The sequence below is a fragment of the Cajanus cajan genome, chromosome 9 (assembly GCF_000230855.2).
Source record: "Cajanus cajan strain Asha chromosome 9, NIPB_CcT2T_4, whole genome shotgun sequence".
NCBI classification, from domain to species: domain Eukaryota; kingdom Viridiplantae; phylum Streptophyta; class Magnoliopsida; order Fabales; family Fabaceae; genus Cajanus; species Cajanus cajan.
The window spans coordinates 24,780,741-24,924,919 of record NC_138525.1 but is presented as its reverse complement, the minus strand read 5'-3'; the positions used below and the strand labels follow the sequence as shown (position 1 = coordinate 24,924,919).

At 34.7% G+C, this 144,179-nt stretch overlaps 4 protein-coding genes and 2 pseudogenes across 11 annotated transcripts; 2 read left to right on the top strand and 4 right to left on the bottom strand.

Moving 5' to 3' along the window:
- Positions 1-15,749: 15,749 nt before the first annotated feature.
- LOC145951710 (protein FAR1-RELATED SEQUENCE 5-like) lies at positions 15,750-19,687 on the bottom strand. The gene is made up of 3 exons (XM_083063592.1): positions 19,023-19,687; positions 18,632-18,928; positions 15,750-18,544 (listed from the first exon to the last, which is right to left on the bottom strand). The coding sequence occupies exon 3, from the start codon at positions 17,463-17,465 to the stop codon at positions 16,533-16,535; it is 933 nt and encodes a 310-aa protein (XP_082919718.1). The 5' UTR covers positions 17,466-18,544; positions 18,632-18,928; positions 19,023-19,687; the 3' UTR covers positions 15,750-16,532.
- A 40,829-nt stretch (positions 19,688-60,516) lies between these two features.
- LOC109787783 (transmembrane protein, putative (Protein of unknown function, DUF642)) lies at positions 60,517-67,175 on the top strand. The gene is made up of 3 exons (XM_020346352.3): positions 60,517-60,690; positions 64,128-64,628; positions 66,322-67,175. Exons 1-3 carry the CDS (start codon positions 60,615-60,617, stop codon positions 66,846-66,848), a joined length of 1,104 nt encoding a protein of 367 aa, XP_020201941.1. The 5' UTR covers positions 60,517-60,614; the 3' UTR covers positions 66,849-67,175.
- An 8,625-nt stretch (positions 67,176-75,800) lies between these two features.
- Positions 75,801-84,055, top strand: LOC109807455 (uncharacterized; annotated as a pseudogene). Its single transcript, XR_014429427.1, has 16 exons — positions 75,801-76,109; positions 76,271-76,596; positions 76,691-76,745; positions 76,998-77,086; positions 77,216-77,259; positions 77,387-77,411; positions 77,545-77,593; positions 78,271-78,309; positions 78,426-78,543; positions 79,122-79,249; positions 79,464-79,821; positions 80,415-80,533; positions 81,101-81,305; positions 81,781-83,016; positions 83,125-83,196; positions 83,404-84,055. The product of XR_014429427.1 is annotated as an uncharacterized LOC109807455 (transcript).
- Positions 84,056-89,706: 5,651 nt separating this feature from the next.
- LOC145951748 (protein NRT1/ PTR FAMILY 2.13-like) lies at positions 89,707-93,247 on the bottom strand. Its single transcript, XM_083063708.1, has 4 exons — positions 92,562-93,247; positions 92,402-92,450; positions 91,138-91,355; positions 89,707-89,988 (listed from the first exon to the last, which is right to left on the bottom strand). Exons 2-4 carry the CDS (start codon positions 92,442-92,444, stop codon positions 89,938-89,940), a joined length of 312 nt encoding a protein of 103 aa, XP_082919834.1. The 5' UTR covers positions 92,445-92,450; positions 92,562-93,247; the 3' UTR covers positions 89,707-89,937.
- Positions 93,248-103,974: 10,727 nt separating this feature from the next.
- On the bottom strand, positions 103,975-136,641 carry LOC109811063 (P-loop containing nucleoside triphosphate hydrolases superfamily protein). 7 transcript variants are annotated; one of them, XM_083063774.1, is made up of 33 exons: positions 136,432-136,641; positions 136,264-136,353; positions 136,065-136,183; positions 134,587-134,700; positions 134,395-134,476; positions 133,976-134,043; positions 133,814-133,888; positions 133,506-133,651; positions 133,320-133,422; positions 132,719-132,799; positions 132,343-132,411; positions 132,154-132,213; positions 131,915-132,076; positions 130,136-130,192; positions 126,492-126,737; positions 126,342-126,410; positions 126,078-126,260; positions 125,794-125,898; positions 123,723-123,809; positions 123,429-123,578; positions 123,123-123,236; positions 122,967-123,053; positions 122,661-122,864; positions 122,372-122,560; positions 119,041-119,247; positions 118,036-118,125; positions 117,795-117,935; positions 116,266-116,363; positions 106,200-106,281; positions 105,978-106,118; positions 105,727-105,837; positions 104,570-104,641; positions 103,975-104,471 (listed from the first exon to the last, which is right to left on the bottom strand). In XM_083063774.1, the coding sequence occupies exons 1-33, from the start codon at positions 136,550-136,552 to the stop codon at positions 104,277-104,279; spliced, it is 3,918 nt and encodes a 1,305-aa protein (XP_082919900.1). In that variant the 5' UTR covers positions 136,553-136,641; the 3' UTR covers positions 103,975-104,276. The 7 variants fall into 7 exon arrangements, with proteins under 7 accessions (XP_082919900.1, XP_082919902.1, XP_082919903.1 ...); XM_083063776.1 differs by having other exon boundaries at positions 106,200-106,275; XM_083063777.1 differs by having other exon boundaries at positions 123,723-123,782.
- On the bottom strand, positions 119,326-122,365 carry LOC145951772 (uncharacterized; annotated as a pseudogene).
- Positions 136,642-144,179: the final 7,538 nt, after the last annotated feature.

The following is a 144,179-nucleotide window of genomic DNA, read 5'->3' as shown; positions in this document are numbered from 1 at the left end:
TATTAATTATTATGTAATGTTATTTTACCTTTTGATCAACACAATTTTTAGGCATTAGAGACAATAATGTCTTTCTATTTCCATAACCCCAAGATGATTTTATCAAAACCTCTTTCCTGTAATGAAAGAATACAAAGTTATTCATTATTCAGTCAAAGATTATATATTCATGTGTAATGCAAGTATGTAAAATGAAATAAATAAATACATACCCAAGTAATTCATCTATTTTGTTTGTTTGAAATATATAAGACGCAACAACAACCTCCATCTCATTGAGAATCATATCATTGGGTGGTCTAAATGAAACAGGCATCCACTAAAAAATATAAAATTTAATTAATAGTATAATAGAAAATTAAACCACAATATTTGGAAAGATTAGCATATGAACTTACGCTTGGTATATCAATTTCGTTTGTACGAGCTTCACATTTTCCAATAATGATTGGTTGGTATGGAATCTTTATAAATTATAAGTGTTCCCATGTTCATAACTGGAAAATAATTTCTTTGGCTGGATTGTTGGCTTAAATTGACATATTCTATTTTCAGTAGACCCGATTTTTTATGTCAATTTTTCTGTGGATAAAGCCAACTCTTTCATAATTTTCTTTGTTGCATGTTTATCCATTGTTGATGAGTGATTTGGTGTAAAAACTTTGTTCATAAATAATACACCATTTTGTGTTTGAGAACAATGAGAAGGACTCAACATTTGGTTGTTACTTCCAACAACCCTTGTCAAATTACATACAACCCCTGTTAAGTTTTCCACAGTGGATTTGACATTTGAGACCTCTTTCAATACTTCCATTACTGTTGGTTGTTGTGAATCCTATTTGCCAACTTGATCATGTTTTTTATTGGGAGTCAGCTCATATAGCTCCTCTTCATTTTGTTGACATTTGAGGTTACTCTCACGGTAACTGTCATACACATATTTTACATATAAAAATATGAATCATAAAAATATAAATTTAAATTAAGATTCAACTATTTACATACACATACATTCATACATTATTTTTGGATGATACATGCATCCAAATAAAACCATTTATTAGAAGACGTTAACCTTGAGGAAATTTCAATAACTTCTGTCAATAGTTTTGTTTTCTTGCAGCTTCTCTTCATGCTTGCCTTTGTTTGAAGAGACTGGGTTGTAGGTTTCTTAATTTGACGCTTGCGAGAAGACTTTTCAGCTCCTGCCATGATGTTTTTAAATACTAAATTTATGTATAGAACAAGCAAGAGTTTGAGTAAAAAAACGTGAATATGACAGTATAGCTGACATTTGTGTGTGTGTATATATATATATAATATAATATAATATTTATATGTCTGTTGAAAAATTTATTTAATTTTAGTTTACGTTTTGTTATTGGACTTTGAACATTTGACACAGTTCACGCTTCATGATTAACTCGATTGCATGTAATAATAAAGTTGATGTTCCAGGTGGTTGGTTGATGGAAACGAAGCATCAATAGCCTCTAAAAATAAGTCTAACACTGTTGTTGTATATGCCACTAGTAACCACAATAATAGCGTTTGTAGTGTGGCTACATGAGGCCATAGGTTGCATGATTTGTTTCTTGATTGTGATGTCTTTACTTGTCCATCTACTTGACATGCTGAAGCATTTAAGGCTACAAGTTCTGCCTTTACATGTCCATTTACATGGCATGGTAAATTAAAAACCAAAAAATTTAACCAATAATTAACGCAGCTAATTAGTAAATCAATTTAATTATTAATAAATGTATCATTCAATTCATAGTTATTTTTTCAATCGATTTAATTAAATTGAAATTGTACTATACAATTTGAAAATTAAAACCTATGTTAAATTTTTTTCTTATATGAAGCTAATAAAAAGGATACATTTAACAAATCTAGCAAATATATAATTATCATCTTTTATTTCATTCTTTTAAGAAGTTTGTTTTCATGTTTTTCTCTTTTCAGTTTCTATTTTCCTCTTACCACATCAATATATAAAAATAATTTATTTTTATAACTTTATTATTTTTTTAAGAAGTAAGAAATTTTTGTAATAAAAAATTGTACGTCTCGAAGATGAAAGTCCAAGATTTATTCGGAAACAAATAAAAGTTAATTTAAATTATATAATTTTAAATTGAATAATTATTTTATAATAAATTTATTCAAAAGTATGAATATTTTAAAACTTTTGGGCGATGTTTCGGTTCTGTTTCGGAATGAATAACAATTTTCTTTTGTAATACTATAATATATATATATATATATATATATATATATATATATATATATATATATATATATATATATATATATATATATAAGCTTTACGAAGAATTAAATGGATTTGGTTGCATTGTTAAACTCAGTTGTTTTATAATATTATTTTTATTATGAGAGCTAAGAGAAATTTTAATACCATTATCTATACTAGTAGAATTAATGTACCTCTATATTTTATTTAAAAATAATATTTAAAAAACATGAATGTTTATTAGATTAATTAGTATTATACTTGATCCTCAAATCTTAAAATCTTAAGTTTAAGTATTGTGTTTGTAAAGATAATTAATTTTTAAATTTATTTTTTATCATTTATAAATTTAAAGATAAAATTGTCTAAAAATTTATATGCAATAAATCAAATTATTATTTTTTATATATGTTATAGATATGATTATAAAAAAAATTGTCAGTAGCATGTAAATAATCTATTGATAAGAACCCAATCGATTATTGGAACAAGTATAAATTAAAAAAAAAAAAGTGGTTTCATGGCAGTTAATAGAATTCAGTAGTAATGGTTCATGGTAGTTAGTAAAATGTTGTGAATGTTACACTATAACAATAATAAAGTTATTATTTTTAACTTTAATATTAAAAATATAGAATGTACTCTTCCTTTAATAAATATTTTATTTAATAATAAATAGAGGGGTCGAGGTACTTCGTGCCTCTAATAGTTACACACAGATAAATATTAAAAATTATTGATAGTTATTCAAAAAAATATAAGAAGAGTATTTTTTTTAATTCAAGGGGTATAATCGTCTACTAAAAAGTGGAGACCAAAGGAGTGGTTATCAAAATATATCTCCTTTATAATATGTATAGATAGAAAAAATATAAAAATATTTTTTTATACTCTAGGGGTATAATCGTCCACTAAAAAGTGAAGACCAAAGGGGTGGTTACCAAAATATATCCTCTTTATAATATGTATAGATATGTATGTATTTATGTATAGATATAGATGTATAGATGTATAGATATAGATGACATATATAATAAATTGAAAATGGTAAAACTTGTATTTTAGATGTTTAAATTAAAAACTAAAACTTGTATACTTAAAACATCAATTTTTTTTATTCCATGGGTGATACTGCAATTATTTCTTATTTATTTAATGACTTTATGGATTTATGATATCAAAATTTATAATATTAATTAGCAGAAAAAATGTACTATGTGTCTGCATCGTATTAAAATAAAAAATAACTCTAGTTAGAGATACTATAAGATTTCAATTTAAACTTTATCCATAGTTTACCAATTCTAATATGTTTAAAATTATAAATAATAAAAAACAACATACAAAATATAATAATAGATTTTAGTCATCCGTGGCATACATACAACTATATCATAAAAAACATCGACACTAAGATTAAGACATTCAGTATTTAGGAACAAAAGATTACACTTAATATGCTTACAATAACCCTAAAAACCTACTTACTTGTTCGATTTAAAAAAAATACACTGATGATCACATTTTAAATGAATGAACATTAAGTCTCCAAAATGTGTAAAAGTATTTGGATGATCAAGTACCTGAAAATTAAAAATATAAAGTATTAGTATTGTTCATAGCTTTATTTCATAATGGTTAATGAAACGAATTTCACTATATTGCACCTTATCCGCGATGTTCTTCAACGAATAGGTAGTTTAAGAGTAACCACCTTAATTTTCTAACACTTGGAAGTACAATATCAACATCTTTTTGACTATTATCTTCTGCAAGAAACTCATTTCTCCTAATATCAGCAGGAATGAGCTAAATTTTTATAATAAAATAAAATGAAAATAGTTTAGTATTTAATAAATTTATTAATTATTAATGCTTCATCAAATTAACAATGAAAGTGTAACTTACCAACGCTCCTTTCAGATAAGTCTATTGTTTCCCAACCAACAATTTTGCCTTCCCTAATTAGTCTGTCATGGAGTTCCTCTTTGTCTGTTGGAAAAGGAGGCAATGGAATGAAATAACTTATGAAATGGTTGAAGCCGATGTAATCAAAATGAGCATTGCAAGTTCCATGAGTACAAAAGTTATCTATAACTTCTGCGATTCCGTTGATAAAAAAAGTAGTCATCTTTCCATTTGTAACCATTCACTCAACATCGGTTGCCATGATTTTTCTATTGTTGTCTTCAACAAAGACTTTGTCTTTAATTTCCTCACCTCATTTCTGCATGAAAAATGTGGGGACTTTAATCTTGGTCTTCAATGCAACCAAAAAACAACAACCAAAGAAATATTAGTATATTTTCCAATACGAAGAAATGGATAATAAACTGAGATAGTAATAGTTTAAAATGACAAACCTCTCCTTTTCGAAACAAAACTTCAAATGACTCTTTGATGTTGTCAATGTTAGCCATAAGAGAAAGCAGTAATGAACACAAAAATGAAAACTAACTCAAAGAAATAAAGCCTAAGACAGAGAAACGAAAATGGCTTTGAGAAAAACAAAACAAAACTATGAGAGAGGTTATTAAGTTTAGTTTACGATTTAAAAAAAACTAGTTAGTGGTTTGACACGTGTAGTGCTTTTTAGTATTTACGAAGAGTTGTAAGTTTAAATCAACAGTTTTATTTTGTTTATTCTATCTTAAAAGTTAAGTTTATATTTTTTTGTAACCAAAATTTAAGACTATATTAAATTCAATTGACTAACATACAATATTTATTAGTTGTGTACAATTACCAGTTTTTCTTTTCGTAACTCAAGGATAATATTCTGCAAAGTCAGGAATATTTGATGGTGGTGTCAAGATTTTGTGATTCACAATAGAGGATAAGCCTCATTTTTAACAATTTTAATTTATGATGCATCATCTCAATAGTAATGTTGTAATGGTTCCCCACAATTTTTCAACACAAATTCTACCTTAATAATGATAGTATCCCTGCACGAGAATCCTATAGGTGACATGATATGACTGGTCGTGTATGTTGACATGACTGTTACGTGTGTTGAGTTGCTCGAAATAGTTTAGGAAATGCAACCACTTGCAACATGTAACATCGTTTCCAAAAAAAATTATTACTGTATTTACCCCTCATACATTGTATAATGGTACAAGGGTGGCATGTTTATTTGAACGACTACACCTCGTCTCAAATTTTGATACATTTATCTTTTTATTATTCTTTATTATTTTATTGTAATAAACATTTGATGATTGGTGACTATATTCAAGTATTATTAAAAGGAAACAAATTAATTATTTATTACTTAAGGTCATGGTCTACATGTTAAATAAAAAAAAATAAGACTAAATACAAATGATGAAATTAAATAATCCAATTAATTTAAGAATAATTGGACAATTAAATAAATTAGTTAAAAAGCTACTCATTAATGTTGATTAGTAGATTAAATGAGGTACATATAGGTACATAGTTTAAGGTTTAATCAAATAAATAATATATATACATATATAGTTTTCCAATATATATATATATATATATATATATATATAACTGCATAGTTAACTAGTAGATTAAATGAGGTACATAGATACGTAGATAGTTAACTACTAAATGAAATCAATTAAATATAAAATAAAATGATTAATCACTACATAGGTAGATGGTTAATGAGTAGATTGAATGAGGAACATAGATAGGTAAATAGTTAACTACTAAATGAAATCAATTAAATATAAAATAAAATAATTAATCACTACATATGTAGATGGTTAATTAGTAGATTAAATGAAGTACATAGATACGTAAATAGTTAACCACTAAATCAATTAAATAATATATATACACATAGTTTTCCAATATATATATATATATATAGTTAACTAGTACATTCAATGAGATATATTTGTTTAGGGTTTAGTCTCAAATCATTAATACTAACTAATTAATTTAGGTTCATGGTTAAACATTTGATTGATCACTAGATATATGTACATAGTTAACCACTAAATCAAATATATAATATAAGTACCCATATTATTTTCCTATATATATATATATATATATATATATATATATATATATATATATATATTTAATTATTAGATTAAATGAGGTACATAGATAGCTAGATAGTTAACTAGTAAATGTAATAAATTAAATAAAAAATACAATCATTATTCACTAGATAGGTAGATAGTAAATTAGTACATTAAATGAGGTACATATATAATTTTATAACATTACACAATAATAAATAAATATATCTATACTAATATATAAACGGGATACCCTTTTTGGTAACCACCTTGGCCTCCATTTTTTTACTATTATACCCTTTCATTTTAAATAATTAGAATAGTCAAATTTAAGTTACGACTTTCAATAATTATTTTTGGTTTCCATTTTTATATAGACCATTTTATCTTTTATTTATTTTTCAATAACTACTTTTTTTATGAGTAATTAGTCATTTATTTATTTATTTGTTTTTTAATACAATCTAGGCACGGAGTTCTTTTTTCCTTCTTGTATATATATATATATATATATATATATATATATATATATATATATATATATATATATGGACACACATTATTTTCCTATAATGACTAACATCCTTATCTATACTAACATATAAAGGGGATACATTTTTTAGTAACCACCTTGGTATCCACATTTTGTTGACTAATACACCCTTCTATTTTAAAAAAAAAAATTAGAAAAAATAATATTTTTTTATCAAATTCAAGAACTTGAAACTAATAAATTAATTATAACATTTACTTAATATATAAAGTAATTTTAATATTTACTAATTTTATTTCATAATTTACTAATTTTAATATGGACACACGTTTGCATTTATAATTTTATTTTAGTGTTTGAAAATTATAACCGTAAGCATTTGTGTTGAAAAGACTTTAATTGGTGTATTGGAATCAGTTATGTTATGCCATTTATGACACGTTTACCAGGTTTACATGGTTTTGCATGTTACATATTTCAACGATATGTCAGTTATCACACGTTTAGACGGTTTAAATATTTGAACACATTTTCGAACCAACTATGGTAACCGGTTTCAAGAAACAACATACAAAAACTGTTTTGTAACTTCCCAATATTCATTCCAATGTTATCAACTGAAACAACGTGCCATAATGGGGTATTTTCAAATTTTGTTGTCAGTTTTCTTTCTGACTCTTATATATAGATGTTTGCCACATACGAGAAATACAGCACAGTCAAAGTTCTTTGTCATATTCTCTTACTACACAACTTTACTTAGACCACTGCTACAGATGCCAAAACTATTCTTTTTCTTTGAAACTATTCTTCGTTCAAATGGAGAAGTTTATTGCTCATGATCCTAAAGAGGAAATGGAAACTCTGAAAGACGTGAAGAATCGTGAAATTCATTCCGAATACATCCCTGGATATGTAAGTAATAAAAATTCTTTGTTTTAAATTCTTCATATTAAATTATATTTCAAAATAAACAGTATAATTTTTTCTTGTATTTAATTTATCATTTCTTTTCTTCTATGTAGAAAAAAATAAGATTGCCCGACTTATTTTCTATTGATTACTACAATGAAATCAAAGACGTAGTTACTCTAGAAGATCCTTACGGTAATTCTTTTGAATGTTTTGTGAAGAAAAAGAAGGGTCAGGTGTACTTAACTGAAGGAACTGAACCTATTGGCCCTTTTTATGGCCTTGATAGAGGTGGTCGGCTATGTCTGACATTTTTGACTGAAAAATATTTTGCAATGTTAGTAAAAGATAGGTTAAGTGACGAAGTTGATTATCCCAAAACAATAAAAAATTTCAAACTTGGAAACCAATCTAAGTCTGGTAGTGCTAGTATGAGTACTAATAAAATGGTACTGGACACTCCACACCCTTCTCAATATTTTCATATGCTGAATAAACAGATGAATGCTGATGATGTTACCACATCTATTCTGGTATGTAATGCAATTAAATAATTTTCATTATTTTTATTATATTTATAATTTTTTATTTCTTCATTTATGAAATACTTTATTTTTTGGTTTACAAAAACTACCAATTGGGTTTTGTGAAAATGCTATTTCCAAAACTAACAACCATATTGATTTAGTTGATCCAAAAGACAACATATTTGAATGCATTATAACTTGGGACACTGGATCAACTCTGCATTGCAATTTAACTGGAGGATGGACTGACTATTGCCAAGTCAACAATACCAAGGAAGGATCTACTATTTTATTTGGAGTAATGAAGGACAACGATAATTGTATTTACTCTAGTTTTATTTAAATTTGCAAGTCGGTATGTCTCATCTTTAATTGGACAAACGGAACATCAATAATTTCAGTATTTTATGTTTAATATATACGTGTCTACGTAGTATTGAAAAATGTTATGCATTGTACTTTTTTTTATTGCATTGGTTGAATAAACTTAAGTCGTAGTAAATTTGTTAGCTTTAAATATTGAAATTAAATGTTATATATACATATGTTGTTTAAAATTGATTAATATATGCAATTCTATTAAAAATTGAAATTCAATGTCACCATGGTTTATTAATCATTTAATTTACACTATTAAATGATGGTAAATTAAAAAACCTTTTGTTTTAAAATGTGAATAAAAACTATTATTAAGTCTTACTTGTAACTTTTATTTTAGAAACTTGTGATTTGTAATTTAGAAATTCTAGTAAAATTTTGTTTAAAATTTACATAAAACTATTATTAAGTATTACTTGTAACTTTTATTTTAGAAACTTGAAACTTGTAACTTGTATTTCAGAAATTAACTGAATTACTAGTAACTTTTTTGTTTAAAATTTACATTGATGGTATATTAAAAAACCTTTTGTTTTAAATGTCAATAAAAAGTATTATTAAATATTATTTGTAACTTTTATTTTAGAAACTTGTAACTTGTATTTTAGAAATTAAATGACTTACTAGTAACTACAACCAGAAAACATATTAATCGTATATTGTCCCATTATTAAGAGTTTAAGATTTATGACACACTTAAATGAATATTCTTATTTCTAAGCAAAAAAATCAACAAACTTTTACTTTATCACATTGTTAAATAAAAGAAAATAAACATTTAATTTTAATTAAATTAATATATTATTTCATTAAAATTATTTAATTAATATCATTTAATATCTACCAAACACATTACGTATTCTACCCAAAGTTTTGTTATACGAAGCCCACATTTTCGTTACATGGTATAATTACCCTATTAGTAATCATGGATAGGCTTAGGACGTGCCAAGTTGCTTGTCACTTGTGAGACGTTTTAATATATAAACTGACAACACCAAACCCCAAATTCAACAACACTTGATTTCTTCTTCAAATCAATAAACACATGGCAGTATCAATATCAACGCCGTATATCATAATTGATGTGCTCCCTTTATGCGTACTGTGCTGGCATGACTATTGCCACTTTTCTTGCACATATTCATCATTTCTAATGACTACATTAAATTGCAATTCAATTTTAATTAATTAAAAAAATATTAAATTTTAACTCAATTTGTTAAAAAAATTTAAATTAGCTATTACATAATATCTAATTTTTAGATGAAAAATTTATTTATGTTTGTTGAAAATTTATAAATTAGCTATTACATAATATCTAATTTTTAGATGAAAAATTTATTTTTTTTATAAATTTTTATATAATAAAATATGAAATTAAATATAATTAAATTTTTATATATTATATATTATCCTCATAAAAAAAATGAACTGTATGTGGCTAAATTAAATATTCAAAACGTATGGTGCTACTAAATGCTATCTATCTGTCCATGTTCAGAATAATGAATACGTATATTCATGACTATTGGCTAATGGTTCATTGGATAACGTAAGTGAATGACAATATTGCATGCGGGAAACAATATTAAAGTAACTTGCAAACCCTACACCATATAAATAACACAAAGTTGCACTCTAACTTATTTGAACAAAATGGTGAGTTTATAACTTTGTTTTCCTCTTAAATGAACTCTTCCAGGAACTCTCATGTCTATTTTTCTACATCCTTTATTTGCAGATGGGTGAACTCAATCTTATACATGATACTAATTTCAGATGGTTTTGGTGTGAATACAATCATGCAGTTATAAGTGTTTTTTTAATATAAATATTTTTCTTTTCACAAAACTATTTGTCTGAGTAATATTATTTTTTTCAGCCATATGGTAATATTTACATTGTTTACAAATCAGTTTTATGATGACTTGCCGGAAAGGGTTATTTTATTTGACTGAATGGGGAATACTATGGAGGTTGATATTTGTAAACAGCAACAACGTCGAGCATTTTTCACACGTAGTTGGGATGAAATTAAGCAGAAATATAATTTTTGGTTAGGAGGGTGGATTAAAATATATTATCTTGAAAATAAAGAAATGTATATGGAGTTGTATGATACATACATGACTGAAATACTTTATCCAATAGAACGTTTTGAGATTACAATAGACAGAAATGAATCTGAAAGTGTTGTTCGTGTTCCATTTATAATAGACATGATATTTTTCCTGGCCAACAATATTATTATAATTGTCAGAAGATCTTGAAAAAAAGTGACATCACTTCATCTAAACTGGTATGTTTAATATTTGTATTTCTTGTTATTTTTTTTAATTTTGTCCCTAAACACTTATTACTTAATAACTTGTCTCCATCTTGTAGCTGCTGTCTGCTTCATTCTACTTCAGTGCCATGAATTTCAATTTCAAAGAGATTACTTTGGTGGATGAGAAGACTCAAAGATGAGTTTGTGGTATCAGGTGGAACATGAGAGGAAGAGAAATAACAAATGAGTGTTATCTCACACATGGGTGGTCTCAAGTTATTAAACATTGGAAATTGAAAATTGGTAATATCGTTCAATTTGAAAAATTAAAATATGATGACAATTTCATGTTTGTCTCAATAGTTAGGGATGAATAGGATTTTAAAACATAATTACTTACGTTTGTGTGCTATATATATTTTCTTTATCTGAATTAACTGTTATAGAGATTCATCCTTATGGTTGAATTTATTAAATAAATGTCTTATATAATAATAGTTTTTCAAATATGTTAAATATTTTATCAAATTTGTAATTTAATATTTTTTACAATTATCGTTAGATCTCAGGAGCTTTCCTTTTAAAATCAACGATATTTATTTAGCTAATTGGAAATTAGGAGTAATACTCAAACACATAAAGGAAAATAAAAATTAAAAGGAAAGATGAAAAAGATTTCATTTGTTTACTTTATCACTTTATATTAATTTTATTCTTTAATATGTTGTTATTAAGAAGTTGTTCTATGGTAAGTCTTTTGTTAGTTCAAGCATTAGCCACCCTAAACAAATATTTTTGGACAAATTTTTTCCTAAAAGCCAAAATACAATGTCTATTTTGTTCCTCTAAAACTATTTAGTTTACTATTCAAACATATCTTGTATTTTATATTTATCAATCTGTCATGTATATAATATGATGTAATTCAAATTTACTATCCTTATCATAAAATCACAAAATTTTGGTTTAGATCCGATTTTGAGATTTTTTAAAAATAAAAAAAATTAGGTTCAAAACCAATTGAGATTTTTCTAATAGTTAAATATTTAATCGGGCAACTAATTTTTACAATCAAACATCCCAAACATCAAATTTTGTAAACTTGAATCATCACAAAATCAAAACTAAGACCATTATAAGAAATGTATAATATAATATAACATATAAAAACGTCAAATATATAAAAATTGAACTTAGTCAGTTTGAAATCATAAGCATAATGTTTATAATATATGATAACAAAGTAGATTGACTTTCTTAATCAGGTCTACTTCATAACACCAAAATATTACAAATTAATCCTAAACCCTAAATATTAAAATTACCATAATCAATTCTGAATCTTCATAACATGGGCCAAATTGCGTCTATCATGAGAAAATGAAAATTCAAGTTTATCTTCTGCAACAAACTGATTTTTGTTACAAAAATCCTTCCAACCTTTCCCAAGTGTGACACATTTCCTTCCCTTAGAACGAATGATGATAGAATATTTCACCATCTCCACAGGACCACAAATATTCAACGTTTTCCATCTTCTCTTACGCAAATGATCTCCAAATTCTACCGGCAAACTCTGTTAGAATATAAAACAAATAATTATTTTCTATTTTCCCTATTCATAAAAAGGTTTTATTTTTAAAAAGACAAAAAATAAAATATACTCAACAATTGGGTTCCAGTTGCTTTGTACTCAGTCAACACTACTTTGAACACTTTTTTCGTATAGGTGGGTTGATGGAAAACTTGTTGGAGAATCCAGATTGATGTGATTCCTCTTCAAGTTCCTCCCTAAATCTTCGGCTCCTTGATCCTTCCTAAGCTTGGCTAAGGTCTCCTATGGAGGAGGAGGCCTTAGAACCACCAAGGTTTGATGGAGAACTCTCCCAAGAGGCGCCACTCCTTGATGAAGAGATAAGCCTCTTCAATTCTCGCCACACTCTTCTAGTGAAGGGATAAGAGAATTGGATGAATATCAAAGAGGTTTAGGGACTTTTAGAAGAGAGAAATCTGAACAATATTTCAGAAATGAAATCTCAATACATCCAAAAGTGTTTTACAATGAAGGAAAAACGAAAATATAGGAGTAGGAAGCTTGGAGAGCAAGCTAGCCTTAATCATGGTTCACTAGGAACCATGGTAAGGTCTAGCTAACCATCCAAGGTCAAGAGGCTTGAAGGGCAAGCTTCTCACTTAGCTTGCTTGGTAAGCTTGCTAAGGAAAAGCTTGTGCTTCAAGCTTCCAAGCTTGAGAAGAACCAAGCTATTCGGCCAAGTGTGAACACAAGTGTGAACACATCTAGGTGGGCGGCTCTTTGGACTTATTTTACTTCAACCGGTTTTGAAATGGTTAATTTGGTTTAGTTAGGTTCATTCAATGTGAATGGAACCTAGCTAAATCAAATCTATGAAAAATTAGGAGTAAAATGAGTCCAATATGTAAATTTTAGCCTAAGACCACCTTTTGGCTAAATTGCTAGTAACACTCTCTAGCTTGCTAATGCCACTCTCTAGCTTGCTAATGCCACTCCCAATCCTACTACTAGAAAACTAAGAAAAGAATGTATTTCTAGGTTAGGTTAAATGGAGTCATAGTGCTCAAGTAACCTACCTTAGAAACAATATACAATAGCTACTAAAAGGAGAAAAGTGCCTCACAAATACAAAGGCAAAAATATACCTATACAAGTATCTACCATATACAAAGTACAAGAAATCAACTATACAAGTATGTACAATGGAGACTCCTTAGATCAACCTTCACCCTTCTTGGTCTTACCTCTTCCAAAGGGATCCTTGGGGATTAGATTTCCATCTGTCAGTAGTGCTTCTTCACGGACGACTTCACATTTTAGTTCGTGTTTGTTTTTGTTTTGATCAATTACTGTCCAGATGCCACCCACTTCGTCCTTAAAATTGTTCCAGAAGTCTTCCTCGACTTTTCCAAAAGGCTAACGAAGAAAACTAAAAATTGTCAAGCAAATAACTTTAAAAACATAAACAAAATCATAAAATTACCTTTTTTTTTCCTGATGAAACGTCACGAACCACCCTAAAGTCTCCATCTCGTTAATCGGTGTTTGTCTTCTTGGCGCCATTGCTCTCCAACACAAAACACAGATTTCACGAAACCTTGTGTTTGACGGTTTGGGTTTTGGTCTTTTGAAACGATGATACCTTATAACTTCTAATTACTAATAAAGATTAATACCAAACCGTCACCCAAGCGGAACCAAGACACTACATAATTGGATTATGAGGTCTTGTAGGCCCATATGACATTTATCTTTTTTGGCTTTAGGATTATAATTGGATCATCATATATATATAAACACCACCTTAGTAATTTTTGTACTCGAATTGGGTTACTTAAAATTGACCCATGTAAAATTAATAAATGGGCTACGTTTGGATTGCAATTTCCTTAGATAAAAAAACTGAAATATATTTTAACTTTTTTTAACATACCTATAAATAATAAATACTAAATTACTTCATGCTAGAAGCACTTGACTTCGATATAAAAACCAAAATTCTATATGTAGATTAACTATTTTAGATTTTAGTGTTTTCTTAAAATTCCTTAACCTAAGATCATTACTTTGATCCTAATGTCATTAATTTCATCACTATAATTGCCTTTCTTAACAGAGCTCTAAAGGTCCCACTGTTCCATGGAAGTGTTATACTTTATGTATTCTTTATTTTCTTGTTCCCAACTAACTCAATTCAAATTCGTAAGTTCAAATTCATAACTCGCTTCAAATTCGTAAGTTCAAATTCGTAAGTTTATGCATTACGTAAATCATTAGACTCAGTTGCTGCCTTAAGTTCAATAATAGTAATAAAAAATCAAAATAACTGGTTACAATTGACATACACACAACATTTTTTTAACTTTAAAAAGAAACTAATCTTAATGTCTAACATTCAGATTCAATAAAATAAAATGGCCTACACTAGGGAATAAAACTACCAACTTAAAAAATATATAAATTAAATTAATATTCATATATAATTTGGTCCTCAAAACATCCAAAACATGCATATAAATTATAGATTATAAAGAATACATAAGGACGTTTCTTTTGTTTCTCATCAACCATGTTTTTGAAAAATTCTGAAAATTAAGGATCATCAGCAATACCACCTGAAGAAAAAAGAACATTATTAAAACAAAGGACAATAATTAAAATTCATTTATTATAAAATTTAACAAACCAATTGCATTCATCCTACATTGTAAAAACACTAACCAGTTTCAGTTCCATTATTAATTGTTTGTTGAAGCAAATTATTTCAATAGATCGAAACCACCACTGACATTATGCATTGTATTTTTTTGCATTAAAAAAAATTAGGTCAGTATTTAAAAATTTTACAAAACTGAAAAATACCTACAAAATTAAATACAATTTAAAATCAAACCTCAGGCTGTGTAAAAACTGGATAATGAGAATTAGCTGAAATAGATAGGCCTTGATTGTGTGTAATATATTGGGATGACAAGTATGAAAATGAAGGTGGAATAAAAATTCCTGGGGGATAAATTGAATTAACTCCACTATAAGGGGGAAAAGAAGGAACCACAACTTCGACTTTAGGGATTACTGGTGTTGCTCTACTTGTTGATGCAATTGTTAATTGCTTCTACGAATAAACAGTTAAACCCAAAAGAAAATTACTCAAACAGTAACAACACAAAAAATAAAAGAATTTCAAATTAAAGCACACAATTGATTTTTCTACATTAGAGGTTTTGACTTTCTTAATTGTTTTTTCTGATCCATTTCTTTTTTTCTTGTCTTTCGCATTCTGCAATAAAATGAAATAAAATTAGACATTAGAAATACAAATACTAACACAAAATAAATTGTAAATAACATAATAAGAATAAATTTTAGAAAATATCAACAACCTCATTTATATCATCATCATGTGTCGGATCTTCCTTCTCCTAAAAAGCAAGAATTTTGTATCACTATTTAAATTTTTTTTGTAAGGACACAAAACAAAACTTAATTGTCAAACATAATAAGATTACATTGTCATCATCAATGGATTCTGCAATTGATACATTGTCTTCATTATTTTGATTCATGTCAAGAGAACCAACAAATTTTGAACATCTCCTAATTGTGTGGCCATTGTTATTACAGTTTCTGCATCGTCTTTTCTTACCACCAAATCTTTTCTTTCTTGGAGCCCTTTTTGTCTTCACTACCATCAAATCACCAACTTCGTTGACACATGACATGTTATTGTGACTTCCATCCAGCATTTTCTCATACTTATGAGCCAAATTTAAAAAATCATCTCTAATTTGAGTAAATAAATTCCTTTTATTTGCAGCAATATCACAAAGCCTATTAGCAACAACAGAAACTACCCCAAATCGACCATTTTTCATCACATCTGAAGTTTTCAATGTATCTGAGCATAATAAATCAGTCTTTACTGTCTTTGTCCATCTTCTACAAATTAAACTCTGAGGAATATTTTCCATGTACTCATTTTTCATAACAACAAAAATATGAGCATAGGGTATTCCACGAGATTCAAATAAGTGACATTCACAAACTATGTTACACTTCACTGTATCATAAACAACATTGACTTCTTTCATACGATTACAATACATGTTAATCTTGAACAACAATTGGTCTCCATTTTGTATTCGCTCAACAACATTCAATGCCCCAGCAACTATTATCTCTTCCTTTCACTTCTTTGAATATCTCCATGGTATATATCTTTGAAGCCTCACGCTCAAAGTTATACAAAGAGGTAGTCAACACTAGTTCAACAAAAGAATCTTTAAAATCTGCAATGTGTTCATTGTTCCTATATTCTTTTAAAGCTTGGTCAAAACATTCTATGAATTCCATTATAGTACTTTTTCTCCTAACATAAGTTTTGATTATTGAATTTATCGCTTCACATTGAGAAGTCGTTCTTATGCGGCCAAAAAAATTATCACGAAAATAAGTAGTAGCCCACAAATGCTTAATATCATATGTTTTAGAAACCCACTTATTTCCAACAAGACCATGCTTTGAAATTATCTTTTTCCAATATGATTCAAATTCATCAGGAGTAAAGTTTGAATATATAGCTGTCTTAAAATCTGATAAAAATACAGAAATCTTAACATTCTCACAAGCATTCTTATGCAAGTGCCATGCACAAAGACGATGTGATGCATCTAGAAATACTTGTCTTATGGCCTCCCTCATAGCTCCATCACCATCTGTAACAACTGATCTTGGATATTTATTATGCATTGCATCCAAGAAAGTCTCCAACACCCACTTATAAGTCTCAGTAGTTTCATCAGCCAACAAAGCACAACCAAAAATAGTTGTTTGAGAATGATGATTACAACCAGAGAAAATTACCAAAGGAATGTTGTATTTATTCTTTTTGTACATGGTGTCAAATGCAAGTACATCACCAAAACATTGGAAGTCTGATCTACTACATCCATCTGCCCAAAATAAATGCTTCAATTTACCATCATTTGTAGTTTGAAATTTTGAATAAAACATTAGATCATTACCAGCCTTGCCTTCTAAATAGCTTAATGTAACACTCACATCCCCATTTTTAATCATATCATGTTGGAGATAATAAATATCCCATTATGTGGCAAGTTCTAACACCAAATGAATGCAAATTATTCACTTGAGCTTTATCACCATCAGAAAGTACACGGTACTTAGGAATATGATGGATATCATGGGGTGGGGTAACATAATGATTATGAGTTTCCTCAAATGAAGATACACTCCATTTAGAAGTTTTATAATCAAGGTAAACACGTAGCTTAGCTTGACAATTAGTACGAGTGATGGGCCTATGCTCCCTTTTCCTATCCACCCTCAAGTAGTGTTTTTTATTTCGCAGACCTTCTCTATTGCATACAAAAAGACGTTTGATAACATTTCCCTTTATATCTCTATGTATATCTTCTTTCCTTATTACAAACCCATGGCACCTAGCATATGCAGTATAAAATTCAAAAGCATGGTCTTCACTACCAAATTCTAAACCTTTAATATCATCGCCTATCAAATCAGCTATTCTTTTAAATTCATTAGTTAATACATTTTCTTCTTCACCAACTTTTCCATCAACATCATCATTCACACCATCTTTATCATTGTCATCAAGTATAACAACATCATTACTTAAATCCTTATCATCACCCAAATTAACAGTTGGTTCTCTATCACAATTATTCATCTGCAATATATACCATAACATGAATTTCAAATAACTAATCTATCAAAGAATACATACAGTTAAACCAAAATAAATGTATATATTAAAATTAAACCATAGTATTAAGGAAAAAGCTACTTATGTGAAAACAAAATGCAACCTTCATTAAATAAAACAAATACAATTCAAATAAAAACAGAGTATAACAAAAAAGGTTTATACAAGAAAAAAAAACAGAGTATAACACTAACACATTAAAGCCATAGTGCAAACACATTCATTTTTCACCACAACCTTCATTTTCTGTTAACTAATTATACAAAAAATTTAAAACAAAAAACCCCAAACTCATAACATAATAGAGAGAGTAACATAAAAAAATAAATAAACAACATTACCTTTTCACCAAAAATCAATGTCGAATAGCGCTACTACCAAACAATCAAAATTACCTTTTCCAAAACCCGACCTAAAGGAAGAAGACAATTCCAAATAAGTGATTAATTTTTTGAATAACCTATGAAATTGAAAGTGGAACACAATGAATGGAGATTACCTTCTCGAAAGTTAAAGTTGGAAGCCAAAATCTAAAGGAAGAACGTGGAGTAGTTAACGACGATGGCAACGAAATGGTGCAAACCTGTAACTAATGAAGCTACAGAATGAAGATAACGAAGGAGAAAATCAATGTCAAACCCTAAACCCTAAGAGTCGACCAAGAAAACGAACCCGAAAACAATAAAGATGACCTTCTTGAAAGCCAAACCCTAAACCTTGAAAGTTGGCCAAGAACGTTTACGGCAACAATGAACGACGATGGCAATGAAATGGTGCAAACCTGTAACTAATGAAGCTACAGAACGAAGAGAACGAAGGACAAAATCAATGTCAAACACTAAACCCTGAAAGTCGACCAAGAAAATGAAGCCGAAAACAATAAAAATGACCTTCTTGAAAGCCAAACCCTAAACCCTGAAAGTAGGCCAACAATGTTGAGTACTTCACTCTACGACAACAATGAACTAGTTGAAACCTCTACCTATCGTAAAGCCACCACTACAGAACTACAAATACAAATAATCCTAAACTTTCAACCTATCACTTAAAGGACTATTTTGTAATTTCTAAAAGTTTGTTATTCATGTAAGTGACTTGGCACGATATGCGTTACTTAACCATTATAGTTATGCTACGTAAGAAAGGTTCCAAAACCACCCAAAATGTAATAGTACCGAAGAATTTTTCAATTTTTTTTGCATTCGCAAGAGTTAGAATTTGATCCCTAACCACTTATTAAGCAATCCAAATCTCTTGTCACCGGTACCAATCCAAATTGTTTATCCCAAATCATTTAAAAATAGGTGACCCATTATTTATCCGGTCTCAATCTCATGTCTACTATAAACATGACAAATTACTAAATTATAAAATTGAGTTAAATCCAAAACTCACATTCAAAGGCCAATTTTATTTAACAAATTGTAAAATTTCGACATCGCTTAGTTATCTGAATTCACAAACCGTAGATATGATTTACTTAAAAAAAATATATCGTGTTTAATTTTCGTTATATGTAAAAATATTTTAGAATAATAACAGTATACGACAAGCAGGATTAATATCTAAACAGTGAATGACAGAAAAAAAAAATTGTAAAATTAAAACGCTAAAAAATGGCATGAAAAAAGAGTTAGTGACAAAATAAATAGATATAGACATGGGAGCATGCAATAGTTGATTTAGATTTTATAAGATTTGTTATTAGAAACGTATAAACAGTAAGATATTGGGGGGAAGAGATATGATATGTTTTGTGCATCTTATCTTAGAGGCAGGAGAGGAGACAGGTTCCTTAAATGCATGGTACGTGGGCATGTGCATGGCCTTCGATTATATGCAGCAAAACACTGTCTGATGCAACGTCTCTGTCAAATATAAAGCTCAACTACACCACAGACACTGTCCACGAACGCATGCATGCATGCGTCCCTCCATTTTAATTTCTCCACTCTACATTAATTTTCATTTTTTGATCAATCCCCATGTAGTTTTGTACTTTCTAGTTCTTTAGATGGGACATTCCCAGATTCATATTTTCATCATTTTGGATACCCCAATCATTCAAATTCATTTGCACCCAAAAATTATAATAATTACGCTATATATTTTTGGCATAGTTTTTTTTTTCTTTTTTAAAATATATTTTTTTATTATCAAATTTAAAATAAATTTATTTTTATTTTTTAAATTTTAAAATTAAAATTTTAGTTTTTTAATTTCAAAAAAATTGTTTTAATTTTTATATTTAAATTTTCTTAAGGAACTTGCATAAATACAGTTTTCAAATACTATTTCATAAAACTTACATATTAGTAAAAATATCATATTAAAATAACTAATGATCAATAATTATCTCAATCTATCACTTTTATCTAAAGAACTAAAATAAAAAATTTTAAAATTATAAAAATTAAAAATATTTTTAAATTTGGGACATCAAAAACATATCTTAAATTTATAAGACTAATATTATTATACATGAAAAAAAACATTTGTAAGTTATTTTTGTTTTCAAATCACGTGTCCTTTTATTGATATTTTAATTTACTTGAGTTGAATATAATTATTTTAAACAACAATTTTTTTAAAACATTTATAAAGTTATATATAATTTGAAATTATATAACTAAAAAATTAACTAAATTAAGACATCCGCATATTAATTTTTGTGTGTGTGAAATTATATAACTCAAAACTTAATTAAACTGAAATACCTGCTATGCTAATGAGGGATTCACATTGTGAACAGTGGGGCACTTGTCCCATTACTATTTAACACATACATATTTTTTTATCTAAAAAATAATATATTTTAAAAGATAAAAGTTATATTATAACAAAATAAATATATATGTTTAAATTATCATATGTATAAAATATAGATTTGGAGAAAATATTTATTTATTTGATGTCTTTCAAACTTTTAAAAGAGATTAATTCTCTTTTATGATAAAAAAATATTTCTTAATAAGAATTAATTTTAAAAAAAAAATTAATTATAGTATATATACGTACTAACTGTACTTCGCACCCGGGCTCCGAGCCCGGATTAACAATACAAAACAACCCCGGGCACGCGCTACGCGACGTCAGCCCGGTATTTGAGCAAATCACACTCGAACCCGAGGATCTCGCCCCAGACCAGATCCGCCCTTCAACTATATCATATCATAACATACCCTATCTCAGGCCCAAGGCCCAAGGCAAACCTAAACCACCCTAAGGTACGTGCATTATATATATGAGACTATTATTCATGCAAACCCTAACTTTGGCATCAGAGTCTCTTTTGCAGGTACCTCCCCCATCTTGGAGCACCAATACATCAAGCAAAGGAGGCTCACCGATCTTACTGGACGGATCACCCCTACGACCAAATTCCGGTAAGAACATTTGGCACCCACCGTGGGGCCGATCAAGACAACTCTTATCGGCCACCTGCATGGTTTCTACTAGAAGCCACATCAGACGAGCAACAGACGACGCGAGCCACTCAACTACCATGGACAGCGACGCTGCAACCCTGAGGCGGCTGATCGACCAAGTCAAGCAGATGCGACAACAGCACGACGCCGACCTCCATAACATGCGTACCCAACATGAGAATGACCTCGTAGCAATGCGAACCGCTAATGAAGCAGACCTCGCAGCGTTACGCGCCGAGAATGAGCGCATCCGCGCCCAGCTACCTCGACATCACTCTAATCAACCCTCGCACGACAGTGACGATCATGAGGAGGAGACACATTCAGCCTCCCAATCCCGAGCGACGACTAAGGCACCGACTTCACGACCTGCCATGCACCAGTCTCATGCATCAACGCACAGAACAGGGCAGGGTACCAGTAGGGCCCCCACCCACGTCTCCGAGGGCCAAGAACCCTTCCGCCGTCATCCCTTTGTGGATGGCATCATGGAGACCCCGCTACCCCGCGGGTGGAAGCCCCTCCACCTTGCCCGCTACGACGGCACCACGGACCCCGACGAGCACATCGACTCATACACAACTCAGGTAAACCTTTACACTAACAGCGACGCTATATTGTGTAGGGTTTTTCCGACCTCACTCAAGGGACCCGCGCTTCATTGGTATACCCAACTACCAGCCGGATCCATCGACAGCTTTGCCACCATGGTGCGGCGATTCATGGCACAATACGCCACCAGCCGGCCTCACCACACAACCTCGGCCGCCTTGGCCAACCTTAGGCAGAACGATGATGAATCTCTGCGAGCTTTCATGGAGCACTTCTCCAACATCTCGGTTCGGATCCGGAATCTAAACCTGGAGGTCGCCCTGCACGCCATGCTCATGGCACTGAAACCCGGATCGTTCGTCGACAGCTTATGCCGCGACGCCCCCCGCGACATGGATGAGCTGCGTGCCCGTGCCGCCGGCTACATTCAGATGGAAGAGCACTCGGCCTTCCGCGACCAAGTTCGCGGGAAGGGCCCCGCAAAACCGAAACAGGGCCACAAAGATAAGGTAAAAGTTAATAATGACAGCCAATTCAAGAAGCCGGCCAGAGCCAACAGAAGCGGGAGGTATGACTTCTACACTCCCCTAAACGCCCCGAGAGTCCACATCCTAGAAGAAGCCAGTAACAATAACCTACTAGCCCTTCCACCACCCAGCCACACCCCCAACAGCGCCGATAAGTCCAAACACTGCCGGTACCACAGGAACTACGGCCACACCACTGATGAGTGTCGCACGCTCCGGGACCGCATCGAAGAACTCATCCAGGCAGGCCACCTCGGCCACTACATCCAGCGACAGCCAGGTTCCCGAGGTGGCTCTGGAGGCCGGGGACGCGGGAGAGGCCGCGGGTCAGGAGCTCGCACAGACTTACCCACAGGGTCCCAACAAAATGCTAATGGCGCGGTACAGGCCGAAATAAGTCAGGAAACATAGTCGGCTCCCTTACGGGGAGTAATCAACACGATTGCAGGTGGTTTTGCAGGAGGAGGCGCCAGCAGCTCGGCCCAAAGAAGACACCTGTAGAGCATCAACTGCGTCCACTCTACCACCTCGGCCCCGCACCAAAGCTCACCGCCGATCTCCTTCTCCGACGAAGACTACGTCGGCGTCAACCCTAACCAGGACAACCCCATGGTCATCGTTGTGGAGATAGCCAACTGGAAAGTGCAGAAAACACTCATCGACCAAGGAAGCTCGGCTGACGTTCTGTACTGGCCAACGTTCCTCAAACTAGATGTCCCTCACTCTCTCATCCAACCTCACACGGAGCCCCTCGTCGGCTTCGCAGGAGAGCGAGTTCACACCCGGGGATACGTAGACTTGCTGACAACTTTCGGAACGTCACCGGATACAAGGCGGGTCATGGTCTGGTACCTCCTCGTGGAAGCCAACACTTCCTACAACATCATCATCGGGAGGCCAACCTTGAACCAACTCGGAGCGGTAGTGTCAACCCCACACCTCACCATGAAGTTCCCGAGCAAGGACGGTAAAGTCATCTCCGTGAAAGCTAATTAGAAAACAGCTCGGCAATGCTATGCCGAGAGCCTGAAGACTTCCTCATCGAGCAAGCAAAGCAAGGGGAATCCCCCCGCCATAGCTCCTTAAGTTTTTAAGTTTCTCTTCTTCTTCCAGTGTGAACAAAGTTGTGCACTCTTTTCCCGCCTCAGCCTTTGATTGAGAGGGTTTTTAACGAGGCACACAAGCACCATAAATAAAACTACTCCCTTCGCTCATCTCATATTTTCATTTTCCTGATTACCTAAAGGACGAAAACAAACTCTAATTGTGCAAACGCTGAAATCCGAGGTCGAGTACGAACCTCGATGCTTCTGTCTAAGGTCGAGTTCGAACCCTAATTAAATAATCTATCTCAAACCTGAGGTCGAGCACGAACCTTGAGTCTCTCGTTAAAGGTCGAGTTCGAACCTTAGCTAAATAGCATATCCCAAATTTGAGGTCGAGTCCGAACCTCGACATTTCCGAGGTCGAGTACGAACCTCGACGCTTCCGTTAAAGGTCGAGTCCGAACCGTAAAAGTTCAAACCTTAGCTAAATAGCATATCCTAAATTTGAGGTTGAGCCCGAACCTCGACATTTCCGAGGTCGAGTACGAACCTCGATGCTTCCGTTAAAGGTCGAGTCCGAACCGTAATCAAATAGCAAATCCGAGGTCGAGTACAAACCTTGATGCTTCTGTCTAAGGTCGAAGTTCAAACCCTAATTAAATAATCTATCTCAAACCTGAGGTCGAGCACGAACCTTGAGTGTATCGTTAAAGGTCGAGTTCGAACCTTAGCTAAATAGCATATCCCAAATTAGAGGTCGAGTCCGAACCTTGACATTTCCGAGGTCGAGTACGAACCCCGGCGCTTTCTTTAACGGTCGATTCAGGACCTTAATCAAATCACTTCACTCGAATTCTGAGGTCGAATACGAACCTCGATGCTGTTGTCAAGGGCCAAGTTCGAACCTTAATAACTTATTCGGCGGTCGAGTCCGAACCACATATCCGAGATCGAGTTCGAACCTCGATGAAACACGCACCACCCTAAATCTAAGGTCAAGTACGAACCTCGACACTATCGTTAAAGCCGAGTACTCGCCGTATACCTAAGGTCGAGTACGAACCTCGACACTATCGTTAAAAGCCGAGTACGCGCCGTATACCTGAGGTCGAGTTCAAATCGTGACGAAACATACATGACCCTAAACTTAAGGGCGGATACGGACAACCTATCCAATTCACCACTCTCCGGTTTGAGGTCGGCTCAGAACCTCGGCGCCAATAAATCAAGGTCATCGAACCTTCACAGAAACGTTCACCCAAACAGAAGTCCGAGGTCGAACCCGAACCTCCCCTAGCATATGAGGTCGAGTACGAACCACAGCGTCCGGATGCGAGGTCGAATACGAACCTCGCCAAAAACTTCGTTTTATTCGAAACCGAGGTCGGTATGAACCTCGATGTCCCCGCTTAAAAGTCGAGTTCGAACCTTAGCTAAATCATTTTGTGACCTTAGCTAAATCATTTTGCTCAAACCTAAGATCAAACCCGAACCCCACCAAAGCCCAAGGTCGGATACGAACCTCGACACTTTCAGGGTCGAACCCAAACCTTAATCAAATCGGTAAAATCCGAACCACAATAAAATCAATCAGTTGCTCAAAATCGAAGTGTAAGGGCGAATATGAGCCTCGACACTCCCGATAAAGGTCGAGGTTAAAGGTCGAGTCCAAACCGCTAACCTGAGGATGACTTTGAACTCTGGCAAAGCACACCCCACTCTCAATACCGGGGTCAAATTCAAACCCTGGCACGACCGACTTAAGGTCGAATTCGGACCTTGACTCCAGTCTAGGGTCATTTATGAACTTTCACAACAATTACTTAGTCAAAATTCGAGGTCGAATACGAATCTTAACACATTCATTTACGGCCGGGTTCGAACTCCCACAAAAAGTCCTACTAAACAAAAACTAAGGCCGACCTCGAATCTCGACTTCACCAACTCAAGGCAGAAGTATCACCATATACAAAAGCATATAACAGACACCAAACATGTGCCTCAAACAGCACGAACAGCCAAAATTGAACGCAAATACGGACAACATAAAGCAAAATATATATACAAACAAAGTTCTCAAAACTCAGTACATCAATTCAAGCCAAAGAAAAATAAATCCAGCTATTACAAAGGCGGCCTAGGCTGAAGCATCCCCGCCAGAACTGTCGTCGGCATCGTCCTCCTTGACTAGCCTCCCAAAGCGGACAACTTTCTCCACATGTATGGAAGAAAAGTCGAATCCGGGAGCAAGAAGCCGAGCCTGACGAGCAGCCTTTTGGAAGCCCCTCTTGTGCTCAACCACAACGGAGCGTTTGACCTCCGCGAGCATCTTGTCCGTGGCCGCCCTCCCCGCCACCAGCTCCACGAGCTCCGCCTTCAAGGTGGCAATTTCGTCCTCACGGCCACCAAGAATGACCTCGTTACAGAGGCGCTCCTCAGCCGCCGCCGCCAACTCGCCCTTCAGAGAGGTCACAATGTCCTCCAGAGTCCGTACTTGGCCACGACTAGAGGTCACCTCATCCTCCAAGGAGCGAGCGCGGCCTCGAGTGAAGGCGACGAGCTCCTGCAGCTCCCCCACCTGAGAGGCTAAGCCTCATTGGATCGCAATGCAATCTCAAGAGACTTCTGCACACGGGCAAGGTCGCCACGCGCAGAACGGAGCTCAGCCTCGTGCCGCTTCGCCTCACCAAGGGCTGCGCTAAGAGCTTTATTCTCTTCCCTCAGGATCTTGTTTGCCTCCTTCCAAGGTTGAAGTCGGCCCCTCAACTTGGCCAGGTCCTCTTGCTGCTTAGCCAAATCCTCCCGCTGTTGGCCCCACTTAGGCTTCCAGTGGCTCACTATACCCATCACTCTCTGCAGCATGACCTGGGCAGCATCAAGGCTGTCCTCGGGACCGACCCTGTCTATCAATCCCCGGTCCTTGGAGCTCAACGAACCCTAAGGGAAGAACCCCTCCGCAGTCACCCCCGCGCTCCACAATGAATCCATGTCGGCGGAGGCGCTCACGTGATCCAGCCGCACCTTATCTATACCCTTCCCAAAGCGATGGGATAGGTATTGAGTCCGGGCAGGCCTCTGTGACGAGCCTGCCTGCGGTGCCAAATTTGTGGCAGAGGACGGTGCTCCCCGCTTAGCACCTAAAAAGTCCACTTTAGGGACCCCTGGCCCCGCCTGTAAAAAACCAGTCCCACGTCAAAAAACAAACAATGTGATGTACGAGAAACCACGGAAACAAGAAGACAAAACACCACCCACCTCAGCAGCCTGGGCGACCAGCTCGGTGGCCTGCACCTTAGGCTCGGCGGCATTTCCCGCCTGCACCTCAGGTTCAACGGTATTTCCTGCCTGCAAAAAATCACCCAGATCGGACAGCCGGACAACATAACAAAAGGCAAAGGGAAAGTCCGAGAAAGACGATACTCACCACCTTGGCAACTCGGGCAGCCTGCCCGGCAGTCCGGGCCTCCACCTCGGCGGCCTGCCCAGTAGGCTCAGCAATCTGAGCCACCTCCTCAGAAGCCACCTAGGGTGGTGGACTCTCAGTGAGATCCACCGCATCAGCATCAGCGGTCTTGGAGGTCACCTCCTCGGCACCTAGAGGAACTGAGGTTCCCTCGGCCTCTTTCCCCCCCCCCCTCTTTCTCTTCCGACTAGCCTTCAGGGGGGCAACATCCTCCTCCGGAGGCTCAGGAACCTCGAGCTCGGTAATGTTGTAGCGGTGCTTAAGCTCGCGCCACAAGTTTTTCCCCATAATGCCTGCAAACAAAAATGGAAACACATCAACAAAAGGAAATTACACAAACCCTAGTAAACCACCAAAACACAAAATACTCACTCTCTAAGCCCCTCTCCCTGTAGGGCGAATTCGCAAGCGACAGAACGAGCTTGCAATCCAACGGGCGAGGGAGCGCGGCAAGGTTTTCGATGGCGGCTGCCTCTGAAGCCGTCAGCTCCAGGTTACCCAGACCATGAAACCTAGACGGCTTGGGACACCAGTAAAAAGGAAACTTCGGCAAGCCGCCGAAGTGGAACACCCCGTCCTCCAGGGGGTCAATACCCACAAGGACAACCCGGAAGAACTCTTGTTTGAAGTTTTTATATGATTGGGAGTAGAGAGTAAACAAACCCCCATCCCTACTCCCATTCAAAGACAAAGTGCCATAAGGCGGAGCGCCTAGCTTCAGTTGATAAAAATGCAGAAAGACACGAAGAGACACCTCTATCCCCAGTACTGTACACAGGACTTGAAAAACCCTCAAAAAACCCCAACTATTGGGGTACAACTGGCAAGGAGCCGAGTTGATGAAGTTGAAAAAATCGCACTCAAATTGGGTGAAAGGAAGGCAGACACCTAAATCCCTAAAAAAGCTCAGGTACATATAGAAATGGGGAGGGTCAGTAGACTTCCCCATGTACACACCCTCATCAGCCTGACAAGGCTCAAGCCGAATCATATGGGAGATAGAAGGCTCGCAAACCCTACACGACCTAGAGATCCTATTAACATCAAGAAAGGTCCGAAAGACGCTTTGGACCCCCGCCATCTCACACTTGACCCAGTCATAACCAGGAATACCTGGCTCCAGGCCCCGGGGCAGATCCCTCTTTTCGGCGGTAGCCTTCCCGACAGCCACCGCCTTACCACGCGCCTTACCCCGAGAAGGCACAGAAGAACCGGCACTACTCCCCCCAGCCATGAAAAAGAAAAGAAAGACTCGAAGAAAAACCGGGAAAAAGAGAAGAGAAGACAGTAAAAAGGAAGTACCTGGTACTCCTCTTCAGAAAATAACCCTAACAACGAAGGGGTTACCGAAAACGGTAACTGAAACGGAGAAGATGGAGACGGAAGACAAGCAGAAAAGCAAGAGCAACGGCGTGCACAAGAAGCCACAACAATGGAAAAGAGCAAAGTGAAAAAGGCCAAAAGGCGCGAGTGAGAGAAAAGAAAAAACTCTCCCCTAGAATTTCAAAACGGTCACGACACGTGTCACCCAAGGGACGCGCCTGACCACGCATTAAATGAGACCCATTATGACAGAGGAAGCCATCATTGCATAACCGTCATGACCACTAACGTGTCGACCTCGCGTTTCGAAATACGAAATGACTTTTGCACGAGTGACATCTTGACAGGCGGACATACGCGAAGGGTCACTTCCCCCTGGCGAGCTCGGTCTTAACTCCTCGACCTACGGTCTTTAGAGCTTGGGGGGCTAGTGTACTAACCGTACTTCGCACCCGGGCTCCGAGCCCGGATTAGCAATACAAAACAACCTTGGGCATGCGCTGCGCGACGTCAGCCCGGTATTTGAGCAAATCACACTCGAACCCGAGGATCTCGCCCCAGACCAGATCCGCCCTTCAACTATATCATATCATAACATACCCTATATCAGGCTCAAGGCCCAAGGCAAACCTAAACCACCCTAAGGTACGTGCATTATATATATGAGACTATTATTCATGCAAACCCTAACTTTGGCATCGGAGTCTCTTTTGCAGGTACCTCCCCCATCTTGGAGCACCAATACATCAAGCAAAGGAGGCTCACCGATCTTACTGGACGGATCACCCCTACGACCAAATTCCGGTAAGAACAATATATATATATATATATATATATATATATATATATATATATATATATATATATTAATACTCACATATATAATGTAATATATTAAAAAAAAATCAATTTTTGATAAAATAAAATTTGCAGTAAACATGTTTACCTTTTGTGTTTTCTATTTATTATATACGCTAATTAAAGAAATCAACATAATAAAATTGTATACATTGATTAAAAAAATCAAAATAAGAAAAATCAGAATATTTGTGTCCCATTTAGAATTGTTATTATAAAATATATTTTAAAATGAATTATCATCTAAAAAGATATATTAGATATTAAAAACATGTTTATATCATAAATTAATTAAACTTGATTTTTATAAAATTTAACATATTTATTTTTATACTTTTAATGGTGTTAAATTATTATAAAGTAGGTATTTATGATTGTATAGTTCTAACCAAACATTTAAAGAATTATCTATGATAGATAAATAAATCATACTTAAGATATATATTTTTAAAGAAAGTTAGGTTCAAATTAACCTACTAAATTATAATAAAATCTATTTTGACCTAATTTATTTTCATTTTTAATTGTACTCATAGATATAAAAGCTTGTAAAAAATAATTATGATATATATTTATGCTTTTAAAAGTTATATATAAAATTTTTAATACTACAAATATATGAATAAGTATTATCCCCATTATCTAAAATTTTTTAGATCCATCACTGATACCCGCACATTAATGTGTGAGTATGAAATACACAAATCTTTGATATAACATGATTTAATTTGAAATAGCAAAAGTAGATTTAACCATAATTTAAAGCGTATTTTTAGCTATATTGAATTATTAAAATTGTGAAAATTTGTAAATAAACTAGTCAATAATGTGAATGCAATTGATTGAAATACAAAGGCATAAATATTATTTACAAAATAAATAAGTTTTGATTTTAAATTATAATTTTTTTTTTTACTTTTTTTATTCTTCTAAAATTTGTTAACATTATATTTTAGTGTAGGCACTAGACACAAGCGTGTTTCATTTGAAGAAGGGTGTGCTTGTGTTTGGGCATGTTGGGTTGTCAGAGGGCCAAGTGAAAAACATTGGCCTGTTGTAGGTCACTTGAGTTGAGGTCCAAGATCTTTTTCAAGCTTCACTTCACCAATCTTCCTCTTCAGTCCAAGAAGAAGGTGAACGATCCCCATGTGTTGTAAGGTGGTGAGGTTGATCTCTCTCATCCCTTTTTCCCTTATCGTAGTTAGTAGTGTCAATGTTAGTGGGCTCAATGACTCTTGTGAAGAGCATCTCATAGAGGAATAAGTGTTCCCTTCCTTTTGTCATGGTCTTTCTAGTTAAGACAGGACTTTCAATGGTTGAACGCCAAACATAGCAAGTTTAGTGCAACCCCCAGGCAAAGATAATAGATGCAGAATCTATTAAAATCTAAGATGTTATCCTTGGAACCAAGCCAAGGGATGAACGTGTTGAAATATAAATTGTGCATTAGCCTACTCAATGGTTTCATGTTAGCAGCATGGAGAAACTTCTTTTACTTCGCCTTGTTAGATGGACATTGAAAGGAATATTGAAGCATGGCTTCCATGATCTCCTTCAACATGACCTTCTCTTATCCTTCAAAGTAGGTCTCAGAGAGAGGTGATATGAAAATGGTTAAGTGTTTTGAATAAGGAAGGGAAAATGGTTTTGCTTAAGTGGTTGGTAAGGTGAAAGGACGTGGGGAGAGAAAAGATAGGTCACTAAATTCTAATTTAACAACATTTGTCATCACCCCATTATTTTACATGTGCTTTATCCAAAACCCCTTTCGTAATCATTAAAAACATTAAATGGGAGAGATACCTTTTCAAATGAAAGATGATACTATAATGTGAATATAATAATAAAATAATATACATGACAAAAATGAAATGCAGACAATGCAAGTACATGTCAACTTAAGATGATGCATGATAGATGAATCATATAAGATGAAGCATATCTAAGATGATGTAATAATGATGTTCGGTTTGAGATGCATTTCTAGTTGAGATGACACCTAATCAATCTAAAATGTTCTTCAACCAAAACTTTAGTAAAGATATCAATCCATTGATGATTAGTATCAATAAATTTTATGTTAAAATTTTTTTTGTAGATAATCTTGAATGAAATGATATATTATCTAAATATGCTTAGCTTTAGAATGTTGTATGAGGTTTTTGGAAAAATTTATGGCACTAGCATTATAACAGTATACAAGTATATTATGCCCAAGACTGAAAAAGATATTCTAATTAATATTTCACCCATAAGAGTTGTGAACAACAATAATAGCAAAGATATTCAACTTTTACTATAGAAAGTGGGATGGAGTTATGTCTCTTACTTGCCTAATAGATGAGACAAGGACCTAGAAAGTTACATCTTTCACTATTGCGCTTTTTCTTTTCACTTTGTCACTAGTATAATCTGCATCATAGTATCTTGTCAACATAAAATCTTCGTTTTCCTCATAAAACAGACTTAGGTCAATAGTTCCAGCAAGATATTTACTACCTTAAGATGAGACCCAAGGTTCATATTGAAAATGTGCACAGAGATACATATTATACATGATGTCGGGTCTACTAGCAGTAAGATATAAGAGTGAACCAATCATACTTATGTAGATTGTCTGATATACTGGTTTACCTAATTTGCTTTTGATAGTCCTACAAACAGATGCATAGGTGTTGGAATTTGTTTGCAATCATTCATCTTGAACTTTGTTAGAAGTCCTTTTGTATATTTTTGTTGATGAATAAATATGCCTTTAACTGTTTGTTTGATCTATACTCTATAGTCCCAAAAAGAATTTGAGTTCACCCAATATACTTATTTCGAACTCGATCTGCATAAGCTTAGAAAAATCCTCACACAAAGATTCATTAGTAGCTCCAAAAATAATGTCATCAAGATAAATTTGAACTAATATAAAATATGTGCCAAAATTTTTTCTAAAAAGTGTTGTGTCAACTTTACCTCTTATAAATCCATTATTGATCAATAAATTACATAGTTTTCATTCTAGGCTCTAGGAGCTTGCTTTAGACCATAAAAAGCCTTTTTGAGTTTGAAAACATGATCTTTCAAAGATAGATTTTTAAAATGTAGAGGTTGTTTAACATAGACTTCCTTTTCAATAATTTCATTTGAAAGGCATTTTTTACATTCATTTGAAAAAGTTTAATATCTTTATGAATTGCAAACTCTTTACATTCAACTCTAGCAATAGGTGCAAAACTTTTAGTGAAATCTATATCTTCTTGTCATTTATAGCCTTGAGCTACTAATCAAGTATTCTGTTTTGGATGTAAGAAGTAGTAATTACTTTTTCTGCCCATAAGTGTTTTGGTAAATAAGTTTTACAAAGAAGAGTTTTAGCCATCTCTTGTAAAATTTAGTTCTTTCATTCAACTACCCCATTTTGTTGAAGTATTTTGGTGAAGAGAAATGAAAGACACCATTATTTTTGCAACATAATTTAAAATTTGAGTTTTCAAGTTCAGTTCTGTGATCACTTTTTATGAAAGTAAAACACAAACCTTTTTCATTTTGAACCCTATTATAGAATATTTCAATGACATTGAAAGACTCGTGTTTGTAGGTTAGGAAATATACCCATGTGTGTCTAAAATAGTAATCTATAATGACAAATTCATAATTTTTACCTATGTGACTAAGTTTTGGTTGGCCCAAACAGATCCATATGTAATAGTTTCAAAGGTCAAAAGTAGAAAAAAAAAATTAGATTTAAAAGAGATTTTAATTTGTTCCCCTTTCTGACAAACTTCACAAAGAAGATGAGTTTTCCAAGAAATCCTAAACAATCCTCTTACTAAAACTTTATTATTTAGCTTAGAGATATGTTTTAGATTTATTTGCCCAAGCTTTTTATGCTAAATCTGGGCTCCATATCTCCCCTTTTTTGATGATGACAAATATAATTAATCAAGGTTGTTTCAGATAAACCTTCAAAACTTGAAGACTTGAAGTGCTTGATTTTAGTTGTAACCTTGTTGTTTATTATGTTATTCATTAAACGTAACTCTCCCCCTGAGTATATACACTAATAATAACTAATATGTCTGATCTTATTAGACCCATTAGTAACATTGATCATAGCAAGCATATCACAAGATTCATTTAGACAATGTCATATGTCATAATAATGAAAAGTGAATACTAATTTTTGTTGAACACAAATTGATTATAATGAAGGAAATTTGTACAATCATAAGAAAGAAATACATTAGATTCTTTTCCCCGAAGCTTGGTTAGTCCTACGCTAGTCTCCCATAGTGATCAAGAAGATGGAGGTGGATCCTTAGAAAGCTTGGATGCAATCAGATTAAACAAGCTATCAAACTTGTTATCTAGGTCTGTTTTGAACCTGTTGAATTCCTCAACCGAGACATATTGTTGTGCTAGTTCAGAGGTAGATGGAAGTACCTCTAGAGGACCAGACGCATAGATTGGTTCAACAGGGATAGGCTCGGACGTGTGTGATTCAGACCGTGCATCTTTGGAAGGGGCATCCCAAGGCATAGGCATACCTAGTTTCCATGGTGGGATGTCCTTGCACCATTTATATTCAACCTTATGCCATGTCTTTGTAAGCCCCTTCCACTCATCTCCGTATAGGTCGAGATTGAAAAAAGAGGAGTGGATGAAGTATCTCTTGATAAGGGCATCAAGATCAGGCCCTCGTCATCTATGAAGAAAGGCAGCAGATGTGTCGTTGAAGTTCATCACTTTACATGGGGTCATCCAGTGATACCCACGCAGCATGAGCATCTTAGCCTTTTCATCGTCTGAGAGACCAGACGAACTAGCTTCCTGTTCGCACTTATGCATAAAGTTCTTATAGAACTTTTCAGCATCGTCTTCAGTATATGTTAGTGCCCTGGCAGGATCTTGTTGCCAATTCAAGCTTACTCCTTTGTAGTGGCAAATCTCAACTTTTGATGGTCTGGGCATTGGTCCCAGATCTAGGCCAGGTTCTTTCATCTTGTTTTGATCAATCAGAGGAAGTCGAGGACAGATTCGGTCAGGATAGACATAAATTTGTGCTTCTGCTGAAGTGTATAGAAAGGGAGGTATGTACAGTTGTAAGGGTATATCTATACATTGGCACAGATGACCTATTGCTGCTCGGTCCGATGCTGAGAGTGAACGGTAGTGATTCATATGTACAGGAATGAATTTTGTTGGTGGATTGAAGAACTCTACCTTTGGTAAAGAAGATGGAGACTTCTTCGGACAGCTGGAGGATGACGTCTTCTTTTTGGGTGATGAGGATGACGATTGTTGTTGATGTAGGGGACGGATGAGTTGAGGAGTTCCTTGTGGTGGGATCCAGGCAGATTTGGACTTGATTACTCCTCTTGGGTAGATTTTCCTCGTGAATGTGGGTGGAGGAAGAGCGATTACGGCACTAAGTGGTAGAGCTAGATAGGCTTTAGACGAGGAGAAGGGTACGTCTGGGTAGTATGGTGTTCACTCATACACTCCTTCCTCATATTCATACACAGGCAAAGATAAAACATGTTGGCCCAGTAGAACGAAATTCTCAATTGTTTGACCGTGTGGGTCAGTGACAATAAGTGCAGGAAACATTTTCAACGGAGAACATCCAGACGAAGAGCGTCTAGATTGATCTTCTGCTAGCTGAGAGGAGGACGGAGAGGATGAAGGAGATTTTTGTTTAAGTCCAAAGGTAGGTGGACGAACAAGAATGGAGAATGGAGCTAGAGGGGGAGGATGCTTCAGATAATAGTACTCTGGTCCATAAGTTGGCTTGTTAGGTAGAATGGCTTCATACTTGTGAGTGTTCCCTTGCGAGTCACGCAGGGGGTTCCCCGAAGCGTCCAATATGGTTGAGTCTTCCTCAAGCCACGAGTACACAGGTATGTAGTACCCCAAAGTGTGTGTGGTGGGCTTCTACAAGACATAACACCCAGGCCAGTTGATGGGATAGCGTTCACAAAGCACACTAACCGTCCTGTCAATAATGTAGGGGTATGGCTTTGATCTTAGACCAATTCTATTTCTTTTACTAATGTTCTTATCATTGGTGAGATGGTCGATTTTGAGCAGTTCTGCTTTTCCATCAGAATTAGTTGTTCTAGGGAAGATATGGAGTACATGTTTGTTCTTGGATACATTCCTTATGGTATCAGTGAGGTTTTTGGTTCCTTGAGGGAAAATGTTGGAATGGAAGGAGGCCTTGGAGGTAAGATCATAAGATCAGCTTTGATTGCCAACTTTCTATTCCTTAATGCTGTTGTATTTACAGTGAAAACCTATAGGGAGATTCATGATTAGGTAAATATTACGAATGGTTGGACAAGAAGAGAGAGAGAGAGGCATGAGAATGTCACTTACGAATGGTGAATGTACAGTGACGAGTGGAGAAGGAACATTCGTAGGTATTGTCATCTAAGTTAAAGTGGTGAGATCTTCAGACGCAAGTTTAGCCACCATCTTTGACCCAAGCTTTATGATCCTTTTCTTTGTAGACTGAGGTGGTGCAGGTGGTGGTAACATGGCTTTTCTTTTCACAATCTTCCCGATGGGTTGGCTGTCCTCATCATTAGATGTGAATTCTTCGTCACTTGAAGAACCATTCTTCGTCTGGCCGTTGGTGCTACAGCAGCCAGAGGTTCAATGCTCATGGAAGATGTAGATGACTGACACTTCTTTGTTGAATGCGTCGCACGCTGCCCTTCTCCAATTCCCTTCTTTATTTCAATTACTTCGATGGGATCAGGAATGGTGTAGTTTACAAGCATTTTCCCTAGATTAGCCTTTCCAAAAACAATAGAATGTAGCCATTTTTTTGACCCCATATTCATGATCTTCTGCTTCTCTTCTTTGTCTTCAAGATTGTGAAACTTGTGATAAACGCCTTGATCCTAGAGGATTTTATTTAGAAGCATAGTGTGAACTATGAAATTCTTGTAATCTTTCAGGCATCCTTTCTAGTGCTAAAATAGTGTTTCAGGTAGGTCAAAGGTAGTTCTTGTCATCATATGGAATAAACAGAATTTGTGCATATCTGATATGTTGTCTTTGCCACCTATCTTGTGGAGGAGTGATTTGTTCATAATTTGTTGACAAATTTTAGCCTTGTCATCAACCTTGTTGTAAACTATTGGCCCATTCTCACCCTCTTTGTGAAGAGCTTTGATAACTTTTGTCAGCCCACCAGTGTTGGAAATCCACTCTTCCTCGTGTAAAGTCTCATGTGACACGCATTAATATTAGGAGAATATTTTACCTTTACAAGAAGCGATCCCAAACGATGATTTTGTCGTTTAGTTACACAATCATTTTATTTCTTTAAAAAAAACCGGGGAATACATGTCTCTGACTCTTATGGGTTTATAAATGAGAGCAGACTAATTTTTCAGACGTATGAGAGGTTGTTTACGTGCTTCATGGGACGAAGAGTCTTAGACGCTGTAATTTCTTACAACACTCTGAATAATTAAACGTGGTATTACACTATGGTTGTTGCTCTAGTTTGTTTCAGATGAAGTTGTATGAGCACATAAAATGTCTTACCTGTCGCCACCGGCCCAAACGGGCCTCGGCGGTCGCGAAGACGGTCGAGCTCTCTTTTTATTTTTTGTTTGAAAATGTATTGGATTGTTAGAACGACTTGTTCTCAAACTGAGACCTCGTCGATCTTATCCAATTTATTATTGAAAGAGTCTCACCAATCCAATTTAATCCCAAGCGGGACCCTCCATGGATTAGTGGTTTTTGTAAAAAGGGAGGGTTCGTGGAGTCGCCACCAATGTTTTACTCAAAACATTGGAAAAAGAAGTTAAGGCAATCGATTTCAAAAATCGACTTCGGCCATTATAACCAGAGTCGGGTAAGGGAGTCGGTTACGCGTGAGGAAGGTGTTAGCACCCCACAGCGCCCCTAACGGGTTCCCTATGACGGATTATTTTACAAATAATAGCACAAAATTACTAAATTACCCCTTTTATTTATGAACGATTATTATCTTAAATATCTACATGATGCTTAAATTAAACACACAGAAAGCAGTAAAAGGAGGGAATTAAAGAAAACCTCTTGGAGCGTGCTTTTATAAATCTCAATAAATGCTAGGAGGCTTTGCGGCGCTCCTTCCCTCTACAAGCTCGCTCGACACTCTCCTCGAAGAAAATTTTTGACTAAGGGAATCAAAAAGATTTCCCCTTCGGTTAAATCCGAGACTCAAGCAAAGCGCTCAGAACTCGAGGATTTAACCGGTCCTGACTCCCAGAGAGGTTCCTAAGGCAGAGCACTGCTCAAAAACCCCAGAACACTCAATAAGAGAGTCAAGAAATGGTTGAAAAGTGTGTATTGACGTCAAATGACGCCATATTTATAGGAAATAGGAGCAATACGGGCGCTGGGGTCAATACGGCCCGTATTGAGAATTTGTTCTTCAATACGGCCGTATTGAACTCAATACGGCCGTATTGAAGTTCACAAATCTTCAATACGGCCGTATTGAGTCCAGTACGGCCGTATTGAAGTTCAAAACTTCAATACAGGCCGTACTGGTCCCCAAGCAGCCCGTATTGGTCCCAATTCCTCCTATTTTCTATTTTTAGCTATCCTAAGACCTCTTAGACCTATAGAGAACCCTCCTTGGGCCTTCTGGAAGTCCTTCTGGCTGATCCTTCTTCAGTCTTCGAGAGTCTTCAAGCTTTATTTCCGACCCGGACAATTTTAGGAGTCTACAGCTGCCCCCCCCCTTTACTTGGTCAAACGGCCTTTTAGTTTACCGGTTGACAAGTAAAGGTGTTGACCCAATTGTCCGGGTGATGTGCCAACCTTCTGACTTGTAGCGTCTTCCGGTGGAAAATTGGTTGAGTAGCCTCTCCAGGTTAGCCTCGCTAAACGCCCTAGCTGGAAGCTGTGAGTACAACTTCACTCGCTGCCCGAGTCGGAAGTTGCGTACCTCCGTGTTTTCTGAACACTTTGGTACAGAGTTTGCCCTCTCCAGGGTGAGTACCGTCTCTCCAGATACAACTTTACTCGCCGCCCGAGCCGAAAGTTGCATACCTCCGTGCTTTCTGAACACTTCGGTACTGAGTTTGCCCTCTCCAGGGTGAGTACCGTCTCTCCAGATACAACTTTACTCGCCGCCCGAGCCGAAAGTTGCATACCTCCGTGCTTTCTGAACACTTTGGTACTGAGTTTGCCCTCTCCAGGGTGAGTACCGTCTCTCCAGATACAACTTTACTCGCCGCCCGAGCCGAAAGTTGCATACCTCCGTGCTTTCTGAACACTTCGGTACTGAGTTTGCCCTCTCCAGGGTGAGTACCGTCTCTCCAGATACAACTTTACTCGCCGCCCGAGCCGAAAGTTGCATACCTCCGTGCTTTCTGAACACTTCGGTACTGAGTTTGCCCTCTCCAGGGTAGCTTCACTAGACGCCCTAGCCGGAAGCTGTGAGTACTGTCTCTCCAGATACAACTTTACTCGCCGCCCGAGCCGAAAGTTGCATACCTCCGTGCTTTCTGAACACTTCGGTACTGAGTTTGCCCTCTCCAGGGTCTGCCTCCGTGTTTCTGATCACTTTGGCAAAGTGAGTTTGCCCTCTCCAGGGTCTGCCTCCATGTTTCTGTTCACTTCGGCATGGCGAGTTTGCCCTCTCCAGGGTCTGCCTCCGTGTTTCTGATCACTTCGGCATGGCGAGTTTGCCCTCTCCAGGGATCTGTGATTGATTTGTCTCCACAGTCCACGATGCTGTTTCGACGGTTTGATTTTGATTTTGATGCCGCTGAGGGCTGGATAACGCAGGGATCCGTCTCGGGGATGTGCAGTTACTCATAGGTTCTTGTGTCCCAACTTTGCATTGTATGGTTGGTGCCCATTGAGGAACTTCTGTTTCCTTGGGGTGTAGACACAAAGATGCTCTTTTTGAAATGAGCGATGCCTTATGTTTGGCTGACGTCCTGTCGACGTTGGTGGAGTATCCCGGTTATCCTTATTCGGGTGACTCTTTTTGACTTTTCTGGTTTTGTAGCCTCTGTGTAGGCTGTTATCCGCTAGGGATGTTGACATGTTGATTTTTTGACTGGCCTCTTCTGTTAGGCAGATAGTCTTGATGTTCGATGTTTTGGCGGGATGCCAAATTCCGCTTGGGGAATTTTATTAATCTTTTTGATTTTCTTCCCCTTTTGTGGGGATGCCTCTTGGATAGGCGATCATCCACTGGGGATTGATGTTGATTGGCCTCTTTTGTTAGGCAGATCATCTTGACGTTCATTTGTTAGGCTGAGAGCCAAATTCCACTTGGGGAATAGTTTATTGGTCTTCCTTTTGAAGAGATGCCTCTTTAGTAGGCGATTGGGGATTTGAAGTTTTTATTCATCCCAGAGTATTATTTAGAAAGCCTCTTCAGGCTTAGCTTCACTCATCGCTTTTGAGTTGGAAAACTATCCTCCATTGGGGAAGTTTAAAGTCCTTAGACATTTTTCTTGGATGATCAGGCCTCCTTTGGGGATTTCGCTGATCGCATTCTGATAGCTTTCACTGGGGAATTTGGCCCGTGAGTGTAAGCTTGAGATATCTCTGGGGAATCGAGCCTTTCTAGGCTCAACTATTCTGAAGGAAGAGTATTGTTTCTGCGAGCCTCTCCAGGCTCAATTATTCTGAGGGAGTATTCTTTCTGCGAGCCTCTCCAGGCTCAATTATTCTGAAGGAGTATTATTTCTGCGAGCCTCTCCAGGCTCAATTATTCTGAAGGGAGTATTCTTTCTGCGAGCCTCTCCAGGCTCAATTATTCTGAGGGAGTATTCTTTCTGCGAGCCTCTCCAGGCTCAGTTATTCTGAAGGGAGTATTCTTTCTGCGAGCCTCTCCAGGCTCGATTATTCTGAAGGAGTATTATTTCTGCGAGCCTCTCCAGGCTCAATTATTCTGTCTGATCGGGAGAGTATTATTTAGGAAGCCTCTACAGGCTTAGCCTCACTCAATGCCTGAGTCGGAGAGCTACTTTCCACTGAGGAAGTCTGAAGTCCTTTGACTTGGAGATATTACTTGGATGATCGTACTTCCTTTGGGAGATTTTGACGATCTTGCTTTGAAAGCTCTTGTTGGATATTGGCTTCATGAGCTGAGGTTCCCTTTGGGGAGTATTATTTCTGCGAGCCTCTCCAGGCTCGATTATTCTGTACAAGCTGTTTGTTGGATTTTCTATATCCTCGCCTTTTTCGTTTTCGGCTTTTGTTGACTGCTGTCATACACAAGCAATTTTCTATTTTTTCTATTTTATGCAATTGCCTCATGGTAAGGTCTTTTGAATGTGCAACTAATGTGTGTGATGCACGCGATGCAAGTTTGTATTTTTTATTCTTTTGTTTAGAAAAGTGTATGGCTCTCCCTATCCTCCTCTTTTTTGGAGGACTTTCTGTCGTTGACGCGAGGGAGTATTTTTATGAGCCTTTATGCAGGAGATTACGGATTTCATAGGAACCCCTCCAATTTTCTTTATTGACCGATTATTAACAGAGTTTCATACAATTTTTGAAACATCAATTTAAAGGCATAATCACATGGTCAAGAGAGAAAAGAAACAAATGGATATTTTATTGATTTTCAAATATTTTTACAGAAAGATTTACAGAGGGATTTTCTGAAGAATGGCTGGCCAGGGTAGGCTATATACATTTTGGCTTAAACAATTACATCTGTGATTGCTGCTCTTCCCGTTCCCCTAATTGCTTTGGGTGAGATGCCTGAGCCAGGAGTGTAAATGCTGCAAGATGCTTGCTTCTAGAAGATAATTGCTTGAACCGCCTTTCGGTTTTCGGTTCAAGTGACCGTTGCTTGCTTCGTTTTTACATCTTATTCTTTTGCCCCTAATTTTTGCCTAGGACGTATCCTAGCGGGGATAATTTTGCCTTTGTTTTGCCTAATACCCTTGTATTGGCGGGCTTTTATTTTGCCCTAACTTTTGCCTAGGACGCCCTTTTCGGGTTTTCATCCTAGCGGGCCTGTGCAAGCAACGTCTTCAAGCGTAGTACTTCTTTACCACGTCAGCGTTGACTGGGTATCGAAGTTCTTCTCCATCCATGTTTGTGAGGATCAATGCTCCTCCGGAGAAGGCTCGTTTCACCACGTATGGTCCTTCGTAATTTGGGGCCCACTTTCCGATTTTGTCCTTTTGGGCTGGTAGTAATTTCTTCATCACCAGCTCTCCCTCATGGTAGACTCGAGGGTGGACTTTCTTGTCAAAAGCCTTTTTGATCTTCCTTTGATAGGCTTGACCATGGCATATGGCGTTCAGCCGCTTTTCTTCAATAAGGTTCAATTGGTCATACCGGCTTTGAACCCATTCTGCCTCGGAAAGTTTCGCTTCCATGATTACCCTTAGAGAAGGTATTTCGACCTCGACGGGTAGAACTGCCTCCATCCCATAAACAAGGGAGAACGGAGTAGCTCCTGTGGACGTGCGCACTGAAGTCCTGTATCCATGGAGAGCGAAGGGTAGCATCTCATGCCAGTCTTTGAATGAGACAACCATCTTTTGTACTATCTTCTTGATGTTTTTGTTGGCTGCCTCGACTGCCCCATTCATCTTTGGTCGATATGGGGAAGAGTTATGGTGTTGGATTTTGAACTCTTGGCACAGTTCTTCCACCATCTTGTTATTCAAATTGGATCCGTTATCAGTGATGATCTTGTCGGGAATACCGTATCTGCATATAATATTCTTCCTGATGAAGGATGTTACCACCTTTCGGGTCACGTGAGCATACGATGCCGCTTCTACCCATTTGGTGAAATAGTCAATGGCCACAAGGATGAATCTGTGTCCATTGGATGCCTTTGGCTCGATGGGTCCAATAACATCCATGCCCCATATTGAGAATGGCCAAGGTGAAGCCAATACGTTGAGTGGAGTTGGCGGAACATGGATGTTATCGGCGTATGCTTGACATTTGTGGCATTTTCGCACGTATTGGTGGCAATCCTTTTCCATGGTCGACCAATAATATCCTGCTCTGAGGATCTTTTTAGCCATTGCGGGCCCGGGAATATGGGTACCGAAAACCCCCTCATGTACTTCTTTGATCAAGTTTTGAGCCTCGGCTTGGTCTACACATCTCAACAAGACCGAGTCATAATTTTTCTTGTAGAGGGTTTTGCCGATTAGCAGAAATCCCATGGCTCTTCTCCGGATATTTTTTTTGTCATTATCACTGGCCATATCAGGATATTTCCCCTTTGTCAAATACTGTTTGATGTCATGGAACCATGGATGATCATCAATAGCTTCATCTATCAGAAAGCAGAACGCTTGCTTATTATGCCGCCGGATATTTATAACAGGCATTTCATGCTCACTATCCAAGGCGAACATTGATGAGAGTGTAGCAAGAGCGTCGGCAAACTGATTTTCCTCCCTTGGAATGTATTCAAAGATGACACTTTGAAAGAATTGTGTCAAATCTTTGATATGCTCAACATATGGTATTAGTTTAGGATTTCGGACTTCCCAGTCACCTCGTAGCTGATGGATAACTAGAGCCGAATCCCCAAATACTTTGAGTTTGAGGATACCATTGTTGATAGCCGCTTGAATTCCTAACGTGCAAGCCTCGTATTCGGCCATGTTATTTGTACAGTCGAAGTTGAGTCTTGCCGTTAAGGGGATATGCTTTCCTTGTGGGGAGATTAACACTGTCCCAATCCCTTGTCCAAGCATGTTGGAGGCTCCATCAAAATACATGGTCCACGCATCATCTTTTGGTTCTTCATGTTGTATACTCATTATATGCTCATCGGGGAAATCATCCTGAAGGGATTGATAATCGTTGGTCGGCCCATGTGCTAGGTAATCAGCTAGGGTACTGCCCTTGATGGCCTTTTGTGTGACATGTATGATGTCGAATTCTGATAATTGTACTTGCCATCGGGCAATTCTCCCAGTGATTATTGGCTTATCGAACAAGTACTTGATTGGATCCATTTTGGAAACCAACCAAGTAGTATGCCTAATCATGTACTGCCTGAGCCTTTGTGTTGCCCACGCTAACGCACAGCATGTCTTTTCTAATGGCGTGTAGCGTGTCTCATAATCTAGAAATTTCTTGCTCAAGTAGTAGATGGCTCGTTCTTTTTTCCCTGTTTCGTCCTGTTGCCCTAGCACGGCTCCCATGGACTCATCAAGCACAGTTAGATAGAGGATTAATGGCCTTCCCTCGACAGGCGGCACCAATACTGGTGGATTGGCCAAGCACTGTTTGACTTTGTTGAAAGCTTGTTGACAATCCTCACCCCAAGTTTCTGAATGATTCTTGCGCAACAGCTTGAATATTGGCTTGCACGTGTCAGTCAATTGTGCGATGAACCTTGCAACATAGTTCACCCTGCCAAGGAATCCTCTTATCTCTTTCTCAGTTTTAGGAGGAGGCATTTCCATTATTGCCTTTACTTTATCGGGGTCCACTTCTATGCCTTTTTCACTGACGATGAACCCGAGAAGCTTACCCGACCGGACTCCGAAAGTACACTTAGCAGGATTTAGCTTAAGCTGATATTTGCGAAGCCGGTTGAATAATTTTCTCAAATATTGGATATGGTTCATTTCGTCTTTTGACTTTGCGATCATGTCATCCACGTAGACCTCAATTTCTTTGTGGATCATATCGTGGAATAATGTCACCATCGCTCGTTGGTAGGTGGCACCCGCATTCTTGAGTCCAAAAGGCATTACCCTGTAGCAAAACGTGCCCCAAGGTGTAATGAAGGAAGTCTTCTCGCGGTCTTCCATGTTCATCTTGATTTGGTTATACCCCGAGTATCCATCCATAAAGGAATAGAGTGTGTTTGTGGCTGTGTGGTCCACGAGTGTATCAATATGTGGCAAGGGAAAATCGTCCTTTGGACTGGCACGATTTAGATCCCTGTAGTCAACACACACTCTAACCTTTCCATTCTTTTTGATAACTGGCACAATGTTAGCCAGCCATTCGGGATATTGGGATACGACCAAGAATCCCGCGTCTAATTGTTTTTCCACCTCCTCCTTGATCTTTAAAGACCATTCGGGCTTGATTCGTCGAAGCTTTTGCTTAACGGGTCGATACCCTTCTTTCAATGGCAACTTGTGCTCGACGATTTTGGAGTCCAAACCGGGCATATCACGGTATGACCACGCAAATACATCTTTGTATTCCCTTAATAATTGGACCAATTGTGCTTTTATTTCATCACTGATATGGGTCCCAATGTTGACCTCTTGCAACTCTTGACCCTGCCCCAAATTTACAGTCTCCAATTCTTCTTGATACGGTTGGAGTAGACGAGCTTCTTGGTCTAGCAGTCTTTGCAGATCCGGAGAGATGGTCTCCTCATCACTGTCCGACCCAACCCATTCATCCTCAGCTTTCGGATCCCGATTGGAGCGAACAATCACAGACATAATTATTTATTGGTTCTGTTTTAGGTTTAGAATTTATTAATGTTAATGAGAGAGAGAGAAAAGAACAAAATGAGAGAGTAATGTGTGAAAAATGCCTTTTATTGATATGTGTAAAAATGTACAAGACCCTTATTTACATAAAAGGGTTCTCATGATCTCGGGTACTGATCATGAGTCCCTAAAAGAAAAGAAAAACATGGAGGGGTCCTATCGTGGCTTGCCCTTCTCTCTACTCCTGCTTGGGCAAAGGATTCTTGCTCACGTCGGGCGCTGTCGAATCAAAGGTGACCCACCCAGCATCAATAAGGTCTTGGACCTTATGTTTGAGAGCTCTGCAGTTCTCCGTTGTATGTCCTGGTCCTCCCGAGTGGTATAAGCATGTATCTTGAGGTTTGTACCACTCGGGGTAGGGTGGGTCCATTTTCCTTGGTGGAACATAAGCTAGAAGTTTGGCTTCTACTAGCTTCGGCAGGAGGTCGCTATATGTGGTCGGAAGTTTATCAAGCTTCCTCACAGGGGTAGACTGCGATCTTCCTGACTTCGAAGTGGAAGAAGACGAAGAGATGGTTATGGCATTGACTCCTCCTTCTTTCTTCTTCCCGAAGGTCTTCTTAGCTTCGTATGATTGGGAAGGCTTAGCTAACTTCCCACTTTTGAGCCCTTGTTCCACCCTTTCTCCAATGGTGATGATGTCCGAGAAGAGTGTTGTCGTGTTCCCTATCATTTTGTCGTAATAGGGACCGGTCAACGAGTTGATGAATAAGGACACCGTCTCCTTATCTGACAGCGGGGGCTCTATCTGTGCCGCCAACTCCCTCCATCGTTGGGCGTACGCCTTGAAGGATTCATCATTTGTTTTGCTCAAGGCTTGAAGATCGGACCTATCGGGTGTTAGGTCGATGTTGTATTTATAGCGCTTGAGAAAGGCGTCGGCCAACTGTCTCCATGTATGTACTAGATTTCCATCTAGTTGCATATACCAGTTGAGCGCGGTATCAGCTAAGCTCTCTTGGAAACAATGAATCAAGAGCTTTTCATTTGTGGCATATGCGGCCATCTTGCGACAGTACATGGTGAGATGACTTTTAGGGCAAGTCGATCCCACGTACTTTGGAAAATCTGGCACCTTGAATTTGGGAGGGAATTGAATGTCCCTCACCAAGCACATGTCGGCGGCGTCCTTGATATCAAAATCATGCCCCTCCATAGCCCTTAGCCGATCCTCGAGGGCATGGAATTGTTCCTTTGAAACCTCGGGCTCTTTTATTATAATTCCAGCCCCAAGAGGTACAGCGTTTGGAGGATCTTTTTCATACTCTTCCTCCTCTCCCTCATGATGGGACCCATGGTCACTGTGGTGTGATCCATGGACGTTGTGATGACGCATGAGTTCCATCATTTGCGCCATTTGCTCCTTAAGCTGTGAAAGCTCGGTTGTGAGCTTCTTGTTTTGCTCCTCCAAAGCTTCCATCTTCTTGATCTTCTGCGCACGTGTGAGGACAGAGAGATGACCAGCCACTTTCTAAAATGAATGTTTTTAAGCTAATTAGTTTATTCATGGTATGAATACACCCTTGAAGTGAGCTTGATAACCCTCCATCTTTAAGGCGCTGCCTTTTTAAGATGAAGGTTTATCACCCTCCTTAGCCTATGACCTCTCCATAACGGAGAATCTCAATAGTCATGGGTCTCTTTTGCTCACATCGAGAGGGTATTGGTGATCCTAAAATGAATGACTGATGAGGATGCATGAGATCTTATTAACAATGATGTACATGCTCCTTGCTTTTATTATATTCTCACACATGGTTTTTTCTCTCATGTCATGATATTTTCCATGCATGGGGATTATTCTTTAGACCTTATCATGAGGTTTATTAATGCACAAACAATGTCACATAAACCTATACACAAACAATTCACTCATCCACGAACAGTCACGAGCGAATCACGAGGTAGGGGTATCCTGCAGAAAAGTGCATATTCAAGGTGGTTCTAACTGTTCTCACCGGTCTGAGGCCCCCAAGGTGCCCCCATTATAGGGACCCAATTCCTCTCGTCGTAAGCCGATGGAAAGTTCCAACGCACTGTCGGACTTGAGTTCATGGTTATCACCTTGAGTGATGTTTTTCCGACAACGGTCTCATAGGCTCCTATAAACCCATCAACCGGCCGTACTAACATCCACTCCCTATGGATTATCACTCATGCCCCCGGGTATAGAGGGAACTGTTGTGTGCAAAGGTTTGTGTACAGTTTGTATTTCAAACAATTGCGGAAATTAAACAAACAACAGTTATTAAAGCCATATAATAAATCATGTTATCATACAAGTGAGGGGTAGTGAAGTAATTTTAGACTATTATTTTGAAAATAATCCATCACTAAATGGGACTGACTCTCAAGGCTTCCCCAGCAGAGTCGCCATCTGTCGCCACCGGCCCAAACGGGCCTCGGCGGTCGCGAAGACGGTCGAGCTCTCTTTTTATTTTTTGTTTGAAAATGTATTGGATTGTTAGAACGACTTGTTCTCAAACTGAGACCTCGTCGATCTTATCCAATTTATTATTGAAAGAGTCTCACCAATCCAATTTAATCCCAAGCGGGACCCTCCATGGATTAGTGGTTTTTGTAAAAAGGGAGGGTTCGTGGAGTCGCCACCAATGTTTTACTCAAAACATTGGAAAAAGAAGTTAAGGCAATCGATTTCAAAAATCGACTTCGGCCATTATAACCAGAGTCGGGTAAGGGAGTCGGTTACGCGTGAGGAAGGTGTTAGCACCCCACAGCGCCCCTAACGGGTTCCCTATGACGGATTATTTTACAAATAATAGCACAAAATTACTAAATTACCCCTTTTATTTATGAACGATTATTATCTTAAATATCTACATGATGCTTAAATTAAACACACAGAAAGCAGTAAAAGGAGGGAATTAAAGAAAACCTCTTGGAGCGTGCTTTTATAAATCTCAATAAATGCTAGGAGGCTTTGCGGCGCTCCTTCCCTCTACAAGCTCGCTCGACACTCTCCTCGAAGAAAATTTTTGACTAAGGGAATCAAAAAGATTTCCCCTTCGGTTAAATCCGAGACTCAAGCAAAGCGCTCAGAACTCGAGGATTTAACCGGTCCTGACTCCCAGAGAGGTTCCTAAGGCAGAGCACTGCTCAAAAACCCCAGAACACTCAATAAGAGAGTCAAGAAATGGTTGAAAAGTGTGTATTGACGTCAAATGACGCCATATTTATAGGAAATAGGAGCAATACGGGCGCTGGGGTCAATACGGCCCGTATTGAGAATTTGTTCTTCAATACGGCCGTATTGAACTCAATACGGCCGTATTGAAGTTCACAAATCTTCAATACGGCCGTATTGAGTCCAGTACGGCCGTATTGAAGTTCAAAACTTCAATACAGGCCGTACTGGTCCCCAAGCAGCCCGTATTGGTCCCAATTCCTCCTATTTTCTATTTTTAGCTATCCTAAGACCTCTTAGACCTATAGAGAACCCTCCTTGGGCCTTCTGGAAGTCCTTCTGGCTGATCCTTCTTCAGTCTTCGAGAGTCTTCAAGCTTTATTTCCGACCCGGACAATTTTAGGGGTCTACATTACCCTATCAGATATATTTTACTCTCACACATAGGTATTATGCATCATTTGAAGTAGAGTATTTGATACTAGGTTTACCTATGCTAGTCGTTCGTCTTTCTTGCTCTTTGGCATTCCTTTGTCCTTCATTCTTCTATGGATCATTATATCCCTTGCATTGTTACATGTTCAACCCAAGGGGTCAGGCTCTGATACCAAATGAAGTTAGACATGAAAAATACATAGAAGGGGGGTTGAATATGTGTGTGTGTGTACGAAGGAATTTTGAAATCAGTTTCACAATAATAATATACTTCGTCCAATGCACTTTTGAATATCAGACGGTTAGGCAGAATTTGGTTAACACAAAGTCATTGCGTTTGAAGGGTTTATCGTCTGCTAAGGAAAATAATTTATAATAATAATTATTAAAGTTGTTTTCCTTTTCAAGATAGTTTCGTTTAAAGACAAGCAGTAGATAAAACTTTTAAGTATAATATGTTTGTTAAACAAAATTTGCAACTTCGTCTAAAAATTGGTTTTAATGAGGAATAGACAGTAGACGAAGATTTTAATATGATTTATGAATTAAGAAGATTTTGCATCTGTAATATAAATAAAACAATATAATCATTTTATACTAGTTCGCTCAATCGAGCTACGTCCAGTCTCCTTCAACTGAAGGGTTCCACTAAATATGAAATGAAGTACATAAGTATTGTTGACCACTTCTGGCCCATTGACTTCACTCATCAACGCTAGTATATTCTTCTCAGCCTCTTCAGGCTAGTAGTGAGTATTATAAACCACCCAGGTTAGAATCACTCCTAGTCCAAGTATTCTCGACCACTCCTGGCCCAAGTATTCTCAACCACTCCTGGCCCGTTGGCTTCACTCACCAACGTTAGTATTCTTAAACCACTTCTGGTTCTCTAAATATTCTCGACCACTCATGGCCCGTTGGCTTCACTCACCAACGCTAGTATATTCTTATCAGCCACTTCTGGCTAGTAGTGAGTATTCTTTGACAAGCCCCTACGGGCTTTACAAGTATTCTTTCCCTAGCTTCTTCGGGCTTTACACATGATAGATTTGGTTTGAGTGTATGCGTTACTCTCATAGAAAGGATTGGGAATTTTCTACACTCTCTAAGGTTTGTTACCTTAGTCTTGTAGAGACTTGTGTTTGAGTGTTTAGATTACTCTCATGGAGAGGATACATAGGTTTACAACACTCACTAAGGTTCAATTCCTAAGATACATTGGGAACACCTTAGACTACTGAGATACTAATACAATATTACATCGTACATATGGCTATGAACGCTCATCTCAGGTTTCTCTGTCTTGTGGCCTTGATATCACTCTTTTCCTTCTTATCAAAAAACCAACCTTTTAAGGTTTGAAGTAGTGATATATATATAGTCTAGTGGAAATCTGCCTGTTGCATTTGTCCGTTGAAGCTGATGTAGTCGTTCATGACTAGTTTGATCTTCTCATTTATTGCTCAGATTCTTACATTAAATGTTGCTTCCTGTTCATAGACAATGCGTGAAGTTTCCTTGCCCTATTAGCAGTTGTGTCTGAATATAGCAGAGTCCTAGGAACCTTTTTGTCCTTTACTGGTCTCATAGCTATGAAGTTTTGTCCTTGTCTAAAAAAGTAATGTACTTTTACCTGACAAATGCATGCTTTTAGTTTTTCACTTGATTTTCTCCTTTCTTATTTTCTTCTCATAATTTTTATGGCTTCGTGTATTCTTCTGTGAGTGTGGACGATATTGAAGTTGTCCTTTGAAGCTTGATACTTCAGGTGATTGTGTGACAACTTTCATTTGCGTCTGGTATTCTATGTGTAGCTCAAACCTTGACCTTTGTCTGAGCATTTGTCGTTAACGCATTGCCTTTTCCTTTCATCTGGTCAACTTGTATATGGGCAGGTTTCTAACTAATCTTTGACCATTCTTCATCTGAGTCTTTGTGTTTTTGCTTTAGGTTGAGCTTGACATGCTCTTATTCTTGATTTGGCTTGTTGGATGCTTACGTTGGCCTTTCGTCTTGTATCGTCTTATGCTTATGCTTCTTCGTCATTTTACTTGTTCTTATATTTTTCTGAAACACTAACACACTTGTTAGAGATAACAACATATTATATTTGTCTCACTCAAAACCTTTTTGGAAATTTCTTCGTCTGACTTAACAAAATCCGCCTTTCAACTTTTCTAAAAGCCAAACATATTACATTTTGTTTGCCTAGATCATCTAGATTAATCTCATAGAGATTATATTTTCTTTGTGCAGTAAAAAGCACAAACTCATTATTTTGTTTGACTATGCATTAGTCTTTATCAAAGGATACAATATATCTATTGTCACAAAATTGACATATGATAAGCAAATTATATTTGGATTCCTCAATATAAAACACATTATTAACAGTGGGTATAGAGTTCTTACCAATCTTATCTATACCTTTGATTTTTCATTTACCGCTACCTCCAAATGAGACTGCTCCTTCATAAGGTTAAAGGTCTAGGAAAATAGACCTTTCTCCCATCATGTGTCACGAGCAATCACTGTCCAAATATTAGTTGAATCATTCATTTTTCCTACCAAGGATATCTACAACAAAAATCTTTTTGGGCCCTTTTCTATTAGTACCATTGACTCTAGAATTTCATCTCTACTTCTTTTAACACTACATTTGTTAGGATGATGATTGCTTTTTTTTTGCAAACATTGCATCGAATAGTCTTAGGTCTAGAGAATGATGTTCCTGACTCTATCTTCTCAAACCTAAGACCAGTTTTGTCAGATGGTAATCTTCTATGCTTTAAAAGTATGTTGATCTTAGAAAATCTATCCACAAACTTAGCAAGATCCTTCCCAAGTTGTAAAGTTTTACTTAAGAGTTATCATTTGAGAGTTTTTCAGAAGAGTTTCATAGGAAATCTCTTCTTCATCAAAACTTGTTAAATAACTAGAATAATAGTTAAAGTCATATTATACCTCTATTCTTGTTTCGTTTGTATCTTTCATGAGACAGATGTTTGCCTTCTCATCATTTGAATTGCTACTACTATTGTTGTCCAGATCTTTCCAAGTGGCCATTAGACTTTTCTTGGCCTTCTTCTTGCTTGTCCATGGCTTTTTGAGTGTAGGACTTTTAGCCCTCATATGTCTAGGATTCTTACACTCGTAGTGGATGACCTCCTTGTTTTCTTCTTTGAAAGTTTCTTGAATGTATCTTTTTTCTGTGAAAGCTAGCTTCTCAGTCTTCCTTTTTTTTAACATGTTCTTGAACTTTTTGAACAAGAGAGACATTTCATCATCTATTGAGTCCTCAAAACCTTTATCTAAGTTTTTGTGTTCAAACTCAACCTTTAGAGCTTTACCTTTATCCATCTTCTTATTGGTTCAACTAGTCCTTAGAGTAACAAAATCATTAGCTTTTAAATGGTCTCTATTGTTCAGATGGACTTCATGAACCCTTAAGGCTCCTAGGAATTCATCTAGTGCAAGAGTTTTGGAGTTTTGAGGTCACAAGCTTTTGATATAATGATAGCCTTTGATTCTTAAACCTTTGGAAAACTTTCCAAGATCTTGAGATTGTTTTAAGCTTTTAGAACTCAGTTTCTAGGGATTCTAGCCCATTAAGAATAGTTTGGAATTTTCCAAACATCATATCAATAGTTTCATTCTTTCATAGAGAATAACTTATAGTCTCTCTAAAGAGTGGTAGTTTGTTTGAGCCTTGCATCTTTAGATCCTTCATTAGTTACCTTGATGGCTTTCTATATTTCTTTAGCAGTCTTGTAGCTGCAAAACTTGTTGTACTCTATTTGGAACAAAGAGCAAGCTAGGATGCACTTGTTTTAGTGTTGCGTTGAAGATGTTATAGTCTTCTTGCATGTACTCATTTTTTGGTTTGGCCACAAGAGCATCACCACTTGTACCGCTCTTCTAGAGATGGAATTGGGTGGACTTGATGAACATATCCATCTTGTCCTTTCAATATGGGTAGTCTTTTCTATTAAAGGTTGGTAGCCTCATAAAAGAAACTCCTTTAGGAAAGTACTGGTTTTCACTACTTTCAATCTTATGATCTTTTCCTTTCACACAATTAGATGCTCAACCCTATCAAAGGCTGAACTCTAATAGACAACTATAGAGAAAAAAAAAACATAAGAAATGGGGGATTGAATTGAGTCAATAAAAAAACTCAACACTTTTTTTGATACAATAAAGTAGTTTAAAAACCATAAGAGTGAAAATGAAGAGTTAAAGGTAAGGAACACACAATATTTTTATACTAGTTTATCTCAACCATCGAGATTACATCTAGTTCTTGGTCAACTTGATCGAGTTCTCCTATTTTTTTACAAATTACAAGTATTCTTTCACAAGCCACTTCTAGCTCAAATTAAGTATTCTTTGACTTACTCTTCAAGTAACTATCCAAATTTTCTTTAAACAATGAAGCCTCTCTAAGTTTCAACAACCAAGTATTCCTTATAATAAAGTCTTTTCAAGTTTCAGAAAATAACACAAAGTTAAACCTAGGAATCATTTATTTTATCTTACTTTCAAGATGTAATACAACCAAATTAAGTACAGAATTTTTATAAAAAGAATGAATGAGGTTTTAACAATTGTTGTTCTCTTTTTTTATTTAAGTCTTCCAACTTCTTTATATAGGTGTTTCATAAAGATTATTGTTTATAATCCTTATGCATCTCTTACAAGACTGTTTCGTCTATTTTTGTCTTCCTTCCTTGTAGAAATAAGTGTTCATTGGTGCATTAAATATGTTTCACCAAATTGTCACTTTTTAACTAATCAAGGAGGTTACTTATCACCTTTAAGGTACCAAATAGAAGGAATTGTTGCGTGTTAATTAGAAATAATTTTTTCTAAGGCTTTGCATACTTCGAGATATTTGCTTGTCCTTTCTTTGATGAAAAACATGTCTCTTATTCTTTTTGAAGTGTAAGTACCAAATAAACTTTTATTCCTTTTGATTTTTTATGGAATATCATAGACAAAGATGATTAAAAAATAAAACAACATAAATGATATATATAAAATGCATCTATATTACATGCAAAGCTGATTGTCTAAAAGATTACAATCATCGTAACCTATCATCTATTTAATGTGTCTAATTGTATGATATGACAATATTTCTCTAATAAAAACATCTAAGTTTGTTAGCATTAAAATTGATGCCTTAAGGGATCCAAGATCATCTTTTGATCTAACAAATATTCTAAACTTAAGTTTATCTCAAGTATTGCCCATAGGATGAAAGTTACAAGATTAAAGAAAACATATAAGATTAAATTTTTAGGATAGTGAAGAGTAAGCTTATATTCACTACTACTTCGTCTGATATTAGACTCATAGTCATCTGGTGCACATATTATACTTTGTCTATTCAGTAAGCTTGATTAGTCTGATTCTCATGATGTGCCTTGCCTTGACTATTCTTTTATCAGGGTTGGCCATCTGGTTTCATATGATGTTTATCCCATCTTTGTCTTGTTCTAGATTTAGCCCTGTTCTGGCTTTTTATCTAATACTTCAAGGTTTCATCTTGTAGTAGGCCTCATTTAGTGTTTGTTGACTGTTCTTCTATTTTTGATCAGACCTGATCTTGATGCTTGACCAACCATTATTTGATTTGTTCAGTTTGTCCAGGCTTCATAGATCTTGTATTTAATGCATTTGATCTTGCATTAAATGTTTGCTTGGTGATTATGGGTTACGTGAAGTCTTTTGTACCGTTTGTTTACTTCTATGTCTGACTTTGATCATGACCTAGGCTTGTATGTACTTTCCTGATATTGTAGTTGTAGAGGCGTTGTCTTTTACTGACTGGTAGGTGTACTTGCTTTGACACATGCAACTTTGATAAGCGCTAGTCCATTTATCTCTTCTCTCTTATTCTATTTTGATGACTTCATGTATTTTTTCGAGAGTATGGATGCTAGGTATTTCTTCTTGTTGTGACTTAGTAGACTTCAGACACTTATTCAACATTTTTGTTCTCGTCTGGAAACTTGAGTCTCCGTCTAAGAGATAGACTTTGACTTTGATTGTCCATCGTCTATAGTCTTGTACCATCTGAGGCTTCATTCTTTTCCTTCTTATGTTGGGTTTGTTTTCGTTTGATCTCTTCATCTGATGTCTTGTAGCTTTTACCCTTTATCTTGGTTGTTCGTTCTCTGTTCTTTATTTTGCGTTGTGTTTGTGTTGCGAAGGAGGCATTGTATTTGATGTACTGCAAGGTTTGTAGGTTGTGGGTAGCTTTGTCTGGTGTATTTCCTTCTTTTGATCAGCCTTCATCCGGTGCTTAGCTCATTTTGTCTTGGTTCTGGTGTAGAAGATGGTACATGCATATTCTCTATTCTTCAACTTGCATGTACTTATGTTTTTATCTGAAACACTGACACATTTGTTAGAGATAACAATATGCATTATATTTGTCTCATTCAAAACCTTACTAGGAAGTGATTCGTCTGACATAACAGTATTACCCACAGGATGAAAGTTACAAGATTAAAGAAAATCTATAAGATCAAAGTTTTGGCATAGTGAAGAGTAAGCTTATATTCACTACTACTCCATTTAAGTTATTATCGATGAAGGTTAAAGAAACACATAAAAGAGGGGTTGAATGTGTGGGAAGGTTTTGAAACTATATGAATTCATAAAAACACTTTGTTTGATAAGGGGTGAGGGATAAGGAATATCAATAAAACACTTTCATTTTTATACTTGTTCACTCAAGTTGAACTACATATAGATTCCTTCAAACTCAAAGAGTTCCACTAACTTGGAAACTTTTACAATAATTATTCTCTGTCACTCTTGGCTATAGATGCAACAACTTGTTGTAGTATTCTTTACTAGCCCCTTCAGGCTTACAAGTGTAGAAGATGTTGAGTGATTATAGGATAATTCTCATGAAGATGATATACAAATTTAGTACACTCGAAGAAAATGACTTGCTAAAGCAAGTATAGCTAACTTAGACTTTTCTGACTTGATTGTCCACTAGATGATGGTCACAAGACAAAAAAAAATTATCAAAGTTTTGTCATAGTTGAGAAGAGTGTATATTCATAGAGTTCTTGGCTTCTCTTTAAGTTATGTTGTATTTATAGGCTTCAAGATATATATGTTGGTGTTAGTCTTGTGAACTTAGTCATTTGAAGTTGAGATCTTCGATCTTAAAAAATATGGCTGATTTTCACACTTGTTTAAAGCTTCAAGGTTCATTAATGCATATGTATGATAAGGGAATAAAGTAAAAAAGGCTTAGTTTGAATTCACTTATTTAGGTGTTGATAATTTCTTTTGTGGTCAAATTTCCTTTCCTAGATGTTGCACTAGTTTTATTACACTTTACCATTTTGGGCGCATACACAAATAAGGAAATAAAACATTATTGCATTTATAATAGACACTAATTATCAAAGCATTTATCACGAGTTGTTTTTGAACGTTTGAAAGGCTTATTTAAAGGCCCATAGATGTTCAACAAGATTTGGACTCATGAACACTTAGAGGATGTATATGCTAGTTTCAAGTTTTGGACGCTAAATACAAATGCTATTTAGCCAAATTATTTAAGTGTTATACTTGTTCTATTTTATGTGTTTGTAGAAGATGGTTATTATTAAACCATTTTTGTTTCTTACTCCTACATCGTTGGATGCATGATTTCTAAAATGGCTTAGACATATTAGTCTATTAAGGCTATTGCTTTGTTATTATCAAAATTGAAGTATAAGATGCATACTGTCTTCTTTGGTTCAACATTTGGGTTGAAGTGATTGATTTATTTTAGTAGGTTAGTCTTCTTAAGCCCAATCCAAAAATATTATCCTAAATATATTTATAAACATATTTGTTAATAATATTTTTGGTACCTATGAATTTATGAATCAACTAGTACGAGATTGTTTTAGCTTAACCAATAGTAGGCTTGAGTTCGAGGGCATAGTGGTCCTACCCAATTAGAAGAGAATTGCATCCAAAAAGATATGTATGGTCTATACAAAAAATATCATTGATGATAATAGGAACAATGATATTAATGGTAGTAACGATAGTTATAATAGTGATAATAACAACAATAACAAAATAATAGGTAAAAGATATTTAAAAGATTAAACTAATAAATAAAAAAATCATGATATATTTTGATAAATATTTTAATCGCGACTTTCATTTAATGTGATGATTAAAAGTAGTAATCTTATTCTTCCTCAAAAATGTTACTCTCAAAAGTATATGCCATATATATAAAGTTTCTTCTGCTGGTAGTTGTTAAACGTTATTTTCAATAACCTTAATCTTGTCCTCCAATAAATAAATAAATAATCTCAATACTAGTTTTATCCTTTTATTATTTTCTTCAAATGACTACTTGCATCACTCTTTCGAGAAACCTTAACCTAGTCATTATCACGCTAATTACATCTATTCCTAGTATCATCAAATAATATAATTCCAAATTATGTTATACATTGTCCTTTCTTTACATTGATTTGTCAACCAACTTTTTTGAAAGACCTTTCTTTCCAAATCTAAAATATGACATATTTAGTGGCATAAACAAACAGCATATCATATTTGCCTTTCCTTATTTATCTTGGTTTGTATTTTAGCACTGGAAAACGAGTTAACGAACCCAAAATATAATTGAACATGACTTTTGCCATCCCAATTTATGAAAACTGATTTAGAAAAGTTAGAAACAAAATAGGTACATTTCGCTTTAAATGTGCTGTTTACATCTTCCCTCTTTTCATGTCAAAAAATAAACCAAAAAAATTATTAATTGACTGAATTGACCCGAAACTTATCAAAACAAAGTGAAGCAAAAGGATCAAGTTAAATATCTTCAGCAATGGAAGTGCTAGCACTTGTACAAGTAAAAACTACATTAAAGATAATTCACTCGATATGTTTTTTTTATCACAATACACAAAAATTGTCATATAATAATAATATAATATTTTTCATTAAAAATTATTTTTATCTACACTATAAATACTATTGATATATTATCAAAAGGTATAGGTATAAAATATAATGACACAATGTATATTATTAAATCCTAATCAAAATCAATATTAAAACTGTGTGTAATTATATATTAAATAGATTTATATATATTTATATAGTTTGTATTTATAGAGACATTTTTTGTATACTACTATATATAACATTACTTGTTTGTACCTATATAAATATTAATCTTAATTTGTATTATTAAATTGTTAAAATTATATTTAAATACCCATTTAATTTTTATAATTTTGTCAAAATCACTTTTTTATTTTATAGTGAAGAAGTATTCTAGTCTTATATATATATATATATATATATATATATATTTTTATAGTTTTTATAGTTTTATAGAATTACATTTTAGTCCCTATAGTAAATAAACAACAATAACTAATTAAAAAAGGAAATTAAAATAATACATAGAGAAATTAAAATAAAATATTTTTAATTATATAAACTAAAAGTAATATCTTTTAATAAAATCATGTAGACATTTAAACCTTAAATTTCTCATTTCATTGGTTTCTTTTTCAGAAAGTTCTGATCTTGTCATGTTGTTTTAAAAAAAAATTATTTTATTATTTCTAACCATATCTTATCTACTTACCCTTTAAGAATGTGAGTTTGACCGACTCAAATTAAATGCCCATTTTTAATTCAGACAATCGATACCGATTTCACTCATCGTGTGGTAAATTAGTTTTTCCAGCTTCGAAAATTAAATATGATATTAAAAAAAAAATAAACCGAAGGTTACAATTCTTTTGGCATTGCATGAATTATGTATATATATAAATTACTTCCTGATTATCAACTTTATATGAAGAAGAAAAAAACCCATTTTGAGATGCAGAATTACAATTGTGAGTGTACAAGTTTGATATATTTCATCCATTCCTATATCATTTTCTCATCTTCTTCCAGCCCTCTTTTTACTTGTAAGGTCTGGTAGGAATGTATGATCTTTCCCACAAATTAAAAAAAGTAAGAACAAATTAACTCATATAATTCCCAGTAGATAAATTCCTACAAAGCTTCAAACTAAAAAAATAATATAAATTCATTTCTAATGGGCATGCTTGTCGGTAGTTTATATTATTATATATTGATTTCTATATTGAATCCCATCTAAATTAATAATTTAGAATGAATGATGAGGATGGAAGGTTGAGAATTGATATGGATATGAGGTTGAGAATGAAAGCATACCCACTTTTCATATGAAAAAGGCCCACATATTATGAATGAAGGCCCATAAATAAAACCAATGTAAGTGTGCCTTCTTTGAATTATAGGTGGGTGAGTATTTTTCCAATTTCCAGCAATATTCTCATCACCAAACAGTGTCTTATAGAGTCCACGTAGCTCCTTTTTGTGGGTCTCTCTACCTTCATTTTTCTCACCCCACCTTCCTCGTGATATGTTTTTTTTTGGACTCTAATAACATGCTAATGTTTTCATCCTTCAATACACCATTAATGATTTCGGGTGTAAGTATCTTTGTTCTTTCAATGAGTTAATCTAGCCCCCCTTCTTTTCTTGTAGAGAACATGTATTTCATGGAGCTAACTAATCATCTTCATAAATACTTCTTATCTTTGTAGGTAGCATGACATGTATCTTGAATAGTTTTGTTTCTAAATTAAATATGTTATTAGTCTTTAAATTTTATTTTATTTTTTATCAATTTTCATCTTTATTTTTTAATGGAGTTTTTATTAGTTTTAGTTCCTAAATTTTTGTTAATTTTCACTTTGTTTTTAGAAAACTATTATAGTTAACGCAATTGAATTGGAACATTTCCGCACAGATTACATATTTGGTGATGTTTTGCTCTATATTTTCTGAACCATTATATATAAATACTCCTTTATGTTGGTCCAATAAAAATTAAGGGTGTGTTTCATTTGTCTTTCATTTTTATTCTTGTTGAACTATTGTAATAATATTCATTAAAATGTTTTTTTTTCCTTTTTCCTTTTCTAAATTGACTAATGAAATAGAAAATTAATAAAAATTCCGATTATCATTTTCTTTGTAAATTATTAAAATAAGATATAAAATAAAAAGTAAATCATAATTTATAAATTATATATATATATATATATATATATATATATATATATATATATATATATATATATTTGTCCAGAATCTAGAGGGTGATGGGTGGAACTCTAATTGCCTACGACACAAAACACTGTAAAGAACTGACGAGTATATCTATAAAGATACTTCAATATTTAAGTTAGGATGGTTCTCACATAAAATATAAATTATGAAATAGATGTGTATCTCATATAATAATAATGTTGGTTGTATTTATAGAAGTCCAGAGTTTAATTTTCTTTATTTCTTGATATGGAACTTTTAGTTGGATGGGACAATTTTATTCCATGACTTATTAAAATATAAGCTTTTGAATGTACAAAATCAAAATCATAAATCTTGGACTTAAATCTTTGTTTTAATTTTTTAAATAGATAACTAATGGAGAGGAAAAATTATATTAAAGGCTTGAAAGACAATTTGGGGGAGATTCATTATGGGATTGATCAGGATTGAAGAGATAAATAATACATTGAGTTGTAGCAACCGATAAACTATTTTATTTTCTGTCTATTATTATTGCATATGCATTTTTACTAGTCTAGTTTTTTAGGGTTAATTAATTAGTATAATTTTATATTGAAGCAGGCGAGTGAAAGACTTTTACAGATAATTACTTCAAGTGATTTGGATTTTGGAGTTTAGGTCTATTTGTCTAACCTCAAAAAATGATTTTGAAAAAATATAAAAGAGAAATACATCACTAGATTTGATTAAATTTCCTTTTTATCAAATTCCAATTAAAAATAAAAACTTATACTCGCATACTTGAAAATTTTTTAATTAGAAAACATCCCCAAAAAAATCTCATATTCACTTCACACTTGAATGCCCAAAAAAGCAAGGGGGCAAATTGGTAAAATCAACGACCTAATAATGATCTTAAAGATAAACATTGAATGGCACATTCGATATTTTACGTGAAATTCAAGTCTGATATGGTAACAAAGCATGCATATAAGGCCAAGCCCCTTCCCCCACTGCTCCACTATGCTTTTTTTTTCTTTCTCTTTTCTTCCATCTTCTTCCCTTTTCACGTCATTATCCTAAAGTTGCAGAGTTTCACATCCCAGACAACAAAATGAAGAAGGGAAGGTTCATGCTTCTGTCGGTGCTCTTATGTGCCACCTTTCATGTCTCCTTCTCCATTATCGACGGTAACCCACAAATTCAATATTCTTATAATGTATACATTTATGTATATGTAGTCACTTAAGTTAAGGTATGCACTCTCATTAGTCATTATACATAAAATACTATTACTCAATGTTCATCATCTTCATAGAGTTCTAATAAAGTTTTCAGGCCAACTTTTTAGTTAATCCGAAGGGGTGAATTTATTGTAATGTTATATATTCGTTGATGTGGACATAATTTATGAGCATGATGATATGCGCCCTAAGCACAATTGAATTATTATTATATTGGGGTAGGGTACAAAACTAGGCACATTAACATAGATAATGTCATTATAAATCAGAATTTTACATCAATAATATGAATAAATTTATATTAAGATCTATATTAAATATAAATTATTAAAATAAAACTTTAATTTTATTTTGAAAAGTAACATGTACTATAATACTGTATACTTAAATTTTGACACAGTGAGTTGTGGGGCCCACATTTTAGGGTGAGCATAGTGCATGCATGGTGGTCTGAAAGTGCACATGGCCTTGCTGTGTGGTTACATGGGACGTTTCGAGTGGACAAGGAAATAGGTGTCGCAGGGAACCACATGACTTCAGAAACCTATTTCTGAATTTTGAAGACAGTGTATATCGTAACTATAGCAACTGCCAAAGTTTGGCACAGTGGGGTATAGTAATGGGATTGGGGACTCAATTAGATTGCGTTTTGCATTGGACTAATTGGTTGGCTTCTAAATATCTTGTGCAAAATGTGGTCCTGTCAAATAAAATTGTCACCATTTAGCTTGTCATAAGATCATTTATATAATTAGACTAATAAAACACTTTTTAACAATTAATGTGTTTGGTCTTATGTTTTTATGCGTTGTGTCGATCGAGTGAGATACAGCTAATTAAATATTTGTTATTTTTGTGTTTGAAGTTGCTATTTGTTTTTTTTTGGCATTTTTTCATTCTATGACGTACATTGGTAAACATGTGTATTCAATAATGTTCCAAACACATACTACAACACTGTTTTCACGCCACACTACTTTTTTTTAACACTTCTTTCTTTGAGTTAATTACATATACACTACATTATAAAATTTTTTTACACTGAAACTAATCATATCTTTTAATAATATCATGTCAGTTGTTTATTTAATGAAATAATAATAAAATAAATAACTTTAAAAAATATGATTGGTTGTTAGTATAAAATTTTTTACCCTGATAGTATATAAATGATTATCTCTTTTTCTTTTACTAGATAGAAGTTAAAATTCATGTGAGTCATGCTAGTAATTGGGAATAGGACACATCAAGTGAATGGAGACTTACATAAATAGTGAGATCTATAAGAATTTCACTAGATAAAAAAGCAGTGCATAAAAAAAGGAATGTTAGAAAATGAGATACTAATATTTTTTTAATTAATATAATATATTTTATTGATTATATAGAGTTTCAATGTGTGTATTACTATTTTAATTTCTATTGGATAAAATTTTCGCAAGAAAATCTCAATGTCTAATTTTTGTCTTGAAATATATTTTTATTGAATATAGTTTTATAAATGATTTGTTTGAAAAGAATATTTTTCAACTAACTATAAATTATGTTAATTATGATTTTGAAAGTAAAATTTAACAGACTCATCTATGAATTTGTGTTTAGAAAAAACTTTAAATTTCCTCTAATATGATATTCTATATTAATTATTCAAGTGTAGAAACTTTAAACTATAAATCAATTATTATGATTGTTGAGATAATTTTTCGCCTCAAAATATCTGTAATTTAAGGTTTTGTATATTATATCACTTTTTATACAATATTATTAAAATAATTACGTTTTTAATTAAAGGTTTATATTTAATTGTAATAATTGAAAATTTTATGACAGAACAAATTATAAAAAAATACAGTATTACATTAAAAAATTGAAAATACTAAGTATTTTAATATTTTATAAACAATAAAACTACAGTCATTTTAAGATAGGTGAAATAATCAATATATAGTATAAAATTTATTATATAATAATTTGATGCGAAATTAAAACGATCGATTGATGAATATTAGCTGCACTTTATTTCAATACTCTTCTTTTTATTGACAAAATTAATTTAAAATTATAATTTTTGAATCTTGTATTTCATTTTAAGAGTCTCTCCTCGTTTAGTGATACAAATGATTACAATTTGTTATTTTCAATTAATAGTAGAGAAAATGTTAGAGTGAATTTTGCTATTATTTCTCAAAATTGTTTTAACTTTTTGTTGTAGTTTACTTGAGAAACACTAACAAAATAATTTTTAACATATTTTTTTTAATTTGTTAAAATTTATTTAAAAAAATACAAAAATTTGTATGTCTCTCGCATTTTATTTAACCGATACTCTCTTTTAATTTTATATTTTTTAATAAGTTTTTACTAATAAAAATAAATATGTTAAAAAGTATATTTCTAACACTTATTTTACCTTAAATCACCGAGATCCATCCAATGACAAAATATTGAAGTGATATGTAGTTATAACATCTATGCAATTGTGATATCACATATTTTGTGTGTCATTATAGTTTATATCTGTATTTTTTAATAATATATTAATATATATTATATTTATTATGTGGATAAAAGTAGTGATTTAAAACCTGGATCGAATTGGCTGGTTAGACCAGTTGGACCAGGAATCGGTGGTCTAGCCGGTCCAAATCTTAAGTTGGATCGGTTATGCAGTCAACCCGTTTCAAACTGGATTGAACCGGTCAATTTTCCGGTTTAACCGGTGAACGGTGGATCAAACCGGTTCAACAACTTTTTTTTCTTATTTTTTTTTAAAATTTTTTTAAGGGACCATAAATTTCAAAAATAATAATGAAAATTGAATCTCTTAATGGAAGAACAAAGAGTCTTATTAAATATAACAATGACTACTTGTTCTAATGTATTTGTTTGTAATATATACGACTTAAATAACTTTTATAGTATATTATTAATTTTAAATTATATATTTAATAATATAATATCTATGTAGATATTATATATATTATTTTGTGATATCAATTGCAAGCATATTATATATGTACATATTATTTATATTTTTAATTTGCATTAATATACAGTTTAACATATAATTTTTTGTGTATTATTTTACAAAATAAAAATAAAAATAATTTTAAATAATATAGAAATTTTGAAATTTAAAATAAGATATAAATTTATTAAAATTTATAAGCATAAAATATATTTAATATGACTATTTTTTTAATAAAATAAATAAAAATCAAGTTATGCAGTTCAACTAGTGATTCACTGATTCAACTTTTGACCTAATGACTCAGTACCTTAACCAGTTCGATGACCGGGTCTGATTTTTAAAACTATGGATAAAAGTAATTTTTTAGTGACATTTGTTGTGTGTTAGTAGTTGAATTGCATTGTTAATGCAGGTCTGGTAGCGAACGGGAACTTCGAGTTGGGGCCAAAGGCGTCGGATCTGAAAGGAACGGAGGTGATCGGCGGAAGGCACTCGATCCCGGAGTGGGAGATCTCAGGGTTCGTGGAGTACATAAAGTCAGGTCAGAAGCAGGGCGACATGCTGCTGGTGGTGCCGGAGGGGGCGTACGCGGTGAGGCTGGGCAACGAGGCCTCCATCAAGCAGACGCTGAGGGTCACCAAGGGCATGTACTACTCCATCACCTTCATGGTCGCTCGCACCTGCGCCCAGGAGGAGAGCCTCAACATCTCCGTCACGCCTGACTGGGGCCTCATCCCCATTCAGACGCTCTACACCAGCAGCGGCTGGGACCCCATCGCCTTCGGCTTCAGAGCCCTCTCTCAGACCGTCCAGATGCTCATCCATAACCCCGGCAAGGAGGAGGACCCCGCCTGCGGTCCTCTCATCGACTCCGTCGCTCTCAGGACTCTCTACCCTCCCAGACCCACCAACAGTAAGAGTCTGTTTAGATTGACATTTTATGCAGACACATGCACGCAGACAGACTGTCTGTCTGTCTGCGTGTATCTGTCTGCATGCATGTGATCATGTGGTATTCCTTAAGATCATTTCTAACGTACCTGTTAATTGGACTGCTTAATCACAAGAACAAACATTAATTGCTAAAAGAACATGAATTAATGCCTATAAAAAGCAATTAATTAGTTAATTAAATATATATTAGCATGTTTATGAATATATGTTGGACAATAAAACCGCTGGCTCTGGTCCTACGTTCATATTATCTAGGTAGGTAGGATGTTACGATCATATTTATGAAATGCAATTATGCATCCTATCCCTCTAAAGCCTCTATTGGAGCTAGTACAAAAGCCAGCATAAATTCAAATTCAGAATGTGTCTGACACTAGAGTATAACAGCTGTTTTCTCATTAATTGGTCTTCATTGCATGTGTGATATGGACTTATGGTTAACTATTTATTACTTGCTAGGTGAAGAAAATGGTTTCTGATTTCACGTAACATTGCTCCGTTAAAAATAGGAAAAAGAAATTCTACGGAAAATTAAATCTCTCTATCTGTCTATCTATATTTATTTTGTTTGTGAGTGAAATTATATGGGACCATGACAAGCAATGAATACTAACTATCCATCTTATTTCTTTAATTAGGTGACTATATATTTATGCAAAATGTAAAGGAGTACCTTATAACCTGCTTCTAACAATTCAGAATTTCAGAGCTACTTCGCTATATATTAAATTGACGAGTAGCTATACTAGTCAATGAATGACAGAAATTTTGCATATAATGCTACTAAAAAGTTAAATTTATTTTGCCAAATTAGTTCCAACATCATAAGCTTGGATCCCTAATAGATAGTTTTATCTCTTGAATATTTGATAAAGAATTTGATCATTATTTTGTATGTATGAAAAAAAATTAGTTAAGTAATTTCAATCTTTAGTTTGTATGTATGGAAATATATATATATTAGTTAAGTAATTTCAATTTTAGATAGATTTTGATATTTCAAAAGATTAATCATTAAATTCTAGCTACAAGGTAGTCTAATTCACCAAAAAAAAAATCATAAAATTGGGGACTGATAAATTATTTGTTCAAAATGCGTTTGCTTCAAGTTGCCTTAACATATTTATAGAAATATATAAATAGAAAATGTGTATTTTCATGTTTGTTATAAGGAAAAAAAAAAAAAAGTATTCCCGAACATAAAATATTCACAAAATAAATATATATTCTCATATTTTTCATTCCAAGTAAAGGGAGTGGATACCTTGATCCTTATTGAGTGTGGGAATAACATATATCCAACAATGTGATTTTTATTGTTATAATTCGAAGTTTTTTTTTCAAGAATAAAAGTAGTTAACTTAAAAAAACTGTCTCTTTAATGACTAATTGAAGATAGAACATGTCTATATTTATATCTCTATGTGTGAATGTAAACAATATTTGAACCTAAAATCTCATTCAAACTGCATAAATTTAGATATAAAGAATATTATATTTAGGGATAATTAAAACACATGATTTGTATTGTCAATTGTGCATCTTTTCAATACTAATTGGACAGTTATTTCGTCACTAAATCTTCAAATCAGTGGTTTTCCTTCTATATAGATATTTCAATTAGCATATCTGATTGATACTATATATTGCAGAGAACCTATTAAAGAATGGAGGGTTTGAAGAAGGACCCTATGTGTTTCCCAACTCATCATGGGGTGTGATCATCCCCCCAAACATAGAGGACGACCACTCTCCCCTCCCAGGGTGGATGGTGGAGTCCCTGAAGGCAGTGAAGTACATAGACTCAAACCACTTCTCAGTCCCTCAAGGCAAAAGAGCCGTGGAGCTAGTAGCGGGAAAAGAGAGTGCCATTGCTCAAGTGGCCAGAACCATCCCCGGCAAAACCTATGTTCTTTCATTCTCCGTTGGAGACGCAAGCAACTCCTGCGAAGGCTCCATGATCGTCGAAGCCTTCGCAGGCAAAGACACCATCAAGGTGCCTTACCAGTCCAAGGGCAAAGGAGGCTTCAAACGTGCTGCCCTAAAGTTTGTGGCGGTTAGCCCTAGGACACGCGTCATGTTCCTTAGCACATTCTACGCCATGAGAAGCGATGACTTCTCTTCTCTTTGCGGGCCTGTGGTTGATGATGTCAAGTTGGTGAGTCTGCGTAAGCCATGATGAAGATCGAGGGGATTCCACATGCATACGCACGAGTTGTTTACTAGTAAAATATTTATATATATGTTTAAGTTCTCAGCCTTTGATTTTATATATAGTTAATTAGGAGGATGATCAATTAAGAGTTAATGCTTCTTTATTTATGAGAGATATTGAGTATGATGATTTTCATTTTAATATGAAAATAAGTGTGTATAACAACAAGTGTCGATCGATCATTTATAGACGTATAGTATACAATGGCGTGTTTCTATGAATCCTTTTATGTATTTTGAATAAATGATGCGAAAGAAATATAGAGTATCCATGACTTTGTGCTGTTACAAATTTTAAACTCTAATTTATTGTCATTAAATGTTGTTGATATGAAAAGACAATTAAATTATAATGTGGTGATAACACAAAGTGATGTGGTTGACAAATGGTATTATAAGTATTTATTTTGATAACTATCTTATTAATGAAAAAATCTTAAATATGTTTTTGATTTTTGTAAAATTAGTAAGTTTTGATTTTAGTTCTTATAAAATTAAAATTGTTATTTTTAGTCCTTATTTTTATGTAATCATTTTAAACTAATTTTTATTTATTAAAAAGTTAAGTAATTATCATAAGTGTTATTTATAATCATTACTAATATTATATTGATATTTAACATTTCTAAAAAAAAGTATAAGTTCTTAAAATAAATGCCATTTATTATCCAACTTAAAATAATTATTAGAGACTAAAAATAATTAATTTAAATTTTAGAGGGATGAAAACTAAAAAAAAATATTTTACAAGAATCAAAATCAAAATTTACTTATTTTACAATGACCAAAACTAATGTTTATAAATTTTAGAAAAATGAAAAACAAAGAAAAAAAATTTAGAAGAACCAAAATCAAAATCATCAATTTTATAGAGACTAAAAATATATTTAAATCTAATAAAAATATTTATTAATTTTGTCGATGAATAATTTGTGTTAAATAATTTGATTAGTCATATATTTAAGTACGTGGCTAGAAATTCAATTTTAAAATTCATGAGTATGAAAAAAAATATTTTTTTTTGACAAAAATGAAAGAACATTTATTAAGATACATTAATCTCTTAAAAGAATTAGTAGCTAGTTTTGATAGCGAAATCTCTAGATTTACTTAAAATAAATAAATAAATGAAAATGTGTTTTTTTAACCAGAGTTAAATTTGCCAATTTGCTCATTTAATTCAAAAGTTTTGGATAAGAATTTATGATAACGGATATAAAATGTTCACTACTAGTCATTTTTTCATTGGAAAATTCCTTAATGGCTTGGGAAATTAATCCTATAAGTTGATTAGTAGGATGTCAATAGGAGAATATAAACTAAGAACCTATATTTTCAGTAAATCAATAATCTATTTTATAAGGACCTAAATACTTAAAAAAAAAAAGTAAGTAGGTTGAAAACTTAAAGACCGATTATTGTTTTCAAAATCGGTCCTTTTTTTATTTTTTGGAAACTGAAAAACAAAATGATAAAAATTTATTTCTCAATTCTAAAAACTTGTTTTTAAAAATAAGAAAATCAAACAACTTAAATGTGTTTAAAGTTGTATTTTTACTTTGGTATCTTTCACAACTTATCTTCATTAAGAACATCAACAAAATAAGGTAGTTGAAAGAAAATATCATACTTTAGAAGATATGGCAAAAACACTTCTTTGCGAAAATAATTTGATAAAATACTTCAAGATAGAGATTGTGAACACAACGTTGTACGTTCAAAATAGAATATTAATAAGATCATTGCTAAATAAGACTCCTTATGAATTGTGAAAATGAAGAAGACTCAACATTTCATACTTGTTGGTAATTTTGTGATGCAAACTATGTTGATGATAGAATTAAAAGAAAGAGTACAACTGGAGGTTGTCACTTCTTGGAAAACTGCCTCATCTCATGAGCAAGCAAGAAATAGAACTCCATATCTCTTTGTTGAGGCATAGTATATATCAGTAGTTGGATGTTGCCCATAATTCTTATGAATAAACTATTAATTAGAAGACTATTCTAGTCTTGAAAACAAAATACATGTATTTTATGATAACACCAGTGTTATTAAATTGCCTAAAAATTCCATACAACAGTCTCTAAAGCAAAGCACATTGAAATAAAATAACATTTCATTCATGATTATGTTCAAAAATGAGTTTTTGACATAAAATTTATTAACACTAATCATTAATGGACTAATATTTTTACAAAAGCTTTAGCTGAAAAACGTTTTAAATTTATTAGAGACCATTTGCATTTAAAATACACTTTAGACTAAACATCAAATGCGTCATCCTGCATTATGTTTCATCTAACATGCATTACCTTATGCCTACGTGTCATTTCATTAATCTGACTCGTTATATGCACACTAACATATCATCTGAGTTTTTGAAAAGGTATTAGGTGCATTAATTAAAGGCTCATAAATGCTAAACATCATTAGATGCATTGGTTTATGAGAAAGGTAATGCGTGGAGAAATGGAAAAGATAGAGGCACATCACATCAGCACCTACAGCCTATTATCCCCTCAATCTACAACCATGATGCTCAAACCTTGCATCCACTACTCAACAAAACTCAATTGTTTTCCCTCCACTCTCACACTTTCTCAAAAACACTCTTGCGAACCCCTAACTTTTCATCTTCTTCTCCAAAACTCTCTCTACAAACACCAAACCCTTATCTCAAAATGACCCCCAATGTTTCTTCATATACTCACAAGGTACCTATGGAAGAGTACTTAGGATTTGTTTTCCTGCCAAGCAAGACGATAGTCATGTAGAAGGTGCAATACAAGGGCTATATGATGAAGTCTTACCTTGACCACACCAATTGGACCAAGTTTGTTGAGTTCAAGTACGACTAACACCACGCTCTTTACGCTATTTTTGGACATCTACCATCTAAGAACCACTTTCCATCATCAGACGAGTGGACCAAATTAAACTACCATGAGGGTAAACCACTAATCATTGCAACTATCTCTAATTGCAAGGAAGAAAGAGAGGTTTACAAGGGTGACTTGGAATTTGCCATCACTTTAGGAGATAATGGATGCGTTCATTTACTTCAACGACCCATGACCCTAAAAGAGGAATGAGTTGAAGAAGTTCCTCCAAATGGCCAACCTCACTCTGTTATGCAAGATGTTCCATAACCTGTTATTCAACATATTCCTTCCGAGGCCAGGATCTCACGAACATGTCCATTACTTAGACAGGTTCTACCTCTACTACTTGGTGTTGGGGAGCCAAATCAACCTACCAAAGTTGGTTTACAACCACTAGAAGATGCGCGTCTCGTAGCATGACCAAGAGAGGAGTAAAAGAGACCACATATGCTCTTCACGAAGGTGATTCAAAGAGTTGGGTTTGATACCTACCTCTTCACCATTAGAATAGACAGTGGTAAGGTGTCTATGACCACCTTGAGGAAAATGGGTATAACCCATCTATTCTCCTAGGTGAGGAGCCACCCACTGACCCTGAAGACGAAGCCAAAGAAGCCCTTTTAAAGAAAACTACTATAAGTTTCCGCTAGACCCATAAGTCCACCCAAAACACAAAAGCCTCCTCACCCTCCAAACCTCAACCATAAACCATTATCTCTAAAGCCTTAAAAAAACATGTCCATGAGACTTTGTCAAATCCAAATGATATGCCACTCATGCACCGTGTTACCCATAAAACCTCCACCTCTAGTAATGAGATCATATCCCAATTTCCTCAACCATTTCAACCAAAACCCAAACCTTAACCACAACCATCTCAACCTCAACCTCAACACCTCAACAAACCACCCTTCATCCTCTATCTACCCACAAGCGATGCCTTGTGCATGACCCAAGACCTACACCTACCCAAAGGGACTAGAAGGAGGAGCAAGTTGTGAAATGTCTAAAGCTTCAATTTGTTGAGGAAACCAAGCAACAGGCCTTGATGGATACTGCTTTAACTATTCTAGAAGCCCAATAGTTGGAAGTTTCCCTTAGTTTGTCGTTGAGCCAACCAACGCTAGCATAGTCTCAGTCTCTTCTAAAGACTCCTACTCAAGCTCAAAAGGAGCCTTAAACATCAGTTTAGGAGGTACCCCAAGCTTTATCTGAGGGGAGGCTCAATCTGAAGGTCTTGCTTAGGCTAATGTGGTTGATGGCAAAGCCACAAGTGTGGATTTTGTCTGGTCCATCTTACAACAACTTTGTACCACAATTTCCAATCTTAGTGGAACCTGTGTGTGCAAGGTTTGATGTCACATTGTCAATAGAGGTTATTTTGAATGTTAAACCTCTCAATGTTGATAATTCTATGGTGGAACCAAATCAGAGGGATCCAAAGGATTTCATCTTTATCATGCCACCCTCTGATCTAGTAAAGTCTGATGATAGTAGCACATACTTTGAATAAGCAAGGGAAATAGAGCACCTACAAGAGGAGATGAGAATTGATGATGATTGGACACCACCAATCTGTAACTCTAACTAGAGATTTGCCTACTTCAACTTCCAATAGTATGAGGCCATGCATCTTAATAGTGAATATGGAATTGTTATTCGCCCCACTACTAAGATGCAACCTATTTGAAGGGAGATCGATTTGAACTACCTCCTTGGCTGGATGGTAAGATTATATGATTTGTCAAGCCACAAAAGAGCGAAATGTAGAATCTACTCACTTCCAAAGCTACTATTGAGTTAAGCATAGAATGCACTTCTCATAACCTTCCCTTTATGCTTGGAGAGCTATATAGACCATGGATGATTCAACCCTTGACGAAATTATACATGCAAGACATTATCTCCAAAGATGTAATTCACTCCATCTATAAAGCAAGGAGAAGTTGGTTCAATATGAGTTTAACAAATTCCATGAGTGTTATGCACGTCACCATACCTCACATGATCTCTTTCCTATCGGTGAGAAGCTTGAATGATTTCTGCCAACCAAGGGACAATACTTTATTGTCTACCTTCTCCCTTCCAAGATCGAGCCAACAAGCTTCAACACTTTCTCTATCAGACGTAGGTTGTATTGTTATTATCCTCCATATGATATTGCTGTTTATATCTTTCTACTTGGGAATATAATATTCCTATACAGAAGAATGTTCAGGTTGCCAACATCAAATTAACCAGGCCCATCTATTTCATCTACTTTTTTGCCACTAGTAATTCTACCTCTCCTCCACTCGCCATTGAAGAGGACTATGACAAGGTGATCGTTTGCGTATATCAAGCTATACACTATACTCTAAGGAGGCAATCATGCTCTAAACGCAAACTCAACAAGTTGTGTCTCGCCTCAATATCGACCTGAGCCTAACATGGAGGATGACTTGGGCTAGCTTTTGTTGGTGCCAAATAGGGGAGTGTGATTAAGTTTTTGCTTGCTTTGCTTTGATAAAGTTTTTAAAATTCTGAACAATTTTACAATTTTTGCACTGATCCTAGCAATTGTACAACTCCTTACTCTAAATAAGTGTTATATTGAATATATTATGCATGTTTTGTTCTAATGCCAAGTTTTATGCAAGTTATATTCTTCAGATTGTGCATGTTTTTAGGGGAAGTCCCCTATGGATTGCATGTGGTACCTAAGGTACATATGTATGCTCTAATAAGCATGATAAGAAAGAGATAAAACAAGCATGTTATGTCATACATAAAATACTTTTGCATGTTCTACTCTGAAATGCTAAAACTAAAATTCATATGATTTGTATGCACACTTAGTTTGACATGCTCTTAGAATTAAAATTGAACATCATTCTTGTTGCTCTAGTATGATCACTTAGTTTGTCTCAAACGATATATTGAATGATGATAAAACTAAGTGAATGCGAGAAAATACATGTTTTTGAAGAATGTACTCATAAAAATCAATTTGCTTGAATGATCTTATTCCATCTTAGATGTATGCATTACATCACTTAGATAAAAGGATCCCAAATCACTTTTGCACCTTTAAGAAAAATATCTTAAGCCAAATTGAAAAAGCCTTTCAAAAGTTAAAAAGTTAAAACGTCTTTAAGAAATATATTTTTTGAAAGATGAAAGTATTTCAAAAATTAAAAGTCTTCTCGTCTTACCGAAGAAAATTTTTTCTAAAACAAAGAAAATTTGACATTTCAAAAATTCAAATATGTATTTGTCATCATAAAAAGGGGGAGATTGTTAAGTCAAAAGACGATATTGGATCTCTCAAATTTTCAAGTTTTAATGTTAATAAGTGAAACATTTTTACAAGAAAAAATGTCCTCGAAAATGTTTATCAGACGAAACATACAATCTGTCTCATATACATTATATGTTCATTATTTTTTTAGAGTAATGACAAATTTCATTTGAATACTTTATTCCTTAACAAATTGAACTAGAAAATCATCTTGGAGCTCACAAATTTGTTAAAGAACACATAATCATGCTTTCTATCAGAACCAAGGAAGAAGATCCTTGAAATCATTAGGCATTGTTGTTGTTGCTTTGTCCTGACATTGCTTTTGCAAGTACCATTTGGTATGAAAAGATGATAAGTAGCTCCCTTGATCAGATAAGAGATACCATTTGGTGAAATGCATTTAATGCTTTCATTAAATAAGTCAATGATTACCCTTCCCATCACATGGAAATATATTAAGATGAACGAAGAAAACTTGTGAGTTGAATTCAAAGTATTACAATGGTCATTTTCTCTAAAACTACTATATAAGAAGATTCGAAGCTCAAAAAATAAGTGTCAACAACATACATAGATACATTTGTATAGAAACATACACACTCTATAAATTATACTTGTGTATAATCTTTATTCTTTATTGTAAATAGATTATTACTCTATATTGGTTGTATAACGTCTAAGTAAGATGAACACAACATCCCTATAAGCTTCATAACCATTGTTATAAGGTTGATTCTAGAGAGGTTTGTCTATAAAATAATACTTGATTAAGCTTAGGTAGACTTGGTTGAAAATAATACTTGGTTGTTAAGCTTGAAAATGCTTGTTGTGAAAAAAAATACTTGGGTAGTTGTTTGAAGAGACAAATTAAAAAATAATTAGGGTTCATCCATAAGTGGCTTGTTGAAAGAATATTTGTATCTTTGTTGAAAGATAGTAAAACTCAACCTAATTGAATTGAGAATTGGACATAGTTTCGGTGGTTGAAATGAACTAATATAAAAATACCCAATTTTTCGTCTAGCTTCTCTTTGTCCTCCATTTGTCTACTATTATTACTTCACTACGTAAAAAGTGCAAGTTTTTTATACACACTACTCAACCCCCTTTTAGTGTTTATTTTTTCTCCACATATCTTTATTGTCACAAAACAGACATACACAAAAGAATTATTTTCTATTGAAAAAGGAGAATAAGGATAGGAAGGATAAACATAAAGAAAGAGATCAATATGATGGTTATTGTGTGACTACTAGTACTAGTGATGATCTTGTTATTGTATGCGACCTTGATTTAGTTAATCTTATATTTGATGAGAGCATTTGAATGATAGATACTCCATTTTTTCTCTCTCTATTATATATAAGTAATAAAAAGTACACAATTTTTGTTCTCAAATATAAACAAAATTCAACTACTTTTGTCTCATTTAATGATACTCTCCCTAAAATGTCATTACTTTAATGTCTGACTTTTTAGTTGCAACACTTGTTTGAACATTTATAGCAAGGCAATTTAGGAAGAATAATATTAGGTTAGTAAAATTTAATGTAATTAATTAATTTCCTTAATATGTGTGATTTCTTTTTGTTTATAATAGAGAACAAAGGAAATAGTGGTGCTATACAACATATTGACAAGGAGTTTTTCACTTTTTATACTTCAAGTGATTTTGGAGTTTTAAAGATAGGTATTGATAAAGTATCCAAGGTGATTGTTGTTGGTGATGTTTACTAGCAAACCAACATAGGGAGTTGCTACTTATAGGAAGTTAAACATGCTCCAAATGTTCATTTTAATTTGATTTATATGAAGATTCTTGATGATGGTGGTTATGATAACCATTTTGATTTTAGAAAGTGGGAACTCATTGAAAGTAACTTGATTATGGCTAAAGCAGAGAATTTTTGTAGCTCACCAAATATTTTAATTTAAGTTGAATTAATAATATGAGATAGAAAAAAAATTCAATGTTTTTATTAATTAAAATGAAAACAACTTAAATTTTTCAAATAAGATCTAAAACATGAGAATTTTGAATAAATAAAAAATGACTTCAAAAGAATTTTCATCTACTTTTAAATATATTTATTTAAAAACATAGTTTAATATAATTTTATGTATAAAAGGTGGCATAATAAATAAAAGTAAAATAGAATTCTTAAAAAAATATGAACTCAAATTTAAGTCAGTTAAAATTTAGTTTAATTATTAGTACAATAAAATCAAAATACCAATATTTATTTTTAATTTAATAAACAAGCATAAATCATTCTCACTGAATTAATTTTTATAAAGTTAAAGTGTTATTTGTTATTTCATGTTACAACTCCATGTTCAAGTTGAGAATTAATCTCAGTTTTTATTAATTAGCTATGTGTGCTATCAAACCTTATAAATAATTTTCGACTATGTAAGACGATAATAAAATAGTTCCTAAATTATAAAAAATGAGAACACATTACAAAATTACAAAATTAGAAACTAAAATGGTAATTTACTCCAAATTTTATATTCAAAGTTATTTATCAAATTAACTTATCTAATTTTTGTCTAACAACTCTAATTTATGATTATTGTATGAAATTGGAGTCTCACAAAACATATTATTATTTTTTAAATCATTGTTAGATAGAATTTATATAAATAATTTTTTATTAGAAATAAACTATCAATTAAAATAGAATATTTTAAAAGTAATATTGTTAAATAATATCTTTATATGCAAACCTAGTTTTCATTTTCTTGTGAGGTGCACTCTACCGAACGCTTCTCTTACCGATCACTTCGTCGTGTTTTTCATTCTATTTTTTCGCCAACTTTGTTAAACCCATTCCAACTCAACACTATTCTCTCTGTCGTTTAGTGCCTAAGTGCCATGCGTTTCATGTTCAGCGTATTCCCTGCGTGCTTTGAGAACTCTAGCTAGGGTTTTAGGTTCCATCTCAAATTCGACGCATCTACTGCGTTTTCACGCTGCTTCTTCCAATCTCGTCGATTTCATAGTTAATGCTTGCTCTTCCCTCTCTTCGATCTGCGTTTCTTCGCTCGATTAAAGGTTAGGTGTAACTCGTTGCGATTTCTAGCTTGGTTTTGCATGAACCGGTTCTTGTTTTGGTGCTAGGAAGTGGAGAATTCTTTGCTTAGAGTTTTATGTGATCTCTATGTTGCTCACTTTCTCTCTTTTTGTTTCATATGTTGCGATGAACTGCAATGTAGAACCTTCTGACATTGGATGGAAATTTAGGTGTATAGTAGGGTGTTCATTTTGCCAGCAATACAATGCAACGTGTAATTTTCCTGGTACACTGTTTCATGTATGGTTTACGAAGTTGACGTGAATTGGGTAGAATTTGTGTTATAGAAGCTTGGAAGTGCACCAGGATAGTTCCACACTTCCACTGTATTACTAGGATTGGTGTTTGTTTGCTTATTTAAGACGGTTTGAGTTTTGATAAGTAAGCGAGGTGATGGCAAAGAAGATTCCAACGGTGTTTATGGATGTGTCCGTAGATGGGGATCCTGTTGAAAGGATGGTTTTTGAGGTGCTTTTTTGTCTCTATCAATTGTCGTTTTCAATGATGTATGAGGTAATGTTTGCAGTATTTGATCTTACTTTTGGTCGTGTTTCCCTCTCAGCTTTTCTTTGATGTTGCTCCAAAGACTGCTGAAAATTTCCGCGCACTATGTACAGGTAACAATTTGAGTTTCATGAAAAATGTTGACATTTGTTTATTGGACCCTTCATTTTCTGTGTAAAACGGCCACATAACATAACTATTACTTATCTGCCACCAACTAACTAAATACCTTATTGGATATGTTTTTGCAATTTGCTTCCATGAATTGGGCATGAAAATTTGGAACTTAATAAATTGTCTTCCTAATCAACGAATAACTGATCCTCCTACCCCATTTTTTATGAAATATTTTATAATGTGTTCAGGAGAAAGGGGAGTTGGTCCAAATACTGGCAAATCATTGCACTACAAGGGTTCTTTCTTCCATCGGATTGTAAAAGGCTCCATTGCCCGGGTGTGTTTTTTTTAATTTTTCTTTCATGTAGATCATCTTCAGTAGTTCTCTATGTCTTCTCATTTTTGTGGTTAAGAATGGCTTAGTAGTGGTCCCTCTTTTAGTCAGTTACCGTTGTTTATTCTGTAGGATGCTGATGGTCACGACTTCCTTTCTTGTGATATAGTTTTAAGGTTGTACTTACTAAGTTATAAGTTATTCATCCTCATTATTATAATTAGACTTGTGATGATCAAACACAATTTGTACAAATTATTATCATGTGATTGTGTATGTTAATGGTTAGTTTTCTTTTTGCAGGGTGGTGATTTTGTCAATCGAAATGGTATGTAACTATGTATTATGTTGATGCTTGATACATTGCCTCCTATTATGAATTATATCTCTGCTTTTGAGGATTGCATTTAATATAGTATATGTAGTCACTTTCTTTTATGTTTTATTATTTGATCATTCAGTTGTCCAAGTTGCAAGCCTTGTTCCATTTTCATGTTTCCTGTGACAATGGTAATTTCTTTTCTAAGTAAATTAGGAAACTAACAGAGCTCATTTGCATGTATATAGATTGGCTTGTAATTGAGTGGGGACTATGAAAGCAATTTGATTTTCTTATTTTGGTTAATTTTTGGATATCACTATGATTTGGGTTTGTGGTAATTTTAAATTTATAGCTGTATTTTTCATATACTTTTATCTGTTCACTAACTTCATTTGTTCTCTTCCTTTTTTTTAGGGTCTATTTTTAAAAATCTTGCTAGGCTGTGGTGGTTATTTTTCTTCTTTTATCAATTTATCTTGAACCAATACAAAGCAAAAGGACTCCTGAATAATCACATGTAGTCATTTCTCGTACTTTTTAGTTACATTTCTGAACAGTAGGCTTGTCTTAAAACCTGTTAAACATCATTGACAATGATCTCTTATCCTTTGTTTGGCATCCCAAATGCATCACATGTTGTATACTACATGTGGTGGTTAAACAAAGCAAAAGGACTCCTGAATAATCACATGTAGTCATTTCTCGTACTTTTTAGTTACATTTCTGAACAGTAGGCTTGTCTTAAAACCTGTTAAACATCATTGACAATGATCTCTTATCCTTTGTTTGGCATCCCAAATGCATCACATGTTGTATACTACATTGTTCTATACTCCCACATCACATTGTACTGTTTGTTTAGCAGGGACTGGTGGAGAAAGCATATATGGTTCCAAGTTCCCCGGTAAGAATCCTAAGTTGCAATCTTAATCTACAACATGGATTTGGAACTGTATTATGTTTGATTTATGTCTCCGAGTTTATTTAGTTCTTACAAATTATCCATGTGATTTATTTCAGAGGAGTCACCTAGATTAAAGCATGATGCTCCAGGCCTTCTATCCATGGCAATTGCTGATCGTGACACTCTTGGTTCTCATTTTATCATTACTTTTAAAGCTGATCACCATCTTGATAGGTTTGTTTGTATGGCTCATTTCCAATTGTATTTATCATTTAGGTCCCATTTGGATTATTTTATTTACTGCTTAGCTCATCTACTGAAATGAGCAACTGTGAAGTATTTTTTTACTGTTTTGATGAAATGAACTTGTTAAAACAGCTCTTGAAACCCATATAAGCCGTTTTAGGTTTATTTTTATAAGCTAAAAGTTAAATGTAATGAACACAGGCCTTTTTGAAAGTTAAAAAATATCAGTTTAAGTGGTAGCTATTTTTATAATAATTTATCAATTTGCTTAAATTAACCATAATGTATTGTTAAAATTCTATTTTTGCTTTAGTGTTTCTCCAAATATATATAAAAATTCCATTTGGTTAATATGGATTATAGAGTGAACTTGAGGCAATGGAGAGCTTATGTTGCAAGATTTTCTCTAGTAAAGTACATGTGTATACTGCGTATCCAAGTGGGGTCTTTCTCTCTTATTACTGAGTGGGAGAGAATGCATTGCTTTATTTTTAGTCATTTTTTTCTCTGAGGGGAATTAAATGCTCAAATTGCTTATCTTGTTCAATTGTGAGTTAATTTTGCAGGAAACATGTAGTCTTTGGCAAGCTTGTGCAAGGGCATGATGTCTTGAAGAAAATCGAACATGTGGGTGATGAAGAAGGACTTCCAAGTGTAACTGTTAAAATAATTAATTGTGGTGAACATAATGAGGGTGAGAATTGCTCAGCCCTTTATGGAGAATTCTAAGTTCTACCATTAATATGAAAAATTAAATCCTTAATCATCTGTTAGAAATTTCGTGTCCAACTCTTTAAATGGCAAAGCATAGCATAATATTTTGTTTATTTGATGTGAATGTGTTATATCCCAGCTGGTTCTCATTTCCGAATATATTTGATCTGTTGTTTGAATCTTTACCTTTGTAGATGGAAAGAAGATAAATAGATCAAAAGTGGGACGAGATGGATCTTCTGAAACCAATAGTCATGAAGTGGTGCTTAATGGAAAAAACAAAAGATCTTCCGGAGAAAGAAGGAAAAGGAGAAAGTACTACTGGTCAGAATCTGATAGCTCCTCAGGTTCTGACATGAAATCTTCAGAAAGTGATAGTGATTCTGAGTCAGATGTCTCTTCATCATCTTACTCAAGTTCCTCCAGCAATGACAAATGGAGAAAGAGAAAGAGGTCTAGGAAAGATAAAAATAGACGTGGAAAAAGAAGAGACAAACACCGAGACAAGAGAAGAAGAAAACAAGACAAGAGGTCAAAGTGTAGATCAAGAAGGTATTGGTTCTGATTAAACGGTTTGTTATGATTTATAGATTCCACATTCCAGTTATAGTTGCTTGTTGCTTGGGAAAAATTTGTAATAGCCATGTAGATCTTGTGGTTTCATGAGTTGTGGTTTATTCTATTAGTACATTGCATGTTAGTTAGTTATGAGTATAATAGCTGTTGTCTTATTACATGTAGCTGCATTCATTGCTCTTGACACGAAAGGTTAATCTATTCATTTGGTCCCTACACTTGTCCCATTTTAAGTTTTAGGTCATGTATGAGAAAACTGTAAACTTTTGTCCCTGGACAGTTTTTTGTGGCAATTTATCAGCACCAGAGTTTTTGTTTCACTTTTACACTGCCAGAAATTTTTCCCTGATGTTAGCAATGGAGGCCAAAACTTATCTTTTATGTATGTGCAGGGACTAGAAGCATCTAGTGTCCTTGTATAAGGACTAAAACAAGTATAGGGACCATGTGAATATTCTAACCTGACATAAAAATTTATATGCATTGAAGGGATTATAAATATTTTTTAATGTAACAACTCCTACATGGTTCTAACAGTTGGTTGCCACTGAGATTGTGTTTGGTGTTAGGGAATTGGCTAGTCATACCGATTTAGATAGTGAAAGTAAGAGTGAGAACAGCTCTGATGGCGGAAGTTGTGGTGCTCAAGTGAAAGATCAGAAGCATAAAGATCATTCTCGGAGACATGGTAGTTTTAAGTTCTTCATTTTTTTTAAGGTTGTTTTGTTTATGTAATATAGTTTATCTAATAAATTATTTTCTTTTACCTTGTCTCGTTGAGAAAAATCCGGAAATATAAGCTGCAGTTTTGCAAAATACTTGATTGTTGTGGGCCTAGTTTTGGGTTGCATTGTATATTTGAGTTGTCACCTGAAGATAAAACTCAACCTTGGGTTCATATATCTACTTGGAGGAGATAGGAGGGGAGGCTTTTTTTATTTGCCTAACCTTGTTGATACCATATTTGTGAATTCCTTTATTTATTTGCCTTCCATCAATTGTTCACTAGTTGTAAGCTAGGAGAAAAGTTATATAAGTTTCCCTTTGAATTGGCAATATAAAACAACTGCTTTTGTACAAGTAAAATTGCTTTTGCTGGTACTTAATATCTGTCATGTAAGTCACTTAAATGCAACTCCTACAAACTTGTAGCTTGTGTAAGGACTATGCTATTGTGTAGATTTTATTTTTTTTGTTTTCTATTTTGGTGGTGTGTAATGTCATGTCTTCCTTTTTCTTCCTTGTTTTGTTGCAGCTGAAGGTCACTCTTCCTTAGTTGTGGAGAAAGAATTACCTCCTATGCACCTTAAAAAGAGGGAGAAACGGGATATGCTAGGGGAGGAAGAATTTCCAAAGGAAAATGGAGAGCGGCATAGCAACAGCAATGGGACCAAATATAGATCTGACAAAAGTGAAGGGAGGCAGCCTGACATAATGGATGATCAACAAGGAAAATCTAGGTATGCTTTCTAATCCTGTCATAGCTTAGTTATTTCTTATGCTTACCATTTCTTCAAGATTTGGTATTTTATTAAAGGCTTAAATATGTTTTTAGTCCCTCAAATTAAAGACAAATTTCTTTTTGGTCCCTCAAATTTAAAACTGCTGTTTTTAGTCCCTGTAATTTTTAAAAATCTTGTTTTAGTCTCTTAGGTCACCAATAACATATTTAAAAGTGACTAATTAAGACAGTTATGAAATATCAATCAAATTTAATGTGATATTTTCACTAATAGAAATACCAATAGAGAGATTTTATGCAATAATGTTTGATAAATTTCTTAACAAAATTTGAATATAAGGATTAAAATAAGATTTTTTGAAATTACAAGGATTAAAAACAGCAATTTTAAATTTGAGGGACCAAAAACAGATTTACCCTAAATTTGAGGGATTAAAAACATATTTAAGCCTTTATTAAAATTTGATGAGCAGGAGTCAAAGTATGAGCCCGAAGCGAATCATGAGTAAGAGTATGAGTATTAGTCCCAGGAATGGGAACCAAAGCCCAAGCATTAGCCCAAAAAGGAGGTTGAGCAGAAGTCCAAGTGGTTGTAGAAGCCCTTGCCCCCCATTACAGAGGATTCTGAGAAGAAATCCTATTAGAAGCATAAGTAGGAGTCCAAACAGAAGAAGCATCAACAAAAGCCCAGTGATAGGCACGAAGGGGATAATTGTTAGTAGAAGCCCATTGAAAACTCACAATCATAGAAGTGTTGGTAGAAACCCTGTGAGAACTCGAAATCATAGAAGTTTCGGCAGAAGCCCTATGAGAACTCGCAATAATAGAAGTGTCAGTAGAACCCCTGTGGGATCCTGTGGTCATAGAAGTGTTGATGCAAGCCCTGTAAAATCCCTTTCTCGAAGTAGTCCACCCAGAGCACCATCACAAAGATCAATCAGCAGAAGTCCTGTGAGAACTCGCAATCATAGAAGTATCAGTAGAAGCTCTGTAAGATCCCTTTCTCGGAGCCATAGTAGGAGTCCACCCAGAGCACCATCACGAAGATCAATCAGCAGAAGTCTTGTGAGAACTCGCAATCATTGAAGTATCAGTAGAAGCCCTGTGAGATCTCGTGGTCATAGAAGTGTCAGTGCAAGCCCCGTAAGATCCCTTTCTCGGAGTCATCGGAGGAGTCCACCTAGAGCACAAAGATCAATTAGCAGAAGTCCTATGAGATCACGTAATCATAGAAGTGTCAATAGAAGCCCTATGCGATCTTGTAGTCATAGAAGTGTCAGTGGAAGCCCTGTAAGATCCCTTTCTCGGAGTCGCCAGAGGAGTTCACCCAGAGCACCATCACAGAGATCAATCAACCGAAGTCCTGTTAGAGTGTCAAGAAAGAGCATTAACAGGAGTCCAGTTAGATCGTTTGCCAGAAGCTTGAGCAAAAGCTCTGACAGAGTCCCTGTGAGAAGCATTAGCCGAAGTCCAGTTAAAGTCTCAAGCAGAGGTAATTACCATAGTTATTCTAGTTGTAGCCCTGTTTGTAGGGCAAGGACTCCTCGTGGTAGGAGTTTGTCTAGGAGTGTGTCACCTGATGCTTCCCCAAAACATATCAGAAGGGGAAGAGGTTTTAGTGAACGATACTCTTATGCTAGAAGGTATAGGACTCCCTCTCAGTCTCCTATGAGATCATCCGGCTACAATGGAAGAATTGACCGTGCCAGGTAAACCAGTTAAGTTGTATATAATTTCAAATTAGTCATCAATAATCATAATAAGTTGGTATTGGGTATGAGAGTTAAATATGTTTCTTTTACACTTTCTGCTCTCAGGTATTCAAATTACAGAAGGTACTCTCCTAGGCATAACAGGAGCCCACCGCCTCGCAGAAGAACTCCACCAAGGTTTGTCTTTTATTTATTTATCTTCCTATATTATTTGCATTTCTTAAAAAATTTTAGTGGCATGATTTATTTCTCATCCCGATTTGATTTATTTGTTGAGACATTTTCTTTCCTAAAGCAAGTACTTTCCTTTCCCTATGCCATTGATTAATAATGATAGCACCACGCATATTGAGTGCACATGATTATGTAAAAACCTATATGCAGGTTCTGGAGCAGGAGGAGCAGGACACCATCTGTATCACACAGCCCACGTTACCGACCTCAGCGATATAGCCAAAGTCGTAGCCCAGTTCGCAGTCGTTCACCTGTTAATACATATCGATCTTGTGTGGAAAGGAGCAGGGTGTTATCTTGGAGGAAGAGTCCATCACGATCTAGGTCTTCAGTGGAATCACAATCTCCCCAAAAAGGGAGCAGGTCAAGGTCCTCATCCAGAAGCCCAGATGGAAAGAAAGGCCTTGTATCTTATGGAGATGGTTCCCCTGACTCAAGCCAAAGGTGAAATACTATGTCTGGTGAAATCGTCACCTTCATTGTGCTCAAGGGTATTATTTATCACCTGCTGCGTTGTTTGCTTGCTGGAATTCGGGAATATCACATTTTTCCTTTATAAGCCAAGGTTTAGTTATTTTCTTCTATTAGAATTGAATACAATGCAGTTTTTTGTTGTGTTTGTTACGGTGTTTTCCGTATGGCCAGTATGTGTAAACCCTCACCCCCGAGTTATTTCGTAGTCAGTAAAGTCATTTGAGTTGAATTATGAAGTTTTGGCCTGCTGTTAAAGCCTAATTTAGGTGTGAAACTCTGTTAGTATTTCTATATATTGGACAATTAGTGTAATTTGTTATTTATATCATTGTTTAATGGCACATTATTATTATTATTATTATTATTAGTTTATCTAAACAAAATCTTATTTTATTTTAAATAAAACACGACCTTAATGTCGTATTTGCACTTAATAAATAGCCTCTTGTCAACATGCTCATAATCAGCAGTTATCAGAGAGGTTTAGTAATCTTGTTTTATCGTCTTTAATGAAATGAGTTGGCAGTAAAAAAAATGATGGTATGAGTTGTGGTTATCGACTGGTATGAAAAAGGTGCATATAAATTGAATACTAACTTGAACAAGTGTTAAACATTTGGCTGTTGAACTATATTGCATTATGGCACAGACCAACTGAGCCAGCTAAACCTAACTTCCCTGACCTTGTATATGATTAGAAGTTAGATTCTTCTGTCACTAATGATCAGTTACAGTCAAAATGGCATAATGGGAACTAATTCTATAAGTGTGCGTTTGAAAATCAATTTTGATCTAATTAGGGATGAGGAAGGGTCTGGTTGAGGTGGGTTTATTTTTGGCACACCTTGACTTGAAACTTTGACCGCATCATTTATTTAAATCGGAGTTCAACCTGATCAAGCAATATATTTTATGGGATCATGTCAAAATCATGATATATTTAAGTTTATTGGCTCTAGAACTTACTTTAACACAATAATCCACTGTAAAAAAACGAAGGTTGCAGACCTTTATAATGTTTTAATAATAAAAAAAGGAGATATAAAATAATATAAATTGCACATTTAATTTCTATATTTTTTGTTAATCTACAATTTAAATTTTTATATTTTAAAATAGTGACATTTAGTTTCAGTTTGTTCAATAGGAAATTTACCATTATTTTGTTTTCTATTATATGGACTGAATATTAGAAATAGAGTCCACAGTTGTTATTTTTTTTCAAATAATAGTATCATGAATTTAGGAGTTAACCTTAATTAGTAATTAAGAGCTATAAATAATTATTTATAGAATAAAATATAACGAGAGCAAGCAATAAGTAAAAAATTCTTGACATGGTATCAAGAGTCTCTTAGCTTGAGATATATTTATTACTTTTTGGCTCTCGACTTGATTTTTGATTCAAATTTATTGTTTCAAGAGTTGATTGTATATCATTTTGATTTGGAGTTTTGTTGTCGACACCTCCTTGTTCGTGGTTCAAAGGTTGTTTCTTGACTTATTTTTAATTTGATCTTGGCAACAAATAATTTTTTCCATCGCTTCAATTGCAAAATTTATGTTGTTTGGGGATTTCAATTTAAGATGTTCATCAAAGGAAAAAAGTCTATGAGGTCATGTGAATGGCACCCATTGACATTGATGCATTTGTTACTTGGAAAACAAAGGATGCCCAAATTATCACTTAGGTTCTTGCTTCCATTGACCCACTCATGATTAATAATTTGCATTCCTTCTCTACTGCAAAGGTTATGTGGGCCTATCTGAAACACATTTACAATCAAAATAATGTTGTTAAAGGGTTTCAATTGGAGCTTGACATCGCTAATTATCGTCAAGCGAGTTTTTCTATTTAGGAATATTGTTTGGGATTCTTAATTTGTGGCTAAACATTTAGCAATTTCTCATGTTGATGTTCACAAATAGTCATTCATCGTTGTTTAGTAGGTCTATGTCACAAGTAAGCGAGATCAATTAATTTCTTATGAAGTTGCATCCTGAATTTGAAGTTGTGTATGCTACTCTACTAAATTGAGTTCTTGCTCCTTCTCGAAGTGTGTTTAGGGGAACTACCTAAGGAGGAGCAATGTCTCATCACTCAAGGGGTTATAGCTAGTGACAACTTTGTTTCAAATTCTATTTCTGTTGCCTATTCTATCCAAGCTAAAGGAAAAGGTTGTGATATAACAAAAGTTCAATGTTTCTCTTGCATGCAATTTGGCCATATTGCTTGCAATTGCAATAAGAAATTTCACAACTACTGTAAGCAACTAGGTCACATCATTTGTTCGACTCTCTAAGCAAAAACCAGTGAAGGCCTTTCTGCCTCATCTGTTTTAGTTACCTCTACTTTAGCGACCTCTGGTGCTTGTGTTTTGGCCTTGGAGAGTGTACACCAAATGGTATTGTGTGTTTTATTTTCCTTGGGAATTTGGGGTAAGCTTGAAGACATCTCTCAACCTTGGTTTGTTGATTTTGGGGCCTCAAACCACATGACAGGTTCACTTGAACATTTACACAATGTTCATAGTGGAACCTAAAACATTTAAATTATTTATGGTAATACTCTTTCTATTATTAATGTTGGAGAGATTAATTCTTCTTTTTGAGGTGTCTTTGCCTCTTCAAGCCTTATTTCTAACTTAATTTCAATTGGAAAATTGGTGGATAATAATTATAATGTTAATTTTTCTCGTGCAGGTTGTTTTGTTCAGGATCAGGTGTCCAAGAAAGTGATCATGAGGGGGCCTAAAGTGGGAAGATTATTTCCTTTAAAATTTTGTATACCGAGAATTTTATCTTTTGTTTGTAATGTTGTGTTGAATAAGTTTGAGAATTGATATAGGAATTTGGGTCATCCTAATTCCACTGTTTTGTTGCATTTATGAAAAGTGGCTTGCTGAATAATAAAATTATGTATGTTCATTCCTCATTAGATTGTTCTTTATGCAAACTTGCTAAAAGCAAAATTCTTCCATTTTCTTTTGAGTTACAGTGCTAATAAATGCTTTGGTCTTATTTGTAGTGATGTTTAGGGCACTAATATTTCCTCATACAAAGTACAAATACTTTGTGACCTTATTATAGCATATTTACGAGTATCTATTTTCTTTGCTCTAAACCTAAGGTTTTTAACAAGTTTAAGATTTTTTTTTGGCACACACCAACAACAATTTCATAGGTGTATCAAGATCTTATACATTGATTCGGGTGGGGAATATATTTCTCATGATTTTCATGAGTATTTGTAGTAGCAAGGTATTATTTCTCAAGGTTCTTGTTCCTATATGCCTCAACAAAACAACATTGTTGAGCGAAAGAATAGGCAATTGCTTGATGTCACCCGAGCATTGCTTCTTCATATTTTTATTCCTTCTCTGTTTTGGGGTTTAAGCCCTAACCATAGTTGTTTAGTTGATCAACTACTTCCTGACTTCAGTTCTAAACTTTGACTCTTCTTTTTCCATCTCTACAATACACTACCAACTTATCATGACCTTCACACTTTTGGTTGTGTATGTTTTGTCCACTTACCACCTTTGAAACTTCACAAACTTAGGGCTCAATTGTGCAATGTGCCTTTATGGTTTATGCCTTACTCAAAAAGGATTCTTATATTATGACACTACTACGCTACATTTACATATATCCCAAAATGTGGTATTATTTGATAATCAACATTTATTCCCTTCTTTCTTTACGAGCTCTCTTGGTTTGGCTTCCCTCCCTCAATTTGAAGAGCTTCATCAACTTCCTTAAAGTTAGAAACCAAACCATGTATATGTTAGACGCCAAATTGACTCCTTCTTCTCATCATTGTCCCATTGCTTGATCCCCCACCAGTAGTCCATCGTCAGTCCACTCGAGTTTCTCAACTACCTAAATGGTATGGTTTAGAACCTATTTCTCTTATTGTCACTTTATCTAATATTTTTGTTCCTACATGTTATTCATAGGTAATTAAAGACTCTAGATGAGTAAAATTCATTAATGATGAGCTACAAGCACTTTAAGAGAATTTTACTTGGGATTTGTTTCTCGCTCAACTAGTGTTAAACCCATTGTCTGGAAATAAGTGTATTTTGCAAAGTTGAATTCAGATGGATCTCTTAATTGATTCAAGGCTTGATTAATTGCTTATTGGGAAACAAATAGGAAGAAGGAGTGGACTATAATGAGGCATTTGCACCCATGGCTAAAATGATTAATATGAGAACCATCCTTTCTATTGCTAAATCCAAAGGTTGGTTACTTTTATCAAATAGATGTAAATAATGTCTTTCTTCATGGTGACCTCGTAGAAGACATCTATATGACTCCCCCTTTGGGCCTATTTTCCTCTTCAACTGATGTGTGCAAATTAAAAAAATTCTTTATATGGATTATGCCAAGATCCTCGAGCATGGTTTGAAAAGTTTTGGTCTACTCTTCTTGAATTTTCTTTTACTAAGAGTTAGTATGACTCTTCTTTATTCATACATAGCATGACAATTGGCATTTTTACCCTCCTCATTATGTCAATGACATGGTTATTACAAGGTTCAATTAGACATATATGCATCAATTGAAACAACAATTGTAAACTTTATTTTGTATGAAGAATCTTGGTCATCTTCATTATTTTGTGGTTCTTAAGGTCCATCCTACCTCCCAAAGTATATTTCACAATCATCACAAGTATATTGATGATTTAATTTCCTTGGCTAGTCTCCAATTTTTTGTTACTTTTGATACTCCTCTCGAGGTTAATTTTAAATATTATCATGATGAGGATAACCTTTTTCTTGATCCTTTGTTGTATCATTAATTAGTGGACAACCTAAATTATTTGTCCATTACACATTCTAATATTTCCTTTGTGGTCCAACAAGTTAGTCAATTCATGCACAATCCTTATCATCTTTACATGGTTGTTATACATCGCATCATTAGGTACTTGAAAGGTACTTCTCAATGAAGATTATTTTTTCCAATTAGCACATCTTTTATCTTGCTTATAGTGACGTAGATTGGGTAAGTTGTCCCAATACTTGAAGGTCTATCTTTGAGTGGTGTATGTTCCTTGGTCCTGCTCTAATTTCATGCAAGATTTAAAAGAAATATCAAGTCTCCAAATCATCCACTAAGTACAACTTGTTTTAAGATTATTTATCTTCATGTTTTGTTGGTAGAAGTTCGAATTCCTCAAACCACTACAATGCCCCTTTATGGTTACAATATTACACTACAACATTTGTTATCTATGACAACAATAAAAAATCGTTGTTGAAAGCCAAAAAACCGTTCCTAAAAGTTTAGGGAACGGTTTGGCAACGGTTTTTTAAGCGTGGATTTATCAACCGTTGCCTATTTCAATATGCAACGGTTTTTTGGCCTGTGCCCACGATGTCCAAAAAACCGTTACCTAAACTTCCAAGAACGGTTTTCATGATCTTCATTGGCAACGGTTTTTTTTTTATTTAAGGCAACATTATTAATTTTTAAAGAACGGTTTTAGAAATGTAGTCTATTTTTATAGGCAACACTTTTATGACCGTTGCTAGTGACATCAGGGAACATTTTTTTAAGGTTCTTTATGAGATAATATAGGTAACAATTTAGACTAAATTTAAGCTACAATTTTGTAAATATTGTCTAAATAAACGCCCAACGGTTATTTTTATATTGACTTATAATATTAGTCATAACACACCATTATTTAAACAATAATCTTCACCATATACTATTTTTAAATGGTTGCAAATGTAATATATATATATATATATATATATATATATATATATATATATATATATATATATATATTAAATTTTACTTTATCCTCTGAAATCATATATATGTAATACGTACCTATAATTATAATTCAAATAGTATATTAAACAACTCATATTAATAAGAAGAACTATACATTATTTTGGATTGATAATCCTCTTGTACATCCTCTTCTTCAAGAAGACGTTTCTCATGTGCTCAATAAAGAATTGATTTCACCCTCAAAAAATAATAAAACAAATTATAAAATGAAATCCAAACACATGTAAAATTCACTTGCATTAATTAGTTCCAAGTATATGACAATTCAAAAGCATAAAAGTCTAAATAAAATCATCCAAAGATGTCAAAGTTTACATAAAATTTCTAAATTTCAATATAAAGTGTCATCTAGTAATATTATGCATAGCTAGTCATCCATCCATGTAAGTAACATCATTCAGTCTCTTCATCATCATAAGGTTCATCTTCATTATCAAGTCTTTCCTGCATATAAATATATTTTTTCACTTAGAAAACTTATAGATTTAATCCCCAATCAATGTCCAACAATTAACATGAGTTAAAGCTAGTTATGCACAAGAAAACTTTCGTAACTGGTTTGGTATATGTAAATGAAATGAATTAAAATATAATTTAGAGGCCGAGATATTATACCCCACAATTCATATATTAAATAGGGAGAAAAAACAAACAAAATTATAAGCTTAACTTCAAGGATAAATAGTTGTGTATTTTAAAAAAAAAATCAGGGCTGCCAGGAAACTATAGTAAAGGCCAGCAGACCACAAATGAATGATAACAGCAGCCAAAGCAATCAAAGATACTTTAATTGTTTTTTGTTTTGATTAGAAAGACTCAGAGATTCAGCATAGCATGCCACTATGTCTTTTGGATAAGTTTCTCACGTAAATCAACATTGGAATAAACAAAATTCATTTTATACATCAAGATCATAAAAAATCCCGAGTCACATATCAATGACCATTATGGGTATATATTCAGGTAGATGTCATAGAACTCACCCATAGTTCTTAAAAGTAAGAAATAAAACCCAACAAAGGTCATTGATGAAACTCAATGATTTTCAAACCTTAAACGTAGAAAATGGTTATTACCTAATAAAATACAAAAGTTAGTAGAAAACATACTTAATACTAGCGCAAATGAAACTGCCCTTTCCATTTTATCAAAAATTCCACTCATTCCAATCAAATTCCGAATCAAACAAGTGACTCCTTAATACAGGCTCTGTTGATCTATTATTTCTCAATTTCCACAATAGTTAAAGTTACAAGTAATTTATGCCACTGGAAATGGTATTTCTTGAAATGTATGTTAATAAACCTTACAAACATTTGTTAAGAATTGGGTCCTAAATAAATTTTATTTAATCTTAATTTTTAAGGTTTTTCTCTAAGTTTTTTTTACATAAATGACCAAAATATTAACAAAACAAAAATTTAAGAATTAAAAGTCAAAATCAGTGAAGTTTTTAGAAATTAAAATTAATAAAAGTTGCTATTTTTTTAAAAAAATTTTGACAAAACTAAAAAATTTATTTAATTCTGAATTTTTTATACTAATTAAAAATGCAATTGATAAATTTGACTGAAGGGAGAGATAAGTCCTTACCGAAAGGGTAGCAAAGGATGCCAAAGCTATGGTACAGAAGCGACCAATATAGGCGTCAGAAATGAAGGCACCAAAAAGAGGAGCAAAGTTTGTGACACCAAACCATATACTAACAATGTTAGTAGCATAAACTTGGTCCAAGTGAAGTTCTCTTGTCAAATACACCATAAAGTTCGCAAATAAACCAAACACTGCCAACCTCTCAAACGTTTCATTCCCTGCAACGTTAACAAAAACCAAAGAAAGAAAATTAATTATCATTGCTGATTGAGCTTTGTTTCAAATGAATCCACATTGCTTACAGTTACAGGAGGCCATTAAGTAGTGTAGGATAGCAAATTTCTATAGTTGTAATAATTTTTTATACGAAATGTATTTGAATTTTTTAATTTATATAAAAATACTTGATTGTATATCATGTAAAACTAAATAAACAGGATTGTAAAATAATTTTTCGGTCGAAAAACATGTCGCACATCATTCACACAATCAAGTAATCAAAATAGTGGAATGAAGATTGGATGAATCGTACGTTTTTTTCTCCTGATCTGCAGCAATATTGAATGAAAAATCGGCATTCAAAGTTCAAGGCAAAGGAAGCCTAAATATCTTGATCCAAGGAAAAGTATTCATTGCTAGTTTATGTTAAAGCAGATTACTCGTGTGAAATGTAAAACCAGACCAGTTGCAACTTAAATTCAGGTACTAATGAGTTTAGATTTATAAATAATTTAATCTCAAGTAGATAATGAGTTCCTAACAGATCAAGACCAGCAAGAGACAATGAACCAAAATTCGGTCAAAATTTAAATTTTTTATAAAGGCATGTGGAATCCATTGGTAGTGGAAAATATGGAGATTAAGAAAAGTGTTTTGCAATTCACTGTCCAGATCAAAGGGAGACTTGACTATCCATCCTTTTCAAACGACAAAGCCCTTTTTAGGCTTAAGGTAGTAACTACTAAGATCTCTAGTTCATTCCTTTGTGTTGGAAAAATTCCAAAGACATGTTCAAAGTGCTATAAAAAACAGGCCTGATCAACAAAATCCTCTCATTCATCATACTAAAATATCTTTTAGAATGAAAAAGCAACAAATGAATTTGAATCGTTGTTTAATTTTGTTGAAAAGAGAAAAAAACAAAAGAGGAGATTGGTGTTACGAACCCGGCTTCAAGGAGCAAGGGAGTTTGGATACAAGTCTCAAAACGATTAAAAGGTATGCAGTAAATGAATAAATAATAATTAGTTGCAAGATTTGATACCCATTCCTAGTGATGAGAGCTCAACCTCATTATGCTGTTGCATATACCTCTGAAACAAATAACAACAAAATCACACAAAATCCAACGTGCGCGCACCAATTAGAAATGGCTCATAAGTGGGAAAAGTTAACGTGTTTGAAATCGAAAGGAAAATGGCTACCTTGGCGAGATTAACGTAGAAAAAATGGGCTTTTTGGTGTTGGAAACCTGAATGCGATTTTTCTTATAAGAATCAGAGATGTTGATGTTATTCACTCCCTCGGTGATTGCTTCCATTGCTGAATGCTGAGTGACTCTGAGGCAACTCGTACAAAACAAAAGTATCAAAACCCTAACAACCAAATGTTCCCCGAAAAATCCAATTTTCCTTCTCTTGCAAAGATGGGGGAGACGCGGAAGAGCATCCAAAATGGTTCGTTCGTCTCTAACGGCTTCGCGGATTTGGAGAAGGGAGGCGCGGGAGGTGTGGGGGCCCTGGAAAAGGGCGGCGGTGCGGCCGAGGACCTCGCGGCGCGTGTAGCCGGTGAGCTTGAGGAAGGCGGGGCTGGCGAAGAAGATGGGGTGGCCGGGGAGGGAGGGGTCGGTGATGGTGAAGCAGTCGCGAGGGACTCCGGGAGGCGTCCGCGGCGGGAGAGCTTGGAGTGTGCCTGGTAGAAAGCATTTTAGGTTTTAGGTTTTAAGTGTGCGAGAGAGAGCGTTCCAGAGGGTGAGCGTTCCATTTTAATAATAAACATGGTTAATAATATATTTTGGGAACATTTTTATTGTGTTGCATGATATAAAATAAGCAATAATTTATAAATTGTTGCCTAATATCAATTTTGTTGCTTGTTTCATATTTCAAGAACAATTTTGTTAATATTAAAAAGAGAATAGTGCACGCTTTGATCAAGTGTTGCCTATATGTGCTTTTGGGAACGGTTTTATGATTGTTGTCAAATAAAGTTCCAACAGTTTACAAAATTGTTGCCTATTCCATATTTCGAGAACACTTTTTTAGACGTTGCCTAAAAACTCGTTGCCTAATATAAAAAATGTTGTAGTGTTAGTGTTATTTAGATTATTGCAAATTTGATGTTTCATGAACGCACCAAACATATAAATGTGGATTGTCACTTTATTCGTGAAGCTTTCGATGCCCATGTTATCACTCTTCCTCATGTCATTCCACAACTTCAGCTCACTAATATTTTTATCAAAGTTATGATCTCGCCACCAATTTCTACTTAGTAAATTGATGCTTCTTGATTATTCGTATCAAATTAAGGGGGATGTTAAATAAGGAATATGTCATTATTTTGCTTTCTGTTATATGGGTTGAATATTAGAAATAATATCAGCAATTATTATTTTTTCCAAATAATTATATCATGAATTTTGGAATCAACTTTAGTTAGCAATTAAGGGTTGTAAAACATCTTGTAATATTTATACAACAAAATATAACGAGAGCAAGAAACAAGCCAAAAATTCTTGACATAGTCTCCATAATTTTAAATACAAAATTTTAGTCCTCTTGTCAAATTGACATCTCCTAATCATAAAATTTTAACATTTATTTATACTTAAATGATGTGATATTTAGTTACATAACATTTAGTTATACAAATAATATTTATTATAAATAATATTATTTAGTGACATTAGATTTATTTAAAACAAATAATATTTATTAATAAAATAAATATCAATCACTCATTAAAATAAATACAAACAAAGATCTTTTGTATGTTTTTTTAATTTTATTCCTAAATATCGGGTCATTAAATATCACATTAATTAAACGATGATTGGTTAATGGACAATATTAAAGTTTAACTATTAATGAATACCTAATTAACAGTAAGATTAAAAATTCATATTTTTAAAAATAAGAAACTAAATGTCTCTAGTTTAAAATGGTAGAACCAGAATTGTGGATTAACAAAAATAGGAGATTGAAAAATAGTTCACCTCCAATTAGTCAACTAGAAAATTCCTCTTCTTCCTCTCAATCCAGTCCATCTCTTCCTACATAACTTGAGAGATCCTTCAAACCTTTTGATAATGATCCAATGTAGATCAAATCTAAGTTAGGAATAATATAACATAGAATTCATCCTTAACTATTTCTCACTCACATTGAACCTAAAAATGTCAAATAAGTTGTGACTAGTCCAAAATGGCTTGTTGCCATGAAAGAAAAGTATGATATCATTAATGTATAATGACACTTGGACACTTGTTCCCTTTCCTCCTCACAGATAAGTTGAAGGATGTAAGTGGGTGTTCTAAGTTAAGGAGAATATTGATGGTTCAATAGATAGATACAAGGCCAAGTAAGTGGCCAAAGGTTTTCATCAAGTTTCAGGTTTTTTACTTCAATGAAACATTATCCCCGGTAATTAAACTCGTTACCATTAGGTTAATTCTCACCTTGGCACTAAGTAAACATTGGGTTACATCAGCTAGATGAGAATAACGTCTTTCTAAATGGGTTACTTTATGAAACTATGTATATGCAACAACCTCAAGGGTTTGAATCTTCAAATCATTCCTTAGTTTGTAAATTGAATAAGGCCTTATATGGTCTTAAATAAGCTCCTTGACAATGGTTTGAAAGACTGTAACAAAAACTTCTTAAATTTGGTTTCAAGGCAAGCTAGTGTGATCCATCACTTTTTGTTTATACTCTAGTGACTAATGTTGTATATTTAGTGGTTTATGTAACACCTCATTTTTTTTAAAAAATAAATTAAAATATTATACGAGAAATATTTTGTTAATAAAATAAAAGGAAAATGATAAATTAGATGATTGTTGGCTAGATTTTGGACCCATCTCAAAGGCTAATTAAAAAGAAGAAAGAAGGAAAGGATTAGGTTATTGTGCATGTCTTCTAAAACACAGAGAACTCATAGGAGGAAACCAAGAAGAGATCATTGAGGAAGGCACAAATTAACGATCGAAGCTATAGGAAATGTGTTGTTTTGCAGGATCGTCACTCCAGATAAGGGGTGTCAAATTTTCAAATTTGTTTGGCATATATGAGGGATAAAAGTAGAGGGGCGACCCCTAAGCCCGTAGGTTTTATGAATGAATTGATGCTTTATCCTCTTATATTACATGAATTCGAGTGTTGATTGACATTGGATTGAGTTGTTGGTGTAAATTGATGTATTTGTGGATTAGGATATATTATGTATGAACTCAAGAAGTTTGATGGATTGAATGAGTTGCATTATTTGAAGGTATATTATTATTATTTGAGTGTGGATAATCTAATTGATAGATTGGATGATGAATTGAAATAATTGATGTGTTTGTAGGAAAGTTTGAGGAAATGAATCATGTAGATTGCAAGTTTGTGAGGAGAAAGTTCTACGACTACACTGAGCATGAGAAGGATCATGTTAGGTGCAAGGCTGAGAGAGAGGTCTCAAACCTCTCCACATTGGGTGTGAGGTGTTGCACTCAATGTCATTTGACGTCTATTTTTCGAGGAAGTGATGTCAAGTGTGGCCTAATCTACACCGATTGAGACTGAGACAAAAAAGTCAAAGATCTTGCCACACTAGTCGTAAGTGATCCCATGTCGGATGTGGGTTTGGTAGAGATATCTTTGGCCTCTCTACACCAGACACAAGTTATAACTTGTCGGGTGCCACACCTTTTATTTAAAAAGTTATTTTGTATATTTTAAAGGATAATTGAGGAGCTAAGATGAGATTCCTAGACAAAAAATTAAGAGAAGTAATTAATGAATAATATTGTGAAAATTGAATATATATTACTGATGTTGTTTGAAGACTCTATCTTTAGAAGTAATGAATGTTGTGATGATGATGATGATATATATATATATATATATATATATATATATAGAGAGAGAGAGAGAGAGAGAGAGAGAGAGAGATAGAGAGAAAGAGAGAAAAGGGTTATAACACTGGTGTAACTTTTACTAAGTATTACACCATTCAATAACTTTATATTAAATGTGAATTTTGTAAATCCAACCGTTAGATTGAAAGCTCATATCACTTTATATGTTTATATAAAATTTTATTAAAATTGAACAACAACTTGAAGATAAGCAAAATGTTCATATTTTAATATATTTTAAAATTTATATATTACGTCAATTTTGTTTTATAAGAATGAAGTATCAAATCATCTTAGATTAATATAAAATTTTGTATATATGATCTAAGAGTAAAGAACTTTCAATCTAACGGTTAGATTTACAAAAGTCACATTTAAAATATATATATATAGTAATCAATAATGATGTGTAAGATTATGAAATCTATTGTTACGTTGAAATACCATAGAATAATTATAATGGATTGTGTGATGAAGTTTCATAGGCTAATATGATGATGTTGTACAAGTTTTTTTGGAATATTATTAAATTAATATGTTGAATGGTTGAGATGTGATGATGTCTGTTGTAATGGACATGATAAGGATGAATTATTAGGACGTGATGATGCATATTATGATGAAATGAGATGAATAAGTTCAGTGTTACGAACTGACACTCAAGGATATGAGTTATGCATCTTGTATGGTTGTGATGTGTGTATTAGTCCAAGTATTCATGTTTATTTTTGCTTAATAGTGTGAATTTATACAAGTGGGATATCGTAGGTCATCTACATGTCCTGGGGTGTTATGATGAGAAAAACTTTATCAGAAATGGGAGGCTACCATGACAAGCTATAAGACTTCGACAAGATCCTAATAGACACCACCTAATTGAAGTGGTTAGGGGGATCACTATTGATGGGTGATCCTTAAACTATTCGATGGGGTGATTTTGTTCCATTACTCTCAAGCTATTTTGTATTCTCGATAATAATGAGATTAGTACCACGTGCATATAGAGTTAGAAGCATACATTACATTAGTCTTAATTTATGATTGAGATATATTGTATGACTTGCTAGGTGCGAATGATGAATGAATGCATGAAGATAATTATAGTAGTTGTATGGAAGGATGCTTATATGTGTGTGAAACATGATTGATGTTATAGTTGAGTGACCTTTGTACCTTATATATGTTATCTACGGATAAGATGTATTCTCACTCATTATGTTTGTATGTTTGTATTTGGGTTGAATGCCAGTTGCAAGACTAGTATAGGTACAAGATGTGTTTGATGAGAGAGACACACAAAAATGAGTCTTGCTTTGATTAGTGTGACATCAGGGCAGAGATTTATTTTAGTATTTTAATGAATTTTTATTTGGATTATAGCTCCTTATGTTTAATTGTTGGGATTTAGTTTAAAAAGGTAGTTTGTGTCTTGTTTTAATTTCACACATAGTTTTCTATGTTTTTAGTAAAGTTGTTAGAGGAAATTATGAACCCTTTTATGAAATATTAACGCTTTAGAAAATTTCTTTTTATGAAAGGTTAATATATTTTTTAAATTATTAAATTCTTTATTTAATTATTCGATCTAGAAGGGTGTCATGATTTATGTTGATGATATATCATCATTGACAATTCATCTCTTCTAGTTCAAACTTTGATTAGAATACTGCATTCTATCTTTGGGCTCAAGCATCTCTGTTCCCTTGAATAAGTTTTTTGGCATTGAAGTCTAATATCAAGCCTTTAGATCTGTTTACTTACCCAAAACTAACATGACAAAAACTAAGCCTATCTCGTCGCTTATGACTTCAAATTACAAACTATTAAAGAATGGTGATGATCTTTTGCTAGATCTTACTCTTTGCAAGTCTGTGGTGGGTTCTCTTCAATATGCAACAATCACTTGACCAAAAATTAGTTATGTTATTAACAAAGTCTACCAATTCATGTCTCAACCACACTACAAAAAAATACTTATTACTGACGGACTTTTTCCCTCGGATAAATATCCGTCTGAAAAATGACATTACTGACAGATTTTTTCGAAGGATATGTGTTCGTCTGAAACATAAATGATTTCGACGGATATTATCTACGAATTTTTTCCGTTTGAAATTTCAGATAGATGTTACCCATGAATTTTTTCTGTGGGAAAATTATGATGTTTCAAACAGATATTTCTCACGGATTAGCTGTGTAACAGCCCAAATTTTTACTGGGCCGTGGGCCCAATTCGTTGCCTGGAACGGGCCGTTTCGAAAGTGAAACGGGCCGTTTCGGAATAAAGAATTTGCCTAAAAAACGTAGTTGAGAACGGGCCGTTCCGGTTGGAGAACGGGCCGTTCTGGTTTGGAGAACGGGCCGTTCTGAAGGTAGAACGGGCCGTTCTGCTGGGTTTTGGAACGGGCCGTTCCGGTTTTGGAACGGCCGTTCCAGTTGAGATTTTTGCTTGGTTCTGGAGGGTCCAAAACGGCCGTTCCACTTTTGGAACGGGCCGTTCCGGATTAGTTGAGGCAGATTCCTATAAATAGGAGGCCTTACCTCTCATTTTCTCACATCTCTCTTCCTATTCTCTTCTGTTCTTTTTTCTTCCCCTCTTCTTCTCTCTGAAAACCATGGGGCACTTAGAGGAGGAGACCAAGAGATCCCTATTGTAGTTTCAACTGCTGTTTATCCAGGTACGGGGGAAAAGGGGATTATTTATATGTGGAGTTACATGAGGGAATTGGGTAGAATAAGAGCCCTTAGGATTATGAGTAATTTTATAATTATTTCTGTTTGAAAAATTATTGGCATTATTTGAATCTGTATGAATTTAGGATTATGAATATATGATTTATTTGTAAAAATGATGCTCGGGGAGAGAGAACAAAATTATAGAAAAGTGCCTGTAGGCTAGGTTTTGGAAAAATTGGGGGTTTTATTGTTTATGTTAAAGTTATATGAAATTGATAATTCCATTGTTTATAATATTAATTTATGAATGTTATTATTGTATTGATTGATAAGAATGAATGATCTTGATGTGAATTACTTGAGGGGTGTGTAAACCCTTATTTTGTTGGGCTTATCTGTTGTGTATGTGAGGTGGAATTGTGTACGTGATATGAATTTGAATTATGAGATGAGATGTTGTATGAATGTGATTATGATTGTGATTGTGGTGCCTCACATCAGTGACTAGGGATGGCACGGCCCCTGGGTAAGTGGTGCTACAGGGAGGGCGTGACCCTAACATGGTGTGGGATGAGTAAGACAGTTAACACACACCACTTATATCGATTATGGCAGCCCTGGCATAGGGTTAATTGCAAGAGACTTTATGGATTGTAATTTGATTGTGGTTCCTCACACTAAAGGATCAAGGATGATACGAACCCTGGTAGTTGATGTTTCAGGGACGAGCGTACTCCTGGATGATCAGGGATGATACGAACCCTGGGTAGGTGATGCTTCAGGGACGAGCGTACTTATTAATGACTAGGGATGGCACGGCCCCTGGGTAAGTGATGCTACAGGGAGGGCGTGACCCTGGTTTGGTGTGGGAGGCAATTAACCTGTATCACTTGTGTCAGATGTAGCGAGGTCTTGGCATAGTGTTAATTGTAAGATTGGTGTGAATTATGGATGTGGAAATGATATTGTTAATTGTAAGATTGACATGAATTATGAATATGGAAATGATGTTGTAAATTGTATAATTGGTGTGGATTATGATGGATTGAGATATGTATGTGAAATGAGATATGTTAAATGTGAATTGAGATGTGAAGATGATGAATGATTGATATATATATATATATATATATATATATATATATATATATATATATATTATTAAATAGTGAATTATGATGAGATTATATTGTGATGTGTTTGTATGTACTTTGCATATAGATATTTTCTTTTCTCACCGTATAAACTGTGGATATTTTAGGTGAAGAAGATCCGGCTACGAGTGACATCTAGAATGTCAATAGTTAAATTATGGGAATGCTCTGATAATGTGACATCGGGGCAAAGGATTTCTAGGACAGAATATTTATATGGATTTGGTATTGTAATAAATGATTTTTTAAAATTGTAAACTCTTAAATTTTACCTTTCAAGTTTTATTTTTCAGTCATTTTCTTATATTGAAGAAAGAACAGTTTTGAAGTTTTATGTGAACCCTTTTACGAACCCTTTGAAAGTTTATTCTTCTTAATTGAATTATATTATATATGTGTTGGGGTAGTAAGGGTGTCACAATCTGTCTAAAACATTTTTCGTAGAAAATGAAAAAAAAATTCATCGATAAATTTAAAAAATTTAATGATAAAAGATTAACAAATTAAATTTTTAAATACTTAACTAATTTTCTCATCCTAATTAATTTACCATACCAACTATTATATATATATATATATAATTTATAATTAAATGATAGTATAAAATAATAATTTACTATCAATATAATTTAATATTATATAGTTAATTTTATTTAAATTGAGAAATATGTAATTAGTGAAATGATACTGATGCATGATAATCTAAAATCAAAAGATAATTTCTTAACATTTATAATAAATTTACTAATTTTGAACTATATTGTTTTTAATAAAATAATATTATTATTTAATACAATTTTAAAATAATTGTTTAAAAATATTATCAATAATACTCACAAAATTACCGACGTTATTATCGACGGCGTGAGTAATTATTTTTTATTAATAATTTATTTTAAAAATAATGAATTTAATTCATAAGTAATTATGATAAATAAAAATTAAATTAGATAATTACCCACGGAATTACCCAGGATGTATCCATGGGTAATTATTTTGTATTAATAATTTACTCTAAAAAAATAAAATTAATTTATAAGTAATTATGATAAATAAAAATTAAATTAGATAATTACCCACGGATTCGTGGTTAATTTTTTATTAATAATTTATATTAAAAATAATAAAATAAATTTATAAGTAATAATGATAAATAAAAACTAAATTAGATAATTACTCACATATTTATCCATGGGTAATTACCGATGGATAAATCCGTGGGTAATTATTTTTCATTAATAATTTATGTTAAAAATAATAAAATTAATTTATAAGTAATAATAATAAATAAAAACTAAATTAGATAAAAAAAATTAAAAATATATATATAATTCTTCTAGTTAAAGAAAAGTCTCTAAAAACGCTATGGTACAAAAAAGACATTTGTATTTTATATATAGAAGTTAATTATTCTTTGATTAGTTACTAATTTTTATTTAATATATATTTATACAAATTTTAAATATGATTTATTGATTTAACTATAATATTTATTTTTATATATAATTTATTATAAATTTTAATTATATATAATAAAAATGTAACTTGTAAAATACACAGACTAAAATATTAATATTTTTTAATTTAGATAAAAATTATAGTATTATATTATATTGTAATTTGTTAAATATACGAGAATGAAAGGAATCCAAATATTGTACAAGTATGAGATTGTATAGTTGAAGATAACTTAAAGGAATTAATTTGTACTAATTATACAAATGAGATGCATCTACTCTTTGGTAGCTTATTCCTTAAGAACTTCACAGTTAAGCATGCTTGACATAGAGTAATTTAGGGATGGGTGACCTTCTGGGAAGTTTTTCAGAAAAATGTGCTAGTGACGACAAGGTACGCCGAAAAGTCTTGTGTTAATTTGTGGGGTTTGTGGGGTCAATCTTTGATCCTAAAAGTGGGTGAATATCTCAAAAAGGGTTACCCATGAAAGGTTTTGATTGGTGAAGGGTCCTGACTAACGAGGAGTTACGTGAAGTATCATGGAATGTGGGTTATTACCCACGAATGTGGGTAAAATTCGTGGGTAATTACCCACAGATTTTAATTCCGTCGAAAAGTTACCCACGGATTATAATTCGTTGGTAAATGTTTCGGACGAACAATTTATCGACGAATTATTGTCTGTCTGTAATCCATCGGAAATGAAGTGTTACCCACAAATTTTTTGGATTATCCACGGATTTTGGTCGTCTGTAATTTCAAATTTTCTTGTAGTGCCACTTGAGTCTCATTGATCAACAGCCAAGCACATCCTTAGGTATCTTAAGGGTATTTAATAGTTTAGTTTACAATATCTTCCATAGTATCCCAATCACTCTCTAACCTTGTGTGCTTATTGTGATGTTGATTTTACTACTAATCTCGATGATTACAAATCCACATCTGGTGTTGCTATATACTTGACTACTAGTCTTATATCTTGGCGGTCCAGGAAACAAATGGTAGCAAGATCAAGCATAGAGACTGAATATCATAGTCAAGAACTAGTCATTGTTGATATTCTTTGAATTCAGACATTGCTCACTAAACTTGGTGTCTCTTTTCAGCTCCTATTATCTATTGTGGGTATTAAAGTATTGTATCTCTTGCATATAATCCTTTTCTTCATGCAAGAATCAAGCATATGAAAATTGATTTATTCTTTGTCAAAAAAAAGTCTTAAGTAAACAACTTAATGTTCTTCATATTCTTGCTCAAGATCAACGGGTTGATTTCTTAACAAAACCACTATCCTCAACCAAATTTCAATCTCTTAAAGGCAAACTCAAAGCGTTTGAGTCGTGTTGTTTGGCTCACCCACCTTGAGTTCGGAGGGGGATTATGGATATTGTAATGGGTAGTTATAATTTTGTTTTTGGTTTTGCCAACTAACATGTGATAGCTATTTTTAGTTGCTTATAATATACAATTCAAATAGTTATTGTTTGAGGTATATACTTTGTTGTAACTAACTTAAGATATCAATGAGAAATACTTCTCTTCTCACTTTACCTTGAACTCTAAAGTCTTTGCGATTCTAACAAAAAGTAACAATAGAAAATTAATAAAAACAAAGTGCGTCAATTAAAAGTATAGTATTTAGCATAATTTAAAAATTTTAAGTAGTTTTCAAATCTTATTGAATGCCCATGATCTGAATTAGATATTGTAATACTCATTTCAATGTTTGTGCTTAAAATTTCACAAGTAGTTATTGAAACTCAAACTAATTCATTCATATATATTAAACATGAATAATTATTTTACATGAAAATATTTTTAAGGATTTCTTTTTATCAAAAGTGTTTTTTTTAAGAGTTTATCTTTGACCGAAGTTCTTTTTTTAGAGATATTTCAATTTATATTTATTTCTATATTAAATTTTAATGTTTTTAAGATAAATTATCAATAACTTATTATATATCAATTTTTAATAATCAAATCATTAAATTAAAAACTTTTAATATATAGACAAATCTACAAATTTTTTAAAAAAATAAAAATCATAATTACTCGTTATAAAATAAAATAAGTTTACTAAAACTTTTTTTTAAGTAAATAAATCTCTCTTCTATCATAAATATGAAATTTAATTTGTTTAAAAAATATCTACTTATGTAAAATTTAAATATAATTTATACTTGAATATAATATTTATTTATGTATATAATTTATTATAAATTTTAATTATGTATACACTTGTTAAAATACTACTTTTATTAGGAAAAGCGTCCATCATTAGTGGTTGTTTTGAAAGTACTCATTTATTGCATGTCTAAGATGAATAGATCATCATTATAGTACTCATGCCAATATCGATGCCTACAATTTTTGGCGAAAAATTACCTTAGTTAAAGTTCAAACCAATTTGACGAGTCTATTCAATTGCCAACCCTCCGAGTGTTGCTGTGTTTTGTAGTGCTCAAGAGAGAAAGTAGAACATATTGTCACTTACTGTGTTTCGTGATATAATAACAACGATTAGGGGCTTGTGTAATTGTGCAGGAAATTCGAGGTTAGTTGTTAATTTCTGAGGAATTGTATGAAATTGCAGCATGTGTCAATCAAGATTTCACTATTGACATCAGATTACAGATTACTGAGGCCACTTGGAGTGATGGGCTTAATCACCTGTATTTCATAAACGAATGAAGATGCGAGATTACATCTTTTAGCATACAAATTTCCTATTGCCCTTTGACAGCAGCAAGCTGTTTCATTAGGTTAAACACTTCTATTCCTTTTGCAGCCAACTGGTCTTTATACTTCTTATGTGTTATAACTAATTCATCGCTTGCTTCCGTATATCTATATCGAATAGTATCTAGCTTTGCTTGTGTTCCGTGGAGTCTCATTTTCAGCTTAGCCATCATTACGTCATCCTGTTAAAAAACATACAAGGTACAAATATTTTACTGGTATATGCAATGTAATAAATAAAGGCCACATTTTTACGCGGATAGCCCAATATGATACTTACCGCATGCTTTTTGACTTCCATAGAGGATAGTTTCCGACTCAGTTCCTCAACATGGACCTTTTCCTTCGATAACTGAAAGAATGTCATAAAGTGATTAATGAAATTAGGATATCGGATAAAGAATATGCCATAATGTCATTACTGAAATTAAGAAGTGTTTGGCCAGCTTTTTTAAGGCTTTGAACATGTTTGAATATAAGTTATAAATGTTTTTTAAAGCTTCTTTGCTGGAAAGTTTTTTGTTTTTCTTTTACTATAGAAATTCTCAAAAACACTTCTAAACTTATATCCAACTAGATTATTTCTCTTCTTAGGCATAATTGCCACTCAAGTTTCATAATTTCGCAAATTGTCACTCAACTTTCAAATTTACACATTTTTTTTACCACACTAATAAAATTTTGCTCATTTTGTAACCATGAGATTATTTCTCTTCTTAGGCATAATTGCCACTCAAGTTTCATAATTTCGCAAATTGTCACTCAACTTTCAAATTTACACATTTTTTTCCACACTAATAAAATTTTGCTCATTTTGTAACCATGTTAGTTGATCATGAATTGACAACTGATATATCATGTCAACTCCTAACAGATTGATGAATGTCGTTAATATGTTACATTAACCGTTAATGAGACATTAATTAGTCAACTAAAGAAGTGACAAAATATACAAAATTTTGAAAATTGTGATAAAATGTGAAAAATAAAAAATTGAATGCCAAAATACACAAAATCATGAAACATGGATAACATAAAGTGCAATTAAGTTCTCTTCATATATTGAGAAATTGGGTTAAACAAACACATCTTTTGAAAAACTCAAAATAATTAAGCAGCTTATTTATTCTAAAAGAACAGGACAAAATAGTATCTCTTTTTTTAAAAAGGGTGATGGAACTTTTAGAAGAAAAAAAATGACTACTCTCTTTGCTTCCTCAACTATCCCCACTCTTTCCCCTTTCCCGTCTCTCTCTTCTCTCTCCCAATTCTCTTCCAGTTATCCCAGATTATCTCTTTTAAACTAAAAGAACTAAAAATTGCCAAGCAGTTTCTACTTTATTTTCAAAGAATATTTTGAGTTTTAACTAAAATAATTTTTGTGAAGTTGGGCCAAACACAGCCTTAGTAAATATCAAAAGATAACCTACGGTTTACCTCATCCTGGCAATTCTTTTGGAGAATTTCCATTTTCTTCTGTTGATCTTCCATCTCAATCCTCAATTTGTCCTTTTCTTTTGTCACAACAGATAGTTTGTTCTTGAGATTCTGTCAAGTAACCTGATATGATCAGTAAACTAATACTGCGTGGATTCTCAGACAGATTTTTATTCCCTATCCCGCCTAATTATAAATACACCGCAATATCCTATGTATAAATCCTTTACTAGTGGCAATGAAGGAAAAACCTGAAACACGTTTGAGTTTGATAGATTATCTCCTTTATCAAGAACATGTAGTTCCTGCCGAACTTCATTTTCTTTCTCTTCTTCAGGACAGTCATGCAGCTCATGCTCCAAGAATTGCATCTCAAAATTTGCTTTTGACATCTACAACGCATGCCAACATAAAGACAATTATGCCTTGTAGTATGTCACAAGCTCACAAAAATATTAACAAATATTCCTTACTTCTCGGGATTGTTTGCTCTTGTCATTGGTTGTTTCGAGGTGATTTTCCAGTTGATCCAACTCTGAAACCTTTTCTCTGTAGCTTTAAAATAGCACCACAGGAATAGTGATTTATTTTGTTTGACAGTTAAAGCTAGCGAGCCATCTTTGAAAAATAAAAAACAAAAGTGGGACTAGCAGACGGGACTGTATTGAGTACTCAAGCATTTCTAATTTGTTAGTAACCAATAGAAACCACCCAAGTAAAATATGAGAATGTCCAAAATGCAAAAAGATGACAAGTAAAAGTTGAGATGTGTTGTAAATAAATTTTACATGAGAAAAACGTGAAGGGAATGAAATTGCAGCTGCATTAACTGTTTCAGACTTTCAGTTCGTCATTAAAAAATCAATGAAGTGTAACTGAACATCCCAAAACATAACTTATTGGATACACTTGTATGTTTCTGTGCCACTACCATCAAGCATCCAGTCAAAGATACAGAAAATATGCAAATTGTCAAAAAATAACAAAACCTTCCGCCCTGCCCCCTATAGATGATATATGTTCTTTATCTTATTCATGGAATTAATGAAATTCCTGTTCAGAATCAGAATCTAATATTCTGAATTTATTCTAATAATATGGTTTACATCACCTAGTGAGATAAGACTTTGATGCTGTAAACTTAGCAATGACATAGCAAGCTTCTAACCATGTCCATCAAGGACTTCTAAGATGGCATGTGATGAGGCACAAGTAGATGTATCCCACGACATCATTAAGTGATGAAGAACATTTTAATTTGTTTTCTAAAAAACCAACTACAACTTTAAAGGACCAAATCTAAAACTATTTTGAGCCACATTTTCAAGGAGTAAATATATTTTTCCCTAAGATAATCACATGCAAGAAGCGAGAGAATCAAGCTATCTTTCTCAACTTAATGCTTCCATTGGATTAAATCATACATGAAGAAAGAGATTGCTTGATCAACAAGTAGTTGGTAGTAAAGCACTTCTTTTATATAATGATAATGATGAAATAAGAGAAAATTGGGGAATCTGTTAGTGAATTCAACTGATACAGAATAGAAATTATAGAACTGAAACTAAATTATCCTAAGTGGTACAGTTAAATAGAATTATAAATTGTTTCTCATTCTAAACATAAAGTGTTTGTTATATTATTTTCCCACTAATCTCCAATATCTCCCTGGGTCAGGATAAGGCTCCCCCTGATTAGGCATAAGCTTCACATTAGGATCCATGCGAGTGTCAACTGGCTTACAATCTGTAAGTCCGGTCTCTTCTAGAATATCAAGGGCATATTTTCTCTAAAAAATAGCAATACCGGACTTTGACTGAGCGGCCTCAATCCCAAGGAAATAACGTAGGGGACCTAAATTCTTAGTTTGAAAGTGTTTTGATAGGAGACCTGTGGTTAAACAGGTCTACGTTAGGAGGGAAAAGGGGGACAGTTAGTTAATTTTGTAACTAACTGATGACAGTCTGGTAGGGACTGTTAAATTGTATAAATAGGAGGGAATAAGGGAGAAGAAGGGGGGGAAGAAGTATTGTATTTTGGGAGAGATAGGCACTCTCGAATTGCCTGATTCATTGTATTCTTTCTTTCTGTTGTGTTGACAGCAAGAACTCAAGAACAATAATACTACAATCTTTCGTTATTCTCAAATTCTCTCTTAATTTCCAGTTGAGACCTATCAACTGGTATCAAAGCAGGTACGAAACAGAGGCGATCAAAGATGGAAAAGAAAATGGATTTTAGGTTGGAACAGGTGGAAAAGGGATTGCAAGACATACAGAAGCGCGCGGTGGAGGAAAGTGAATGGCGGCGTAACATCGAGGGGGCTATGCGCGAAATGTTGGAGCAGTTGAAGGAGATGAGAGTAACCATGGGAAGCAACGGCCGCGAAGGGGACGAAATTCATGGGGACCCAAGAGCGGAAAAGAAAGGGTGGATGTGGCGAAACCTGGAATTGCCGCTGTTCCAGGGGGAGGACGTGTTAGGATGGGTTGGGCAGATGGAGAGATATTTCCGATTGAAGGGGGTATTGGAGGACGAAAAAGTGGAGGTTGCGATGGTGGCGATGTAGGGGAAGGCGTTGACGTGGTTTCAATGGTGGGAAGGCAGAAATCCAAATTCTGCGTGGGTGGGTCTCAAAGGGGCCTTGTTGAGACGGTTTCAGCCAGAGATGGTACAAAACCCGTATGAGGTATTGTTGGGCCTTAAGCAAGAAGGGAGTGTGGCTGATTACAGGGAAAAATTCGAGGCAAATTCTGGGCCTCTCCGGATCGGGGATACCAATTATTTGAAGGGGATTTTCTTGAATGGTCTCAAGGAGGAGATTAAAGGGGAATTGAGGTTGCATCAACTCAATTCATTAGAAGAAATTATGGATTTGGCCCTGTTGATAGAGTCCCGAAATTCTATTCTCAGGAAAGAAGGGGGTGGATCGTCTGCTACTAATAACAGAGGGGGATGGAGCAAGAACATTTATGGCAGCCGGAGGGAGGAAGAGAAGAGGAAGCAAGAGGAACCTACGGTGACGAAGGAAGAAGGAAGAACAAATTGGCGGCGCATGACAGATGCGGAGTACCAAGACAGGAGGAGAAGAGGGATTTGCTTCCGATGTGAAGAGAAGTATGCACCGGGACATGTGTGCAAAAACAAGCAAATTCGAATAATGCTGTTAGAAGAAGGCGTGGTAGTGGAAGATGAAGAGGAGGAAATCCAATGGAGTGGTAAACCATCCACCACAACATTAGATTTTCGGAGCATGGTGGGAATGACTTCAAAACATTCTTTTAAATGCTGGGGGGAGATAGGTGATAATTCAGTTTTGGTTTTGGTGGATTGTGGGGCTTCCCACAACTTTATTGCTGATTCAGTGGTAAGGAAATTGGGGCTGGAGGTGGAGAGAACTGAACCGTATTGGGTGAAGGTAGGGGATGGGCATAGTGTGAAGGCGCAGGGCATGTGCTCAGGGTTGGAAATGGAGTTACAAGGGGTTCCGTTGAGGCAGAATTTCTATCTGTTCGCTTTGGATGGGGTTGACGTGATTTTAGGAATGGAATGGTTGAGGGGGCTGGGAGAAATTAAGGCTAATTTTGATAAATTAACCTTAAAGGTTAGAGTGGGAGGAGGGGTCTATCTAATCAAGGGGGACTCTTCTTTGAGTGTGTTGGAAGCACCCTTGAAAGGCACCCTCAAGCAACTGAAGGAGGAGGACGAAATCTATTGGGTGGAATGTTGTGTGGCAGAAACGGAGTCAGGGGAGAAGATGAGAGCCATTCCGGACAGTATTCAGAAACTCTTGGAGGAGTTTGAGGAGGTTTTCAGGGAACCCCAGGGACTATCCCCGTCAAGAAGGCAAGACCATGCGATCAATTTGAAGGAGGGAGCGGAGATCCCTAACCTCAGACCATATAGGTATCCATATTATCAAAAAAATGAGATTGAAAAATTGGTGCAGGATATGCTGAGAACCGGAATTATCCGACCTAGCATCAGCCCTTATGCTAGTCCTATAATTTTGGTTAAAAAGAAGGATGGGAGTTGGAGGTTTTGTGTAGATTACAGGGTGCTAAATAAGGTAACCGTCCCAGATAAATTTCCAATTCCAGTTATTGATGAGTTGTTGGATGAACTAACTGGGGCCACTATATTTTCCAAATTGGATTTGAAATCGGGATATCACCAAATTCGGATGAGAGAGGAGGATATTCACAAGACGGCTTTTAGAACGCATGAAGGGCACTATGAATACTTGGTAATGCCTTTCGGCCTTACTAATGCACCCTCAACGTTCCAAGGGCTGATGAACGAAGTATTGAGGCCATTTTTGAGAAAGTTTGTTTTAGTATTTTTCGATGATATATTGGTGTATAGCAGGAATTTGGAAGAGCATCAATACCACTTAAGGCAGGTGCTGAATTTGTTAAAGGAAAATGTGTTGATGGTTAATGGAAAGAAGTGTGAGTTTGCAAGGCCTCAAATGGAGTATTTGGGTCATGTTATTTCGGTCAAGGGGGTGGCAGCTGACCCTTCCAAAGTAGAAGCCATGCTTAAGTGGCCTCAACCTACGAGTCTTAAAGGTTTGAGGGGGTTTCTGGGTCTGACCGGGTATTATAGGCGATTTGTTCGTGGCTATGGGGTGATTTCTCGACCGCTGACTGAATTGTTAAAAAAGGAAGCATTCGTTTGGAGTGGGGAAGCCACCAAGGCTTTCGATGCACTAAAGCAGGCCATGGTCGAATTACCAATTCTGGCCATACCAAATTTTTCCAAACAGTTTGTGGTAGAGTCAGATGCGTCCAGCAAAGGGATTGGGGCAGTGCTGCTTCAAGAGGGCAGACCTTTAGCCTTCATGAGCAAGGCACTTTCTGAAAAGGCCCAGAGCAAGTCAGTTTATGAAAGGGAACTGATGGCGATTGTGGTGGCAGTTCAGAAATGGAGGCATTATTTGATGGGAAGGAAGTTCACTATAAAGACTGATCAAAGGAGCCTTAAGTTTCTTACAGAGCAGAGGTTATTGGGAGAAGAGCATCACAAGTGGACGACCAAGTTATTGGGATTTGATTTCGAAATCCAATACAAACCAGGTTATGAGAATAAGGCGGCTGATGGGCTCTCAAGGCAGATGATGTATGCTGCCATATCAAGAGTGGAAATGGAGGAGTGGCGGAAATGGGAAGAGGAGTTCTTGGGGGATGCTGAAATGCAAGCATTAATACAGAAATTGGTCACAGACCCGGATACGAAAAAAGGGTATGAATTGAAGGAGGGAAAATTATTCTTCAAAGGCAAATTGGTTTTACCCCGACATTCGAGCAGGATTCCTCTTATCATCCAGGAGTTCCATGCTTCAGCAATGGGGGGGCATGCTGGAGTCTTCAGGACTTTCAAGAGAGTATCGACTGCATTTTTCTGGAGGGGAATGAAGAAGGATATTGCCAAATTCGTAACTGAATGCCACGTTTGCCAAATTAATAAGTATCAGACGTTAGCGCCAGGGGGATTGCTGCAACCATTACCGATTCCGACACAAATATGGACTGACATATCCATGGATTTCATTGGTGGACTCCCAAGAGCTTTAGGCAAGGATACCATTTTGGTGGTAGTAGACAGATTGTCCAAGTACGCTCATTTTTTACCCCTATCACACCCTTTTTAGGCACAAGAGGTGGCTCAAGTGTTCATTCAGGAAGTGGTGAGACTACATGGATTTCTGGAATCCATTGTAACGGACAGGGACAGATTGTTTTTGAGTCAGTTTTGGTCGGAGTTGTTTAAATCAGCAGGTACGAAATTGAAATATTCTTCTACATATCACCCCCAGTCGGATGGACAGACAGAAGTGGTGAATAGGTGTTTGGAGGATTACTTGAGGTGTTTTGTAGGGGATAAACCCAGGCAATGGCCTAGATGGTTAGCTTGGGCAGAATTTTGTTTTAACACTCATTATAATCAGTCTTCGGGTATGACCCCATTCAAGGCTGTGTATGGAAGGGATCCTCCTACGATTTTCAAAGCTCAAACTTTTCCTTCCAAGGTGGAAACTGTGAATGTAATGGCAGAAGAGAGAGACGGAATTTTGGAAGAGTTGAAAGCTAACATTGGAAAGGCGCAGCATAGGATGAAACAACAAGCAGATAAGAAAAGAAGAGATGTGAAATTTGAGGTGGGGAACTGGGTTTATCTGAAGGGCCAACCGTATAGGCTCAAATCGTTGGCGAAGAGGAGAAATGAGAAATTGAGTCCTAGATACTATGGTCCTTTTCAGGTAGTGGCTAAGGTGGGTGAGGTGGCTTACAAGTTGCAGTTACCAGAAAACAGCAGAATTCACTCAGTCTTTCATGTCAGCAAATTGAAGAAGGCAGTTCCACCAGAAAAACAAGTGCAGTCCCTTCCGGAAGACATTTCTGCAGACTGGGAATTGCAGCCACAGCCGGCGGAACTTTTGTCTTACAGGTACAACAGAACAGGAGAGTTAGAGGTGCTTATCCAATGGCACAACCTTCCGGATTGTGAAAACTCGTGGGAGACAGCAACCAAGATGCAGATTGCATTTCCACAATTCCACCTTGAGGACAAGGTGATTGCTAGAGGGGGGAGTATTGATAGGAGACCTGTGGTTAAACAGGTCTACGTTAGGAGGGAAAAGGGGGACAGTTAGTTAATTTTGTAACTAACTGATGACAGTCTGGTAGGGACTGTTAAATTGTATAAATAGGAGGGAATAAGGGAGAAGAAGGGGGGGAAGAAGTATTGTATTTTGGGAGAGATAGGCACTCTCGAATTGCCTGATTCATTGTATTCTTTCTTTCTGTTGTGTTGACAGCAAGAACTCAAGAACAATAATACTACAATCTTTCGTTATTCTCAAATTCTCTCTTAATTTCCAGTTGAGACCTATCATGTTTAAATAAATGTTGCTTCAGAGCCTTGATGCCCTCCTGATCATCACCTGTAATCACAATATCATCTACATAAACAACAAGATAGATAAATCTGTGTCGATGAGCGTCTAAAGAAGGCAGAGTGGTCTGCCTCACAGCGGATCATTCCAAATTCTTGTATAACTTTGCTAAACCGACCAAACCAAGCACGAGGTGATTGTTTGAGGCCATACAAGGACTTTTGTAATTTACATACAAGACCAGACCCCCCTTGAGCAACAAACCCGGGAGGTTGATCCATATAAATCTCCTCCTCCAAATCACCATGTAAGAAGGCATTTTTGATGTCTAATTGAAACAAAGGCCAATGCCTCATAGTAGCCATGGCTAGGAAGAGACGAACTGAGGCCATCTTCGCAACTGGAGAGAAAGTGTCGTTGTAATCCAAACCATATACTTGCGTGTATCTTTTAGCCACAAGATGAGCTTTCAATCTATCCACTTGTCCATCGAGGCCCACTTTAACATTAAATACCCACCGACAACCAACAATAGATTTTCCAGGTGGAGGTGGGACAAGTACCCAAGTGTGGTTGGAGTCTAAAGCTGTCATCTCATCAATCATTGCTTGTCGTCATCCTAAATGGATTAAGGCCTCCTGTACTGTCTTGGGAATGGTAATAGAGGAAATAGTAGAGACAAAAGCATAATAGGTAGGAGACAAACGATGATATGAAAGAAAGTTATAAATAGGATGAGGATTACAAGTAGAACAACTACCTTTACGAAGAGCAGTGGGCAAGTCAGCTGAGGTAGGTGGGGCCGGAGTAGGTGAGGTGACTGAAGCAGGAGTAGAATCACATGGCTCAATTGTAGAATCATTGGGAGGAACAACAGTATGTGATCGACGCTCATAGGTTATCTCAAATCGGTGTAGAGGATGGTCAGACCCTGGTAGTGTGGGAGGATCTGGTGCTTCTAAAGTAGTAGGTGTGGTAAAAGGCACATTATGATCAAAATGAGGAATAGGCAATACTTGAGAGAGGAGATCTGAGTCAACCGGAGAGACATCTGTGGCAATAAAATATGGTGTATCTTCAAAGAAAGTGACATCTGCACTGGTGTAAAATCGATGCATAGCAGGAGAGTAACAACGGTACCTCTTTTGGACACGGGAGTATCCTAAGAACACACATTTGATGGCCCGAGCAGACAACTTATCACGTCCTGAGAAAAGATCATGGACAAAACAAGTACAACCAAAGACACGAGGATGAACAGAGTAAAGGGGATCCAATGGGTATAATAGGGAATGAGGTACTTGATCATTCAAGACAGACGATGGCATTCGATTTATTAGATACCCTGCAGTGAGGACAGCATCGCCCCACAACTTTGGGGGTGCATTGGCATTCAATAAAAGAGTACGAGCAGTGTCCACAATATGTCCATGTTTTCGCTCAGCTACACCATTTTGTTGAGGTGTATGAGGGCAACTAGATTGATGTAGAATGCCATGAGAAGCTATAAATGATTTGAAGCAATCTGAAAAATATTCTTTAGCATTATCACTTCGTAAAATCCAAATTACTTTGCCAAATTAAGTTTTGATCTCCGAATAGAAACTTAAGAAAATATTGAATAACTCAGAACGATTTTTCATTAAAAATATCCAAGTACATTTAGAAAAATCATCAATAAAGGTGATGTAATACCTATGCCCCAAAAGAGAAGGAACACGACTAGGTCCCCAAACATCAGAATGAATAACATCAAAAGGAGACATAGCTCGACTATTAACACTATTAGGAAAAGAAGCTCTAACATGCTTTCCTAATTAACACGACTCACACTCTAAAGACTCTAACTGTGAGAGATGAGGTACCATTTTCTTTAATTTATTCAAACTTGGATGACCCAGGCGACAGTGGATTAAACCAGGAGACTCAATAAATGCACATATGGTAGAGGTAGAGGGCTGAAGGTAGTAGAGATCATGTGATTCAGATCCGGCTCCAATCGTCTGTCCCGTACTCCGGTCCTGTATCAAGAAAGAATCAGAAGTGAAGGTTATGACACAGTTTAGTGACCGAGTCAACTTACTTATAGAAATCAAATTAAAGGGACATCCAAGAACTAGTAAAACAGATTTTAATGGTAGTGATGGAAGAGGTGATATTTGACCAATACCAGTGGCTTGGACTTTTGACCCATCTGCAAGAGTGATATGATGTGGAGTTTTATGTGATGATAGGTTACGGAAAAGGGAGACATTACCAGTTAGGTGATCAGAAGCACCGGAGTCCAAAACCCAAGGTCCAATAGACGTAGAATGAGAGAGATAGACTGTAGAATTACTAGTATGAGCAACAGTGATGGAGGAAGGGGCCTGTTTAGTCGCCTTCAGTTGAAGATACTCTTTGTAATCATCGACAGATAAAGTGATTGGATGATTGCTCTCGGGTTCAATCTTGACTTCTAGAGCCGAAGTCGAAGATTGAGCCACTTTAGTTGTCTTGCTCGGAAAGCCATGCAAGGAATAACACTTGTCTCGTGTATGCCCATCTCTTTGGCAGTAGGTACAATGGAGTTTCCTCTACCCCTTTTACCACGACCACGACCTCGACCACGCCCTCGACTTCCACGGTCAGTTGAACTAGGGATAAAAGCAAAAGGTGTTCCATTCTTGGAAATCTCTGCCATGAAGAGAAAAAGGAGAACAGCAAAAACACCTCCAAACAATCCCAAAAGACCTCTGAGACAGCCACCAAACAGTCTCAAAATTTCGTGGCAGCAACCAAACAACCACGAAATTCCAAGCAGCAACCAAACGACCACCTACAGTGTGACCCACAACCTGAAAAGGGTCAAAACAAGAAGAGGGAGGGCCGGCGAGTCCAACGGTGCAAACGGAGGCCTGGAGGGCGGCACGTGAACCCCACGCGCCGGCGAGCTTTTCTGACAAAAACCGCGCGTGAGAGCGCATGAGACACCGGTCTGGAGGCGGCTCGCGACGGAAAGGCCGATCGGCGACCTCTGAACACTCAGGCGGCGTCAACTTCAACAACCGCCGACAAAATTCAAAAAACCCTAGATGCCTTGCTAGCGGCTGGGTTAGGGTTTCCAAACCAGGACCAGAATGCTCTGATACCAACTTGAATCTGAATGATTTTCATGTTATTAAATTGATGGGTACAATAAAATAAATAGGCATAAAACATAATCAATCCCTAAAGTTTAGGGATTTAGATAAAACTGACTAAGGAAACTAAACTAGAAATTAGGAGAGGATAAACTAGTATATCTAAACTATATCTTATAGAATTATCTTAACAAAGATCAATCTTCTACAAGAAATAACTCTTGCTATATTATATAATACAACTAAGTTTGGCAAGCTTTAACCTTTTCTTGGTCTCTAAGCTGGTGTGCAACAACATACTTTATGTTCTTGGCTTGTTTCTAGGGATAAATATTTTTTCAAAAAGGTTAGGTTAATCTCAAGCTATATCATCCTTGCCAAATTCAATAAAGCTCAAAGGTACATGCAAAATTGTTTTCCAACCATGTTACATATAAGAAGAAAACATATTTGAAAACAAGAAAGTAATACAAGAGAGACAAGAGAAGAGGGACAAATAATTTAAAAAGTTAAACAAACCTGGAATTTTCCTTGATACGTGCATTTTCATATGTAATAGTCAATTTTTCCCGTAGGGTCCTGCATTCTTCTCTACAGGACTCCAATTCATTTCTTACCTATTATTTAAAGGCAAATTTTATTAATTTAAGCAGATGGAACAACAAAAATCAGAAAGAAAACTATCTATCAAACTTGAAACAGCACTGGAAAAAATCACAACTTTTTCAATCAATTTTTTCTTTGCTACAATTTTCGTACTAGAGTTACTTAACTGCTGTATCATAGTGTAGCTTATCTGTTAGACTCAAGCATTTAAACACACAATACTGGATTATATTAGTAATTTGGTTTATAGGTTAGATTCAGATAGTTGCTTTGAATAACAATGATTTCGGACATGAACATTTTAAGGAGATTATGAAGGGATTCATTTGGATGTTTCCTACAGTTATAAGAGTGTCACAGGCAGTTGTTATTTTCTTACTACTGGGAAATGGAGAATAGGTGGAGAAGAATTTAGATGATGGGGTCATATGGTCTGTGGCTTCAGAGTCAAGGACCTAGTGAGATGGAAGTGTTTTTGAGACCTTAAATCCAAATGAAAGAGGAAGCAACAGAATGAAGTGCAGTGAGAGAGCAGGGAAGAAACAGCGAGAGAGTGAACTGAATAGAAGCAACAGACAAGAATGTTGGACACAGTGCCAGAGAACAAAGCATGGATCGAAACACCCCCAAGAAAGTGCCAGAAAATGGCAGGAAACATCATGGGTTGCTTAGAAAAGATCTGTCAGCAGTGGGCAGTAGTGATCGGAGCTCAGAACAGAGTAGAAGAAGTGTGGACTGTGGATGCTAGGGTTGGCTGGGTGTCAAAGAAGAAACAAAGAAAAAACAGGTTCAGAATATATGGGGATAGAACTTTCCAATTTTACTCTCAAGTGATGGGATAAAGCACACACAGGTAGATTGACACTTCAAGTAGTAGTAGTAAGATAGTGGTCTTACAGATACAACATAGTCCTTTCAAGGCTTCAATTGGAAAATGTATTGACCAAAAGATTTCCCACAAAATGTTTTCTTTGAGTGTTCTGTGGCACAATTACCATAATTAGTACATATCTTCTTTTTATTTTTGTATAGAATTTTTTCACTAATTTTCTATAATTAGGACATTTTATTTTCCAGTAATCCCCTAATTGGAATATATTACAATTAGACTATATATTGTAAACATCCTTTGTAAGCCGAGTCGATATCATTCAATCTCTTTTCTCTTTTTCTTTCCTCGATAACTAAAACCCTATAACTACAAACACATTTATATATTAAAACAAATACTATAAACAACATTCATGTCCTTATTAGAAACCAAAAAAAAGGACCAATGTGTTCATGCTAGATAAGTTACGATCTGAACAAATACTGAAGCTTCAAGAATCCCATGTATGAAAAAAAAAATTAAAAAAAAAAAAATATATATATATATATATATATATAACAATTAAGGGAACTAATAAAGGTTTCCTAAATAGCTGAGCCGTGAATCTCACTTCTAATAATTTTGTTGATAATGATGTAATTTGTACATTGTTTGACTTTGCTTGCTCTTCTATGGCTAGAAGTGCAGCTTTCTCTTTGGCAGACCATATTGCCCTTTCCTCCTCTATTTCCAAAAGAGAATCAGTGAGTTGCTGCAAGATCAAGATACATTGAAACACCTTAATAAAAGAAACCTCCTAAAAAGGGAAGAATCACAATAAAGTAAAAGAAAGAATAGTCGAGTTGCACTACCATGGCCAACTCCTCCTTTTCTTCCATCAACACTTTGATAGAGCTTTTCAAATTTTCTTGGTTGATATCAGATTCTTCCAATCTTTGTTTCTGGATGGACAAGAATAAGATGCCAAACTTAATGGTTTGAATGAGAAAGCGCACAAAAACTTAAATATTGCCATTTTTAGAGTACTTATCTACTAATGTTGGTTTATAATCTGCACATGCAACTCACTATGTTAGAGTAGTCAATTTCTGTTACAACTGACAACTGTTTATTAGTCCGTTCCACAGTTACAAAAGTAACTCAATTAGCATACAAGTATACCAACAAGTTATTGATCCGAATGGATACTAGACTCGGTCCCCTTAAACAGAGTTTTGAGTTCGAATCTTGTAGATGGAAAAAACATAATTAGGAGAGACCCAATTAAAAGTAGTCAATCAGGTTTTCCAGTAGGGATTAGTCATCAACAAAATTAGTGATCTTTTGCACCAATAACATGGTTACCCAAAAAAAATAACATACATGTATTCATCTCAACAGAGATCACTGGTGAATCACACTAAATATAATTAAAATTCACTTTTTCTCTTTTTTTATATTATGTTCATAATCCACTTCCCCATTAAAGCATGGACAATGCACACTCACACTTACCTTGTGCTTAAATTCAACATTTTATTGTAAGAATAGAAAATTTGGCATGGTAATAAAGAGTTTGGTACTTTGTCGCAAACAAACAATTCCAACATCTTAAGTTGTCAAGAGAGGTGATTATGTGTATGTTTTTTTTTATATTTTTAAATATTATATTTCTAAATGTCCCCCAATTTTATATTATATTAGCAACAGATCACAATGAGATCAGTAGAGAAATTTGTTCACAAAATTCATATTCTCTCTTTCACTATCAACTATATTTTACTTTCGATTACTTTTCTCTCAGCTCTAACTCTATCTGCCATCTAACAACCAAGTCAAAAGGAGAAACCTAGAAAGAACATTACTGAAAAACTTACAATAGATGAAATTTCCTCCTTCAAATTATATACTTCAGAGGATGATGTATTCAGTTTCTCAGTCAAGCCTTCCAATTCTGATGTCAAACCTTCATTAATAGATATCACCTCTTCTTTCTCCTTCAATATACCAGTTATTTCTTCTTCCAACGAAGCAATTCTTGTTTCTGATTCAAATGCAAAAACTTCCAGCTTTTTGTGTTCTTCCTGATCAGTGACAATATATACATACATATTAAAAAATCATTTATTCTACTTGAAATTATATATATGTATATATCAAGACAAATAAACATGTATAAAAGTAATTATAATTATGATGAAAAAACCTCTAACATCAGGAGACAGAAAAACATGTTTATAACTTCATTAAAGTGGCATAAGGAAGTGTTGAAAACAGAACATGAAAAAGAAGGGTATATGACTAAGGACAAAAATAACATTAAAATGAGAAAATCTGCAACTTCATACACACAAAAGAGGGCAAAAACTGATATAACATATTTGGGTTATAAACTCAGTTTTGCACACTTGAAAGTGTTTAGAGCAAGTACTAAAATACTAAAACTGACTAACCCTTGATTGGGTACAACAAACAACAAATTATGACTAAGCTAACAAGTAAATATCATTATTTGCATAACTTTTTCTAAACATAAGTAACATTTAACCAAACTTACAAGTAAAACAAAAAACTGTAGAGACTTTAAAATATTTAATTACGACAATAGAAAGATTTCAACTGTCAACACTCTTCCTTGAGATTTTTCTTCATCGCTTCAAGCTTTGATATCTATCATCCTTTACACATCCCCAAGCTTAACATTGATTTTATCACTTGAAATAAAAATCCTTGCAATTGCCTTAATCCATTTTTGAAAGACCTTTGCCATAAGAGTTGCAACAACATTATCAACATTATTCTCCTTCACAAAACTTCCTGTTCAATTGATAAGAAGTATAAGTATAATAATGCCAAAGCCATGACCATGATTGTTGTAGCTTCCATGGCCCATAAAAAAAGATTCCATTTATCTCCCAAAAGCTTCAAAAACTTGCTATTCTTCTTCTCAAGTTGGTTGTGCTCACAAAGATGGACAGTTTCTCTTGTGTGGTTTTTATTGTAAGCCCATTTGATTAATGATTCACAATTTAAAGTCTGAAATGTTCCTTCAAGTAACTCATTTTTCAAATCCTCATATTTCTTTAAAACACAATGCATAGCTTTTTCTTTCCACTGTTGGAAAACTTTTATCTCTCATTTTAATAGACAAGCTCACAACCTGAAAGATCAAAAGTGGTGCATCCTATATTTTTAAAATAGAATAATTCTTTTCAAGCATTTGTCCACACTCAAAAGGTTTTGATTTATTTTAGGCATAATAAAACATCTGAAATATTTTTGATACATGAAGAATTTTCAACAACTCCTTTACCTTTGGTATCAACACTTTCTTCATTGCCTATGGTGATTTTGGATATGTTAGAATGATTTAATTTCTTGAAAATTGTAGCATCATGAGTCATGATTTGTGCATATGCTATCTGAGTCATGCCTCCCTGTTTTTGCTCATTGAATAACAAGTAGCAACAAATAAATGTTCCTCACATTCTTCGGGCTCCACAATTTGGACTTGATGCTCTTGTGGGTTTGTTTTATTTTTACAAACCTTCTCCACATGATCAAATTGATTGCAGGCCCTACATTTAATGTTTGGCCTAAACCAACAAAAATTTTCAGTATGGTTGTTTTTCTTACAATGTCAGCATGGTGAAAACTTGTTTTTCCAACCTTTTCCTTTGTTGTCTTCTTCCTATTTTTTGCCTTTTGTGTATGTCACAAAAGCACCTTCAATATTTTCTTTCATCCTCAAAGATCTTCTTTGTTCAGTGGCTTGCAAAGCATTCACAAGTTCTGCAATTCATATTTGAAAAAAGTCTTTGTTTTTTTTCTAAAGAGAACATTATTGATTCAAACCTCTCTAGAAGTCACACCAAGATTTTCTCCACAACACATTGATCACTAAGCTTTTCACCAAGTAATCTGATTTGGGTAACAACCTTCAAAGTCAATACAATCTTTGATAAATTTAGTTTCTTTCATCTTTACCACTTCAAACTCTCTCCTTAGATTTAGCACCTACATTCTTTTTGTTCTTTCACTCCCTTGGAACTCCTACAGTAACTTATCTCACACTTCTTTTACAGTTTCAAGAGTCAGAATCATGATAAATACATCATCATGTAGTGTTGCCTGTAAAATGACAAAAGTTCTGCCTTATTTTTCCACTTAATCATTGTGACTCCTCATTTGAGCTACTATTGGATTTTCTGGTCATAAAGGTGGATTACTTTCATTTTCCACTATAATGAAAAAACTTTAAGCTCTAAGATAAGTCCTCATTTTGTAGTCCACAAGTGATAATTTTTACCTGCAAATATAGGAGGTGGAGGCAAAGAACTAATGTTGGGAGCTATTTCTGTGTTTGGAGGTCTTTTTGTATGGGTTTTCTTCTTAGTTTGTTTTCTTTGTTTTTCTTTCTCTCTAACAGATTCTTAAAAATCAATAAAGCTCTTGATACCATATTGAAAACAAAACATTAAAGAGAGGGGTGTATGACTAAGGACAAAAATAACATTAAAATGAGAAAATCTACAACTTCACCCACACAAAAGGAGGCAAAAACTGATATGATATATTTGAATTATAAACTCCGTTTAACACACTTGAAAGTGTTTATAGCAAGGGCTTAAATACAAAAACTAACTAACCCCTGATTGGATAAAGCAAACAAATTATGACTAAGCTAACAAGAAAATATCATTAGCCTATATGCAACATTTAACTAAACTTACAAACAAAATAGAAAACTGTGTAGACTTTAAAATATTTAATTATCACAATGGAAAAATCTCAACAGTCAATACAAAGGAATGGCAAGGCAAGAGCTCCATTATGGTATAATAGCATCATAGAGAATGTGTAACAAACAAATATGCTAACAATATGCACGTTGAAGACCGTAAAGCATTTCAGATTGACAAAGCAAATCTTATCTACAATTCTTTATGGGTAGTAACTGAAGAAAACCTATTGTGACCAAAAGCATGAATTAGAAAAGAGTGCTTTAAATGCATGTATACACATACAAATAACAGGAAGGACAATAATTACACCAAATTTTAACAAAAGTCAAACGACTCTCACTATAAACCAAAGCACTGATAAAATAAACTTATTTCTTGCTACAATTAAATATTTATAAGAGGAGTTATTGCTCAAAGATAACAAAAGTTTCAGCAAGCATTCATCAAGTCCCATTGTCAAAACCTGTAATGTTTGTTCTAGAGAAAATGCAAGACCCTTCGGTCTTTTAGGATCAAACATCTTTGAACCCCTTTCAACAATTGAATCACGTCTTCTTCCCGCAAGCAAATCACGTTTGTTGATATCACGTTCAAGAAGAGAGTTTTGACCATGCAACCGTTTAGTCTCTCGTTCAGCACATGCTTTCTCACCCTATGTTACAACTAATATGTTAGGGTATAAAATGATATGATTTTGACAAGTAAATAACTTGCAATGAAACCAAGCAATCATCAGATGTGGTAAAAACAACCTCAAGTTTTGTTTTCTCTTGTATGGCAAGCTTAAGCTTAGACTCAATTTCTTTCAACTTGGCTTTTGCCTTGTCCAAATCTTTTCTTAAAGTTTCCCTTTCCTTGGCCACAGAAGATGATGTGAAATATGATAAATCCTTTTCAAGAGTTTGAATATAAGAAATCAACTCTGCATTTTCAAATTTCTGTTGTTCCAAGTTTTCCTATAACAAATAATAAACAGTTAGTACCCCTTATTTTCTGCATTGCATATTCAATGAAATTAACAGATAGGATAGAAAACATATCATCAAATAAAGGCCAACCATCAAAGAATTTTGGGAATTCTGAGCATCTAGTTTTGATTCCTGAAGATGCTTCTGAAGATCAGCTAATTGGTTGTCCAGAAGAATCTGCAGCACAAATTATAAGACCAACTAGGACATCCCTAGAAACATATCACAATAGCAAGGAAATTTTACCTTCTCACTCTCAAGCTCAAATATTTTATTTCTCAAGTGAGAATTCAACTTCTGATTATTACTCAAGACTAAACTTTGTTCTGCAGAATCCTGAGAAACTGAGGTTTTGAAAACCTGTATCAAGCCATAAAATAGTAAGCCCGTGCACTAAAAGCTCGTACACATTTATAGATACAATTCTTAGAAAGAAAACAAAAGATAACTGCTCAAAGCATTATATGAAATAAATACTCTGCAATTTGATTTTTAGTTGTCATTACAAATATTTATCCTATATTGCCTCAATGGCTCAATCAATATTCTTACAAGGAGCGTATCATGTAGAGCAGAGAAGTTTTTAATAGCATCATCCACCATAAACATAACACTTTGAACAGCATCTTTTGAGCTTTGAATTTCAGACATAATTTCTTGAATTTCCGTGGAAACACTGATCACAAAGTCAAAATTTCCATCCTACATGAAGTTTCAAGAAGCAGTTTTATAGGATAGGATAAAGTATGAGTCACAGTCATAAAAAATTGTAAACTTATATATAATCATGAAGACATTATAAGAAAGCAAGAATCGAAATGTTCATACAAAGCATCAAATGCATACATTAATATTGCTCACACTTTTGCTGGAAGTAAGTTGTTCATTAGCCAGCCGAGCTGCCTCCTGTGCATTTATAAGCTCTTCATAGAGCTAAGCAAATGAAACAAAATACAGGAATCATAAATGTTAATTAGGAAATACACAATACAGTTTCATATATCTCCAGACAGCTCCATATCTAATGTTTGCAAAAAATGGGGTTCTAGACAAATACTTATGGGTGCCCAATTAAGGGATACAATGAATGCCCAATTTATGTGGTGCTCTGGGGCCCTGACCCTTGGAGTAACCTATCTTTGCTACCACACTTTGTCACCCAAAAGGCAAAAACACCATAAATATGTTTAAAAAATAAACTTACATACAACTTATACACAAGCAAGTAATATTTAATATTCACTCATTTTCACCTTTATTCCAGCAACCATATAGGTAAAATGGAAACATAAATGACTGAGTTTGCTATATCTATTGAATTTATCCTTTGATATCTTTAAGTAATTTTAACATCAAAGCTGATGGAATCTACCAAAGGCTGCACTTGGAAGAATTTAAGGAATAAAGGAGATGAACTGATTTGCTTGACAAGGCCCATGGAAATATATCACCTAGTGTTATTTTCTACATCTTAATGAAGACTTGAGCCCAATTTGAAGATAACATGACAAAATAATGGAATCTACCAAAGGCTACACTTGGAAGAATTTAAGGAATAAAGGAGATGAACTAATTTGCTTGACAAGGCCCATGGAGATATATCACCTAGTGTTATTTTCTACATCTTGATGAAGACTTGAATCCAATTTGAACATAACATGACAAGTCCAAATGCACATGATCCAAAAGAAGCATCGATGGGCTTCAATTTAATTAGTTTTGGGGCTAAACAGTTGCTTAAGCTCATTTTGTTAATTATTAATGTAATTTTCGTATTTCTTTTTATTCAAATAATTCAGATGTCTTTTTATATTATTTAGGTCAATTTTTAATGCTTTTGGGCTTCCAATATCATAACGATAGTTAGTGGGATGGTGGAGAGTCAATTCTATTGGAAATTAAGTGTTAGTGGGAAATTAATGGGAATTTATGTCTGCTTGCCCATCTAAGCTTACAAATAGGAAACTTTTGTAAAGATGTTGGATAGAAAATGAATTATTCAGAATTTGAATATTTTTCCAATTCAGAGGATTTTCTCTCTAGATTCTTAGGAGCTACTTTTGATTCTTATCCCTGAATTTTCTAATTCAAGGTGGTGAATCTTTCTCAACTTATCAATCTTCAAGGATTGTGGCGTTGTTCTTCCATTTCTTACTTCAATCCATATTTTTCCTTTTTAATTTCTTTATTTTCTTATAAATTGTCCTAAGAAATTCATGATTTGGGATGTTGGAATTTTGATCCTACGGGGTTCATATCAAAGACAAAAACAAAAAATAACAGAAGAAAGCTTTTCTCTGGGCTTGACTGAAGTTCAGGGGTAGACCAACTTGACTGGAGTTCAGAGGGTAGATCAGACAACTTGTGAATCTGGAATTCCAGATGACCTCATTGAATCTCTTGCTCATATTAGGTCGATTGCAATTAAAAATTGATATAAAATATACCTTCCTCGCTAAACATTCAACCAGAGCAAGAATAATGATAACTGATGAGTAATCAAATAATCTTGTTGGAAACAAAGCTCCAAGACCTCATATTTGGAATGTTTATTACAGAAGGGTGTAATGAATGGCAGTTATGCTTTTGTCGTATTACTTTAGGATCAGTGTGAGTAAGCAGTTATACTTTGTATGAGTGGCAGTTACTGCATATGATAGTTATGCTTCGTAGAGTTAAATTTAGGATTAGTAAGTGGACATTTACATTATTGTATTTGTTAGTTTCAGAACAGAGAATATTCTCTGTAGGTGACGAGAGTCTTTGGGACAGCAATATCATTGCTATAATTTGTAATTCATCTATTTTCTATTCAATAAATATTTCAACTAGTTCCCAATGTTCTATCAAATCTAGTAGTCAGCATTCTTTTAATCAGATTAGAAGGCATAGAAAACAAAGCATTATTGATGATTACCTCTTTGTATTTCTCCCTAGCACATATGTTCTGCTCTGTTGCCAGATCAACAACATTATCCAAGCTTTGATGGCTTGATAACTTTTCCATTTCCAAAACCTTAATCTTTAAAATGCAAGGAAAACACATAAGCAAGACACAGCTAGAAATCACAAAACAAATATAAATACATTTTAATGCAGCATAAAGTAGGAAATGATTATAAAAATATTTTATTAAAAAAGTATTGGAAGTGAAACATATACTGTTAAAAATAAATGTGAAAAAGGAAAGGAAAACAAAACCTGCTCTTGAAGTCTCTTGATAACAAGAATAGCATCTGACTCTCTAAAATTCGCATTTTTCTCAACATTCAATCCACCACTGTGGGCATAATTTAAAGAGTCAACAGATTCCTTAAAATGAAGAGAAGTTGCCTCAATAAGCTCTTTTCTCAATGACTCAATCTGTATCTCACTTACAGTTCTCTGCAACAAGAAAAACATGGGCATGTATTGAGTCTAGAAGTTTCTGGTGCTGGAAGTGCATCAAGAATAAAGGGAAAAAACCTGAGTTTCAAATTTTAGAAACAAACTCTCATATTCTTCCTGCAATTCTACAAATTTGTCGTCCTCCTGCTATATTTGCAAGATATTAGAATAAAAACTTCTAAAAATTGAAAAAATGAAAATATTATTGAGACATCTGATATCACAAACCATGGACAAGCTTTTCTTCTGCGATGGTGCCTTTTTCCTGTTTGTTACATGCAATAAAGTACAAGGGTTTGGTAGATTACAATCCTTGTTAGCATCATCCTTATTATTGTCTTCTTGCTTAAAGGGCTCATCCACATAAACATCTTCATTTACAAGTTCATCAAAAGGAAGAAGTGGTCCCATCTCTCGTTTAGGTCTTATTGGCTTTACAGTAGAAGAAGCACTAGGCTGGATGTTACAGTATTCCTTAGAGCATAAAATAAATGAATTAGCATTGCAAATATAACATACAACCAAAAGGATAACCATCATAGTCTAAAATAAACACCATAATATATTGAGATAAAAGGCTAGACACCAATAGTGTAAAGCAGTTTTACACAGCCATTTAATTGCAAATCACTATGTATTGTGGGTTTATTGACTTTTACGATCATCATCTTCAAAGTCATACAATGACTTTTTAATGATTAACAGGGTAATAGTTTTTATGTTGACAATGCATGACCCTTTGTGTGAATATTGTATTGAGATCAGTTAAAATAACATATCTCTTGAGTTAGTTTTCTGTTTCTTAATCAGGTGGGTTAGATTTTTGTTATTTTGCAATCAGTTGAGTTAACATTCAGCTAGGTTAATTTGTTGTTGTAATAACATCCCTATATATACATAGGGTGTAACAGAAATATGGTAGTAATAACAAAGTATCATTTTCTCAAATCTGTTTGCAATTCTTTCTTCCTTTCTACTCTAACACCTTTAAACTCTAATATATTATGATCAAATAAATAATATGTTGCAATATTTTAGAGGGTCCAAAAATATCTCGTATGTTCATAATTATTTCCTTTTTGAGACATCGTTGTTTACCCTATAAAAGGGAAAATAGAGAATGTATCATACACACGACTAATACACAAATTTTTCTCTTTCAACATGTTATCAAAGTTCCCAGTCTTGAGAGCTCTATTTCTACTGCTCCATATCAACTAGCACTTCCTACTTACCCCCAAGTGCTACCACCTTCGAGACCAATGGTCAACTCATGAGAACACCTTTCCTCTTCTAGCCAAACCTAGGAGTTTCAAAGCCATTGGCATTGGCCCAAATAGGCTTGCTGCAATCTCTTTATCCATTCTAGAGATCGATTTCACCAATTTTCTTGTTATGTACTCCACATATACATCGACTCTTTTTTTCCTATTTTATCCTGTTACTTTTTCTGTGAAAAATTGTTGTGTGATTATGGCAAAGGATAAAATCATCATTTTGGGCCTTCCTGACCTTCCAAATTTGGTAGGTTCCTATTGATGGTCACAACTATCTACAATGGGCACAATATGTTCATACCCTTAAAAGGCATATGAGAAGCTTAGCCATATTGAAGGGTATGATCCACTTTAAGATTGCCCAAGGTTTGAAGCTCGGGGTAACAAGGATTCTCTTATCATGACTTGGTTGTGAAACACTATGACCCAAGAAACAAGACAAAATATATGTTCTACACCTCTTGTACATGAGATGTGGGAGAATCTTAGTTAGACTCAATGCATGAAGAAGGACTTTGTAGCCTACAATGATATTGAGAACGGGATCTTCAATACTAAGCAAGGAACCCTCCTAGTGATGAACTACTACGGAACATTGAACAAGTTATGGATCCATTTGGACCAATACCAGAATTTGAAGATGTGCAAAGTTGATTCTATTGCACAAGTTGAGGTCATTGAGCAGGGGAATTTCTTTTAAGCCTTTCCATGGCTTGCATTTTGAATACAATCCCATTCATTTACGAATACTAGGCAGAAAAACTTCCCTTACTATTTTAAGTATTCTATATCGTGTGAGATAAAGAAACTCAACGATCAATCACACTTGCTAGAGGGAATTTCAACTCAAGATCTACAATGGCAACAAGAAAAGGGGTACAAAGAATCAACCTCCAATTGGAAACCCCCACAAAGAGTAGTCGTGGGAAGTACTACACTTACTATAAACAACCAGGTCATAGCAAGGATACTTGCTACAAGCTTCATGAAAAGGAGAAAGTGTTTGAACACATGGATGGAAACAACAATTCTACATAAAGCAGGTAAATCAAATGACTTCTAATCAAAATGTGGCAATAAATCCACCAACTTCCGAACTTGAATAGGATATTTGAGCCTTCAATATGGAATAGCTTGATCGTCTACAAACTCTTAATGATTCCATGAGTAAGCCCTCTGGCTCATGTGCCTTGACCATGAAGTTAAGAATCCTTTCAACATCTTTGCCTCTGATTCTATTTCTTACGGTATTTGGATTATTGATTAGTGACTCTAGGACAACAAATCATGACTCTTTCGAAAATCCCGCATAGTCTAGTGAAATGACTATATGGTGTATATATATGAGATGTAATCTTCACCATACAAGCTAGTTTTATAAGGCTGAGTTAGGCTCATAATAACAAAGGTAATTTTTTTTAGTCATATCTACTTGATGGACCCATTATCTTTGGTGACCACATTATTTGGCGAATCATGTTCATCTCCGACAAACTGTGTTTATTTTTGGTTTGCCTTTCTCTTTTCTTTGCCATTTTCCCTTGTACTAGCAAATTTTTCTTCCGACTTTTCTAGCGATCACCAACGCTATCACATCTCTGACAACCAACACCACCATCGAACATGACTTGAGGCAACCATCATGCAAACAAAGAGATCAGAGGATCTCACGTGTTCTCATGCACGTCTTTTTCAAATAGGACAAACATCCCTATAAGTAGTAGTTCCTAGCGCATCTGGCCATTATTCATAGTGGTCATTGCAACACCTAACTTGCCCTTCTCCTACAACCTCAGATCTACCACCTAACCACCCTCGCCTTGATCTAACGACTTTTGTTTGCAAAACCTCTTGTACACTGTGCTTTAGGTATTGTTTCCCAATGCATCTGTCTTCCTTTTTTTAAATTAACCATGGTTGTCATTGGCTTTTCAAATTCTCCTAAGCTTGACACTCCAATCTTCTATCACTTTCTGCTATGTGCTGAGAAATTGGATGGCTCTAGTTATTCCACATGAGCTTCTGACATCCTCCCATGGCTTAGTGGGTTAGGGTACCGAGATCACCTCACAAGTACAACTAAAGTTGTTACTACTAATCGAGCACTTTGGTTGAAAATTTATGCCCAAATTTGTAGTGTTTTCAATTCCACTCTCCACCCCTCCATCAAACCGATTTTTCAGCCACATATCACCTGGGAACCAGTTTGGGAAGTAGCAAGTGCTCTTTATACTAATGACACCTAATGCCTATATGGAGGTTGAAATGACTTGATGACCCTCATTATTCCTCAATGGTATGACGATCCTGTTATTGTCTAACTTGGTCAAACCATTAGTAAACCACCTGGCAATGAGATTTTTTTATGAACAAGGGAATGCTTCTTAGTAGTTCTAAAATTGTATCTCTTGCTACAGCATAAGACTGTAGCATAAAAGTTACTGCATTTTGCCTCCATAAAGGATCAATAATGTGAAAACAAGTAGGAACAATACAATTAATTTAATCTGCAGCACAGATACCAATTAATAATTCATTAAAAATAAGACCGATCAGAACTAATAATGAACTAACAGAAAGAATGTGAAATGTTACATTTCTTTGATGCTCCTTAGAAAGATTTCCTAGACACCATGTATCCCGCCTCTTGTCCTGCAGTGCATGCATGAAAACTTAATCACTCAATGGAAGTGAAAGCTGAGGAGGATGCAATAGAGACAAAAAGATCAGGCAAAAAGCATAATAGTTGCACATGTTGATCATAAGAAAAAGTAAATCTTTTCTGGGCAACAATTGCACATAGAGAACTGGGAATAACAGCAATTGAAGTTTGTGGACAGAGATTACCTCTGTAAAAGACTACTGTCTCTTGGACAGCAAGTGAACTTCTGAATTGTTTGTCATTTGTGTTCACTGTTCAGTAATATATTTCATCAATTAATCTCCAGTCAGCTAGACTATTTTCGGGCATTGAAGTCAGAAGACAGCCCAATGGTTCTATTTTGTTGACTCAAAGCAAATATATTCTAGATTAACTGGCCAAGACTATACTATGACTGCAAACCTATTTCTACAACTATGGGCAGCAGCAGTGAACTTTCAAAATAGGGGTCTGAATTTGTGCAACATACTACTTTCAACCATTCTATTATTGGAGCACTTCAATAGGTTACTTTTACAAGGCCCAAACTTAATTTTGCAGTCAATAAAGTTTGCCAGTTCATGTCATCACCTCTGGACAGTCAACAGGTTGTTGTCAAAAAAATTATCTGATGCTTAAAGGGCACCATCCATTATGCTCTCACATTTCACCCTGCCCCTACTACCCAGCCTCCAGCTCTGTACACCTTTTATGATGCTAACTGGGCATCTGACCAAACCCTGCCATCTGCTCGATTTATTCTGTTTTAGACTAAGGTCAATGTTTCTGAGCATCAATTTTCTTCTCATCCACATCAAGCTCATGGGATTGTAAGAGAATATCATTTCTCTTTAATCCTTGTGGTTTTTGGTTTACTGTCAGCTTTTATCTGTTGTGTATTACTTGTTGTAAGACATTTATAACTGTCATTGTCAGAGCTGGCACGAGATTTAGATGTAGCTTCTGCTCTATAAACAGCTCTTCTATGCAGAAGCTCATCAGCTATTGTAAAATTCACAGATTCAATAACAGAAACCTTTATTCAATTCTCTCTCTTTTTTCTATATTCAATAAGGGGTGGGAGAAGGAGAAAATGTTTCAGTCACTGCATTTATTAACAGAAAATAGTTAGTAATAGTTATGTATTAGGAGTTTGTGTCGGTAGGAAATTCCCTAGCAGCAGTTATTTGTATAAAATAACTAAATGCAGTTATGTATCATAAACATATCTGATAGTAGGGTGTACTAGGTGTAATTATTATTTTATGCAGTTTCTGGACAGTGATTACTACCATTAGGAGACTTCTGCCTCTTGGACAGCAACCAAATTGCTATTTTGTGTGACAATTGTGTTCAGTAATACACTTCATCAATTAATCTCCAGTGCTCTATCACAACAGACAGCTGTAAATAATGCCTATATGAATGTGTGCAGCTCTAAAAGCTTCTGATAAGTGATTCACAGGATGTTGATCACAAGCAATCAATTATAGGAAAAAATAGATATTCATTTCCATTGAAAGAAAAAGCTTATTCCTTAAGCATATAACTTAACTATCAGAGTGGACAACAAAATCTGCTCCTTGTGCTCAATAATATTGCATTTAATGTTTTATTTGTCTGATGTATCCAAAACAGTAAAATTAGCTTTAATGACCTGGAAAGAAAATTAAAGTAGAAAAAATGCTACTCATATTATACTTGATGGCTATATGTGCATGTGTTAATAATACCTTTTTAATATGCTCACGACTTTCATCCCTATTTGAAAACAAAACCATTGAACTCAAATTTTCGATTTTCTTGGCCTGTTCTTTTACCCTTTTTTCCCATTCAGCTTGAGCTTTCTTTTCCTCCTTTAATTCCAAAGCTATGCGTTCCCTTTCCAATTCAGTCTGAAAAGATAAACAATGTAAAATACAGAATACGCAAAAACCATCTTAAAATTAATCCCAAAGGAAAATTCATACACCTGTAATAATGTATTTCGAAGGTTCAGAATCTCCTCTTCCAAATGCTCTGAATGAGAACCCTAAAGAAAAGAGCAAAATATAATTATGGCAACACTTGAAGTTACTAATTTTTTGGTTTATTTTCTATCAAACAATATAATTTATGTTCAACAAATATAAAAAAAATAGCAACTGAAAACTAGGTCAACCATCAATTTGGCACGAAGATCTTCAATCTCTTTCTTTTGGCGCTTTAATAAAGCAGCATCTGTCAAAATCTGAGCAAAAACAAAGTGGAAAAATTACACCAAAAGATAAACATCAATGCAAAACAAACCCAAATCATACAACACCAAGACAAAATGCAGAAGTGGACTATAAAAATAAATAGTAAGAATATCTATGTATGAATAATTGAACCTGCCTGAAAGAGATGATGCAATGAAAATATTGTAGAATAAGTCAATCAGAAAGAAGAGAAAGTAAAAAAGAGAAAACTACATTGAAATGCCAAGCAGTACAAAAATAAATAATAAAATAAAAATAAAATAGCTCTCCAAACATGAGAAATGGATTAGAAGAAACCTCGTTCACTTGAGCACAATTTGTGACACGCAATGCTCTACTTGCAAATTGAAGGCTGCTTTTAGTTTCATCTGTATGTATCTGTCATATAACAAATGTGCTGAAATAACCAGATGAAAATAATATTGAAGGAACATTTTGATACTTTCCATAAAATATCAAAAGTAATAGTAGGCTGTTCATAGACAAGAATAACAGGATATTGATCTTGTCTGACCAATGATAGCTAGGAAACTTAACTGTTATATTAGATGGATATTATTATTAATCAAATGATATGCAAAACATCTCACCAAGTTGTATCTCCGAGCCAATGAAGCCACTTACCTTTTCAACTAAAATGTGCAGAATAAGGATAACTTCACACGGAAAAATATTTGGAATTGGCTATATTTTCAATTCTAGGAATTTGAGGATTATGTAAAACCCAAGTCACTTGCAGAGGACATACATATTTCATTTGTTAATTATTGCAATGATATAAAGCATAGTAGAGAAAAAACAATATAAAAAAATAAAATAGTTTAGATTGACAGTGTTAAATTCACGGATATTTGACATAACAGTGTGAAACATAGAAAATAATGCAGGGATACCTTACCTGAGCAAGAGTGATATTACATATTATAGCCGTTTTAGCATTTCCTCCTAGAGAAGGTTGCAAAATTCGAGTCAGCTTGCTATCTCGATATGGAACATGACCCCTGCATAAAATATTATATTTTCCTTTTTGCTCATTCAAAAATGAAAACAGAAACAAAAGTTATATATAATCATTTAAACTTACCCTTGACTCTCAGCACCTTCACTCAATTTTTTAATCACAGTTCCTAAAGTCATTAAGCTTTTGTTTATGTGAGAACCTTCTTTGAGTCGGACACCTTCGGCTCCAGTTTTTGCAGCACGCTCTGAACCAGCAAGATCCACTAAATTCTAGAAATAAGAAGCTAATGATTACCAATATGAAAAATTACACAAGAATAGTCATTTAAATAAAAGGAGAGAAGATACATGTGTTAATGCCCACAAGCAAGAAGGAAAAACTTTTCCCAAAATAGAGATTACTTGTAAGTTGAAAAAGTAACATTAACATACCAACACTGATACACGGACAGCATCACAAGAGCTTCCACTTTCTTCATCTTCACTTCTATCCCTACTCTCAATTATCTATCAAACAGAAGTTATTAATTGGGAGGAGGGGCAAGCATAAGCATCAAAAAATAAAAGAAAAAAAAACGAAAGAACACTTGTTACCATGCGGAAAATAGTATGGGACCTGCTACTGTATAAGTTCATATTTGTCTCTCCAATATGTCTATGAGCTGATACAAATGCAACGACCATAAGGAAAAAAATTAGTTAGCTGATAGCAGTAGCATAAGATATGCCAAACAGTACATTTGATATAAAATAAACAGGTATTTGGGAGAGAGATAAAGTGACCATGAATATGAATATAAATATAAATATTTTACATAGTTAACCAAAAGTAAACAGAATTACACAGAAAAGCTAGTGAACGAAGGAACCACAAAAATCAAATTGAAACAGAGATTCTTTTTTATTTCAATCTCAATATACAGTTCAAATATACATGAATGAAAATTTAACCCATGCAGAATGACAAGGGAGTCCAAATGTAAAAAAAAAAAAAAATGCTACAGAAAAATTACATTCTCCATACTCCATGAGATCAAGGACTTGCTCAGGGGAGGCAACAATTTCTTCTCGCAACCCCGCAACATATATCCCCCGCTGTGATTTCAAAGAAAAATTATATAAAGTATTGAGGAATACAAATATAACAAAAGTCGCTAGATATGAACAAACTTGCAAAATATATAAATATATATATATATAACAACCTCCAGATTTTCATGAATCTGCAGTTTACGATGTTCAGGAGCCAACAAATCATTTATTTCTTCATTATAAATCTCCATGTATGACATTCTAAGAAGAAACTCTCGATCCACATCCTAAAATAAATATAAAAAAAAAAGTATTTAACATATTATGATAATCAATATCAATAGGAGATAATGCAAAACCAATTAAATTTAACAATATTATCATAATATAACAGTTTAGAAGGAAAAACTTCAGGATCATCTCTAAATTCCCAAAGGAAGAAGCCTCATTAAGAACACAATAATCACAACTAGTAGTTGCAAGTACAGATGCACTCCCCACAACTCTAGTTGCTTTAATTGCAAGGAGGCTCCCACAAGAACTAAGACAGTTTAATTATTAATAACCCCATAAAATATAACTCAAATGACAATATCCAACTTTTGAGCAAGGATGAACACTTCACGTATCAGCCTCTCAATCCAATATTACAGTATCCCACATTAATCCTTCAAAGAATTTAGTTCTTCAAAGTTCTAATTTTAAAATGTCATGTTTGTCTGTCCCTGTGAACAACTAAAGAGGAGCCACAAAAGGGTGAACCTAACAACTGTTTTGCATATTTGTACGACAAATTCGGCAACACACAACACTAGAAGAAGCGATATAAAAGCATCATATATAAAACTATTCATGCCTTCCACCCAACAGCTTAACTTTTAAATAATTTATTCATTATATAACATAACCCAGAGTCTCTGAGGTCTAGAGTTCAATCATTTAATTCTTTTTTAACTAGTTTGGATAATTTTTTTCAAAAATAAATGAGAAAGTAAAAAAATTGAACTTTTCTCGTAAACTAAAGGTTTAAATATGTTTTTAGTTCTTTAAATTTATAATAAATTTATTTTTGGTCCCTCAAATTTATAACTATTGTTTTTAATCCTATAATTTTCAAATATCTTATTTTAGTCTCTCAGGTCATCAATAACATATTTGAAACTGACAAATTGAAACAATTATACCGTATCAACTGAATTTAATATAATGTTTCTACTACCAAGAACACTAATAGATAGATTTTAATAAATTCCTTAACAAAATTTGAATATAAAGATTAAAACAAGATTTTTTAAAATTACAGGGATAAAAAAACTAATTTTAAATTTAAGAGACTAAAAACAAATTTACATCAGAGAGACTAAAAACATATTTAAGTCAAAACTAAATTACTAAAAGCAACCTCTCATTTAACTTTTCTAAAAGTTAAAGTGCATAAGTTGATTCTAGCTTACTTACAAGATAAACATAATTCATTTTACTTTCTTATTTTCCTCTCCTATAAACACGTTTAGAGAAGTCATTCAAAGAGGACTTTCATCAACAAAAAATAGTTAAATTCCAACGGTTCAGTTCAGTGATGCTTGTTTCAAATCTTGTGCATCGGCTTCGTTTCGTCACAAAATACAAAATGAAAGGAGGAAGAGGTTACTTGTTGAATAATCCGAAACAAATCGTGGACCGCGAGAGGAATAACTCCAGGCTCCGCTTTCGAGCCTCGCATAGTGTAAGTCTTGCCACTATTAGTTTGGCCGTATGCAAAAACAGTCCCTTCAGTTAACATCACAAACCCTAAGTCAACAAATTCAACAACAACAACAACAACAAAGCAAATTGCTACGCATGCAAACCGTTGAATCCGCGAACTGCAGCCTCCACAATATCTTTGGTGCGAGCTTGGTACACCCGCGCGGTGTCGCAATTATCGCTGAAAATTTGATCTGCGAAACGTAATTTTAGTGGAGAATGAGATTAGGAAGAGAAAGGAAATGAAGAAAGAGTGGGTGAGAGAAGAGTACCGAATTCGAATTTGGAGTGGTTGGGAATGGAAATGGAGTTTCCGGAGATCCTCCAGAGGCTGGTTTTTGCGTCATCTGGGGAGAGAGGCCTTGCACGGACGCTGACGTGTATCCTCTCCATCACACTCACAAAGCCTTTCTCTCTGCAACAACTTCTTCTCCGCTCAAAAAAAAAATTTCCCGCCTTATGTGACAAATTAGGTCTAGTCAGAGACTCGTTACGAGTCACTAGTAAGTAAAATGATAAACTCCACTGTATAGCCAAGTTGTTATTTTAATAATAATTAAAAAAAAAGTGTATAATTAATTTTAAGAAAAATTATATTTTTATCTCTTGTAATATCAAATTTATAATTTTGATCTCATTATTTTTAATTTTGCAATTTTAATCTATCAACTATATAAAATTAAAAAAAAAATTGTTATCATTAAAAGTTTATTATAATCGTTAAAATTATAACATTAGTTATGACCCGATATTAAGTAAAAATGACATAATTATCAATGTTTAATGATATTTAGTGATGAAAACTTACTCCCCGAGGATCTCTTTAGAAAAGATAAGACCAAGAAAGGTGAAGCTTAATGGATAGGAAGCTCACACTTGAAGGCCATTGAACTTTTAACTAAGTTCATGATTATGAGACTAGAGGAGACTTTTATAGAGAATGTGCTTCTTAGACCTATACTCTATATGAGTATTGAATATAATTCTTCTTTTTAGTCTCATAGTCTCTATTATACATACCTTGTATAATTTGAGTTCTTGTACCTTATATATAGTAGATACTTGTATAGACTTATTTTTGTCTTTGTATTTGTAAGGCATCTTTATTTTTCTTTATAGGTCATACCCTTAGGATTTTAGAGTATATTGTTTGGAATCTTTTACTTCATTTGACCTTGTATTTTGGGTCAAGTAGTGTAGAATTTTTGTTCCTTGTATTTTGGTATAATTAGTAGTTTAGGAAAGATGTAACTAGAAAGACCATGGGATTGTTTGGGTTTGGATGACCCAAATGGATTTCTAAAATACACCAAGATTGGATGTTCACTTGCGTAGGCAAGTAGTGTGGACATCCAAGCTTGGTGAGGAAGCCATCCAACGTCCAAAGCTTATAGGAGAAACTTTCACATGGTCTTGAAAGTGACATCTCAATTAACTACTAGAAGTAATCATTAGGTTAGCTAATTGGAGTTAAGTTAAGCTAACCTAAGTCATTTTTAAACTAAGATTAGTTTGGCTTACTCCAAAAGCTTTTAGGAAGGTAACTAGGGATAGTAAGCTTAAGTATAAGAAGGTTAACTATGATTCTATTTGAACTACGGTTAGACTAGTTTATACCATAAGCTACCTATTCTCTATATAAGATTTTTCCTTTACTTTGTTGACACTTTTGGATGTTATATGAGAATTTGGCCGAGATATTCCTTTGCATTCTCTCTCTCCCTAAAAGTCTTAAACCTCTTTAATATAGTTACAATTCTCTTATCCTCTTCATAAAGAGTGTGGTGAGAATTGAAATGATTCATCTTCCTCCAAGAAGTGACATCACTTGAAGAGTGTTCTTCACCTCCTAAGGTGAAATCCAAAGCTTCTACTACCATTGGAGGCTTTGGTGAAGTTTGAAAAGTGTTAAGAAGCCAAAGGTTTAGAGAGAAACTTGAAGGAGAAGCCAACATCAATCCGAATTTTCTAGAAGGTTTCCATCATTTGGTATCAAGAGTTAGGTCTTCTTGGTAAACACTTTGTTAAGCTTCCTTGTTGTTTTTGTTCAGTCATAACATCTTATATTGTGTCTAATTTCGTTATAAATGTTTGCTCCTTGATTGTCTTGTGTTTTGTATGCCTTAGAATTGTTCTTGTGTCACAACTATAAATCTATAGAACAATTCACTTTCTCTTGCTTGTTTTGATTTATACATCAATCTTTGTGAATCAATCTCTTTATGTGTCTTTAGGAATTCTCTATATGTGTTTTTAATGGTTTAAGTTTGTTTTAATCTTGTTTGGACTCCTAAACAATTCGGTCAAAGAAAATCCTAAAAAAGAAACTAGAACAGAAAGCATTTTTCATTTCTTAATCTCCTAGTTTTGTCTTAGAGTTTTGTGTAGTTGCTTTACTTGTCATAACATCTCTTGTGTGCTTTTTTTTCTTTTTGAATCTAAATACATTTGTCTCTATTTTGTTATGGTAATATTATTGGTTGAACATGTATTAATCTTATAAGTGCTCATTGAATGATTCTATGCATGTTACTAGACCTAACATGTTTTCTCGATTTAATTGATATATATATATATATTGAATTGCTTTATCCGCGAGGAGCCGTATGAGGTGAAAATATCATGTACGATTTTGTAATAGAGAAGGAATTGAGAAACAACCATCAATTATAACCCCCAAAGAACCAGATTTCGTAAACAACATAAAGGAAGAATGAAAGGAATATCTAGTGTCAATTTTTGTGAACTTCAATTGCTAATTTTTTCTTAGCAACTTAAGGCCAGCAATTCCTTGTGTCTTGTGTGATTATTTTGAGAAATAAAAATAGAGTGAGAAGTGTTAAAAACAAAAATCAATAAGTGTACAAAAAAGAGAACAAACTAGTAGCAAAACTAGTAACTAGTAGTATTGAAACTTATCTTGTACACTTTCACTTCTTATTCTTTTTCTCCACCACTTGGAAATCATTTTATCATTGTTTGGACTCTATTTTAAGTGTTCATACTCTGTATAAAAAAAAAGAGCCAAGAAGGCAACAAAAGATAAAAGTAAATAAAAGCAAAAAGCTAGAAAAAAAAAAGTGATAAACAAAGAAATATTAGGAGCACTTGGCCTTGAATTTTTGTGAAAATTTTCTTGTGATTTGCTCTTTGTCCAATGGCTAGAATAACCTTTAGATTACTCAAAATAATAGCACAAATTTTGTTTCATTTTTGTAATCAACTCTAGTGTCATTCCTAGGACTATTCCTTTGAGAGCTAGTGTTGAAATTGTCCCTTACTTGTTGCTTTATGTCTTTTTGGCATTCTTTGAGTTTGTCACATCATTTTATATTTGAGTTTAGCCTATTCTAATTTTGATTTTTAGCTTTGATTTTATTAGCCTCTAAATTCTCTTGTGGTTGTTAATTCTTGGTGGAGATAGTTCCATTTTCAAGCCATTACACTTCGAAAGGATTGGATAATTGAGACATATTGGATCCACCTCAAAGGGGCTGCAACTTGAGGGAGATTGAGGTACGATAAATCTTTAGAGAAACACATTGGAGAGGCTAATTTGTTTGTCTTTTTGCAGATCCAAAAATCACAAAGAAAATCAAAAGCGGATTAGAGACCAAAGTTAGAGATGGATTTTTCCATCACAAATCGGATCCGTCACTAAATCCATCTCTAAAGCTCTCACAAATTTTGTTTATACATGATTTCATTTAATTTTACTTGTATTTCATTTGTGTTTCATTTGAAACTCATTTGGTGGTTAGACCTTTCATATTCCTTGCTTTAAACTTGTATTGACTTATTAGGGGTGACTTGGGAAACCTAATTGGTGTTCTTCCACCACTCCTAAGTTTTCTAATTGAAACCTAGTATCCGTTAGTACTTGTGGAAGTGTCCTAAGGGGCTCTAACTGTCACTTAGGCTTCCACTAGAGATTTGTCTAGTTTAATTGCTTTCATAAAATGTTTAGTACTTGTGAAAATGTTCTAAGGGGCTCTAAGTGTCACTTAGACTTCCACCCTAGGGCATTCGACTAGTATATGTTTTACTTTCTTTCTTCATTAGTTTACTTTCTAATTGCAAGTAGGAACATTCCAAGTTCGTTTAGAAGGCTTCTTTGCCTATTGGGGGTTTTGTGCATACACGCACATTTATTTGACTTGTGTGCAAAATTATTTTGTGAGACAAGTATAAGGGAGTTTAGTAATTTATACTTGAAAAAGCTTGGTTATTAAGTGGCCTCTTGTAGCTCACCTCCCTTGATAGTACAACTTGTATACTTAAACCTCCAAGTACTTAGTCTTGGATCGAAAAGAAAATCTTTTGTGAAAATCTTTATCACTCTATTTTGCAATTCATTTGAAAACTTGTGAAAATTTTTCCCACAAACATGAGTGATCATTTTGATGATAGTAGTGTGCATGGTCATCATTTCCCTAGAAGTCATAGGAGTACTAAAGATTAACTCCATGAACTTAGGGATTATATAAGGAAAAAAGAAATAGAAAATGGAAAAATAATGAAACAATAAGAAAGTTATTAAGCAAATTAGTGGTGGGTGGTGAGGCTAGCAAGCCCAAAGTCCATGAAGACAATTTCTAAGCCTAAAAGGCAAGATGGTGAGAGACCTTACAAGCCTTCTAGAGGAAAACATGTGGAAGGAGGTTCACGACCCAAGAGCCATCATTCACATACTCACTTAACTTTAAGTAAAGGGTTTTATAGTAGTCACCATGATGATGGATACTATCAAAGACCCCCTAGTCAACATAGGCCTAGGCATGACTTTCACAAGGAACCTAGAGTTGAGCTTCCTCCTTTTCATGGAAAGGACAATGTTGAGGAATACTTAGATTGGGAGATGAAGGTGGAAAAAATCTTCACTTACTACAATGTGAGTGAAGAAAAGAAAGTACCTTTGACCACCCTAGCCTTTCAAGAAAGTGTCATGCATTGGTGGATTTCCCTAGTGAGAGAAAAACAAATTATGTGAGTGTCATCCATTAAATATTGGAATGAACTTAGGAGTGCCTTAAGGAGAAGGCACATTCCTCCTTATTATGAGAGAGACTTAATGGACAAGCTCTAGAGACTCTAACAAAGAAATCAAAGTATGGAGGAATATAGGCAACAAATGGAGTTGTTTATGCTAAGGGTTGGAATTAGGGAAGAAGAAAGATCCACCGTTGCAAGATTTCAAAGTGGCCTTAACATAGATATTAGGGACAAGTTGAACTTTTACCATATAGAGACCTTAACGAACTTGTTCAACTTTGTATAAGGGTAGAAAATCAATTAAAGAGAAAGTTTAGCCTTAGGAAGGAGTCTACCTCTTACCCCAATAATGATTACAAGAGGGACGAGTTTTCCTCCCAATCCAACATAGAAAGGTCACAACAAAAGAATAAAGAAAAAGAAAAGCCTAGAAATAAATCTTCAATAGAATTTAAGACAGGTTCTATCAAGTGCTTTAAATGTCTAGGGAGAAGACACATAGCCTCCCAATACCTGTCGCCACCCGCCGAAACGGACCTTGGCATTCGCGACGATGGTTGGACTCTTATTAGATTTTGGAAAAATGATGGATTGTTAGAGCGACTTATTCTCAAACTGAGACCTCATCGAACTAACAATATTTATTAAATGATTCTCACCGACCTATGTTAATCCCAAACGGGACCCTCCATAGATTAGCGATTTTCGTAAAAAGAAGGGTTCTTGGAGTCGCCACCAATATTTTACTCAAAATATTGGAAAAAGATACAAGGCAATTGATTTTCATAAATCAACTTTGGCCACTACAACCAGAGTCGGGTAAGGGAGTCGGTTACGTGCGAGGAAGGTGTTAGCACCCCACAACGCCCCTTTCGGGTTCCCTATGACGGATTATTTCATAAATGACAGTGTAAAGTTACTAAATTACCCCTATTTATTAGAAACGATTATAGATTAAATATTTACATGATGAAAGCTCTAAACATGCAATGCGACAATCAAAAATCAATAAAAGCGGTAAAAGAAAGGATTTAGAAAGAAACCTCCGAAGCGGGCTTTTATATATATCAGAACAACGTTAGGAGGCTTTTTAGCGCTCCTTCCCACTACACGTCTGCTCGCTCCTTTCCCCTAAAGACAAAATTTTTACTATGGAAATCAAAGAGATTTCCCTTCGACTTGTTCGAATCTCAAGCTAATGGCTCGTGACTCAAGAACTTCGTCGGATCGACTCCCAGAGAGATATCTAGGGCAGAGAAGAGCTCAAAAACCCAAGAATACTCAGCAGGAGGGTTGAGGAATCAGTAAAAAGTCTGGAAGGACGTGCAAATGACGTCCTATTTATAGGATTGAGGCGCAATACGGCCTGGGAGGTCAATACGGACCGTACTGAGTTTTTGAACTACAGTACGGCCGTATTGAATTTGGTACGGCCGTACTGAAGTTTTTTGAACTACAGTACGGCCGTATTGAATTTGGTACGGCCGTACTAAAGTTCAAAAACTTCAGTACGGCCGTATTGAGTTCACTACGGCCGTATTGCAGTTCAAATGGCTCAGTACGGCCGTACTGAACCTCCGGGAGGGGGTATTGAGCTCCAATCCTCGCACACCCTTATTCTAAGCTACTCTAAGACTCCTAGACTTACAAAGAATCATCCTAGAGTCTTCCAGGAGTCCTTCCGGCTGACTTTCCTTCGGTCTTCGAGAGTCTTTGAGTCTTATTTCCGACCCGGACAATTTTAGGGGTCTACAGCTGCCCCCCCTTTACTTAGTCAAACGGCTTTTTGGTGTACCGGTTGATAAGTAAAGGAATTGACCCAATTGTCTGGGGAACAGGCCACCCTTCCGACTTGTAGTGTCTTCAGGTGGGAAAACTGTTGAGTAGCCTCTCCAGGTTGAGTATTAGTCATCGCCTCTCCAGGCTCGTTGCATACCTCGGTGTTTCTGACAACCTCGGTAGCGTGAGTTTGCCCTCTCCAAGGTCTGCATGCCTCCATGTTTCGGACGATGTTGGCAGCTGCGTACCTCCGTGTTTCTGACGACGGGGTAGCTGAGTATTAGTCGTCGCCTCTCCAGGCTCGTGCATACCTTGGTGTTTCTGACAACCTCGGTAGCGTGAGTTTGCCCTCTCCAGGGTGTGCATGCCTCCATGTTTCTGACGATGTTGGCAGCTGCGTACCTCCGTATTTCTGACGACGGGGTAGCTGAGTATTAGTCGTCGCCTCTCCAGGCTCGTGCATACCTTGGTGTTTCTGACAACCTCGGTAGCGTGAGTTTGCCCTCTCCAGGGTCGTTGCATACCTTGGTGTTTCTGACAACCTCGGTAGCTGCATACCTCCGTGTTTCTGACGACGGGGTAGCTGAGTATTAGTCGTCGCCTCTCCAGGCTCGTTGCATACCTTGGCGTTTCTGACAACCTCGGCAGCTGCATACCTCTGTGTTTCTGACGACGGGGTAGCTGAGTATTAGTCGTCGCCTCTCCAGGCTCGTTGCATACCTTGGTGTTTCTGACAACCTCGGCAGCTGCATACCTCCGTGTTTCTGACGACGGGGTAGCTGAGTATTAGTCGTCGCCTCTCTAGGCTCGTGCATACTTCGGTGTTTCTGACAACCTCAGTAGCGTGAGTTTGCCCTCTCCAGGGTCTGCGGTTTGCCCTCCCCAGGGTTGCATACCTTCGTGCTTCTGGTCACTTTGGTAGCATGAGTTTGCCCTCTCTAGGGATTTGAGATGATTTTGTCTCCACAGTCCACGATGCTGCTTCGACGGTTGTTTTCGATTTTGGTGCCACTGAGGGCTGGATAACGCAGGGATCCGTCTAGGGGATGTGCAGTTACTCATAGGTTCTTGTGTCCCAACTTTCCATTGCGTAGTTGGTGCCCACTGGGGAAATTCTGATTCCTTGGGGATGTAGACACGAAGATGCTCTTTCTGGGGTGAGCGGTGCCTTATGATTGGCTGACGTCCTTTCGACGTTGGTGGAGTATCCCGGTTATCCTTGTTCGGGTGACTCTTTTTGATTTTTCTG

Bases quoted from the DNA above. Each gene is read 5' to 3' on its own strand.
- LOC145951710 (XM_083063592.1), bottom strand. From the start codon at position 17,465: ATGATTAAAAATGGGGATGTGAGTGTTACATTAAGCTATTTAGAAGGC.
- LOC109787783 (XM_020346352.3), top strand. From the start codon at position 60,615: ATGAAGAAGGGAAGGTTCATGCTTCTGTCGGTGCTCTTATGTGCCACC. The intron at 60,691-64,127 runs GTAACCCACAAA...TTGTTAATGCAG, and splicing joins CTCCTTCTCCATTATCGACG to GTCTGGTAGCGAACGGGAAC. The intron at 64,629-66,321 runs GTAAGAGTCTGT...TATATATTGCAG, and splicing joins CCCTCCCAGACCCACCAACA to AGAACCTATTAAAGAATGGA.
- LOC145951748 (XM_083063708.1), bottom strand. From the start codon at position 92,444: ATGCAACAGCATAATGAGGTTGAGCTCTCATCACTAGGAATGG. The intron at 91,356-92,401 runs GTATCAAATCTT...TTAACGTTGCAG, and splicing joins GCTCTCATCACTAGGAATGG to GGAATGAAACGTTTGAGAGG. The intron at 89,989-91,137 runs GTAAGGACTTAT...ATTTATATGCAG, and splicing joins CATCCTTTGCTACCCTTTCG to GAAAGACTTGATAATGAAGA.
- LOC109811063 (XM_083063774.1), bottom strand. From the start codon at position 136,552: ATGGAGAGGATACACGTCAGCGTCCGTGCAAGGCCTCTCTCCCCAGAT. The intron at 134,044-134,394 runs GTAATTTTTCTG...CATTTGTATCAG, and splicing joins TCTCATGGAGTATGGAGAAT to CTCATAGACATATTGGAGAG. The intron at 123,579-123,722 runs GTATGCATTTGA...AACTTCATGTAG, and splicing joins AAAGTGTGAGCAATATTAAT to GATGGAAATTTTGACTTTGT.